The sequence below is a fragment of the Protomyctophum parallelum genome, assembly GCF_964188405.1.
Source record: "Protomyctophum parallelum genome assembly, chromosome: 17".
In the NCBI taxonomy this organism is placed as follows: Eukaryota; Metazoa; Chordata; class Actinopteri; order Myctophiformes; family Myctophidae; genus Protomyctophum; species Protomyctophum parallelum.
Genome location: NC_139719.1, coordinates 1,537,468 through 1,681,646, shown reverse-complemented (window position 1 = coordinate 1,681,646; position 144,179 = coordinate 1,537,468). Strand labels below are relative to the sequence as shown.

Below are 144,179 nucleotides of genomic sequence, written 5' to 3'. Positions count from 1 at the left end.
AAAGTCCTTTTTATCGGGGATACCTTGTTGTAGGCTATACGTCTCCGTGAATTTATGCATCAGCATTCAGCAGCAAGCACATTATTGTTCAAACACCTGCTCCTCTGTTCATCTGTTGCTCTTATTTGGCTAATAAAATAATTAATAAGAATGAATGCAATAGCAAGTTGTTGCTGCCCGTCATGTTGCTGTTCTCTTCTCTCTCTGTGTGACTGAAGGTTGCCCCAAAAATTGTAGACAGTGATTTCCCCTCATGTTCTTTTCCCCCTCACTATTTGGTTCGCTTAACATGTCCACGTGTAATTTGTTTACATATTTGGTACGCTTTACAAAGTCCAGTGTGGACACCAAACGGACCAAAATCAAAATGCAAATATTTGGTCCTTGGTCCTTGATCCGGACCTTCTAAGCGAACTTTGGGTGTGAAAGCGCCCTTAGATAGCATCTGATAGTGATAGAGACTTATAGCATGTTATGTAGACAGCACTATAATTGCATTGTATATAGTCATAGCACGCCATAGTACATATGTATAGCATAGTAGTTTATATGTATAGTCTCATAATATAGATATTCCACTGTTACTTTCTTAGTTTACGCATGTTTTATGATAAATGCTTTTTTGTGATGTATTCCCATGCTTTTTGTTCTTGCTTAATGTAAGTCGCTCTGGATTAAGAGCGTCTGCTAAATGCCTAAATTGCAAATTGCTTCTGACTGGTGCACAGATGCTGACAGTTCAAAACTTCACAGTGTGCGTGTGCGCTGTATGGACCTAATCTCACAAACCGCTGGACCAAGCAGTACCACCAAAATGCGTATGCATGCTGATGCTGCCAGCAGGCCACAGAAGAACCTTTTCACATTATGTTTATATACAGAATATAACTTTCATTTTCGAATGGAAGTCAATTGTTTGGCCCAAAACCTTGACCAAATCTGGAGCCATACATCGATCACTGATTTTGGTGAGGCTATTTGCATGTATGGGATGTGAAACATTAAAACACGACTTTTGAATCATACAGGTGTTGGCTGATTTACTATGCCTCTTCACTCTTTGTGTAAATGGTGTGGGGGTTTGTTCAGAGTATCTGAGATAGATTTTATTTAGTGCCGTCCTGAACTGTTAAGTCTCTGTAGGCTAAGTGAACATGTTGTTGCCTTAATGCCTTTGCAGATGCTGCAACTGCATCTTAAAACCTACTATGTCTGTGTGATTACATTAGATTCAAGCTTAACTGTTAATATATCCTAATGTGACTGATAGTTGTGAGAAACGTTATTCTTCACACTGGAATTTAACCCACATGTTTTAGTCGTGTCCGTTCTGGAATAATTACTTTGACACAATGTCCAAAATATTTACAATCTCAAATATTTCCCCACATACTGAGCACTGATGCCATCTTTGGCGTTCCAGAAGACTATGCAAGGTTCACTCCCAAACTTTATGGTTTTTGGGGCTTTTACCATCTTCCTCTCCAGTGGAAGTCTACCTAAACCACCCTAGTATTATTTCTAGGACATTACTTCTCTCAAACATTGGGTGGCCACCCAATGGTTGAGAGAAATAATGTCCTAGAAATAATTGGATATTCAATCTGGATCTGGAATCCTTTCTTGACTCCCCTCCATCTAATCCCCACTCACTGAATGATTGAGGCCCCTGGCACTCTCTCTTCTCCTGTCTACATTTCCTTCTCTATCCCTATTTCTATTTGGTCTTTGGCATATTCTTTGTTTTCAAAAAGCAAGATTATGTAGGCTACAATGTTTTTTATATTTAATTTATTCTCACTTTCTGATGGACACTCCAATGCCTGGCTTTCCGAAATTACATCATAGGCCAGCCAAGTGTATGGACTTTAAATGTTTGTTAAAAAAGAGCCCGCATATAAATGTACATCCCAGCCAAAGTCTATGGACTGTTAAATGGACAAATGTTTTTAAAAACTCCTTTAGGAATAATAATAATAAATAATAGGCAAGAATATAGTACAATTGGCCCAGGCCGTAGCGTAACGGTCTGGGCACCGGACTGGTGATCCAGTCGCGGTGTGCCGCGGGTTCGACTCCCGAACCCGACACGGCCTTTACCGCATGTCATCCCCCCATCTCTCTCCCGTTTCCTGTCAGCCTACTATCTGTCCCTTAAAAAATCAATAAAAGGCGTAAGCCGCAAAAAAATATATCTTTAAAAAAAAATATATATAGTACAATCCTGTGTTGGTGATTGAAAGTTGTCGTGTGTACCTTGAATTGGCTTGATATGTGCAGTATGCAGATGTGAATTGACACTGATTTTGTGCTTGACTTGTAATAGGTCTACAAATATTTAAATTTTTCAAAGAACAAATTTAACATTAGTTTCAATAATTTGGTCAATATTCAATCATTTGTAAATGGTACCACATTGGCTTCTCAAACACTTTGCCATGCATATTTAGTATCATGTTTGAAAACAAATCTAACCTATCGTGTCATATTTATTATTTACTATTTCTGAGCAGCCTGTATAACAATGACTATAGGCCAATGGTGAATTTAGGTGATGATGATGGTTGGAGATATGCAACCAATCTGTAGGCTATTAAACAGTCTTGTTGGAAATAAATGTGCCTGTGGTGAATGAGATCTCACCTTAATCTACAGGTCCATGTCCCATTTTTTTTCATGGCTGCACGGTTTTATACTCTATCATTTGAATATGATTGCACAATATTGTTGCTAGGAACGGTGTGCTGGATTATGCTCAGGTTATTTGTAATACCATTTTGGCCCAAGTTCAAAAGTTGGCCCTCATGTTCAAAAGTTGGCCCTCGTGTTCAAAAGTTGGCCCTCAAGTTCAAAAGTTGGCCCTAAGTTCAAAAGTTGGCCCTCAATTTCTTATGGCCAATTACCTTCTATGAGTTGTACAGCCGCATGTGTTCTGCTGGCATGACTTGTGTTGCATGTGTTCTACTTCTGCTGCATAACTTCTGTTGCATGTATTGTACCTGCATCAGCTTTGTCACATTTCAGGTTTTATGTGTAAAAACAAAGGGGCTGAAATGCCTGTGCATGCTCTTGGAGTAGTCTTGCTGTCCAGGTTTACAGGTGTGAAGTGGTGAAATGCATGCTCTCTTGGTTGAGTTGGGTATTTCTTTCTGTTCTGTATGGCTTTATAGGAAAGTGACATCTGGACTGGTTCAAATGTATGAATTTATTTTCCCCTAACTTACGCCCCATCTTAAGCATGGAACTATCAGATGAGTTTAAACATAACCACGGTAAACGTGCTGATCATACATTTGACTCAATCCATCAAGTCATGTACTTGCAAATAGTAATTACATGTTTATTTTGCAGTAAAATGGCTATGAAAATGGTGCCTGGGCTTTGGACTGTCAAGAAGAATAAGGTAGTACTAAATAAATTGTATGTATACTGTATTCAGCTACTGTAGGTTTGTTATGCGTTAGACTTGAACCATTCTGTTTCTTCCAGAATATCCCCCTACAGATGGATGGACCGTGTTGTGGAGTCTTCATGCTGATGGTAAATTAAATTGACACACAAAGCTGTTGCGTTATTATGAAAATTATTATTATGAAAATTACATTGTATGCTTGAAATGTGTTGCAGTATGCTCTCCACCTGGTGATTGATGAGCCATTTGACTTCAGTTTTGTGAGTTGAAATTGTACACATTTACACACAAACCTTCATTAAGTCTTCATTTTGAAGTTTGTTGACACTTGTTTATTTCTTAGGTGGACATACCAAAGATAAGGCTGTGGTGGTGTCTGCTTCTGATGGAGAATTTCACTCTCGGAGGGTAAGAGTAAAATAATGGAATGCTATTTATTTTGATATTTTTAAGAATCTAACCTAAACCTTCTTTCTAATATAGTCAAGGAAGGAAATTTGCCCATTGGTCAAATGATGCACTCAAAGTGCGGGAGGACGCAGACAACGACGCAGACAACGAGGCATTAGGCTTGGGCAATATATCGATATTACCGTTTACCGCGATATTTGAAATCAATATCTGTAATATCGCGGAGTTCATAAATAATACCGAAACCGAATATTATCGTCATGTAAATATATTTTATATATTTTTTTTATTTTTTTTTAATAAACGTCTAAATTACTGTATGTGTGTGTCTGTGTGATGAATTTACGAGTATTTCATTTTAAACAACTATAATTTGCCTAATAACTTAGTGTCACTGTCCATGCGCTGACTGGCACTGACGGTGAATTACGGCGACGAGGCGACAGCAGCTTTGTCGGACCGCCTCCGCCCAGGAAAGCACAGGAACCATGGCGCCGGTAAAGCGAGTAACGAGTCCTAGTAAATTAGTTCAAAAGAAATCATCTGGAAATACAACTGCTGTTTGGCAGCATTTCGGTTTCCAGCCGAATGAAAAAGGTGATGAACCAGAAAACCTTGATGTCGTTGTTTGCAAGCTTTGTATGCGAGACGTTAAAGCAAAATGCGGAAATACAACAAACTTGAAAGTGCACCTGCAGAAGAATCATCCCGCAGTGTATGCCAGACTCATCGAGACAGACTCCCCAACAACAAAGCCCAAAGCTCCCTCCAAAGCTAAGCAACCTGCTGCTGCACAACCATTAATTCAAAATTCTATTTCGAAAATGAGAAAATATGAACGGGATGGTCGCCGTTGGAAAGAATGCACCCGCGCTGTGGCAAAATACCTGGTAAAAGAGATGCGTCCTTTCAATACGGTGGAGAAAAAGTCATTCAAGAATATGCTGAACACACTTGATCCCCAGTATGAGCTGCCTGGACGCAAATTCTTTTCAAAGAAAGAAATCCCTACAATGTACAACGAGGTCAAATGTGAAGTCCAAAAGCTTGTGGCAGGAGCCGACAACTATGCATTGACTACTGATATGTGGTCATCCAGAAATATGGCACCGTATATGTCATTGACGTTCCACACAATTACACCTGAGTGGAAACTTGTGTCCCGAAGTCTCCAGACCAGCTATCTCCCAGAAAACCATACGGCGGAAAATATAGCAAATGCACTCAAAGAGTCACTGGAGAATTGGGAGCTTGATGCAGACAAATTGACGGCCATAACCACAGACAACGGTGCCAACATCGTCGCCGCCATCAGGGATCTGAAATGGCCATGGATAAATTGCTTCGGGCATAATCTTAATTTAGCTGTTAACAACACACTGAATCAGCAGAAAGAGACAGTGAAGGCTCGACTGATCAATGTCCGTTGCATCGCCGCTCTCTTTTCACACAGTTGGATCCGCAAGAGAGAACTAGCCAAGCATCAGTCGTCCAATGGGAAAAAAACACAGGCTCTAAAAGCGGTAATAAAATAAATATATCCCATTAAGTATAATAGAATGTTATGAAATGAATGTTGGCAAGGCATTATTAAGCAAGCATTTTTAGCCCCTCCTAATATACACAGGTTTAATGTTTGTCTATGGCTATATTAATTCTAAATGTGTGTGTGTGTTTTTTTTTTTTACACACAGGACTGCGCCACACGCTGGGGTTCTAAACTTGATATGGTAGAGCGCTTCCTGGCGCACACAGATTCGATCATACCAGTCCTGGCAGCCGACAAAAGAACCCAGCTGAAACTCAACTGGTCAGACGTCGACGTCCTAACGGCTGTTTTCAAGGCACTGAAACCAGTCGGAGACTTCACTGATATTTTATCTGCCGAAGACTACGTGACCAGCTCTGCTCTCCTTCCCATGCTCAAGTTATGCAGAGAGAAGACGCTGAAACCAGAGGCGGAGGATGTTGCTTTGACCATGGACATAAAGAAAGGCATCCTGACAAAGCTCGAGGCAAAATATGGTTTAGAAGTGCTCGAGTTTGCTCGCAAATGCACATTCCTTGATCCTCGTTATCGTGGGGGCTATGAGAGCAGGGATTCCGCTTTGGAGGACACAAAGCACCATTTGGAGATCGAGATTGTGAGTCTAGAGAGGCGAGCGGACGAGGAGATCCAGCAAGACAACAACGCAGGCAGAGCAGCCACAGGAGGCGATGAAGCCGGCGAGGCCGCAGAAGAGCCTGCTCTTCCTCCCCCGCCGTCACCCCCCCAGAAAAAGGCAAGACAGTCTTTGGGCAGCCTCCTCCAGCAGGTAACGGATGAAGGACGTGATGTCGCCACCACGGTGGAGGAGCGAGCAGCTGCGGAGTTGTTCAAATATGGCCAGGAAAAGGTGATCCACGGCGACAAAGATCCGCTAATGTGGTGGAAAGATTATGGCCAGACACATTTCCCAATGATGTCGCGCTTGGCCCGCAAGTATTTGTGTGCGTGCGCCACTAGTGTGCCATCCGAACGTGTATTCAGCACGGCTGGGAATGTTGTTACCCCGTCGCGTTCTCTGCTCAAACCAGATATGGTAAATATGCTGGTCTTTCTGGCAAAAAACGGCTGAGCTAAATAAGTAGGCCTAGCTTTCATTAGAATTATTTTTTCATTTTGTTTTCTTTTAAGATGAGCGGCCAGCCAGCCATTGTGTTTTATTAGGCTGCAGGAGAAGGGCCTGTGCCGCGGCCTGTTGCAGGCAGCCTGTAAGAGGCTATATACTGTTTTATTTTATTATTAAGTAAAGTAGCCAAAGTGACTGAAGGCTAGGCTTAAATAAGATGTTTGACATTATTATGAGCAAGGTATAGTATTTTCCTGACAACTTACTGTGATACTATTTTGCATTGTTTTATATATTTTTTATTTAGCTAAACAGATGGCTAAGCTGAGTTTATTTCGTTATGTTCTTGACTTGCACTAAGGCTACAGTATATATACGCTACTGTATTTGCACTCTATAGTCATTTGATTGTATTGTTGGCATTATAATTGCATTTTACAGTTTTATTTTAAGAGTTTTCTTGTTTCTTGTTGTTCTTGTTTATTGTTCTTGCAATAAGGCTACAGCCTAGTACAGAGTATAAGCTACTATATATTTGCACTCGTATGTCTTAAGGTCATTTAATGATTGTTTACAAAATTACAACTTACAAGACGATGTTTGTATAAGTTTAACGAGGTTATACAGGTCTGAGGCCTACTGTGTTTTGATTGGTCATAGACTATAATCACACTCGCGCACAGTATTTGCACTGCTATGAAGAGTTACATTTTTGAACTCAGGTCGAGAGGTTTCATAATGTAATAAATATTATCTTGGTTGGTACATCATACATTTGTCCTTGACTCTTATATATAATATATATATATATTAAAATGTTTTTGTCGCGCTGTGACACCACTATAACGCACTGTCCGGAGGCCTTTACATTGCCCGCTGCTGACATCTAGTGGCCAAAACAAGAAACGGCACTCTATGGGGAAATTCAGCCCGTCACTGTGATATTTTTAATGTTTTATTAATAATCGATAATACCGATTATCGCGGTATTAATCACGTTATCAATATCGATATCAAAAAATCAATATCGCCCAAGCCTACGAGGCATGTTTCTTAATGGCGCATGAACACGTTGAAAATTGTATTTGTCTGGTTACACTTATTTTACTTATGTAAAATGACCTGTTCCCTTTGTGTTACATTTTAGGATCATGACTGTATGGCTGCCTCTATTGATGTCTGCATCTTCCAGAAAAGGTAAGTGATGGGACAAATTGTGAAATTTGCAAATATCACTTAAAGGGGAATACCACTGTTGTGTGGAAATAAGAAAGTCTGTGTTGCCTAGAACTGGAGGTCTGAAAAAAAAAAAACGCCTTAACAATAAAGAGAATTTAATGTTCGTTTTGCATCATTACATCACCTAATCATAGCCTCCTCGATGTTGTAAGATGATGAGCGCCCCTCACTTTACATGGGAGTGATTTTTGTATTTTTAAACTTCATGTAGTACTGTTAGACAGGTTACGCATCAACAATTGATCTTTGTATTTTGTTTCTTCACAGATTATGATATACATACTGAAGAAGCTGGAGGGGTTTACCAGATTCAGATCAGAACAGGCCCTCAACATTTTTTCTTTCACTTAATAAAGTGTTTAACTTTGATCCTGCCTCTGTGCCTGCTTTGAGTGATGTCTGTATTACCTTTAATTGCCTAATCAAATGTGCTTCAGACTTGATGGCACATTAATACAAGGTTTACTTTAGTGTATGTTGTGTACAATATTCAGTCGGTATAGCATTAAAACATTTTTGTAACGGTTGTTAAAACATGTATAAACTTTTTATGCTTTGCCTTTCTTTTAACTGGATAATGTAATAACTTAAGACTAGGGCTTATCACACCTGCTAAAAGCACTCATTTGGAAACTGATGCATGATACTGATATATTTCTGACATGATACTGACTATATTCCTAGGTGTTAGTCTTTGTGTGTGTGTATTAGGGCTGTCTCAAATAACAGTTAATTCATTTGTGAAATTAATAGATTAAGATGCTTGAATGACCCATCCCATACTCTCATCCACTGCACTATATAGCCCTATCTGGATCGGGGGGAAATGTTGGTTATTGCCTTAAATTAAAAGGCTGCCTAATTTACATGGGCTCAAATCACAATTAGAGAAACCATCCTACCACAGTGGATGTGTTATAATGTGAGATGAGATGTAGCCTACTTTATTATCGCTGCAGGGAAATTGATGCGTTACAGACACGATGTGAAATAAACAAATCAAACGGACAGAAAAACATCAGACACAAATCACAAGGAGAGTGGCCAGATGGGACAGTCCCTCAAGACTTTTCAGGCGTCCCACAAATTGAGACCCTGTCCCACATTGTGACTGGCAGTGTTCAAATGCCCTAATAGTTGCACTATGATAACACCACTCATGAACAAAATGAGCATTTTAAAACAAAATGTGAGACACCACAGGGATTTAATAATGAAATGATATGCAATAGGCTATTAGGCCTATATGGTCGAATATGACATCAAGGCATTTAAGTAATAAGTTGCTATAACCCTGTACCCCTGTCCCACACAAGTGATAATTGTCCAGACCATAGACCACAGACACAGGACCATATGCATTGGGGGACAAAGTTCTTAAGAATGTGTTGTTGCGACTAGGCCACTGTTTACTATGAAAACCTGCATTTCCCGTCAGTAAGTGTGTCATGTCACGCCTCCATATATGGTCACGCCTCATGACATCATGCCTCGTGAGTCGTGACACGTCACGCCACCATATATGGCCGTCTCCATATATGATATAAGATCACGACACTGACCTCATCAAACCCTGGATAGCCATACATGGAAAATACTGGATCATCACCTAGATCTCCATATATGGAGATGAGCCGGCCAGCAACTCTAAAATGGCATCAAAATGTTTATAGCTACTTTACATTTGTATTGGTAAACTATCATTTTTTTCTGTGTATAGTTGGGGAGGGACTCAAACCGTTGATCGGAATGTTGTTAATTGTAGTGTTACGTATTTAAATGTGTCAAATGTTATGAATCCCCATTTATTCTTAATGGAAAATGTAATTTAAGGTGAATTATGGGCTGTGCCAAGCACTCGGAATAAAGTGGAGCTTTTCCGCCCCTTACCACCCCCAAACCAATGGGCTAGTAGAGAAGATGAATGGCACCATCCAGAGGTGCGTTGCATACTGTCAACTTGTCAGATACACCTCTACAACATGACTGGTGTACATTAAAAGCGTCTGAATGTCTGCTCTTATGTTATGTGGCTATTTTCAGGTCCCTTACTGCACTGTGCAACAAGCACCCCACACTGTGGGACAAACACTTACAACCAATAATGTTCGCCCTGAGGACAAAAAAACAGCTAACAACAAAATTCTCACCATACTACCTCATGTTTGGCAGGGAGGCCAGGTATCCCTCTGAGGTCCTGGAGGACTATAATGTAAGTGGCTCAATTGCACCAACTCAGTTTAACCTCCTTTATACAAATGGACAATCTACAGTCTCTCAACGCATTGTGAAATGGTGTTCTGGTGTGTCAATGCCAGTTGCATATTGATTTTCAGGGGTGGGCAACTTTGACGATGGAGCGGGCCACTATATTTCCACAAGCTTTAAGCTTATAGATCAGCTATTTCCTGAATTATTGTTTTACTATTTAATTGGAATCCTGAAAAGTAACTTATTTTATTTCAAACGCATTTAGTTATACTTGACTTTATGAACTTAAATGAAAATATGTTGAACATATACTGTCAATAACCCCACCTGGTGTTTTTGTACTATAGGTGAGTCCAGAAGAAGTGGAGGGCCTCATGATGAGAGAGGAGGTCTCGGAGGGGCTGAAAAAGCAACCTGCCATTTATGAGGCTGTGCAGGGCAATGTCCAAGTGCAACAGGACAAGGTCAGGAAGAGGAAGCTCGCGCAGGGCTGGGATGACGTCATGGCAGTTGGGGATAGGGTCCTCAAAAAGAACATCAGGGAGGATCAGAGGAAGGGTGGGAAAATGGCCCCAGAGATGCTGGGGCCATACACCATCACTGAGATAAAGGGGAAAGTGGTGTACTTGGTTGGGAACAAAGGAGAGAAGCAATTTGCTAATTTGGACCAGCTTTCACGCTACATAGAGCCAGAGGAGAGGATTCCAGCAAAGCTTCTAAAGCCAGCTGGAACCTTTCCTCTGGCTCGCCCCCCTCCACCACTTTGTCCTTTATCTCCTCCTCCTGGTCCTCACCCTCCCCAACTGTCACCCAGTCCCTCCAGCCCTCTTCCTGACCTGAGCCCTGCACAGCCTTCATTCAGCCCCTCTGGGCCTCCTCCTGCCCTCCACCACCCACCATCCGCAGGCCCCTCCACTGACCCCCCTCCTTCAACTTTGGATGGTAAATCCCATTTAATAATGCAACATCAAGAATAATGATGCCCAATGTACAACTTTGAATGTTCTATATTTCCAGTTCTCACAGCGATATGGACGGGGACGACAAAGGGCCAGATTCTGTGGGCAAAGTTCTCAAATTTTAAGGTCCTTACTTTGGATCTCCACAGCCTGGCACCCGGAGAGAGATTACACAGTGAAGTAAGTCTTGTTTTGCAAAGTGCTCTCTTTGATATTAAAGTAATATTAAAGTGATTGTTTGTTTTTTGTAGATTCTGAACGCTTATTTGGTGTGGGTGGCCCGAATGGCCAACAGGCAAATAAAGGTCCTATCCGTGGAGGAGACCACAAAGATGTGGAAGAGTTCCACCAAGGGGGTGAAAAAAGTAAGGATAAATGGTTGCTTTTAAAAGTGTTGCTTACAATCACACCATGTTAACAAATTAAATTATCACTTGCAGATTGATGCCCTGGAATGGGAGATGATTCTGGGGGTAGTGTGTGAGCAAGGCCACTATACACTGCTAGTAAGTGACCTTTAATTAATCAATTCAAATTAAAACTTCAAAGGCTTAGTTGTAAATATAGTTGCATAAAGTATCCTATCTGCTGAAGGTCCTGTATCCCAAAGAGGACCGCGTGGTCTTCATTGACCCAATGGGTGCCCAAGAAAAAGGGCTTAAACAGGCTGCAAACGCAACAAGGCAAGTAAATCAAGATTCATTGTAATGTTCAATGTTTTCTGATATGCAAGTAACAAACTTGTTCTTCTTCAGAGCTTATATGCGCCGGATGCGTGGGGGAACCATGGGGCGTTGGCGATGTGAAACCATCCCCCATCCCCGCCAAAGGGATCCCACATCCTGTGGGGTGTTTGTGTGCAAAGTAAGATTATATCTCCTAACAATGTAATGCATTGTTAAAGAACACGGCTAACACTAACTTTATTATTATTTAAGCTTGCAGAGATGTTGGTGTTGGGCACCAGGGTGGAGGAGGACCTGCTGCAGGACATTGATGCAGTCAGATGCAGCATGGGGGTCATTCTCATGGAGAATTCTGGTAGGGTTAAATCAAATGTATTTCATCTTCATCAAACCAAAATATTTTACTTCAATTAACTGAATGTGCAATTTAAATATTTTTGAATAGATGATCTGACACATCTGTGTCGCTTTTGTGGGGAACTCCACACGGGGACAGCATCTATAGATAATTGGGTAGGAAACCATTACAGTTCTTTACATGGAGAGCACATATCTTTACATGGAGAGCACATGCTTTCTTTAACCAAAACAATGACAATATATCCATCTTCTTTCAGATTAAATGCGATACATGTGCATTGTGGTTCCACTGGGTGTGTGTAGGAATTGAAACCACAAGTGACCACTTGTGGTTGTGCCCAGCCTGCACATAACCCAGTGGAATCACAATGCACATGTTGCTTCTCTCTTCTCCCTTCTGGCCCCAACTGTGGAATGCACTTCCCATTGCAGTCAGAACTGCAGCATCACTCCCAAAGTCCCAATCTTCCGCCGTAGTCTGAAAACCCTGCACCTTTTCAGACTCCATCATGGCCCATAGCACTTACCCTACCCCCTTAGATAGCAATTCTGTAGACTTAGGGCGCTTTCACACCGGACATGTTTGGTTCGTTTAAAACGAACCATGGTCCGCTTACCCCTTTGGTTCGGTTGGTGTGAACGTGCATACGAACTCTGGTGCGGATCAAAGAAACGAACCATGGTCCGCTAAAAAAGGCCGGACTCGGTTCGCTTCCAAACGAACCACGGTGCGCTTTGTTACTGGTGTGAATGCATTCAGACTAGAGCCATATGGAATCCGTGTTAACGGAATCGCGGACGGAATCGCGGAAATGACCAATAAAAACGGAATTGGAATAAAACGCGGAATATTGCGGAATTGGGCTGAAATTCAGTTTTTGGGAGAAAATGGAACATGATTCAGGGGTCAGGTTTGTTCAGAAATCAAGTGAAGACGGCCGATTATTATATTTTGTCATAAATGCGCAATAAACCACTCTCCACTCTCATTGAAAATCCGGTAGAGTACAGTTGTAAGGATATGTATAGCTTAGCTGTGTGTCTCTGTAACACAGAGGAGTAGACACAGAGCACAGCGCGCTCTCTCTGCCTGCTCCTCCCTCCCTCCCAGTTTCACACACACGGAGTAAAGAGAGAGAGGAGTAGAGGACCAGGGCTAGGACTAATACTATTACTAACCTTGTAACCAGTCCATAAGCATTGCTGTTTTCATCTTGCATTAACAAAAATAAAATCCACACTGAGAGGGACAGAAGGTGTAACAGTGTTAGACCTACAAGGCTACATTAGCCAACGCTAGCTCCTATGCTAACGCTGCAAACTTACAGCACCTGTAAACGGTTCTTTGATTGTGTGTGTGTGTGTGTGTGTGTGTGTGTGTGTGTGTGTGTGTGTGTGCGTGCATGCATGCGAGCCAACTGAATGTTTTCTAAAAACGTTTTCCCACCATCCTGACCAGCCTATTATTATTATTGCATTTTGGATGCAATAACTAACTGCAAGCCAATGAAGAATTAACCAATCAGTAGCATTGTCAGTATGTCTTAATTTCTAATTCATATTTATTTAGTTGACAATAATTTAACTGTAGGCCAGTGTTTTGAGACATACAAGGCTATTGTCTTGTATTGCTATAAAATGATGTTTCACCAAATTTCAGTGGTGGAGTAAAAACAACAAGGTCACATGGCTTTGCATGGGGAGTTTGGGCAGCAGATCTACAAGCTCTCAACATGTCATGCTGCAATGTGCTGTGGGCTTGTAGATCACCAATTTGGATAAATAAACTGATTATTTTTCCCTGATTAAAAAAAATAAAATGTTTTAAGCCTGTGCCTGCACCTCATACAGCACTATGTTCCATATTCTGCTACAGTACATGTTTGCAGTTAAATTAAATGAAAGCTGCATTTGATAGGGGGGGGTTGTTACTGTAAAAAAATTGCATAAAAAGCAAAATACCGAATTCAGAAATATTAAAACGGAAAAAACGGAATTTGGGAAAAAATAAAACGGAATTGGGAAAATAATAAAACGGATTTCATATGGCTCTAATTCAGACTTTATAGAGGACCAAATACAGGACGATAGGCAAAATAGCCGTCGGGCGTCGGCAGTTGTGAGGCTGCATTAATAATTATAGTTATAAAAGCATGTATTTTTTTACGGGGATCATATGACAGCTGACAGTCTGATTTTAATAGTAGACGCATACAGTATATGTCGAGGCGCAGCGCAGCATACGAGGTTCACATGCGCAAAATGTACAAGTTATCGACATGGAATGGTGTAAAGCTTGTAGATCTGTTTATTTTAAGCATGCGCCGGCCGCCGCCACGCAAAGGTATGACAAAGCATGCGAATCTGCGATGCATGAGTCTTCATGCGAGAGTTTCTCTTTCAACTCGTGTCCCCTCCTTTGTGTGTGTGTGTGTGTGTGTGGGTGTGTGGGCGCGTGGGCGCGCGCGCACATGAGGGGGATTGATCCATATATTTATATGGGAGAGGCGCAGAGACAGAGAAATATTTAAAATCATCCATGAGGCCGCAGGTATCGAGAAAAAGCCAATGTTAAATAAGCTATACACAGGTGGTCCCAAATGATTAATTGATTACATCACTATAGCAAAAGACGTAAAACTAGGTCAACTCAATTAGCTGCAGCGGAGCTGTTCTGACTTGAAGCTCAATAACCAACTGAACAAACCATAAGATGACATGGAAATGCCCGCCGCGGCGCCGATTTGATGCGCAGAAATAACATGGGTGAAGGTGCACACATGGAAGAAAAGTCCTTTTTATCGGGGATACCTTGTTGTAGGCTATACGTCTCCGTGAATTTATGCATCAGCATTCAGCAGCAAGCACATTATTGTTCAAACACCTGCTCCTCTGTTCATCTGTTGCTCTTATTTGGCTAATAAAATAATTAATAAGAATGAATGCAATAGCAAGTTGTTGCTGCCCGTCATGTTGCTGTTCTCTTCTCTCTCTGTGTGACTGAAGGTTGCCCCAAAAATTGTAGACAGTGATTTCCCCTCATGTTCTTTTCCCCCTCACTATTTGGTTCGCTTAACATGTCCACGTGTAATTTGTTTACATATTTGGTACGCTTTACAAAGTCCAGTGTGGACACCAAACGGACCAAAATCAAAATGCAAATATTTGGTCCTTGGTCCTTGATCCGGACCTTCTAAGCGAACTTTGGGTGTGAAAGCGCCCTTAGATAGCATCTGATAGTGATAGAGACTTATAGCATGTTATGTAGACAGCACTATAATTGCATTGTATATAGTCATAGCACGCCATAGTACATATGTATAGCATAGTAGTTTATATGTATAGTCTCATAATATAGATATTCCACTGTTACTTTCTTAGTTTACGCATGTTTTATGATAAATGCTTTTTTGTGATGTATTCCCATGCTTTTTGTTCTTGCTTAATGTAAGTCGCTCTGGATTAAGAGCGTCTGCTAAATGCCTAAATTGCAAATTGCTTCTGACTGGTGCACAGATGCTGACAGTTCAAAACTTCACAGTGTGCGTGTGCGCTGTATGGACCTAATCTCACAAACCGCTGGACCAAGCAGTACCACCAAAATGCGTATGCATGCTGATGCTGCCAGCAGGCCACAGAAGAACCTTTTCACATTATGTTTATATACAGAATATAACTTTCATTTTCGAATGGAAGTCAATTGTTTGGCCCAAAACCTTGACCAAATCTGGAGCCATACATCGATCACTGATTTTGGTGAGGCTATTTGCATGTATGGGATGTGAAACATTAAAACACGACTTTTGAATCATACAGGTGTTGGCTGATTTACTATGCCTCTTCACTCTTTGTGTAAATGGTGTGGGGGTTTGTTCAGAGTATCTGAGATAGATTTTATTTAGTGCCGTCCTGAACTGTTAAGTCTCTGTAGGCTAAGTGAACATGTTGTTGCCTTAATGCCTTTGCAGATGCTGCAACTGCATCTTAAAACCTACTATGTCTGTGTGATTACATTAGATTCAAGCTTAACTGTTAATATATCCTAATGTGACTGATAGTTGTGAGAAACGTTATTCTTCACACTGGAATTTAACCCACATGTTTTAGTCGTGTCCGTTCTGGAATAATTACTTTGACACAATGTCCAAAATATTTACAATCTCAAATATTTCCCCACATACTGAGCACTGATGCCATCTTTGGCGTTCCAGAAGACTATGCAAGGTTCACTCCCAAACTTTATGGTTTTTGGGGCTTTTACCATCTTCCTCTCCAGTGGAAGTCTACCTAAACCACCCTAGTATTATTTCTAGGACATTACTTCTCTCAAACATTGGGTGGCCACCCAATGGTTGAGAGAAATAATGTCCTAGAAATAATTGGATATTCAATCTGGATCTGGAATCCTTTCTTGACTCCCCTCCATCTAATCCCCACTCACTGAATGATTGAGGCCCCTGGCACTCTCTCTTCTCCTGTCTACATTTCCTTCTCTATCCCTATTTCTATTTGGTCTTTGGCATATTCTTTGTTTTCAAAAAGCAAGATTATGTAGGCTACAATGTTTTTTATATTTAATTTATTCTCACTTTCTGATGGACACTCCAATGCCTGGCTTTCCGAAATTACATCATAGGCCAGCCAAGTGTATGGACTTTAAATGTTTGTTAAAAAAGAGCCCGCATATAAATGTACATCCCAGCCAAAGTCTATGGACTGTTAAATGGACAAATGTTTTTAAAAACTCCTTTAGGAATAATAATAATAAATAATAGGCAAGAATATAGTACAATTGGCCCAGGCCGTAGCGTAACGGTCTGGGCACCGGACTGGTGATCCAGTCGCGGTGTGCCGCGGGTTCGACTCCCGAACCCGACACGGCCTTTACCGCATGTCATCCCCCCATCTCTCTCCCGTTTCCTGTCAGCCTACTATCTGTCCCTTAAAAAATCAATAAAAGGCGTAAGCCGCAAAAAAATATATCTTTAAAAAAATATATATATAGTACAATCCTGTGTTGGTGATTGAAAGTTGTCGTGTGTACCTTGAATTGGCTTGATATGTGCAGTATGCAGATGTGAATTGACACTGATTTTGTGCTTGACTTGTAATAGGTCTACAAATATTTAAATTTTTCAAAGAACAAATTTAACATTAGTTTCAATAATTTGGTCAATATTCAATCATTTGTAAATGGTACCACATTGGCTTCTCAAACACTTTGCCATGCATATTTAGTATCATGTTTGAAAACAAATCTAACCTATCGTGTCATATTTATTATTTACTATTTCTGAGCAGCCTGTATAACAATGACTATAGGCCAATGGTGAATTTAGGTGATGATGATGGTTGGAGATATGCAACCAATCTGTAGGCTATTAAACAGTCTTGTTGGAAATAAATGTGCCTGTGGTGAATGAGATCTCACCTTAATCTACAGGTCCATGTCCCATTTTTTTTCATGGCTGCACGGTTTTATACTCTATCATTTGAATATGATTGCACAATATTGTTGCTAGGAACGGTGTGCTGGATTATGCTCCAGGTCTAGTAAACGTTATGCTGCCAAAGGGAGGGGTTCGAATCCCTTCACAAACTAGGCTCCAGACTTCCCAAAACAGGTCAGACTCCTACTTGGCCTCACCCCCTGAACCCACCTCACCCCTGCCCATTGACAGGCTGGAATGGCTTAGGATCGACGACAGAGTTTCTGCAAACTGAAATAAATATTTCAATCAATCAATCAATCAGAAAGTGAGAACAAATAAAATATTTAAAAAACATTGAAAACTACAGAATCTTGCTTTTTGAAAACAAAAACGATGCCAAAGACCAAATAGAAATAAGGATAGAAGGAATAAAGGTAGACAGAGGAGCCAGGGGGGTGCAGTACTTAGTTTAGACAGTTTTTGGTTTAGACTAGTCATTGGTTAGAGTAGACCATTGACTAGTCTAAACTAAGTATGCACCCTAAGCCAGGGGCCTCAGTCATTCAGTGTTGTTGATATCTCAAGTTAATCTATTCTGTTGTCTGTTGTTTTGAGTTGTGATAACTGGATTTGTACTCTATGAATTATTTACTGTTCAGAGATAAAGTGCACATAATGGCACAATGGGCTATGCTTCAGACTGTGTGCTCCTGCTGACATTGGGAGGAGTTCGAATCCTGTGAGATGTTGACAATTATTTATTTATTCAGTCATCCGTTGATGCGTTTATTTTGACGCTTTAAATGGGCAGAATATTGTGTGTGAAACTGAAACATTAGCACCATTCGCTTTGATAATTTGGAGCACATTGACTGACCAAGTCACGTCAGTGTAATGTGGCTTTTGGGCATATTTAGGTCATGTTATAAAGAAATTGTTACTTTAACCTATCATGCATCATATTTACTATTTATATGTGGCCTGTATAACATTAATTACCATAAGGTGAACTTATATAGGTGATGATGGTGAGATGGTGATGTTAAAAACAAATCTGTAGGCTTATTAAACAGTTTTGGAAATCGGTGTGAATCTGAATGAGATTTCAAGTTGATCTAATTCCCAGTTCGTTTTGAGTTGTGATGGCTGCTTTTATAACCTATGATTTGATTACGATTACAAATGATCATGGCTCACTGTAGTAGGCATATGCTCCATGACTGGGGAACTTTATGCCGACAAACGGAGGACCAAGTTCGAACCCCGTCAGAAACAAACGTTTATTCATTTATTTATTTATTCATTCATGCGTTTATTGTTACGCATTACATGGGCTGCATACTATAGGCTACTCCAACAATGGTGATAGGTGCATTTCTAAAACGTAGGTAGGCTATAGTATTGTTGGAGATAGACAATCACAGGAAGACGGGGTTGTCTTCCTGTTTTAATAACAACAAAACATACGGCTAGCCTGAGTAGCCTCGGTCCCAGGCTTATACTGATCTGCGGCTATCGCAATGTGAGTGTCCGTCTGCCCAAGAATCGGATCGGATAACGGATTGGGTATGTGTTGGCATTGTGACAGAAAAAAAGTGGCATTTGCGAGGACAGCTACGCATTCTGTCGCCGTTAGAACATCTGCGCCGAAGACGCCGTTTCCACGGCGACGGAAGACGTCATTTCATTTTGATCTGATTTCATCCAAATCGGATACACCGGTATATCAAATATTGTTTTGGAAAAGTTATAATTTGGATTAATAGTAGCCCCCACATTTAATTAGAAACTTAAGTAGGCCTATGTCATGTCAATTTAGTGAGCCTCCCCAGCTAACATTGCCCCGCTAGGTACCGCCTCCCGCCGTCGGGAGCCGGGCACGCGGCGCCCAGGCGCGCGGCGAATTCCCCCCGCGGGCTTCACGTCAGTCACTGTCACTCAGTAGATTTTCATTCCTGATGCACAGATCTGTGCATTTACAGCCCTCGTGACGCTCTCCTGAGGCTTGCCCCCCCCGCCCCTCTCTTTCTCTCTCTCTCTCTCTCTCTCTCTCTCTCTCTCAGACAAGGATGTGCTGCGCATCGTATGTATAAATAAATCAATAATAATAATATTATATTTTGTAGGATTATTATTATTAAGATTATTTTTTAACTATTATTGAATATAATTAAGTGGATTCTTCTTCTTATTATATTCTTCTTCTTATTATTATTATTATTATTATTATTAATTTCTCATCATCATTCAACACTTTAATGTGCCGGTTGGTGTTAGTGTACCGGCATGCATTGCAGGCTGCCCGCCACTAGACGGCCAGTTGTTGTTATTGTTGACGGTCGGAGGCTCGGAGCTGAGCGTCTGAGCAGAGTAGACGAGGAAGACAAAGTTGGCAATAAATGCTTATATTCACCGTTTTTCTCCGGAGAAATTCAGTTGAAAGGTCAGTGTATTTTTATATCTGATAGATATATACTGTATACTGTGTAGTGTAATTGCACGTGTTAGAATAGTTTTGATCTTTATCAGTTATCTGTTTATCTGATTAGCTAGCTCGCTAGCTAGCTAGCTAGCTAATCAGATAACTAGCTAATCTATTGTTTGGACGGGGTTAGCAAACCCCAATGCTTAAAAACATCTAGCTCCGTTGGAAAGAGAGAAAGCTACTGCAGCTTAAGCGTTATGGACGGTGTTTTATATTATTATTATCTTTATTTCGCAAATGTAAAATATATCACATAGTAGGCTAATGTTTAAAACAGACTTTTTTTTTTATTATATTACAGGTGCAGATGCAGTGAATGAGCATTGCCATGCAGGTACGTTCTGAGCCATTTATTTTACTCTTCTCTCTGTTCTTGTCTCCTCTAAAGGAACTCAAGAAAACTGCCCTGTCTCTGCTCTGTCTGAACAGTTATTTGGTGTGAACCACTGAATTAAGTAATTACTTTTTGAAACAACTGAACGTTGTCTTTTCCTGTCTCTAAACTTCTCAGGACTGGACTGGAACCCTGCGTTCTCTACCGCCCTGACCTGGTTTCTACTACAGTTACATCATGGCAACAACAACAGCAGCTACATAACAAGGTTAAGCCATATATTTTGTGTAACTTCTGTATATATTGGCCTTTGGATCCTGCTGAAAATAGCCGATCTACAAGCTCTCTTGCCTCAAGTTTGCAATGAGTAACTGTGTACCATTGTTAATTTGTTACCATCATGACATTTTAAATGACTGAGGTGTAGAAGGGAGATGGATTTGTATTAAACTAGTGGATGTACAGGCAATTATGTTTTGCAGAAAAAGTTGACTGCACTTTTTTCATTGTATTTTTTTTTTTACTTTGCAGATGCAGTCATGAAATTCTACCATGAAGCAAGATAGGGTGACCGTGGACACAACCTGGGACAGAGCCGGAGACATTGGACAGGGCGCCTTCTGGAACTTCTGCTGGGGGCCACCACCAGTCAGGCTTCATAAAGCTCATCAAACGTTGGTCCGTGGCTTAAATGCTGAATAACCTTGGCATGAAAATGGTTTAAACCCACCGCTATAGGGGTTTCCAAATGGACTCTTGATGCTGCACGATTTATTGCTCAAAGGTGAATCTCGATTTCCCTCCAAGAATTGAGGGGTCTCAGGCCTGCTATACCGGGATAAAAATTTGGTTTTGAAATGTGAATGGAGTTTAAGTTATTACTTTTTTTCCCCCTGAAAGGTTTAACAAATATTGCGTGCCTATTATGTGTTCTGTCTATTGCTGTGTAACTGTTATTGCAACATTACTGGGCCTATATAACTAACATAACTACTCCACACAGAATAGACTTGGTGTTTTATAGACTTAAGAAATTAAACTTGAGAACTGATTCTACAAAATGTCTTCTAAATCCTCGCAGACTTAAAACGTTGACTGTGTTTGAGCCACATTTTCACAAATAGCAAATCTACAAGCTCGTGAGCTTGTAGATCTGCCAACAATCTAACGGCTTTTACAATTATGGTTAAAGTGTTTAAATGTTATGACTGTTTTCTGAAAAACCTAGACTCCAATCTGAAAATATGTTGTTCCAGGGACCGCGCTACGAGCTTGTAGGTCTATTTTGTTTTATCCTGAAAATGTGCAAATCTTTGAATAGGCCTATATATTATTTCAGAGCAAACGTTTTTAACTCATCTTTGCTTCTGGGTAGTCCCTGGAACAACATATTTTCAGATTTCATAATATTTCTGGGGTCCTTGACATGACATAATTTGAGAACCACTGATATAGAAACATAACTTTTTCAGAAAACTGTGGAATTGTGGACAATCTTATCCAACAATGTTCTGGTGGTTTCAGGAAAGTTGATGTTTTACTGTTTTATATATTTTAGGAGCCAGTGGTTCTCAAAGTGTGGTCCTAAAGTGCATTCTCAGCAAAATGGCATAAAAATCAACCACTTGTATTCTAAACTTGTCTGTTTTAAAATATTTCCATGTTTTTTTAATGTTTATGTGACTTTATTTATGTTTAACATGGCTGTCTAAATGTTTTCATTGTAGGCCTAACCTTTTTTTTTTCCTAATAAAGAAACAAAATGAAGTATAGCCTACATTTGCTGCTTTATTATGTTTCTATAAATATGTGGGAGGGAGGTGAGCATGGGGGAGGATCGAGGGGTCGCAATATATATGGGGGGGGGGGGGTGTCATAAGACAGCTTCACGCTGTCCTGCTGCTGCCGTCCGTAGCTGACGTTCGAGTCGCGGCAGAGAAGCGGGGCGCCGGCTACACGCGCGTCGGGGCGCGCGGCCCACGCTGATCATGAACGACTCACCCACGTCGCGTCACGCGCCCGGCGGAGGACACGATCCGCGGCGCGCGGGGACCGCCTCACGTCGGCGGCGCGCCATAACTTGCTAGCTGGGTCTTTGCACTTCCTTTATAATGTATCCCCTTCAGAGTAAAACCTCCTCTGCAGTGATTCTGGAACAGTGACTTGTAACTTGTATTTTATTTTAAAAGGCTCAGTGGGGGAGCTAGTGGGGTAGCCTGTTTAAGGTCTCTTGACATGCCTTTTGAGAACAATGGAAAATGTTTGAGGCTGGGAAGGCATACAGTTGTTGATCTTATTTCATACCTTACTAGCATAATAATTTATTTGATTTTATATTTATTTTTGAGCTATTCATTTGACCTTTTCAGTTTGATTATTCAAGTAGACTTTTGTGGAACATAATAAATAGCTTAATGCTACTTAAGCTAAGCTGGTGTTGTTCAGAATCTACTAACCTGCAGTGTGTAGATCGATGTCCATATCAAAATCAATGTCCAGCAGTTTGTTTTGTGTCTCCATCAGAGTTTGTAGTGTCTCCATCTCTCTCTGGAAGAGGTTGACCATGAACTCTCCCACCGCGCTGAGGCGCTCCAACACAAACACTCTGACGCTAAGCTCCACTCTACAAACATCAGCAGCGCCACGCTGCTGTTTGTCCACAACAAACAATATCTCCTCTCCCACCGCCGCTAGCTGTTCATTTATCTTCAGCCGTACAGACTCCATTTGACGCTTTTCGCCTCCTTTAGGAGACATTTCCACCAAGCTTTCTGTTCCTACTGTAGGCCTAATATAGAATGTGTAATAAAGGCACAAACATCAACAATTCCCGAGAGACACGACAACATGTCTGACTTGTTCAACAGCGGCCATCGCCGTAATGGAAAACTAGACGCAGTCACGTGACGTGATGGCTTCTTCTTCTTCTTTTGGGTTTAATGGCGGTTGGCATGCCTATAAAGGTGCATTACCGCCACCAACTGGATTTTTTGTGTAAACTTTGTATCGAAAATAAAATAAAATAAATCAAAACCCCGACTAGCTCCCCTTCAGTTTCTGTCCATTCCCTACATCCCAGACCCTAAGGCCTGAGATGGTTGTGCAAATTCTTCTTTCAATGTATCATTCAATTCTTCTCCACGTATATCTTCCACGCCCAGGAACCTCCTGGCTGCCTCAAGCACCATCTTGATCCTCTCTGATTTCCGTGGAATTTCCACAGCACAGTTTATGACCATGGCTATGAATGCCAGGATATTTTTCTTGTCACAGCAAATGTTTGGTTCACCCGTTTCCTTCATATTCTGCTCTGGTTCACGTTGCACAACATGCACAGTAACTGTCACAGATAGATAGATAGATAGATAGATAGATAGATAGATAGATAGATAGATAGATAGATAGATAGATATTCTTTTAAACTGCCTTCGAATCTTAAAATATCTACAACCTCGTGTTGCGGTGTGAAACGCTTTGAACTTGTAGATCAGCTTTTTGCACATTTGACAATTTAAATCCGTGATGCATTGATATTTAATTGGAAAAGGTAATTTGCAATTTTTCATTTTGAATACTTGAGTATGCGTAGGCTACTTTTTCCACCACTGATGACTGGAATCCAACATCAGGGACTCAGGGAGTCTGAATTAGTACCTATGTAATAGACAGTAATTACCTAGTAATTATTACTGGCGGTTCATGAGCTGGCAGTTCATGATCTATGCCTGTTTTTCAATTGAGTGCTATAGCGCCACCCTTTGGCCAATGGTTGTGGTCTTTGTCTCTAAGTAGGGTGACATAGCCATATTGCCACATTTTGTGAAAAACAACTGCATGGTTTGACCTGGAGCGCTGTGTAATTACAAAATAATGGGTGATCTTCACTGATATAATGCATTCACCATTCACATGGAATCAGGCAAGCGGTAGATGGCAAACAGCAAAACCTGCTGGACGGCACGGTAAAAATATTTAATATTTTAGCATCCGTCCTGTTCCGTTTACCGTCCTGCTCCCGTCCACTAAAATGACTTCCGGTTTGCCATCTACTGCTAGCCAGGGTCAGAGGTCAAAAGGCAGAACACGAAAGTTGTTCGACATGAGGAGATGTCTAGTTTTATTGTTGACGGTCAAACGGAGCTATACCTGTTCAAAGTTTGCATTTTCGATTGAGTGCTATAGCGTCACTCTTTGGCCAATGGCCGTGGGCTTTGCGTTCTCACCATTTCACATACCTGTCTACCATTGCCAAGTTTCACGAAAACCAACTACACATCTCATAATATTATTTTTATCAGGCACGTGCATAGGCTTCAGCCCATCCTTGCTACACTACATCTGCAAAGGTGAGTGAGTGAACATTTGTTAAAAAAAATTGCTTTTATAATATTCTTGCCAAGTTTTATTAGCCTTTAGTCTTGAACTTAAATGAATAAATTAACTTTCTTATTATACGTGAGAAAAGGATATCCTACAGATTGCTACTTTATTAACTAGTGGATCCATCGGACAGGGACTTAAGGGACAGGGAAATAAGATTATCTACATCATCACGTTAGATTAAATGGGCGTGCATGTTCTACGCGAGGTGGAACCTACATGGTGGAAACGCTTGGTAAAGAGGGAGTCCGCTGACTGTCAGGTTCATGAGCTATTCCTTTTTTTTAAATATATATATATATTGTGCTATAGCGCCACCCTTTGGCCAAGGGTCGTGGGCTTCATGTCTTCACCGTTTGGCATAGCCCTCTATACCATAATGCCAAGTCCCGCGAAAACCGACCGGTTCAGCCAGAACTGCTATTTTTGGCTAAAGGAGAAGAAGAAGATGAAGAAGAAAATATAGCTGCAAGCAGCGATAAGACGGGGTCAAGCAATATATGTGATCGGCCCCCGATTTCTGATCACGTTGACCGGTATGAACTTCAGCTGCAAATATACAAATGCACCGTGTAGCTTTGCATCTTTGTATCTTTGCATCTTTGTATCTTTTGCATCTGCCAATGTGAACGCAGCATTCTTTTTTATATATATTTTATCCCACGATTTTGTAACCCATTTTTCACCCATGTGTCAATGATCTAATGTGATCCTGGGCTCTACACACCCTCCGCCAACCTGGGGAGAGCAACGGACTTGAACTCATGCTTCCTTCATGCCTGAGTGTCCAAGTTGCTCCTTTACACCTGACAGGGGGGAGTTTCCCTGGTTGGACGTAGCGCGTGGAAGGAACACGTTATTCCAACCAGTTCCTTTCCCCTCCATCAGGCGCCCCGGCTGGCCAGGGGGAGGCAGTTTAGAGACCAGGATTACTGCATGTTTTTGTGAGGGTATCTACCCTAGGGGACACGGGGAGAACATGCAAACTCCACACAGAAAGGCCCTTTCGCCAACCCCGCCTTCGGGTATGGGCACTGATGACGCGGAGGAGGAAACACGCCGCCAGCACCCACAGCGCCCCGAGCGGGAATCGAACCCAGGACCTTCTAGCTGTGAGGCGACAGCACTACCAAATGTGCCACCGTGCCCCAGAACAAACTCTTGTTAAATACTATCAGAGGGCCCTGATGCTCCAATCAGATTGAGGGGGGGGGGGGGGGGGCGGGGCACACCAACAATATAACAAAACTGGCCAATCACTGCTCCCAACAACAAGGCAACTCAATGTCTTCTATCAAACATTATACAATGACGATCAGATTCAGTAAAACATAATAAAGTTAAACATGCATTATGTTACTTTCCTATTCTACACTGAAATTGAACATTTAAATAATAAAATATCAATGAAAGGAAGAAGCAAAAATGCATGTTTTTAACTGTATAAATATCGGTAAATTACAGTTGTTGCAGAGCTGCACTTTTTCAGGGAGTTTGTTTCAGAACTCAATACTACGTTTTTATTCTAGGGTCATAGTAGTTTCAACATACATAGGCCTACTGTACATGTAGTTATATGCATGTAGTTTTAACATTGTCTCTACATGTAGTTTAACATGCCCTGGTGAAATATCTTTCTGTATATGGCAGTAGGAAATTAGGCGTGGACAGAAAATCTATTCAACCATGTCACAAGTTTAAACATGTATGTGCGAGATGTCTATTTGACCATGAGAGAATGAATTTGTTCTAAATCATTTGAATGCAAATAAACGCTTTGTTTAAAAAAAACACATACAATATAAAATGAAGCAGTTCTTGTCACTGTATTGTTCACATTACAAGATGTCCATACTTAAAGGAGGTGAAACACATGTGATGTGATTAGCTTCTTGTAATGAACACAAGGATCTTTAGCTGTCAACCCTTTATTAGAAAAATAAGAAATTACAGAATTTTTTCTTACAGGTATGACATAGTAGGGGAGACGGGGGTAATGTGAGACACTTTTTACATGTGCTCCCCTGTAGGCGAGCTAAAATGATATATCAGTCAAATTTACATATTTCCCATTCATTTGGGATGTTTCCTAAAAATGGAAATGATTAGAATGAATCCAAGACAAAGGGCAGTGAAAATATGATTGTTTTAAAAAAAGTGGTCAGGTGTCTCACTTTACCCCAGGGCTGGGGTAAAGTGAGACAGACCAGCAAAATCAATGGGGTAAAGTGAACCACTTATTCTTTTCACTTTAAAACTACCATAAAAACACTTGTTTTAACAGTTAGAACACTGACAGCTAGCTTGACAACCACACATTCCAAAACTAATGTCAGACTAGTAACAGAATCATGGGAATTGGTCATTAACCACATTTTCTTTCTAAACACTTGAAAGTAAGTCTGAACAGAATCAAAAACAACATTCTGTAATTCAAAATGTTTTAATTAACATTCAAATGATTAAAACACAACACACACGCACACAATTCACATCTCTACAAAAAGCAACACTTGCTAAAAGAGATAAACGTTTCTCTCGGTCGAAGTTTCCCCCCATTTAACCCATTAAGACCGGGAATGTATCTGTGTCACTTTAGCATAGTAGACAGCAATTGGGTTCAGAACACTTGACCCTTAGAGCAGGCTAGTAGGGGCTCAGCACCACCAGAACCAGCTAGAACAGCTACAGCTACAACTAGGCCTACTCTACATTCCAGCCCTGAAGGTTACAGTTTGTAAATACATCAACGATGTGATTATAATCCATTTCTAATGGATGGAGCCTTGGCCTGGAAGAGAGGTCATCAGGTGGTCTCCAAATGTCTTAGAGTGTTTCAACCCTCAACAACTACACTCTCCAGTTGGCGGGTCAGCAGTGATTTGGCCAAGTCACTGCCCCTCTCCTCCATGCACCCAGCTATAGACAAATCTGTGGAGGGGCGCCCCGGGCACAGCCATCACTGAGGTGAAACCAGCTATAGCATTGGCCACACCCGGCCAACAGGGAACGCAGTGACCTGCTGGCCAGGTGCAGCAAACCAGTGCTGACCACACCCCAGCGACCAGCTCGCCCAGGGAACCCCCCGAAGATCCGCCCACTGTCCTTTCTGTCATGCCTGAACCAACAGGAGGCTCCCTCGGCCTTGTGTGTTCTTGGGGGACTGCAGGCACTGAGGTCTCTAGGACTATGGTTTGCCTCATGCCTAGGGTTCTCCTACATCTCACCAGACTGTTCGTCTGTGCGGTGTGCATGTGTCCATCCTTGTCCAGTGTCCACACTTAGCCTTACTCTGGTGTATTTGAGTCAAAGAAGCCTTCTCTGAGTCGGTGTCACTGGCATTGTTGTTGTCGTTGAATCTGTCGAGTCTCCCTTCCTCCCCTCCTCTCGGGAGACTCTGGGGGTATTGCTTATTTGTACGTTCTGTAGCTTGCTTGGTGCCCTCTTGCGAGTCCTGCGACAGGGGCTGCTGGCCCCTGTTACCCCGCCAGTCTTTCCTGGAGGTCAGCTGTCTCTCCAGCGTCACTGACCTTCCTCGGTTGCCATCCAGACTTTCCTGGAAGTCACTGGTTTCTAAAGGTGAGGATTTGCTCTCTCTGTGTGGTTCCTCCACGCTGTTTAGGTTGTGGCAGCTTCTTCGCCACATCACATTTCAGAACATGTGCCACATCGTTTTCCTTTATAGCAAATGTGGGTCTCTCCCATGCTTTCGTGTTTCCCAGGATTCTTCTGATAATTTGTGCAATTGTGCATATATTTCTGGTGTATTATCTTCTTTTCTGCCTTGCTCTCAGCGGCTGCCTTCTCCATCTCTACGAGGGCGGTTCCACCCCAGGTTGTCTTTCTGGTGTATCTTGGCATTTCCTACAATGTTTATGACATAGAAAATAAAACATATGCAATGTAATATTAGATTAAAATATGTTTAAGACTGAACTTAACTTGTGCCTCATGGTGGGGTAATGTGAGACAGTGTCTCGCTTTACCCCAGAGCATTTGTCTCACTTTACCCCACACCCACATTTTGGTAAACGGGACCTCTTTTAGCAATTCAGGCTAATCTTCAGCTAGCAGCAATCTCATGGATGTATATGATGGTAGTTCATCAACATGTATGATTTAAGTTTTTCTACCTGAATTAATTTGCTTTGACACAACAGCTGATTATGTCGACGACAAGAAAATTTACTTTTACATGCAAAAAACATATTTTTGTGAAAAAAAACATGCTTACCACAGCACAATAAGGTCCTCTCCTCCATGGCAGGTAGGAAATGGGAGGGGCTTCAACATATAATGGTCACATGACACAAATGTCTTGTGGTCATGTGATACAGGGGGTGTCTCACATTACCCCCGTCTCCCCTACATATTTTCTGTTACAATGCATTCTATGAAGACAACAATTCTATAAAGAAAATCTAAACAAATTATACAACTAAGTGATTAAAATATACTAGGTACAATTGCACCACTAGTGTATGAATATTAATGAATATGACATTTTAATCTCAAGCAATAAAATCAACACAATATTCTTTGGCGTCTTCAAATTCCTGCCCTCACTTTTATCTTCAATATATACTTTGCTCAGCTAATCATCACTATGGGGGGAGCACTCATCATTTACAGCTTTTTCCTCTTTATGTGTCTTCATGTGCTTTTCTAGACTACCAGTCTGAGTAAAGCCCTTTTTGCAAATTTTACACTCCAAGGGTTTTACCCCTGTATGAGTCTTCATGTGTACTTTTAACATCCCAGTGTGACAGCAGCCCTTGCCACAGACTGTACACATAAAGTGCTTTTCCCCTGTATGAGTCCTCATGTGTACTTGTAATGCCCCATTATGAACACAGCCCTTGCCACAAACTGTACACGTAAAGGGTCTTTCCCCTGTATGAGTCATCATGTGCACTTTTAATGCCGCATTATGAATACAGCCCTTGCCACAAACTGTACACGTAAAGGGCCTTTCCCCTGTATGAGTCATCATATGTGTTTTAAGATTACTTCTTCTACTAAAGCCTTTTTCACAAACTGTACACATAAAGGGTTTTTCCCCTGTATGAGTCCTCATGTGTATTTTTAAATCCCCATAAATGAGTACAACCCTTGCCACAAACTGTACATGCAAAGGGATTTTCCCCTGTGTGGGTCCTCATGTGTCTTTTTAGATCAACCGTTCGAACAAAGCCTGTGCCACAAACTCTACAAACAAATTGCTTTTCCCCTGAATGAACCATTGCATGCTTCTTCAGATTTCCCTTTAGACTAAACATTTTGCCACAATCTGCACAACTAAAACATTTCTTACGTATTTGACTCATGGAGTGACTTTGTTTTGGTGAGTTGATGTCATGGAGCAGCTTGTTGCTCAAAGACAAACTATTTCCTCCCATGTGTTGTGTATTGTGCGATTTCAGTGTGTTTAAACCAGACTGGTCACCCATGGTATCCCACTCATCACTGTCTTCAGTGATGTCAGATTCAGAATAGTGTGAAGAGAGCAGCTGATCATCACTAGTTGGTTGTGGTGTTCCACAGTCCTCTACATCAGCTTGTGTTTCATTGTGTTTAGATGAGGTGCCGGCTACAGTTTTGGTTTGTATGTTTTCATCATGTTCATGTTTCACTGATAGTAATATCTCCGTTGATCCACCATCTTCCTCTGATCTTTGAAGTAGCTCATCAAGTTCCTCTTTAATCTGTGGAGATGATGGTTCCTCTTTGATCAGACTGGAGGTTCGCTCCTCCTGTTCATCTTTAATCTGTGGAGGCTCTTTATCCCCCTGGACCAGACTGTAGGTTATCTGCTGCTCAGTGAATACCTCCTCTTTGCACACAAGGAGGTTTATGGAGTCTAGACAAAAGATACAGAATAATTATATTGTTTGAACATGACTTGCATTCTGTTTTACGGTGTCTTTGTAGCCTATTGGTCAAGATTAGATGTGTTCAACTGCTTATGTAGTTGTGGTTGGAGAAAACTTCCACTGTTCCATATCTGTCCTAATGCTGTTAGGACTCATTAGCTACAACCTCATTAGATATCAATCATGAATGGATTGAGAGTTCCTCTTCCAACTGTGTTAAAACATGTTCAAACAACAGTTAACGGAGTTAAGGTTAAAATAGTAAACGTTTTACCAACCTGCACTGTGTAGTTTGAAGATTGGTTGTAAAACCATTTCCAGTAGTCTGCGTTGGCGGTCAGTTTCCTGCTTGATGTGGAAAGCTTCATCCTCGTACTCTGTTATAATTCTTCCAACGACCCCAAATATCTCTTCAGCAGCAGCAGATAGTCTCTGGTTGACCAAGGCCTTCAATGTTTGTAGTAAAGACATAACTCAAAACTTGCCCAAATAAACACAGCTCTTAACAACTAGCAGAGTTAAAGTGACTCCAAGCAGAACAAACTCTTGTTAAATACTATCAGAGGGCCCTGATGCTCCAATCAGATCGAGGGGGGGCGGGGCACACCAACAATATAACAAAACTGGCCAATCACTGCTCCCAACAACAAGGCAACTCAATGTCTTCTATCAAACATTATACAATGACGATCAGATTCAGTAAAACATAATAAAGTTAAACATGCATTATGTTACTTTCCTATTCTACCCTGAAATTGAACATTTAAATAATAAAATATCAATGAAAGGAAGAAGCAAAAATGCATGTTTTTAACTGTATAAATATCGGTAAATTACAGTTGTTGCAGAGCTGCACTTTTTCAGGGAGTTTGTTTCAGAACTCAATACTACGTTTTTATTCTAGGGTCATAGTAGTTTCAACATACATACTGTACATGTAGTTATCTGCATGTAGTTTTAACATTGTCTCTACATGTAGTTTAACATGCCCTGGTGAAATATCTTTCTGTATATGGCAGTAGGAAATTAGGCGTGGACAGAAAATCTATTCAACCATGTCACAAGTTTAAACATGTATGTGTGAGATGTCTATTTGACCATGAGAGAATTAATTTGTTCTAAATCATTTGAATGCAAATAAACGCTTTGTTTAAAAAAAACACATACAAACGAGACAAAGACATACTTTTGTATGTAAACATCTGTATCTAACAAGTTAGATACTTGGCCATATATGCCCATAGCCTACCACCAGACATAATGGCATCATTCATATTATTACTGGTATTGTACAGTAGCATCATGCCACACACAACTGACTCAATAGTCCACCATATTAAGAGTATTGGACAATCTGAAAAGACATGCTTTGTTTATAATAACAAAATTACACAATAGTAAATGTCACCAACACATACAGCACTCTGTTTTAGTCTCCTGATTTTTGTTTTGTTTGTTTGGCCAATTTAGAAAGAAATACATATTTGTAATGGATGGTGTGAGGGCATTCCACATTCTGGTGTTCAGAACAGTAGAATGATAATAATTGTCCCATGCTTGTTCTAAATCCGGGTGCTGGCGTCATTCAGTATAGTTACCCAGCTATGAGGGTACTGAGTGGACTGTCCCCCTTTTTTGGGGGTAACAAAATTACTTAATTGCCTGGCCCTACAACAACCCACTCTGTGTCTGTCTGTCTGGCTTGTGATAACAATACACAGAGCCTTCAGGCCTAGCAGTCCATTGTCTCCCATTTAATGACAGAGCGTGGTCAGGCTTTGGAAGGAGGGAACCATACTGGCACAACACGGCTGCTGCTTGGAGTGGCTCACACTCACCCTGCTGGGAATGAATTGGCTTTTATACATTGTCATTTCAATAGTGGGATAATGGATCCTGTATCCTCCACTCCTTATTAAAGGGACAGGGGCACTCTGCACGCCAATGGGTGTGCGCGGGTGCACTCATACATGTCTGAGTGTGTTATTGTTTTAAGTCGGCCCTAGATTGCTGGCATGCTTCGGTTGTGTGTGTATCATCACTGTCGGGTGGGAACCTCATACGTCCTAAATTGTTAATTTTTCGGTTGTCGGTCTAATGACTGTCGGACCAATAATAGTGTCAAAACTAAAGCCTGTACCCTTCATCGTCCATCAAGAGTAACTGGTCAATCTGACAGACATCTTAATTCATACCAATTGTCAGATAACATATCAACTCACTTCATGTCCACAACTACTATTTTTCTGTCATAGTTTTACCATCATCACAGTGATGATTAAGGGATGTGTCACCATCCGTACACAGAACTGTGTGAAGCATTTCTTATTTTCCATTAGAGTTACTTAGTAAAATGGATGCACACAGTAACAATAAGACATATTCAATGTAGCAATAGTTCAAGTAAAAGGTGTGTGGTGTGTAAAATGAATACTCCTATCATGTTCCTTATAGTATAATTGTTTGGTATGAAGGATGTAAAATGAAGCAGTTCTTGTCACTGTATTGTTCACAGTACAAGATGTCCATACTGGAGGTGAAACACGTGTGTAGTGATGAGCTTCTTGTAATGAACACACATAAAGGCTCTGTAGCTGTCAAACCTTTATTTGAAAAAGAAGAAATTACGGACAGTGTTTTTTTTTACAGGTATGATATAGTAAATATGTTCCGTTACAATGCATTCTTTGAAGACAACATAGTAAATAATACAGATAATCTAAACAAATGATCAAACTTAGTGATTAAAATACACTATGATAATATGTTAGCCCAAGGACCACATGTCAACACACAGAGTTACAATTGCACCCCTAGTGCATGCATATGAATGCATATAATGAATTTGACAAATGTGGACAAACACTGATTCTCATGTTGTAATATCAGCAGGTCATTATACAAGTTGAAAACCTTGCATGCCTTCTTTGTGTGTCTTCATGTGTGTTTTTAGATTATCAATCAGTCTCACAAACTTTACAATCAAATGCTTTTTTCCCCTGCATGAGTCCTCATGTGTATGTTTAATTCTCCATTATGAGTGCAGCCCTTGCCACAAACTGTACATGTAATGGGTTTGTCCCCTGTGTGAGTCCTCATGTGTACTTTTAGATTACCCTCTTGACTACAGCCCTTGCCACAAACTGTACACGTAAAGGGCTTTTCCCTTGTATGAGTCCTCATGTGTATTTTTAATGTCACATTATTTCTACAGCCCTTGCCACAAACTGTACATGTAAAGGGGGTTTCCCCTGTATGAGTCCTCATGTGCGTTTTTAGATTACCAGTATGAATAAAGCCCTTTTTGCAAATTTTACACTCAAAGGGTTTTTCCCCTGTATGAGTCCTCATGTGTACATTTAAATCCCCATTATGAATACAGCCCTTGCCACAAACTGTACATGTAAAGGGCTTTTCCCCTGTGTGAGTCATCATGTGTACTTTTAATGCCCCATTATGAAAACAGCCCTTGCCACAGACTGTACACGTGAAGGGCTTTTCCCCTGTGTGAGTCATCATGTGTACTTTTAGATTACTCATTTGACTACATTCTTTGCCACAAACTGTACATGTAAAGGGTTTTTCCCCTGAATGAATCATTGCATGCTTCTTCAGATTTCCCTTTAGGCTAAACATTTTGCCACAATCTGCACAACTAAAACATTTCTTACCTGTGTGACTCCTCATGGAGTGACTTTCTTTTGGTGATTTGAGGTCATGGAGCAGCTTGTTGCTCAAAGACAAACTATTTCCTCCCATGTGTTGTGCATTGTGTGATTTCACTGTGTTTAAACTTGACTGGCCATCCATGGTCTCATCCCAATCATCACTGTATTCAGTGATGTCAGATTCAGAACAGTGTGAAAAGAGGAGCTGATCATCACTAGTTGGTTGTGATGTCCCACAGTCCTCTACATCAGCTTGTGTTTCCATGTGTTTAGTTGAGGTTCTGGCTACAGGTCCTGCTTGTATGTTTTCATCACCATCTTCGTGTTTCACTGATAGTAATGTCCCTGTTGATCCACCACCCTGAAGTAGCTCATCATGTTCCTCTTTAATCTTTAGAGAAACCAGAGACTCTGGTTCCTTTTTGATCAGACTGGAGGTTATCTCATGCTGTTCATCTTTAATCTGTAGAGACTCTGGATCCTCTTTGATCAGACTGGAGGTTTGCTCCTCCTGTTCATCTTTAATCTGTGGAGGCTCTGGATCCTCCTGGACCAGACAGTTGTCCTGCTGCTCAGTGAATACCTCCTCTTCACACACAAGGAGGTGCATGGAGTCTAGACAGAAGATAGAGAAGAGAAAAATATTGTTACATGTTTGAACATGACACTCTTGCTGTTATTTCCATATCTGTGCTAATGTTTGTTTTGATTCCAGTGTCACACAAATGATTGTTTCTTACCTCAACAATGCTTAACTTCTAAAACAAGCCTTTCCCTGTTCCTCAAATATATTTCTTCATTAGCTACAACCTATTGCTATCAGTTTAACCCTAACATGAATGGATTGAGTTCCAACTGTGTTCAAACATGTTCAAGCCTTTAACAGTTAACGTAGTAAAGGTTAACATAGTAAAGGTTTTACCAACCTGCTCTGTTTAGTTTGACGATTGGTTGTAAAACCATATCCAGTAGTCTGCGTTGGCGGTCAGTTTCTTGCTTGATGTGGAAAGCTTCATCCTCGTACTCTGTTAGAATTCTACCAACGACCCCAAATATCTCCTCAGCAGCAGCAGATAGTCTCTGGTTGACCAAGGACTTCAATGTTTGTAGTAAAGCCATAACTCTAAACCTGCCCAAATAAACTGATACTAGTTTTTTTAAGAACTAAAACTAAATGCTTCACCTATAGTGCAGAGAGGAGAAGTTCAGCTCTTAACAACTAGCAGAGATTAAAGTAAGTGACACAAAGCACAACAAACTCTTGTTAAATACTAACAGAGGGCCCTGATGCTCCAATCAGATTGAGGGGGCGGGGCACACCAACAATAGAACAAAACACGGCCAATCACTGCTCCCAACAGCAAGGCAATTAAATGAGTTGGTAATCAAACATTAAGGAAATGAAACATTATAAAAGGACAATCAGATTCAGTAAAACATAATGAAGTTAAAGCTACATTATGTAACTTTCTACTCTGAATTTGAACCTTGTTGCCTTAATTGACCATTTAAATAATCACTCAGTGTAATGAAAGGAGGAAGCAAAAAATGCATGCATGTTTTTACAATGTGACATGCTGTGAGCGTATTATTATTATTTTGTATGCTGACGGTTGATCCTCTCAAGCCCTATTTTATAATGTGTTGTAGATTAGGAAAATAGCCGATCTAGAAGCTGAGAACATATTGTAAATGTTCCAGTTCCACCTGTCATCAAAAACAGGAAGAAAGTGGCTGTCGATGTCCTGCACATGTATTTTTAACATGGTCTGTAGGCTACATGTAGTATAAGATGTCCTAGTTAAATATCTTTCTCTACATGGCAGTACTAGAGAGGAAAATAGGTGTTGGATAGAAAATATATTCAACACTCATGTCACAAGTTTAAACATGCATGTGTGAGATGTCTATTTGACCATGAGAGAATGACTTCATACAATGACTGCATATATCGCTGTGTGCAATTGATACCGTGATATTAAGGATGCTTAACCTTGTAAAGTCCAAATGTAGGGATGACCAGTACGTAGCTCAAGTTGTTGTTGTCACCTTTCAGAAGTTGTCGCAGGCCTAGGCAAAGTATTTTACAGTCTAAATCATTTGAATGCAAATGCTTCCCAATCCTATATACATGTTCCACTCCATCCATTCACACTATACTGTAGAAGTAGGCTATATGCACTCTACTTATCACACTAAAAGGATCAAATGCAAATTGGTGTGTCGATCCATTCAGCAATAGGGTTACACACCCTAACCCATTATCACCTGTCTGTTAACAATGGGACAGACATCTGTCGTATCTGGGAATCCATAATTATAGGCAATAGGCCATGTTCTTGTGCAAATGTATGTTAGGGCCTATCCTGTCTGTCTTAAAGTCTGCAGGCACTCTGTCTATACAAGACCTGCCTTTGCCATTCAAAAGCAGGGTGTCGAGATGGTTTGTTTACGGTTTACTGTCTGTTCCTGCTGCAATTTGTGTAACAATAGAATTGGTGTTGGCACATGGTTGATCAATGGGTCTTCAGAGGAACAGTGCACACGCCTACATTCTCACCTTAGTTTGAGAATCTGTACTTAATACCTGTACTCTGAGGGGAACGGGGGGTTAGTCAGTCGAGGCTGGTCAGTGGTCATGACTTGTGGCCAGCTGGCTCTGGCTCCTGTGTGAGCTTATGCTATGCTATGCTGCTGCGCTGTGGACTCTGAATAAACAACATCTGGGAACATCATCTCGTCTGTTTGCCGTTCACATTTATCTCCTGTATAGTATGAAATATACGACAAGTTGGAGCCTGAATACACGGTGTCGTTGGGGTGGATCATTCCATTCCAGGCACAACGAACCAGTGGACTTTTGGGGAGTTTTTGTGAACGGCGACGAAGAAGTTCCAGCGGACCCGACCGTGATCTTGTCCATACGCAGCGGGGATGATGACGACGACCACCGCGATGAGGAGTGTTGTGCAACGGGGACCGATACCAGCCGCCGGACAAGTGGGCAGCGGAGCGGTCGACGGGAGCAACAGCCACACGGCGGCCTTGGACATCACGTCGGCACGGGGACAGCAATCGCGGGCGGCGAGCGGGGAGACGCAGCACGGAGCAGCAGTGGCTTGATTGACCGACCTAAGCTGAGGGCCTTCACGGACCTGCGCGCACGGGGTCTGTGATGATGATGTTCAGCCTTTTCTCTTCATATTCCCATCTCTGATGTTTCAGAGTTGGGAGGGGGGAGAGAAGAGATGAGGACGAGGACAGCGAAAACAGCATTGTACTTTTTCTCACATTGATCCGTGCAGCAAAAATAACTCAAAACTTGCCCAAATAAACACAGCTCTTAACAACTAGCAGAGTTAAAGTGACTCCAAGCAGAACAAACTCTTGTTAAATACTATCAGAGGGCCCTGATGCTCCAATCAGATCGAGGGGGGGCGGGGCACACCAACAATATAACAAAACTGGCCAATCACTGCTCCCAACAACAAGGCAACTCAATGTCTTCTATCAAACATTATACAATGACGATCAGATTCAGTAAAACATAATAAAGTTAAACATGCATTATGTTACTTTCCTATTCTACCCTGAAATTGAACATTTAAATAATAAAATATCAATGAAAGGAAGAAGCAAAAATGCATGTTTTTAACTGTATAAATATCGGTAAATTACAGTTGTTGCAGAGCTGCACTTTTTCAGGGAGTTTGTTTCAGAACTCAATACTACGTTTTTATTCTAGGGTCATAGTAGTTTCAACATACATACTGTACATGTAGTTATCTGCATGTAGTTTTAACATTGTCTCTACATGTAGTTTAACATGCCCTGGTGAAATATCTTTCTGTATATGGCAGTAGGAAATTAGGCGTGGACAGAAAATCTATTCAACCATGTCACAAGTTTAAACATGTATGTGTGAGATGTCTATTTGACCATGAGAGAATTAATTTGTTCTAAATCATTTGAATGCAAATAAACGCTTTGTTTAAAAAAAACACATACAAACGAGACAAAGACATACTTTTGTATGTAAACATCTGTATCTAACAAGTTAGATACTTGGCCATATATGCCCATAGCCTACCACCAGACATAATGGCATCATTCATATTATTACTGGTATTGTACAGTAGCATCATGCCACACACAACTGACTCAATAGTCCACCATATTAAGAGTATTGGACAATCTGAAAAGACATGCTTTGTTTATAATAACAAAATTACACAATAGTAAATGTCACCAACACATACAGCACTCTGTTTTAGTCTCCTGATTTTTGTTTTGTTTGTTTGGCCAATTTAGAAAGAAATACATATTTGTAATGGATGGTGTGAGGGCATTCCACATTATGGTGTTCAGAACAGTAGAATGATAATAATTGTCCCATGCTTGTTCTAAATCCGGGTGCTGGCGTCATTCAGTATAGTTACCCAGCTATGAGGGTACTGAGTGGACTGTCCCCCTTTTTTGGGGGTAACAAAATTACTTAATTGCCTGGCCCTACAACAACCCACTCTGTGTCTGTCTGTCTGGCTTGTGATAACAATACACAGAGCCTTCAGGCCTAGCAGTCCATTGTCTCCCATTTAATGACAGAGCGTGGTCAGGCTTTGGAAGGAGGGAACCATACTGGCACAACACGGCTGCTGCTTGGAGTGGCTCACACTCACCCTGCTGGGAATGAATTGGCTTTTATACATTGTCATTTCAATAGTGGGATAATGGATCCTGTATCCTCCACTCCTTATTAAAGGGACAGGGGCACTCTGCACGCCAATGGGTGTGCGCGGGTGCACTCATACATGTCTGAGTGTGTTATTGTTTTAAGTCGGCCCTAGATTGCTGGCATGCTTCGGTTGTGTGTGTATCATCACTGTCGGGTGGGAACCTCATACGTCCTAAATTGTTAATTTTTCGGTTGTCGGTCTAATGACTGTCGGACCAATAATAGTGTCAAAACTAAAGCCTGTACCCTTCATCGTCCATCAAGAGTAACTGGTCAATCTGACAGACATCTTAATTCATACCAATTGTCAGATAACATATCAACTCACTTCATGTCCACAACTACTATTTTTCTGTCATAGTTTTACCATCATCACAGTGATGATTAAGGGATGTGTCACCATCCGTACACAGAACTGTGTGAAGCATTTCTTATTTTCCATTAGAGTTACTTAGTAAAATGGATGCACACAGTAACAATAAGACATATTCAATGTAGCAATAGTTCAAGTAAAAGGTGTGTGGTGTGTAAAATGAATACTCCTATCATGTTCCTTATAGTATAATTGTTTGGTATGAAGGATGTAAAATGAAGCAGTTCTTGTCACTGTATTGTTCACAGTACAAGATGTCCATACTGGAGGTGAAACACGTGTGTAGTGATGAGCTTCTTGTAATGAACACACATAAAGGCTCTGTAGCTGTCAAACCTTTATTTGAAAAAGAAGAAATTACGGACAGTGTTTTTTTTTACAGGTATGATATAGTAAATATGTTCAGGTTCAGGTTCAGGTTTATTTGTCATTTGTATAGATACAGAGTATACATACAATGAAATTTATTTTGCTCAGAGCACTCTCCGTCTTACATACACAGGACATAAACAAACATCTATAGTGCAAGAAAAGACAAAAAACAGTAAAAGAAAGTGCAAGTGAAGTGAAGTGCAATACAGTTCAAGGTCAGCTGTTCAGCAGCCTGACTGCCTGGGGGTAAAAACTGTTACTGAGACGGGTGGTACGAGATTTGATGCTCTGGTAGCGTTTTTTGGAGGGGAGTAGTTTGAACAGGGTATTTGCGGGGTGGCTGGTGTCTTCCATGATGTTATGGGCTTTTTTCATACAGCGAGTGGTGTAGATGTTATGGAGACTGGGTAATTCTGTAGTGCCGATGATTTTAGCTGCTGTTTTAATGGTCCTCTGCAACCTGTTGCAGTCCTGAGCGGTCGTGTTACCGTACCACACTGTGATACAGCCAGTTAAGACACTTTCAATTATACAGCGATAAAAGTTCACTAGTCCTTTTGTACTTAAGCCAAATTTTTTAAGGCGCCTCAGAAAGTACAGTCGCTGCTGCGCCTTCTTGAGGATGTACTCGTTGTTGAGTGACCATGTGAATGTGTCTGTGATATGTATGCCCAGGAATTTAAAGTTATCAACTATGTCGACAGATGACCCTTTGATGGAAATGGGGGTGTGGATGCCTTTGGACTTCCTAAAGTCTACAATGATTTCTTTGGTCTTATTGGTGTTAAGTGAGAGGTTGTTGTTATCGCACCATAGAGTTAGATCCTCTATCTCCCTCCTATAGGCCCTCTCATCACCGTCGGTTATTAGTCCGATCACTGTGGTATCATCCGCAAATTTAATTATGATGTTATTCTCGTATCTGGCGACACAATCAAACGTAAACAAGCTGTACAGCAGAGGACTGAGGCAGCAGCCTTGGGGCGCACCGGTTCTGGTGAGAATTGTGGATGAGCTTCTCTCTCCTATGCGAACACACTGGGGCCTACCCGTCAGAAAATCAAATAGCCAGTTACAGATGGAGCTGCCCACACCAAGTCCACTGAGTTTCAACACTAATTTAGATGGTACAATAGTGTTAAATGCGGAACTATAGTCTATGAACAGTAGTCTGACATAAGAGCTTTTCTTGTCTAGATGTACCAGGGCAGTGTGTAAAGCAAGAGAGATTGCATCATCCACAGATCTATTTGCACAGTAAGCAAACTGTAAAGGATCAATACTAGCAGGAATTATGCTCTTGATATAAGAGATAACCATTTTCTCCAGGCATTTCATGAGAACAGATGTCAAAGCAACAGGTCGATAATCATTGAGACAGGTAACAGGTTTTTTCTTGGCAATGGGTACAATTATTGTTTTTTTAAAACACAATGGCACCACACACAGTGACAGGGACAGGTTAAATATGTCTGTGTAAACCCATGACAGCTGGTTATAGCATGTCTTAAGGACACGAGAGGCTATCCCGTCTGGCCCTGCAGCTTTATGAGCATTAACTTTTTGAAACGCTTTACTCACAGACCTCTGCGTCACCTGCAGGTCCACCGCCTCCGGTGCGCTCTGCGCAGTGGCTGGGTCCGAGTTGTGAGCCTCGAAGCGGGCAAAAAAGTTATTCAGCTCGTCTGGTAAAGACGCGGAGGTGTCAGTGATATTACCTGACTTGGGTTTATAGCCCGTAACCGCCTGCAGTCCGCTCCACATTCGCCGCGAGTCACAGCCGCTGTAGTCGAGTTCTAATTTGACTCTGTACTGTCTCTTTGCGGCTTTGATAGCCTTTCTCAGTTCATATCTGGATCGCTTGTAGAGTTCCACATCCCCGGATTTGAAGGCGACGGTGCGCTCCCTCAGTTTGATGCGAATGTCACTGTTAATCCATGGCTTCTGGTTCGGATAGGAGCGAACTGTTACAATGCATTCTTTGAAGACAACATAGTAAATAATACAGATAATCTAAACAAATGATAAAACTTAGTGATTAAAATACACTATGATAATATGTTAGCCCAAGGACCACATGTCAACACACAGAGTTACAATTGCACCCCTAGTGCATGCATATGAATGCATATAATGAATTTGACAAATGTGGACAAACACTGATTCTCATGTTGTAATATCAGCAGGTCATTATACAAGTTGAAAACCTTGCATGCCTTCTTTGTGTGTCTTCATGTGTGTTTTTAGATTATCAATCAGTCTCACAAACTTTACAATCAAATGCTTTTTTCCCCTGCATGAGTCCTCATGTGTATGTTTAATTCTCCATTATGAGTGCAGCCCTTGCCACAAACTGTACATGTAATGGGTTTGTCCCCTGTGTGAGTCCTCATGTGTACTTTTAGATTACCCTCTTGACTACAGCCCTTGCCACAAACTGTACACGTAAAGGGCTTTTCCCTTGTATGAGTCCTCATGTGTATTTTTAATGTCACATTATTTCTACAGCCCTTGCCACAAACTGTACATGTAAAGGGGGTTTCCCCTGTATGAGTCCTCATGTGCGTTTTTAGATTACCAGTATGAATAAAGCCCTTTTTGCAAATTTTACACTCAAAGGGTTTTTCCCCTGTATGAGTCCTCATGTGTACATTTAAATCCCCATTATGAATACAGCCCTTGCCACAAACTGTACATGTAAAGGGCTTTTCCCCTGTGTGAGTCATCATGTGTACTTTTAATGCCCCATTATGAAAACAGCCCTTGCCACAGACTGTACACGTGAAGGGCTTTTCCCCTGTGTGAGTCATCATGTGTACTTTTAGATTACTCATTTGACTACATTCTTTGCCACAAACTGTACATGTAAAGGGTTTTTCCCCTGAATGAATCATTGCATGCTTCTTCAGATTTCCCTTTAGGCTAAACATTTTGCCACAATCTGCACAACTAAAACATTTCTTACCTGTGTGACTCCTCATGGAGTGACTTTCTTTTGGTGATTTGAGGTCATGGAGCAGCTTGTTGCTCAAAGACAAACTATTTCCTCCCATGTGTTGTGCATTGTGTGATTTCACTGTGTTTAAACTTGACTGGCCATCCATGGTCTCATCCCAATCATCACTGTATTCAGTGATGTCAGATTCAGAACAGTGTGAAAAGAGGAGCTGATCATCACTAGTTGGTTGTGATGTCCCACAGTCCTCTACATCAGCTTGTGTTTCCATGTGTTTAGTTGAGGTTCTGGCTACAGGTCCTGCTTGTATGTTTTCATCACCATCTTCGTGTTTCACTGATAGTAATGTCCCTGTTGATCCACCACCCTGAAGTAGCTCATCATGTTCCTCTTTAATCTTTAGAGAAACCAGAGACTCTGGTTCCTTTTTGATCAGACTGGAGGTTATCTCATGCTGTTCATCTTTAATCTGTAGAGACTCTGGATCCTCTTTGATCAGACTGGAGGTTTGCTCCTCCTGTTCATCTTTAATCTGTGGAGGCTCTGGATCCTCCTGGACCAGACAGTTGTCCTGCTGCTCAGTGAATACCTCCTCTTCACACACAAGGAGGTGCATGGAGTCTAGACAGAAGATAGAGAAGAGAAAAATATTGTTACATGTTTGAACATGACACTCTTGCTGTTATTTCCATATCTGTGCTAATGTTTGTTTTGATTCCAGTGTCACACAAATGATTGTTTCTTACCTCAACAATGCTTAACTTCTAAAACAAGCCTTTCCCTGTTCCTCAAATATATTTCTTCATTAGCTACAACCTATTGCTATCAGTTTAACCCTAACATGAATGGATTGAGTTCCAACTGTGTTCAAACATGTTCAAGCCTTTAACAGTTAACGTAGTAAAGGTTAACATAGTAAAGGTTTTACCAACCTGCTCTGTTTAGTTTGACGATTGGTTGTAAAACCATATCCAGTAGTCTGCGTTGGCGGTCAGTTTCTTGCTTGATGTGGAAAGCTTCATCCTCGTACTCTGTTAGAATTCTACCAACGACCCCAAATATCTCCTCAGCAGCAGCAGATAGTCTCTGGTTGACCAAGGACTTCAATGTTTGTAGTAAAGCCATAACTCTAAACCTGCCCAAATAAACTGATACTAGTTTTTTTAAGAACTAAAACTAAATGCTTCACCTATAGTGCAGAGAGGAGAAGTTCAGCTCTTAACAACTAGCAGAGATTAAAGTAAGTGACACAAAGCACAACAAACTCTTGTTAAATACTAACAGAGGGCCCTGATGCTCCAATCAGATTGAGGGGGCGGGGCACACCAACAATAGAACAAAACACGGCCAATCACTGCTCCCAACAGCAAGGCAATTAAATGAGTTGGTAATCAAACATTAAGGAAATGAAACATTATAAAAGGACAATCAGATTCAGTAAAACATAATGAAGTTAAAGCTACATTATGTAACTTTCTACTCTGAATTTGAACCTTGTTGCCTTAATTGACCATTTAAATAATCACTCAGTGTAATGAAAGGAGGAAGCAAAAAATGCATGCATGTTTTTACAATGTGACATGCTGTGAGCGTATTATTATTATTTTGTATGCCGACGGTTGATCCTCTCAAGGCCTATTTTATAATGTGTTGTAGATTAGGAAAATAGCCGATCTAGAAGCTGAGAACATATTGTAAATGTTCCAGTTCCATCTGTCATCAAAAACAGGAAGAAAGTGGCTGCTGATGTCCTGCACATGTAGTTTTAACATGGTCTGTAGGCTACATGTAGTTTAACATGTCCTAGTTAAATGTCTTTCTCTACATGGCAGTACTAGAGAGGAAAATAGGTGTGGGCAGAAAATCTATTCAACCCTGTCACGAGTTTAAACACGCATGTGTGATATGTCTATTTGACCATGAGAGAATGACTTCATACAATGACTGCATATATCCCTGTGTGCAATTGATACCGTGATCTTAAGGATGCTTAACCTTGTAAAGTCCAAATGTAGGGATGACCAGTAGCTCAAGTTGTTGTTGTCACCTTTCAGAAGTTGTCGCAGGCCTAGGCAAAGTATTTTACAGTCTAAATCATTTGAATGCAAATGCTTCCCAATCCTATATACATGTTCCACTCCATCCATTCACACTATACTGTAGGAGTAGGCTATATGCACTCTACTTATCATACTAAAAGGATCACATGCAAATTGGTTGGTCGATCCATTCAGCAATAGGGTTACACACCCTAACCATTATCACCTGTCCATTAACAATGGGAACGAAATTACTTAACTGAAGTATAGCACCATGCTTATTGTACAGGTACAGCCACACATCAACCATATCTACACACAACTGACTCAATAGTCCATCATATCAAGAGTAATTGGTCAATATGATCTTTCATGTAATAAAAATATATAGAATAATAAATGTCATCAACAAATAAAAAACTGTTTAAAAGAGAGAAATTTACATTTACCTCACCTTTTAGTCTCCTGATGGATTTTTGTTTGTTTGTTTGTTTGGCCAATTTAGAAAGAAAACAGTGTTGCATATTTAATGGATGGCGTGAGGGCATTCCACATTCTTGTGTTCAGAGCATTGGAATGATAATTGCCTCGTGTTTGTTCTAAATTCGGGTGGTATGAGCAGGGGTGGACTGGCCACAGGACGTACCAGGCATAGGCCCGGTGGTCTGGGCCAAATGTTTAATTAGTTGACTGTTGATTGTGTATCATTTATGTTGTAATGTAAACGTGGTGCTGTTTAAGGGCTTGTATTTCAAAGTATTTGTATGGACCTCGACCCGAAAAGTCAAAAGGAACTACAGATGTAAATTAGCTTATGACTAACTGTATTGTTTACAGTAGGCCTACAAGTTGAAGGTGAAGCATATGTGTTGTGATGAGTTTTCTGTAATGAACACACAAAGGATGTGTAGCTGTCAACCCTTTATTAAAGAAGAAATTACGGACAGTCTTTTTTACAGAGTAAATATTTTCAGACAACATAATACAGAGAATCTAAACACAATATGATGATATGTTAGTCCAAACAACACGTCAACACAGAGACAAGTTACAATTGCACCACTAGTCTGTGGATATGTGACATTTTAATTGCTGAAGAATGTGGGAAAACACTGCTTCTCATATATCAATATCGACGGGTCATTATGCAAGTTGAAAATTGATTAAAACAATTGATGTGTCCATCATGTTTAATGTATCTAGCTGGACTAAACTGAATAATTTACATTAAGTGTCAACATAATGACTTATTTCAAGAAAAGCAAACACTCATCATTTAACAGCTTTTTCCTCTTTATGACACATCTCCATGTGTGTTTTTAGATGGCAATTCTGACTAAAGCCTTTTTCACAAACTGTACACGTAAATGGTTTTCATAACCCATTTATTCTAACACGGTAGATAAAGTTGGAATTCCCGTATCCTACGACTAGATGCACTGGTATTGTACAGTAAAAATTAAATATAAAAACATGTTTCATTCATACCAATTGTCAGATAACATATCAACTCACGTCCACAACTACTATTATTTTGTCATAGTTTTAACCATCATCAGTATGACTAAGGGATGTGTCACCACCCTTACACACACATGTTAGAACATGAAGCATTTCTTATTATACGCTAGATCTACATGTGGTCACAGGTTAAGTACAATGGACAGTATGCACTCGGTAACATTAGGACTTACTCATGTCATGTTCAATGTAGAAATTTCAGGTAAAATATGTGTAGACTGTTTAATTTAATTAATACTCCTATCATGTTCCTTATAGTATAATTGTTTGGTATGAAGGATATAAAATGAAGCAGTTCTTGTCACTGTATTGTTCACAGTACAAGGCGTCCATACTTAAGGGAGGTGACACACATGTGATGTGATTAGCTTCTAACAATGATCTTTAGCTGTCAACCCTTTATTAGAAAAATAAGAATTTACAGACAGTTTTCTTACAGGTATGACATAGTACATATTTGCTGTTAGTGTTACAATGCATTCTATGAAGACAACTATTATATAAAGAAAATCTAAACAAATTATACCACTAAGTGATTAAAATATACTAGGTACAATTGCACCACTAGTGTATGAATATTAATGAATATGACATTTTAATCCCAAGCAATAAAATAAACACAATATTTTTTGGCGTCTTCAAATTCCTGCCCTCACTTTTATTTTCAATATATACATTTCTCAGCCAATCATCACTATGGGGTGATCAGCCAATCACAAGCCAAAAGGAGGGGATAGCACCTCTCTCATTAGCACTCATCATTTACAGCTTTTTCCTCTTTGTGTGTCTTCATGTGTGTTTCTAGATTACCAGTCTGAGTAAAGCCCTTTTTGCAAATTTTACACTCAAAGGGTTTTTCCCCCGTATGAGTCCTCATGTGTACTTTTAACTCCCCAGTGTGACGGCAGCCCTTGCCACAAACTGTACACATAAAGGGTTTTTCCCCTGCATGAGTCATCATGTGTACTTTTAATGCCCCATTATGAATACAGCCCTTGCCACAAACTGTACACACAAAGGGCTTTTCTCCTGTATGAGTCCTCATGTGTAATTTTAATGCCCCATTATGAATACAGCCCTTGCCACAAACTGTACACATAAAGGGCTTTTCCCCTGTGTGAGTCATCATGTGTACTTTCAATGCCCCATTATGAAAACAGCCCTTGCCACAAACTGTACACGTAAAGGGCTTTTCCCCTGTGTGAGTCATCATGTGTACTTTTAGATTACTCATTTGACTACATTCTTTGCCACAAATTGTACACGTAAAGGGCTTTTCTCCTGTATGAGTCCTCATGTGTGTTTTTAGATTACCAGTATGAATAAAGCCCTTTTTGCAAATTTTACACTCAAAGGGTTTTTCCCCTGTATGAGTCATCATGTGTAATTTGAATGTGCTGTTATGAATACAGCCCTTGCCACAAACTGTACATGTAAAGGGTTTTTCCCCTGAATGAATCATTGCATGCTTCTTCAGATTTCCCTTTAGGCTAAACATTTTGCCACAATCTGCACAACTAAAACATTTCTTACCTGTGTGACTCCTCATGGAGTGACTTTCTTTTGGTGATTTGAGGTCTTGGAGCAGCTTGTTGTCACTGTATTGTTCACAGTACAAGGCGTCCATACTTAAGGGAGGTGACACACATGTGATGTGATTAGCTTCTAACAATGATCTTTAGCTGTCAACCCTTTATTAGAAAAATAAGAATTTACAGACAGTTTTCTTACAGGTATGACATAGTACATATTTGCTGTTAGTGTTACAATGCATTCTATGAAGACAACTATTATATAAAGAAAATCTAAACAAATTATACAACTAAGTGATTAAAATATACTAGGTACAATTGCACCACTAGTGTATGAATATTAATGAATATGACATTTTAATCCCAAGCAATAAAATAAACACAATATTTTTTGGCGTCTTCAAATTCCTGCCCTCACTTTTATTTTCAATATATACATTTCTCAGCCAATCATCACTATGGGGTGATCAGCCAATCACAAGCCAAAAGGAGGGGATAGCACCTCTCTCATTAGCACTCATCATTTACAGCTTTTTCCTCTTTGTGTGTCTTCATGTGTGTTTCTAGATTACCAGTCTGAGTAAAGCCCTTTTTGCAAATTTTACACTCAAAGGGTTTTTCCCCCGTATGAGTCCTCATGTGTACTTTTAACTCCCCAGTGTGACGGCAGCCCTTGCCACAAACTGTACACATAAAGGGTTTTTCCCCTGCATGAGTCATCATGTGTACTTTTAATGCCCCATTATGAATACAGCCCTTGCCACAAACTGTACACACAAAGGGCTTTTCTCCTGTATGAGTCCTCATGTGTAATTTTAATGCCCCATTATGAATACAGCCCTTGCCACAAACTGTACACATAAAGGGCTTTTCCCCTGTGTGAGTCATCATGTGTACTTTCAATGCCCCATTATGAAAACAGCCCTTGCCACAAACTGTACACGTAAAGGGCTTTTCCCCTGTGTGAGTCATCATGTGTACTTTTAGATTACTCATTTGACTACATTCTTTGCCACAAATTGTACACGTAAAGGGCTTTTCTCCTGTATGAGTCCTCATGTGTGTTTTTTGATTACCAGTATGAATAAAGCCCTTTTTGCAAATTTTACACTCAAAGGGTTTTTCCCCTGTATGAGTCATCATGTGTAATTTGAATGTGCTGTTATGAATACAGCCCTTGCCACAAACTGTACATGTAAAGGGTTTTTCCCCTGAATGAATCATTGCATGCTTCTTCAGATTTCCCTTTAGGCTGCTTCTCATATATCAATATCGACGGGTCATTATGCAAGTTGAAAATTGATTAAAACAATTGATGTATAGTCCATCATGTTTAATGTATCTAGCTGGACTAAACTGAATAATTTACATTAAGTGTCAACATAATGACTTATTTCAAGAAAAGCAAACACTCATCATTTAACAGCTTTTTCCTCTTTATGACACATCTCCATGTGTGTTTTTAGATGGCAATTCTGACTAAAGCCTTTTTCACAAACTGTACACGTAAATGGTTTTCATAACCCATTTATTCTAACACGGTAGATAAAGTTGGAATTCCCGTATCCTACGACTAGATGCACTGGTATTGTACAGTAAAAATAAAATATAAAAACATGTTTCATTCATACCAATTGTCAGATAACATATCAACTCACGTCCACAACTACTATTATTTTGTCATAGTTTTAACCATCATCAGTATGACTAAGGGATGTGTCACCACCCTTACACACACATGTTAGAACATGAAGCATTTCTTATTATACGCTAGATCTACATGTGGTCACAGGTTAAGTACAATGGACAGTATGCACTCGGTAACATTAGGACTTACTCATGTCATGTTCAATGTAGAAATTTCAGGTAAAATATGTGTAGACTGTTTAATTTAATTAATACTCCTATCATGTTCCTTATAGTATAATTGTTTGGTATGAAGGATATAAAATGAAGCAGTTCTTGTCACTGTATTGTTCACAGTACAAGGCGTCCATACTTAAGGGAGGTGACACACATGTGATGTGATTAGCTTCTAACAATGATCTTTAGCTGTCAACCCTTTATTAGAAAAATAAGAATTTACAGACAGTTTTCTTACAGGTATGACATAGTACATATTTGCTGTTAGTGTTACAATGCATTCTATGAAGACAACTATTATATAAAGAAAATCTAAACAAATTATACAACTAAGTGATTAAAATATACTAGGTACAATTGCACCACTAGTGTATGAATATTAATGAATATGACATTTTAATCCCAAGCAATAAAATAAACACAATATTTTTTGGCGTCTTCAAATTCCTGCCCTCACTTTTATTTTCAATATATACATTTCTCAGCCAATCATCACTATGGGGTGATCAGCCAATCACAAGCCAAAAGGAGGGGATAGCACCTCTCTCATTAGCACTCATCATTTACAGCTTTTTCCTCTTTGTGTGTCTTCATGTGTGTTTCTAGATTACCAGTCTGAGTAAAGCCCTTTTTGCAAATTTTACACTCAAAGGGTTTTTCCCCCGTATGAGTCCTCATGTGTACTTTTAACTCCCCAGTGTGACGGCAGCCCTTGCCACAAACTGTACACATAAAGGGTTTTTCCCCTGCATGAGTCATCATGTGTACTTTTAATGCCCCATTATGAATACAGCCCTTGCCACAAACTGTACACACAAAGGGCTTTTCTCCTGTATGAGTCCTCATGTGTAATTTTAATGCCCCATTATGAATACAGCCCTTGCCACAAACTGTACACATAAAGGGCTTTTCCCCTGTGTGAGTCATCATGTGTACTTTCAATGCCCCATTATGAAAACAGCCCTTGCCACAAACTGTACACGTAAAGGGCTTTTCCCCTGTGTGAGTCATCATGTGTACTTTTAGATTACTCATTTGACTACATTCTTTGCCACAAATTGTACACGTAAAGGGCTTTTCTCCTGTATGAGTCCTCATGTGTGTTTTTAGATTACCAGTATGAATAAAGCCCTTTTTGCAAATTTTACACTCAAAGGGTTTTTCCCCTGTATGAGTCATCATGTGTAATTTGAATGTGCTGTTATGAATACAGCCCTTGCCACAAACTGTACATGTAAAGGGTTTTTCCCCTGAATGAATCATTGCATGCTTCTTCAGATTTCCCTTTAGGCTGCTTCTCATATATCAATATCGACGGGTCATTATGCAAGTTGAAAATTGATTAAAACAATTGATGTATAGTCCATCATGTTTAATGTATCTAGCTGGACTAAACTGAATAATTTACATTAAGTGTCAACATAATGACTTATTTCAAGAAAAGCAAACACTCATCATTTAACAGCTTTTTCCTCTTTATGACACATCTCCATGTGTGTTTTTAGATGGCAATTCTGACTAAAGCCTTTTTCACAAACTGTACACGTAAATGGTTTTCATAACCCATTTATTCTAACACGGTAGATAAAGTTGGAATTCCCGTATCCTACGACTAGATGCACTGGTATTGTACAGTAAAAATAAAATATAAAAACATGTTTCATTCATACCAATTGTCAGATAACATATCAACTCACGTCCACAACTACTATTATTTTGTCATAGTTTTAACCATCATCAGTATGACTAAGGGATGTGTCACCACCCTTACACACACATGTTAGAACATGAAGCATTTCTTATTATACGCTAGATCTACATGTGGTCACAGGTTAAGTACAATGGACAGTATGCACTCGGTAACATTAGGACTTACTCATGTCATGTTCAATGTAGAAATTTCAGGTAAAATATGTGTAGACTGTTTAATTTAATTAATACTCCTATCATGTTCCTTATAGTATAATTGTTTGGTATGAAGGATATAAAATGAAGCAGTTCTTGTCACTGTATTGTTCACAGTACAAGGCGTCCATACTTAAGGGAGGTGACACACATGTGATGTGATTAGCTTCTAACAATGATCTTTAGCTGTCAACCCTTTATTAGAAAAATAAGAATTTACAGACAGTTTTCTTACAGGTATGACATAGTACATATTTGCTGTTAGTGTTACAATGCATTCTATGAAGACAACTATTATATAAAGAAAATCTAAACAAATTATACAACTAAGTGATTAAAATATACTAGGTACAATTGCACCACTAGTGTATGAATATTAATGAATATGACATTTTAATCCCAAGCAATAAAATAAACACAATATTTTTTGGCGTCTTCAAATTCCTGCCCTCACTTTTATTTTCAATATATACATTTCTCAGCCAATCATCACTATGGGGTGATCAGCCAATCACAAGCCAAAAGGAGGGGATAGCACCTCTCTCATTAGCACTCATCATTTACAGCTTTTTCCTCTTTGTGTGTCTTCATGTGTGTTTCTAGATTACCAGTCTGAGTAAAGCCCTTTTTGCAAATTTTACACTCAAAGGGTTTTTCCCCCGTATGAGTCCTCATGTGTACTTTTAACTCCCCAGTGTGACGGCAGCCCTTGCCACAAACTGTACACATAAAGGGTTTTTCCCCTGCATGAGTCATCATGTGTACTTTTAATGCCCCATTATGAATACAGCCCTTGCCACAAACTGTACACACAAAGGGCTTTTCTCCTGTATGAGTCCTCATGTGTAATTTTAATGCCCCATTATGAATACAGCCCTTGCCACAAACTGTACACATAAAGGGCTTTTCCCCTGTGTGAGTCATCATGTGTACTTTCAATGCCCCATTATGAAAACAGCCCTTGCCACAAACTGTACACGTAAAGGGCTTTTCCCCTGTGTGAGTCATCATGTGTACTTTTAGATTACTCATTTGACTACATTCTTTGCCACAAATTGTACACGTAAAGGGCTTTTCTCCTGTATGAGTCCTCATGTGTGTTTTTAGATTACCAGTATGAATAAAGCCCTTTTTGCAAATTTTACACTCAAAGGGTTTTTCCCCTGTATGAGTCATCATGTGTAATTTGAATGTGCTGTTATGAATACAGCCCTTGCCACAAACTGTACATGTAAAGGGTTTTTCCCCTGAATGAATCATTGCATGCTTCTTCAGATTTCCCTTTAGGCTGCTTCTCATATATCAATATCGACGGGTCATTATGCAAGTTGAAAATTGATTAAAACAATTGATGTATAGTCCATCATGTTTAATGTATCTAGCTGGACTAAACTGAATAATTTACATTAAGTGTCAACATAATGACTTATTTCAAGAAAAGCAAACACTCATCATTTAACAGCTTTTTCCTCTTTATGACACATCTCCATGTGTGTTTTTAGATGGCAATTCTGACTAAAGCCTTTTTCACAAACTGTACACGTAAATGGTTTTCATAACCCATTTATTCTAACACGGTAGATAAAGTTGGAATTCCCGTATCCTACGACTAGATGCACTGGTATTGTACAGTAAAAATAAAATATAAAAACATGTTTCATTCATACCAATTGTCAGATAACATATCAACTCACGTCCACAACTACTATTATTTTGTCATAGTTTTAACCATCATCAGTATGACTAAGGGATGTGTCACCACCCTTACACACACATGTTAGAACATGAAGCATTTCTTATTATACGCTAGATCTACATGTGGTCACAGGTTAAGTACAATGGACAGTATGCACTCGGTAACATTAGGACTTACTCATGTCATGTTCAATGTAGAAATTTCAGGTAAAATATGTGTAGACTGTTTAATTTAATTAATACTCCTATCATGTTCCTTATAGTATAATTGTTTGGTATGAAGGATATAAAATGAAGCAGTTCTTGTCACTGTATTGTTCACAGTACAAGGCGTCCATACTTAAGGGAGGTGACACACATGTGATGTGATTAGCTTCTAACAATGATCTTTAGCTGTCAACCCTTTATTAGAAAAATAAGAATTTACAGACAGTTTTCTTACAGGTATGACATAGTACATATTTGCTGTTAGTGTTACAATGCATTCTATGAAGACAACTATTATATAAAGAAAATCTAAACAAATTATACAACTAAGTGATTAAAATATACTAGGTACAATTGCACCACTAGTGTATGAATATTAATGAATATGACATTTTAATCCCAAGCAATAAAATAAACACAATATTTTTTGGCGTCTTCAAATTCCTGCCCTCACTTTTATTTTCAATATATACATTTCTCAGCCAATCATCACTATGGGGTGATCAGCCAATCACAAGCCAAAAGGAGGGGATAGCACCTCTCTCATTAGCACTCATCATTTACAGCTTTTTCCTCTTTGTGTGTCTTCATGTGTGTTTCTAGATTACCAGTCTGAGTAAAGCCCTTTTTGCAAATTTTACACTCAAAGGGTTTTTCCCCCGTATGAGTCCTCATGTGTACTTTTAACTCCCCAGTGTGACGGCAGCCCTTGCCACAAACTGTACACATAAAGGGTTTTTCCCCTGCATGAGTCATCATGTGTACTTTTAATGCCCCATTATGAATACAGCCCTTGCCACAAACTGTACACACAAAGGGCTTTTCTCCTGTATGAGTCCTCATGTGTAATTTTAATGCCCCATTATGAATACAGCCCTTGCCACAAACTGTACACATAAAGGGCTTTTCCCCTGTGTGAGTCATCATGTGTACTTTCAATGCCCCATTATGAAAACAGCCCTTGCCACAAACTGTACACGTAAAGGGCTTTTCCCCTGTGTGAGTCATCATGTGTACTTTTAGATTACTCATTTGACTACATTCTTTGCCACAAATTGTACACGTAAAGGGCTTTTCTCCTGTATGAGTCCTCATGTGTGTTTTTAGATTACCAGTATGAATAAAGCCCTTTTTGCAAATTTTACACTCAAAGGGTTTTTCCCCTGTATGAGTCATCATGTGTAATTTGAATGTGCTGTTATGAATACAGCCCTTGCCACAAACTGTACATGTAAAGGGTTTTTCCCCTGAATGAATCATTGCATGCTTCTTCAGATTTCCCTTTAGGCTGCTTCTCATATATCAATATCGACGGGTCATTATGCAAGTTGAAAATTGATTAAAACAATTGATGTATAGTCCATCATGTTTAATGTATCTAGCTGGACTAAACTGAATAATTTACATTAAGTGTCAACATAATGACTTATTTCAAGAAAAGCAAACACTCATCATTTAACAGCTTTTTCCTCTTTATGACACATCTCCATGTGTGTTTTTAGATGGCAATTCTGACTAAAGCCTTTTTCACAAACTGTACACGTAAATGGTTTTCATAACCCATTTATTCTAACACGGTAGATAAAGTTGGAATTCCCGTATCCTACGACTAGATGCACTGGTATTGTACAGTAAAAATAAAATATAAAAACATGTTTCATTCATACCAATTGTCAGATAACATATCAACTCACGTCCACAACTACTATTATTTTGTCATAGTTTTAACCATCATCAGTATGACTAAGGGATGTGTCACCACCCTTACACACACATGTTAGAACATGAAGCATTTCTTATTATACGCTAGATCTACATGTGGTCACAGGTTAAGTACAATGGACAGTATGCACTCGGTAACATTAGGACTTACTCATGTCATGTTCAATGTAGAAATTTCAGGTAAAATATGTGTAGACTGTTTAATTTAATTAATACTCCTATCATGTTCCTTATAGTATAATTGTTTGGTATGAAGGATATAAAATGAAGCAGTTCTTGTCACTGTATTGTTCACAGTACAAGGCGTCCATACTTAAGGGAGGTGACACACATGTGATGTGATTAGCTTCTAACAATGATCTTTAGCTGTCAACCCTTTATTAGAAAAATAAGAATTTACAGACAGTTTTCTTACAGGTATGACATAGTACATATTTGCTGTTAGTGTTACAATGCATTCTATGAAGACAACTATTATATAAAGAAAATCTAAACAAATTATACAACTAAGTGATTAAAATATACTAGGTACAATTGCACCACTAGTGTATGAATATTAATGAATATGACATTTTAATCCCAAGCAATAAAATAAACACAATATTTTTTGGCGTCTTCAAATTCCTGCCCTCACTTTTATTTTCAATATATACATTTCTCAGCCAATCATCACTATGGGGTGATCAGCCAATCACAAGCCAAAAGGAGGGGATAGCACCTCTCTCATTAGCACTCATCATTTACAGCTTTTTCCTCTTTGTGTGTCTTCATGTGTGTTTCTAGATTACCAGTCTGAGTAAAGCCCTTTTTGCAAATTTTACACTCAAAGGGTTTTTCCCCCGTATGAGTCCTCATGTGTACTTTTAACTCCCCAGTGTGACGGCAGCCCTTGCCACAAACTGTACACATAAAGGGTTTTTCCCCTGCATGAGTCATCATGTGTACTTTTAATGCCCCATTATGAATACAGCCCTTGCCACAAACTGTACACACAAAGGGCTTTTCTCCTGTATGAGTCCTCATGTGTAATTTTAATGCCCCATTATGAATACAGCCCTTGCCACAAACTGTACACATAAAGGGCTTTTCCCCTGTGTGAGTCATCATGTGTACTTTCAATGCCCCATTATGAAAACAGCCCTTGCCACAAACTGTACACGTAAAGGGCTTTTCCCCTGTGTGAGTCATCATGTGTACTTTTAGATTACTCATTTGACTACATTCTTTGCCACAAATTGTACACGTAAAGGGCTTTTCTCCTGTATGAGTCCTCATGTGTGTTTTTAGATTACCAGTATGAATAAAGCCCTTTTTGCAAATTTTACACTCAAAGGGTTTTTCCCCTGTATGAGTCATCATGTGTAATTTGAATGTGCTGTTATGAATACAGCCCTTGCCACAAACTGTACATGTAAAGGGTTTTTCCCCTGAATGAATCATTGCATGCTTCTTCAGATTTCCCTTTAGGCTGCTTCTCATATATCAATATCGACGGGTCATTATGCAAGTTGAAAATTGATTAAAACAATTGATGTATAGTCCATCATGTTTAATGTATCTAGCTGGACTAAACTGAATAATTTACATTAAGTGTCAACATAATGACTTATTTCAAGAAAAGCAAACACTCATCATTTAACAGCTTTTTCCTCTTTATGACACATCTCCATGTGTGTTTTTAGATGGCAATTCTGACTAAAGCCTTTTTCACAAACTGTACACGTAAATGGTTTTCATAACCCATTTATTCTAACACGGTAGATAAAGTTGGAATTCCCGTATCCTACGACTAGATGCACTGGTATTGTACAGTAAAAATAAAATATAAAAACATGTTTCATTCATACCAATTGTCAGATAACATATCAACTCACGTCCACAACTACTATTATTTTGTCATAGTTTTAACCATCATCAGTATGACTAAGGGATGTGTCACCACCCTTACACACACATGTTAGAACATGAAGCATTTCTTATTATACGCTAGATCTACATGTGGTCACAGGTTAAGTACAATGGACAGTATGCACTCGGTAACATTAGGACTTACTCATGTCATGTTCAATGTAGAAATTTCAGGTAAAATATGTGTAGACTGTTTAATTTAATTAATACTCCTATCATGTTCCTTATAGTATAATTGTTTGGTATGAAGGATATAAAATGAAGCAGTTCTTGTCACTGTATTGTTCACAGTACAAGGCGTCCATACTTAAGGGAGGTGACACACATGTGATGTGATTAGCTTCTAACAATGATCTTTAGCTGTCAACCCTTTATTAGAAAAATAAGAATTTACAGACAGTTTTCTTACAGGTATGACATAGTACATATTTGCTGTTAGTGTTACAATGCATTCTATGAAGACAACTATTATATAAAGAAAATCTAAACAAATTATACAACTAAGTGATTAAAATATACTAGGTACAATTGCACCACTAGTGTATGAATATTAATGAATATGACATTTTAATCCCAAGCAATAAAATAAACACAATATTTTTTGGCGTCTTCAAATTCCTGCCCTCACTTTTATTTTCAATATATACATTTCTCAGCCAATCATCACTATGGGGTGATCAGCCAATCACAAGCCAAAAGGAGGGGATAGCACCTCTCTCATTAGCACTCATCATTTACAGCTTTTTCCTCTTTGTGTGTCTTCATGTGTGTTTCTAGATTACCAGTCTGAGTAAAGCCCTTTTTGCAAATTTTACACTCAAAGGGTTTTTCCCCCGTATGAGTCCTCATGTGTACTTTTAACTCCCCAGTGTGACGGCAGCCCTTGCCACAAACTGTACACATAAAGGGTTTTTCCCCTGCATGAGTCATCATGTGTACTTTTAATGCCCCATTATGAATACAGCCCTTGCCACAAACTGTACACACAAAGGGCTTTTCTCCTGTATGAGTCCTCATGTGTAATTTTAATGCCCCATTATGAATACAGCCCTTGCCACAAACTGTACACATAAAGGGCTTTTCCCCTGTGTGAGTCATCATGTGTACTTTCAATGCCCCATTATGAAAACAGCCCTTGCCACAAACTGTACACGTAAAGGGCTTTTCCCCTGTGTGAGTCATCATGTGTACTTTTAGATTACTCATTTGACTACATTCTTTGCCACAAATTGTACACGTAAAGGGCTTTTCTCCTGTATGAGTCCTCATGTGTGTTTTTAGATTACCAGTATGAATAAAGCCCTTTTTGCAAATTTTACACTCAAAGGGTTTTTCCCCTGTATGAGTCATCATGTGTAATTTGAATGTGCTGTTATGAATACAGCCCTTGCCACAAACTGTACATGTAAAGGGTTTTTCCCCTGAATGAATCATTGCATGCTTCTTCAGATTTCCCTTTAGGCTAAACATTTTGCCACAATCTGCACAACTAAAACATTTCTTACCTGTGTGACTCCTCATGGAGTGACTTTCTTTTGGTGATTTGAGGTCTTGGAGCAGCTTGTTGCTCAAAGACAAACTTTTTCCTCCCATGTGTTGCGCATTGTGTGATTTCACTGTGTTTAAACTTGACTGGCCATCGATGGTCTCATCCCACTCATCACTGTCTTCAGTGATGTCAGATTCAGAACAGTGTGAAGAGAGGAGCTGATCATCACTAGTTGGTTGTGATGGTCCACAGTCCTCTACATCAGATTGTTTTTCAATGCTTTTAGATGAGGTGCTGGCTACAGGTTCTGTTAGCATGTTTTCATCATCTTCATGTTTCACTAATAGTAATGTCTCTGTTGATCCACCATCCTCCTCTGATCTTTGAAGTAGCTCATCGTGTTCCCCTTTAATCTGTGGATACTCTGGTTCCTCTTTGATCAGACTGGAGGTTATATCCTGCTGTTCATCTTTAATCTGTAGAGACTCTGGATCCTCTTTGATCAGACTGGAGGTTTGCTCCTCCTGTTCATCTTTAATCTTTGGAGGCTCTGGATCCTCCTGGACCAGACTGGAGGTTCTCTCCTGCTGCTCAGTGAATACCTCCTCTTTACACACAAGGAGGTGTATGGAGTCTAGACAGAAGATAGAGAAGAGAAAAATATTATTACATGTTTGAACATGAAACTTCTGCTGTTATTTCCATATCTGTCCTAATGTTTGTTTTGATTCCAGTGTCACCCAAATGATTGTTTCTTACCTCAACAATGCTTCACTTCTAAAACAAGCCTCTCCCTGTTCCTCAAATATATTTTTTCATTAGCTACAACCTATTGCTATCAGTTTAACCCTAACATGAATGGACTGAGTTCCAACTGTGTTCAAACATGTTCAAGCCTTTAACAGTTAATGTAGTAAAGGTTAACGTAGTAAAGGTTTTACCAACCTGCTCTGTGTAGTTTGACGATTGGTTGTAAAACCATATCCAGTAGTCTGCGTTGGCGGTCAGTTTCTTGCTTGATGTGGAAAGCTTCATCCTCGTACTCTGTTAGAATTCTACCAACGACCCCAAATATCTCTTCAGCAGCAGCAGATAGTCTCTGGTTGACCAAGGACTTCAATGTTTGTAGTAAAGCCATAACTCAAAACTTGCCCAAATAAATGCTTCAGTTGGTGCAGAAAGGAGAAGTTCAGCTCTTAACAACTAGCAGAGTTAAAGTGACTCCAAGCAGAACAAACTCTTGTTAAATGCTAACAGAGGGCCCTGATGCTCCAATCAGATTGAGGGGGGGGACACACACCAACAATACAACAAAACTGGCCAATCACTGCTCCCAACAACAAGGCGACTCAATGTTTTATATCAAACATTATACAATGACGATCAGATTCAGTAAAACATAATAAAGTTAAAGCTGCATTATGTTACTGTCCTATTCTACCCTGAATTTGAACCTTGTTGCCTTAATTGAAAATTTAAATAATAAAATATCAATGAAAGGAAGAAGCAAAAATGCATGTTTTAACTGTATAAATATCTGTAAATAACAGTTGTTGCAGAGCTGCACTTTTCAGGGAGTTTGTTTCAGAACTCAATTCTACGTTTTTATTCTAGGGTCATAGTAGTTTCAACATACATATTGTACATGTAGTTACTTTTAACATGTTATGTACATGTAGTTTTAACATGTTATCTGCATGTAGTTTTAACATTGTCTCTACGTGTAGTTTAACATGCCCTGGTGAAATATCTTTCTGTATATGGCAGTAATAGGAGGAAATTAGGCGTGGACAGAAAATCCATTCAACCATGTCACAATTTTAAACATGAATTTGTTCTAAATAATTTGAATGCAAATGATTCCCAATCCCAATAGAACAAAACACGGCCAATCACTGCTCCCAACAGCAAGGCAATTAAATTAGTTGGTAATCAAACATTAAGCAAATGAAACATTATAAAATGACGATCAGATGTAGTAAAACATAATGAAGTTAAAGCTACATTATGTAACTTTCCTATTCTACTCTGAATTTGAACCTTGTTTCATTAATTAACAATTTAAATCATCACTCAATGTAATGAAAGAAGGAAGCAAAAATGCATGCATGTTTTTACAATGTGACATGCTGTGAGCGTATGGGTGGGGCTTATTCTTTTATTATTTCGTATGCCGACGGTTGATCCTCTCAAGGCCTATTTTATAATGTGTTGTAGATTAGGAAAATAGCCGATCTAGAAGCTGAGAACATATTGTAAATGTTCCAGTTCCATCTGTCATCAAAAACAGGAAGAAAGTGGCTGCTGATGTCCTGCACATGTAGTTTTAACATGGTCTGTAGGCTACATGTAGTTTAACATGTCCTAGTTAAATGTCTTTCTCTACATGGCAGTACTAGAGAGGAAAATAGGTGTGGGCAGAAAATCTATTCAACCCTGTCACGAGTTTAAACACGCATGTGTGATATGTCTATTTGACCATGAGAGAATGACTTCATACAATGACTGCATATATCCCTGTGTGCAATTGATACCGTGATCTTAAGGATGCTTAACCTTGTAAAGTCCAAATGTAGGGATGACCAGTAGCTCAAGTTGTTGTTGTCACCTTTCAGAAGTTGTCGCAGGCCTAGGCAAAGTATTTTACAGTCTAAATCATTTGAATGCAAATGCTTCCCAATCCTATATACATGTTCCACTCCATCCATTCACACTATACTGTAGGAGTAGGCTATATGCACTCTACTTATCATACTAAAAGGATCACATGCAAATTGGTTGGTCGATCCATTCAGCAATAGGGTTACACACCCTAACCATTATCACCTGTCCATTAACAATGGGAACCAAATTACTTAACTGAAGTAGCACCATGCTTATTGTACAGGTACAGCCACACATCAACCATATCTACACACAACTGACTCAATAGTCCATCATATCAAGAGTAATTGGTCAATATGATCTTTCATGTAATAAAAATATATAGAATAATAAATGTCATCAACAAATAAAAAACTGTTTAAAAGAGAGAAATTTACATTTACCTCACCTTTTAGTCTCCTGATGGATTTTTGTTTGTTTGTTTGTTTGGCCAATTTAGAAAGAAAACAGTGTTGCATATTTAATGGATGGCGTGAGGGCATTCCACATTCTTGTGTTCAGAGCATTGGAATGATAATTGCCTCGTGTTTGTTCTAAATTCGGGTGGTATGAGCAGGGGTGGACTGGCCACAGGACGTACCAGGCATAGGCCCGGTGGTCTGGGCCAAATGTTTAATTAGTTGACTGTTGATTGTGTATCATTTATGTTGTAATGTAAACGTGGTGCTGTTTAAGGGCTTGTATTTCAAAGTATTTGTATGGACCTCGACCCAAAAAGTCAGTAGTGTATTTGCGCGCTGGTTGTGGTGGGCCAGTCTGGGCCAAATTCCGCGAAAATGTCGGAAGGGCCGAATTGTTGTCTCAGTCCAGCCCTGAGGGTACTGAGTGCACTGTCCCCTTTTTTTTTGGGGGGGGGGGTAACGAAATTACTTAACTGAATTGCCTGGCCCTACAACAACCCACTCTACTAAATTAAGCCTGTGCCATGCATTGTACAGTAGCAGACTAAATTGTCCATCAAGAGTAGGCTAACTGGTCAATCTGAAATACATGTTTCACACGTTTAATTCATACCAATTGTCAGATAACATATCAACTCACTTCATGTCCACAACTACTATTATTCTGTCACAGTTCATCCATACACAGAACTGAGTGAAGCATTTCTTATTTGAAGAAGAAAGCTAAAGCAAGCACTCGGTTGAGTATTTCCACGTCATAATGTCACGTGTGGAAGATACAGTCTTAAAGAAAATAATACCAGCACTCAAGTTGTATCCTGCAAGCATTAAAGCTATATTTTGTTTTCCCCCAGCAGCAAACAACAGCACCTCATACAAGACATCATAATTTTGCTGTTACATGTTTTTTTCTACTACAAGAAGCATGGTATTTATTCAACAAGAAACAGTAAACCAAAAAAATATATATAATCACACAAAAATAACTCAATATATTAAGTATATGGGATCCATCTGGATCTAAACACTAAAGACAAAACAACCTGTGCCGGTTTCTAGGAGGATTTTTGTGTGATTATATATTTTTGGAATAAATACCATGCTTCTTGTAGTATAAAAAAACATGTAACAGCAAAAGGGCCTATTTATAAGTGTACACGGTGTTCTCTAGATTTACGCTGAAGAAGGCTCTCGGGCAGAAACGTCTACTGTTGTTTGCTGCTGGGGGGAAACTAAATAAAGCTTTAATCCTTCCAGGATACTATGTGAGTGCTGGTATTATTTTCTATAAGCATTTCTTATTTTCCATTAGAGTTACAGGCTTAGTAAAATGGATGCACACAGTAACATTAGGACACATTCAATGTAGCAATAGTTCAAGTAAAAGGTGTGTGGTGTGTAAAATGAATACTCCTATCATGTTCCTTATAGTAATTGTTTGGTGTGCAGGATGTAAAATGAAGCATTTTAAGAGCCTGCTCAGGAACTACAGATGTAAATTAGCTTATGACTAACTGTATTGTTCACAGTAGACCTACAAGTTGAAGGTGAAGCACATGTGTTGTGATGAGTTTTCTGTAATGAACACACAAAGGATGTGTAGCTGTCAACCCTTTATTTGAAAAATAAGAAATTACGGACAGTCTTTTTTACAGAGTAAATATTTTCAGACAACACAATACAGAGAATCTAAACACAATATGATGATATGTTAGTCCAAACAACACATGTCAACACAGAGACAAGTTACAATTGCACCACTAGTCTGTGGATATTAATGAATGTGACATTTGAATTCTCATGTCTCATGTCATGTTCAATGTAGAAATTTCAGGTAAAATATGTGTAGACTGTTTAATTTAATTAATACTCCTATCATGTTCCTTATAGTATAATTGTTTGGTATGAAGGATATAAAATGAAGCAGTTCTTGTCACTGTATTGTTCACAGTACAAGGCGTCCATACTTAAGGGGGGTGACACACATGTGATGTGATTAGCTTCTTGTAATGAACACAAGGATCTTTAGCTGTCAACCCTTTATTAGAAAAATAAGAATTTAGTTTTCTTACAGGTATGACATAGTACATATTTTCTGTTAGTGTTACAATGCATTCTATGAAGACAACTATTCTATAAAGAAAATCTAAACAAATTATACAACTAAGTGATTCAAATATACTAGGTACCATTGCACCACTAGTGTATGAATATTAATGAATATGACATTTTAATCCCAAGCAATAAAATAAACACAATTTTTTGGCGTCTTCAAATTCCTGCCCTCACTTTTATTTTCAATATATACATTTCTCAGCCAATCATCACTATGGGGTGATCAGCCAAACACAAGCCAAAAGGAGGGGATAGAGCCCCTCTCATTAGCACTCATCATTTACAGCTTTTTCCTCTGTGTGTGTCTTCATGTGTGTTTCTAGACTACCAGTCTGAGTAAAGCCCTTTTTGCAAATTGTACACTCAAAGGGTTTTTCCCCCGTATGAGTCCTCATGTGTACTTTTAACTCCCCAGTGTGACGGCAGCCCTTGCCACAAACTGTACACGTAAAGGGTCTTTCCCCTGTGTGAGTCATCATGTGTACTTTTAATCCCCCATTATGAAAACAGCCCTTGCCACAAACTGTACACGTAAAGGGTCTTTCCCCTGTGTGAGTCATCATGTGTACTTTTAATCCCCCATTATGAATACAGCCCTTGCCACAAACTGTACACGTAAAGGGTCTTTCCCCTGTGTGAGTCTTCATGTGTGATTTTAGATGACTCATTTGACTACAGCCCTTGCCACAAACTGTACACATAAAGGGTTTTTCCTCTGCATGAGTCATCATGTGTACTTTTAATGCCCCATTATGAATACAGCCCTTGCCACAAACTGTACACACAAAGGGCTTTTCTCCTGTATGAGTCCTCATGTGTATTTTTAAATCCCCATTACGAATACAGCCCTTGCCACAAACTGTACACGTAAAGGGCTTTTCTCCTGTATGAGTCATCATATGCATTTTTAGATTACACTTTAGACTAAAGCATGTGCCACAAACTGCACATGTAAAGGGCTTTTCCCCTGTATGAGTCATCATGTGTAAATTTAGACTACCCCTTTGTTTAAAGCCTTTGTCACACACTGTACACATAAAGGGCTTTTCCCCTGTGTGAGTCATTATGTGTGCTTTTAGATGACTCTTTTGGCTAAAGCCTGTGCCACACACTGTGCAAGCAAATGGCTTTTCCCCTGAATGAAATATTGCATGCTTATTCAGATTTCCATTTAGGCTAAACATTTTGCCACAATCTGCACAGCTAAAACATTTCTTACCTGTGTGACTCCTCATGCAGTGACTTTCTTTTGGTGATTTGAGGTCATGGAGCAGCTTGTTGCTCAAAGACAAACTATTTCCTTCCATGTGTTGTGTATTGTGTGATTTCAGTGTGTTTAAACCAGACTGGTCATCCGTGGTCTCATCCCACTCATCACTGTCTTCAGTGATGTCAGATTCAGAACAGTGTGAAGAGAGGAGCTGATTATCAATAGTTGGTTGTGATGGTCCACAGTCCCCTAGATCAGCTTGTGTTTCCATGCTTTTAGATGAGGTGCTGGCTACAGGTACTGTTAGCATGTTTTCACCATCTTCATGTTTCACTAATAGTAATGTCTCCGTTGATCCACCATCCTCCTCTGATCTTTGAAGTAGCTCATCGTGTTCCCCTTTAATCTGTCTAGACGCTGGTTCCTCTTTGATCAGACTGGAGGTTCTCTCCTCTTGTTCTCCTTTAATCTGTGGATACTCTGGTTCCTCTTTGATCAGACTAGAAGTTCTCTCCTCTTGTTCTCCTTTAATCTGTGGATACTCTGGTTCCTCTTTGATCAGACTAGAAGTTCTCTCCTCTTGTTCTCCTTTAATCTGTGGATACTCTGGTTCCTCTTTGATCAGACTAGAAGTTCTCTCCTCTTGTTCTCCTTTAATCTGTATAGACTCTGGTTCATCTTTGATAAGACTGGAGGTTCTCTCCTCCTGTTCTGCTTTAATCTGTGGAGACGCTGGTTCCTCTTGGATCAGACTGGAGGTTCTCTCCTCCTGTTCTCCTTTAATCTGTGGAGACACTGGTTCCTCCTGGACCAGACTGGAGGTTCTCTCCTGCTGCTGCTCAGGGAATACCTCCTCTTTACACACAAGGGGGTGTATGGAGTCTACTAGAAGATACAGAGGAGAAACACATCATTACATTTTTGAACATGAACTCTTGCTGTTAGTTCCATACCTGCCCTAATGCTGTTTTGATCTCAGTGTGAAGTGTCATGCAAATTATTTTCTTACTTCAACAATGCTTCATTTCTAAAACAAGCATCTCCTTGTTTCTCAAATGTAAATTATCATTTTCTAAACAACCCTATTGCTACCAGATGTATCCTCTGTTGTTTTAGAGTGCAACACATTTAATGAGTTAGCTTACTTTAAACAGTCTATGATTATTCATGGTCAACATTTAAATACATTATTCCTTACTACTTGATTCTGTTGTTAATGCTAGTTTAACAGTCACACTAACATGATTGGGGGAAAATACAACTATAATACTATTGACTATTATTCAATGCAACATTTTCACCAGTTCCTCTTCCATTCTAAATAGTCACCATTGCCATTTAAGAAATAACGGTGAAAATAGTAATAGTAGTGAAGGTTTTACCAACCTGCTCTGTGTAGTTTGACGATTGGTTGTAAAACCATATCCAGTAGTCTGCGTTGCCGGTCAGTTTCTTGCTTGATGTAGAAAGCTTCATCCTCATACTCTGTTAGAATTCTTCCAACGATCCCAAATATCTCTTCAGCAGCAGCAGATAGTCTCTGGTTGATCAAGGACTTCAATGTCTGTAGTAAAGCCATAACTCAAAACCTGCCCAAACAAACTGATACTAGAACTATTTTTATAGAGGTAAAATCTAAAGTACTAAAGTTTAAAGTAGAACCAACACGAAATGCTTCAGCTAGTGTAGAAAGAAGAAGTTCAGCTCTTAACAACTAGCAGAGATTAAAGTGGCTCCAGGCAGAATAAACTCTTGTTAAATACTAACAGAGGGTCCAATCAGAGTGAGGGGCGGGACACATAACTGGCCAATCACTGCTCCCAACAACAAGGCAATTCAATGAGTTTTATATCACACATTAAGCAAACGAAACATTATATCAGATTCAGTAAAACAAATAAAAATAAAGTAAAAGCTCCATTAGTAACTTTCCTATCCTACCCCGTATTTGAACCGTGTTGCCTTAATTGAAAACATATTCAGGACACAGAGCAAAATGGAACAAATTTTAATGAATTAAATGTCAGTGTAGAATAATAATGACAAAATCTCAATGAAAGGCAGCCGCAAACAGGCATGCATGTTTTTAGCTGTGATAAAAATAACAGAGTTGTTGCAGAGCTGCAGTTTTCAGGGAGTTTGTTTCAGATATGTTACACATTCATCTGAATACTATGTTTTAATTCTAGGATCATAAAGCAAACCTTTACCAGGTGACCTTAGAGGTATGAACGGGTGGCACCTAAAGACTTGAGTAGCAGCGTTCTGAATGAGCTGCAATCACCTGGTATATGTTTAGGGACATCTGTAAAACACTGGTACAGTAGTCAAGACTACTATTGGACATTTTTCTAGGCCATGACTACAACAAGGTTTGAAGCTAAGCGCCTAACTTTTAATACATTGTCCTTGACTTCAAAACAAGTACTTTAGTTTTGTCTTTGTTTATTTGAGGACAATCTTGGCATATCCAATTTGGTATATCCAAAAATCTCAGTGTTTCTATTGTACATGGCATAGTAGATTTGTCTATCGATACACATTTTTTTATCATATATGTAAAAGACACCCCTCTCCCTCTCCACAAGTGCAGCAAAGCATTATTGTCATTGTAGTAATCCAACAGTGCCCATGACATCACAGACACTTTGAAATACTAAAAATATCTAAAAACACAAATTTCCCACATAACCCCCCCAGGAAAGATATGGTTGCAAACGGGCTGAATTGGACCTTTAAACATGCATTTGTGAAATGTCTATTTGACCATGAGAGAATGACTTCATACAATGACTATTGCTGTGTGCAGTGGGTGCGGTTAATTTAGGATTAGGAATGTGACAAATAGCTCAAGTTGCTTTTGTCACCTATCAGATGTTGTCACAGGGATGCCAAGTATTTTCCAGTCTAAATGATTTAAATGCAAATTTTCCCAATCCTATATACATGTTCAACTTACTAAGGTCCGTAATTTCTTCTTTTTCAAATAAAGGGTTGACAGCTACACATCCTTTGTGTGTTCATTACAGGAAGCTCACCACAACACATGTGCTTCACCTCCTTTAAATATGGACATCTTCTACTGTGAACAATACAGTGACAAAAAACGCTTCATTTTACATCCTGCATGCCAAACTATTACTGTAACTACATGTAGATCTACCGTATAATAAGAAATGCTTCATATTCTAATTCTAACTGTCTGTAAGGAGGGTGATACATCCCTTAGTCATATTGAGAGTAAAACTATGACAGAATAATAGTAGTTGTGGACATGTTATCTGACAATTGGTATGAATGAAACATGTGAAACATGTCTTTCAAATTGACCATTCATTTGGAATAAATACCATGCTTCTTGTAGTATAAAAAAACATGTAACAGCAAAAGGGCCTATTTATAAGTGTACACGGTGTTCTCTAGATTTACGCTGAAGAAGGCTCTCGGGCAGAAACGTCTACTGTTGTTTGCTGCTGGGGGGAAACTAAATAAAGCTTTAATCCTTCCAGGATACTATGTGAGTGCTGGTATTATTTTCTATAAGCATTTCTTATTTTCCATTAGAGTTACAGGCTTAGTAAAATGGATGCACACAGTAACATTAGGACACATTCAATGTAGCAATAGTTCAAGTAAAAGGTGTGTGGTGTGTAAAATGAATACTCCTATCATGTTCCTTATAGTAATTGTTTGGTGTGCAGGATGTAAAATGAAGCATTTTAAGAGCCTGCTCAGGAACTACAGATGTAAATTAGCTTATGACTAACTGTATTGTTCACAGTAGACCTACAAGTTGAAGGTGAAGCACATGTGTTGTGATGAGTTTTCTGTAATGAACACACAAAGGATGTGTAGCTGTCAACCCTTTATTTGAAAAATAAGAAATTACGGACAGTCTTTTTTACAGAGTAAATATTTTCAGACAACACAATACAGAGAATCTAAACACAATATGATGATATGTTAGTCCAAACAACACATGTCAACACAGAGACAAGTTACAATTGCACCACTAGTCTGTGGATATTAATGAATGTGACATTTGAATTCTCATGTCTCATGTCATGTTCAATGTAGAAATTTCAGGTAAAATATGTGTAGACTGTTTAATTTAATTAATACTCCTATCATGTTCCTTATAGTATAATTGTTTGGTATGAAGGATATAAAATGAAGCAGTTCTTGTCACTGTATTGTTCACAGTACAAGGCGTCCATACTTAAGGGGGGTGACACACATGTGATGTGATTAGCTTCTTGTAATGAACACAAGGATCTTTAGCTGTCAACCCTTTATTAGAAAAATAAGAATTTAGTTTTCTTACAGGTATGACATAGTACATATTTTCTGTTAGTGTTACAATGCATTCTATGAAGACAACTATTCTATAAAGAAAATCTAAACAAATTATACAACTAAGTGATTCAAATATACTAGGTACCATTGCACCACTAGTGTATGAATATTAATGAATATGACATTTTAATCCCAAGCAATAAAATAAACACAATTTTTTGGCGTCTTCAAATTCCTGCCCTCACTTTTATTTTCAATATATACATTTCTCAGCCAATCATCACTATGGGGTGATCAGCCAAACACAAGCCAAAAGGAGGGGATAGAGCCCCTCTCATTAGCACTCATCATTTACAGCTTTTTCCTCTGTGTGTGTCTTCATGTGTGTTTCTAGACTACCAGTCTGAGTAAAGCCCTTTTTGCAAATTGTACACTCAAAGGGTTTTTCCCCCGTATGAGTCCTCATGTGTACTTTTAACTCCCCAGTGTGACGGCAGCCCTTGCCACAAACTGTACACGTAAAGGGTCTTTCCCCTGTGTGAGTCATCATGTGTACTTTTAATCCCCCATTATGAAAACAGCCCTTGCCACAAACTGTACACGTAAAGGGTCTTTCCCCTGTGTGAGTCATCATGTGTACTTTTAATCCCCCATTATGAATACAGCCCTTGCCACAAACTGTACACGTAAAGGGTCTTTCCCCTGTGTGAGTCTTCATGTGTGATTTTAGATGACTCATTTGACTACAGCCCTTGCCACAAACTGTACACATAAAGGGTTTTTCCTCTGCATGAGTCATCATGTGTACTTTTAATGCCCCATTATGAATACAGCCCTTGCCACAAACTGTACACACAAAGGGCTTTTCTCCTGTATGAGTCCTCATGTGTATTTTTAAATCCCCATTACGAATACAGCCCTTGCCACAAACTGTACACGTAAAGGGCTTTTCTCCTGTATGAGTCATCATATGCATTTTTAGATTACACTTTAGACTAAAGCATGTGCCACAAACTGCACATGTAAAGGGCTTTTCCCCTGTATGAGTCATCATGTGTAAATTTAGACTACCCCTTTGTTTAAAGCCTTTGTCACACACTGTACACATAAAGGGCTTTTCCCCTGTGTGAGTCATTATGTGTGCTTTTAGATGACTCTTTTGGCTAAAGCCTGTGCCACACACTGTGCAAGCAAATGGCTTTTCCCCTGAATGAAATATTGCATGCTTATTCAGATTTCCATTTAGGCTAAACATTTTGCCACAATCTGCACAGCTAAAACATTTCTTACCTGTGTGACTCCTCATGCAGTGACTTTCTTTTGGTGATTTGAGGTCATGGAGCAGCTTGTTGCTCAAAGACAAACTATTTCCTTCCATGTGTTGTGTATTGTGTGATTTCAGTGTGTTTAAACCAGACTGGTCATCCGTGGTCTCATCCCACTCATCACTGTCTTCAGTGATGTCAGATTCAGAACAGTGTGAAGAGAGGAGCTGATTATCAATAGTTGGTTGTGATGGTCCACAGTCCCCTAGATCAGCTTGTGTTTCCATGCTTTTAGATGAGGTGCTGGCTACAGGTACTGTTAGCATGTTTTCACCATCTTCATGTTTCACTAATAGTAATGTCTCCGTTGATCCACCATCCTCCTCTGATCTTTGAAGTAGCTCATCGTGTTCCCCTTTAATCTGTCTAGACGCTGGTTCCTCTTTGATCAGACTGGAGGTTCTCTCCTCTTGTTCTCCTTTAATCTGTGGATACTCTGGTTCCTCTTTGATCAGACTAGAAGTTCTCTCCTCTTGTTCTCCTTTAATCTGTGGATACTCTGGTTCCTCTTTGATCAGACTAGAAGTTCTCTCCTCTTGTTCTCCTTTAATCTGTGGATACTCTGGTTCCTCTTTGATCAGACTAGAAGTTCTCTCCTCTTGTTCTCCTTTAATCTGTATAGACTCTGGTTCATCTTTGATAAGACTGGAGGTTCTCTCCTCCTGTTCTGCTTTAATCTGTGGAGACGCTGGTTCCTCTTGGATCAGACTGGAGGTTCTCTCCTCCTGTTCTCCTTTAATCTGTGGAGACACTGGTTCCTCCTGGACCAGACTGGAGGTTCTCTCCTGCTGCTGCTCAGGGAATACCTCCTCTTTACACACAAGGGGGTGTATGGAGTCTACTAGAAGATACAGAGGAGAAACACATCATTACATTTTTGAACATGAACTCTTGCTGTTAGTTCCATACCTGCCCTAATGCTGTTTTGATCTCAGTGTGAAGTGTCATGCAAATTATTTTCTTACTTCAACAATGCTTCATTTCTAAAACAAGCATCTCCTTGTTTCTCAAATGTAAATTATCATTTTCTAAACAACCCTATTGCTACCAGATGTATCCTCTGTTGTTTTAGAGTGCAACACATTTAATGAGTTAGCTTACTTTAAACAGTCTATGATTATTCATGGTCAACATTTAAATACATTATTCCTTACTACTTGATTCTGTTGTTAATGCTAGTTTAACAGTCACACTAACATGATTGGGGGAAAATACAACTATAATACTATTGACTATTATTCAATGCAACATTTTCACCAGTTCCTCTTCCATTCTAAATAGTCACCATTGCCATTTAAGAAATAACGGTGAAAATAGTAATAGTAGTGAAGGTTTTACCAACCTGCTCTGTGTAGTTTGACGATTGGTTGTAAAACCATATCCAGTAGTCTGCGTTGCCGGTCAGTTTCTTGCTTGATGTAGAAAGCTTCATCCTCATACTCTGTTAGAATTCTTCCAACGATCCCAAATATCTCTTCAGCAGCAGCAGATAGTCTCTGGTTGATCAAGGACTTCAATGTCTGTAGTAAAGCCATAACTCAAAACCTGCCCAAACAAACTGATACTAGAACTATTTTTATAGAGGTAAAATCTAAAGTACTAAAGTTTAAAGTAGAACCAACACGAAATGCTTCAGCTAGTGTAGAAAGAAGAAGTTCAGCTCTTAACAACTAGCAGAGATTAAAGTGGCTCCAGGCAGAATAAACTCTTGTTAAATACTAACAGAGGGTCCAATCAGAGTGAGGGGCGGGACACATAACTGGCCAATCACTGCTCCCAACAACAAGGCAATTCAATGAGTTTTATATCACACATTAAGCAAACGAAACATTATATCAGATTCAGTAAAACAAATAAAAATAAAGTAAAAGCTCCATTAGTAACTTTCCTATCCTACCCCGTATTTGAACCGTGTTGCCTTAATTGAAAACATATTCAGGACACAGAGCAAAATGGAACAAATTTTAATGAATTAAATGTCAGTGTAGAATAATAATGACAAAATCTCAATGAAAGGCAGCCGCAAACAGGCATGCATGTTTTTAGCTGTGATAAAAATAACAGAGTTGTTGCAGAGCTGCAGTTTTCAGGGAGTTTGTTTCAGATATGTTACACATTCATCTGAATACTATGTTTTAATTCTAGGATCATAAAGCAAACCTTTACCAGGTGACCTTAGAGGTATGAACGGGTGGCACCTAAAGACTTGAGTAGCAGCGTTCTGAATGAGCTGCAATCACCTGGTATATGTTTAGGGACATCTGTAAAACACTGGTACAGTAGTCAAGACTACTATTGGACATTTTTCTAGGCCATGACTACAACAAGGTTTGAAGCTAAGCGCCTAACTTTTAATACATTGTCCTTGACTTCAAAACAAGTACTTTAGTTTTAGTTTTTTGAGGACAATCTTGGCATATCCAATTTGGTATATCCAAAAATCTCAGTGTTTCTATTGTACATGGCATAGTAGATTTGTCTATCGATACACATTTTTTTATCATATATGTAAAAGACACCCCTCTCCCTCTCCACAAGTGCAGCAAAGCATTATTGTCATTGTAGTAATCCAACAGTGCCCATGACATCACAGACACTTTGAAATACTAAAAATATCTAAAAACACAAATTTCCCACATAACCCCCCCAGGAAAGATATGGTTGCAAACGGGCTGAATTGGACCTTTAAACATGCATTTGTGAAATGTCTATTTGACCATGAGAGAATGACTTCATACAATGACTATTGCTGTGTGCAGTGGGTGCGGTTAATTTAGGATTAGGAATGTGACAAATAGCTCAAGTTGCTTTTGTCACCTATCAGATGTTGTCACAGGGATGCCAAGTATTTTCCAGTCTAAATGATTTAAATGCAAATTTTCCCAATCCTATATACATGTTCAACTTACTAAGGTCCGTAATTTCTTCTTTTTCAAATAAAGGGTTGACAGCTACACATCCTTTGTGTGTTCATTACAGGAAGCTCACCACAACACATGTGCTTCACCTCCTTTAAATATGGACATCTTCTACTGTGAACAATACAGTGACAAAAAACGCTTCATTTTACATCCTGCATGCCAAACTATTACTGTAACTACATGTAGATCTACCGTATAATAAGAAATGCTTCATATTCTAATTCTAACTGTCTATAAGGAGGGTGATACATCCCTTAGTCATATTGAGAGTAAAACTATGACAGAATAATAGTAGTTGTGGACATGTTATCTGACAATTGGTATGAATGAAACATGTGAAACATGTCTTTCAAATTGACCATTCACTCTTGATGGATAATTGAGTAAGTTGTGTGTAGATGTGTGTCTTTACATGTACGGTAAGCATGATGCTACTGTACAATACCAGTTCATTAGTATTTCTAGTATAGGGGAGGATGGGGGAAGATGAACCGTCGGGTAAGTTGAACCACCCCCTGTATCTTTAAAACTACACACATGAGTTGTCATGTGACCTCAAAATCAGGACACACCCACCATTTCAACCTGACTGTGAAGATGAGAGACACATGGACAAAGTGGAAAGTACATTTATACACAAAAAAGTGTTTTTTGCTGGTCAAAGTAAAAAAAATAACTTTTCTGGAATAATCATTTTTATATTAAAGCAAAAGCACCCAGGTCTAAACTTATATATCATGCATGTTGGTGATATACCAATGTATAAAACCCATGTGAATCATTTAGCTAAACATTAGCCTGGAGCATTAAGCTAGCCATGTTTTGTCAAAAAGTGGCCATGGGGCAAGTTGAACCAATTCCTTGGGGTAAATTGAGCCAATTTTCTTAATGTGAATCACCATTCATATTTTTGTATTAAGTATTAGCTACTCAAATTATACTGAATGACCTTTAATTTGGATGTTTGCAAATGTTTGCAAATTTGCTATATTGTATTAACAATAATTGCAAATATTATAAGGTTCTGAATAACAAACTTTATTTAATTGTCTTTATATTGTTTAAATAATAAATAAACAGATAAATAAGACTATTTGCAAAAGGGAAAACTGTTATTAAATTATGTTCAATACGTGAATACATTATCTGTTCAAGTTTAAGCTCTTTACATTAAAATATCATGTGGTTCAATTTTGGATCAACTTACCCCTTACCTGGGGCAAATTGAGCCACTTTTTTTTTTGTTTTTGAAAAGGTCATATTTTCATGGCCCTTTGTCATAGCTGCTTACTCATCATTTCAATTGATAGAGGACATCCTGAAATATGTGTAGGTCCATATAGTGGCATTTTTCTTTTTCCTATTTTCTCTCTGGCTTTTTCGGGTTTTCGGGCCTGACATTAGGGTAATTGTTAGGGTCGGGCCGAGCCTCGGGCTCAAATTGATTGATTGAATACTGTATTGGCAGTCATGTAAACATGTAGTACAGGCCAGGGTACAGTCAAACAAACATGTTCAAAGGGATCACCGGGGAAAAAAAGTTATTGTGGTCTTGTTTCCATTCAGGTCCAGACAGTACAAGGAAGGACCTAGAGCTGAGGGCTGGACGAAGCTGGACCTCAAGGACTGAACGGCAACAAGTAATTCACTGTTTGGACATTATTATTCTCTCTTTGGGATATTTTATGTTGTCTTTGCAAACTGCCTCATGTTGGCCTATATATATATATATATATATATATATATACATATATATATATATATATATATATATATATATATATATATATACCTGTCTGAGTTAATTATCTGTGGGGAAAGTCAAACCTCATTTCATAATGAGGTTATGAAATAGTCATAGTTTAGTCATCTGAAATGTTTTAGTGTTAGTCTAGTTTTAGTCGACTAAATATAAGATGCTGGTCGACTAAATCTACAGGTATTTTGGTGGGCCTTGATGCCGTCGTAATGGCTGATTTTACACTGGGTTGCATGGTCAAAATAGCTGATCTACAAGCTCACAACGCACCGCAGTGCGACACGTTGTGAGCTTGTAGATATATTACTGCTATTTTGTGTAACCCATGGATTCAGCCTGCTGGTTCTGCAATGCCTCACACTAGCCCGCTCGGTACCTCTCTTGATGACATTACAATATGTTGTTTCTGTGCAAAACATTGATTGACGTTTTTATTTCACAGTATGCCGAATGGGTACATTTCAAACGAAAGCTCAGTCAATACAAAAACAAACTTTGTGGACAATCCATGATAAAGCATTACACTTATTTACAACAGGGCCTTCCATGTTCAATGCATCAGAATATTTTGAGACTTACAAATATACACTTCTATGTAAAAAGAAAAGAAAAGAAAAAACTGGAAATCATATAAAGAAATTAGCAAAGGAAACAATATGTATACAGTATATGGGGAGAAAGGGGTGGGCAGAGTGCTCTTTGAGAGCGGTTTTGAAGGAGTCAAGGGATTCACATGTCTTTTGGTCGGGAACCCCTTTTGGTGTTTTAAACATTATGTTATAATTTAGATATTGAAAAATAGCAGATACACAAGCTCATAGCGCACCACCGAGTGGCGCGCTACGAGCTTGTAGGTCTGCTATTTTTTGAAAAAATGTGAAAATATTTATTTCAGAAAACTGGCATAGGACGGATTTTAATGTATTAATGAATTTAATCCCTTGTTTGAGCCGAATCTGGGTTGCACGTGGTCTGTTGAACTCCCTCTGGTGTTGTGAGTGTGTACTTCGTTGACCCACTTGAACCCCAGCATTAGAGCTCCCTCTGGTGTTGTGAGTGTGTACTTCGTTGACCCACTTGAACCCAGCATTAGAGCAATATGTGTGGTGTATGACTTAACCGCTAGGCCAGCAGTTATCCCCTTTATGACGCTTTTGAAGGAAAGTTACACTTTTTGATGTTATCTAAAACTTGTATATCCTAGTATCTATCTACCTATAGAGACTGGCATCTGTGCCTAGAGAGACTGGTTGTACTGTACTATAGAGACTTATATCCGCGTTTGTCCAAAACAGTTACTTTTCATGAAATTATAACCTGTGTCGCGATGGACCCAACATAGTTAATACACGACCAATGGGCTGTGTCCATGTTGTCATGACAACACTATGAATATCAATACACAGGCGCAACGACTGACTGTTAAGAATCAATTTATTGAACAATTCTGACTTTCATACAATAACATCAAATTAATATTCAATGGAAGCAAAATAATGAGATGAGTGAGGAAACGATGATCTAATGAATCAACGAATAGACTGATTTTGGTTCATTTAGTGAATCCAGAGTGATTGACAAAGTCCATGATGAGAGTCAGTGACATGAAGTCTAGTCAACAACGTGTTCAGTAGGAGAGCAGAGAAAGTGAACACATCAACCCTACAGACATGACATCACACAGACATGTTGTGACTCGTGAGCTTGTAGAGATCGGCTATTTTAGGCACACAGCTGAGTAGGACCAATGCCTTCACAGCTCTTCAAACAACATTGTTGTTGACAAAATCAACTGTAGACTGTAGAGTCCACTAAAATCTATAGTCGGAAACTAAGACTAGACTAAAACATTTCAGATATGACAACAATTTGCTGTCAAAATTAGCACTGCTCGCATATTTTCACAGAAGAGGTTCTTGGTGGACCAATCACAGAACCCTTAACAAAGTATGTTGTTCAAGTGGTTAAAAAGGTTTATATACAAGATAAGATTGATACGATATGAGAATTACATGATCAAATATATTTTCATCTATTATGAAAAATCAAATATACACAACATTTTGTATCTACATGAGAGACACACAAGTATGACACTGATATTTACATCATCATCATCATCACCATCAGTGTTGATGGACGTTATTTATGATACGGTATATTTATAAATGTATATATAAGTGAGTAACACCCACCACAGTCACAATACTAGAGGGAGCCTGGACAACTATCTGGTATAATATTTTTTATCCCACGATTTTGTAACCATGTCGACCTGATGTCACTTTCACATAGAGACTCTATCTCTGCTCACACAGACATACTGAGGAGGGGAAGCAGGACCAGAACGTGAACCCAGCATACAGAGGTTCAGTGAACGTGGTCTGAAAGGTGTACAGGTGTGTCAGAGAGTCAGAGCACACTGCGTAGAAGGACAGAGTCCCAGCGGGACAGTCCACATACACTGCTACTCTGTTGGGGCCTCTAGAGGCTCTGACAGGGAGGACAGTCCTCTTACTGTTGTGTGTGACATGGTAACTTGCGCTTCTTGAACAGTCCAGTCTCCAGGACGTTTCATTCCATCCAAGCCCATGGTCACCACCACGTCCTTTCCTTTGTCTCTGTTCTCTGTACGTCACTCCCGTATGAACCCCAGCTCCACTCCACTCTACCTCCCAGGAATGGCATCCACTCAGACTCTGTGTACACAGAACCTGTGTCAGGTTATCAAACCTGTCGGGGTGATCAGGAGGATGCTGATCCTTCTTCTCATTTGTGACCTTCCTGTCGTCCTCAGACAGAGAGAGGGATCTGTGTGCTGTGTTTGTGTCCAGTGTGAGACGATGGAAATCTGATGAGAAAACAATACATCAAACATCAGCCTAAATGCATCATTCATTGACTGACTGACTGACAAGCATGCACGCACCCATACACGCGCGCGCACACACACATGTATACGCACTAGGGCATTCATTTATCGATAAATTATCACGAGTCGACTCGCAGCAGCGCGAGTCGAAAGTTGTGTTTTGTTTTGTTTTTTTACGCTCACTCCGCGCTCACTTCAAAATCCACCCGCCCCGCTCCTCGCTCCGCTCGCGCTCCGCTCACATGCTCTGTTGTAGGCTACCCATCGTCATGTGTCCAAATCCAAAAGAACAGATATGTAAACTGTCGACACGCCATGAGCGGTGCATTGGTGATTTGTATGTCTATTCTCATGGACAGTCCATGAAGCGTATGGGCTTGAGAGCAGGCCCAGCGCCAGGATGAAATGACTGAGGGGGAAATTTAGTTTTTTGAGGGGGCACAAAAGGCAAAGAGGTTGATTTAAGGGTGCAACTACCCCCTGTGCCCCCCCGTGGCGCCGGGGGGGCACAGGTTGATGTAAACTGCTAGCCAAGCTTGGCAGTTGATAGGTGCATGTTGTTATGACAGGTCAGAATATTGAAATGCATCTTCCCTGTGTATTTTTGGTTTCTTCCTGAATAGAAAGCTGAAAGCCTTTGAGTCAAAAGGCCCAATCAAGATGACAGTGATATAGTGGCATCACAATATATCATTGCCTCCCGTAACCCCTCCCCATTTATCACACAGCTGTGGGTGCGGCTTCAGTTCAGGTGGATCACCACCCACCAGGCATACTTAATGAACTGGTCGGTGTGGCCACATAAAAACATAATTTTAACACTTTCTGTACACTTAAAAAAAATCGTTCTCCAAGTATAATCACATTACCTGAAGATTTAGGGGGTGGGGGATCACGGCATTCTATCTTTAATGTGTGATATTGACCCAAGAGACAGATACTCACATTTTCTAACAAGTGTAGAATTAAGCCTATCTTCTCCTCCATGTTTCACACTGTAGGAAGTAGAACAACAAGCATCAATAGGTGAGTTTCCATCAAGCCTTTTCGAAAATAGGAAGCAAATTTCCATTAATTCGATAAAAGAAAACTGATTATTTTCCCTGTTTTCATCCACTATTTAGCTCATGAAATAGGTGGCAATATTTTGCCAGTCAAGCGAGACGCATTTTTGATTGCAATGGGAATGCACTTCCCATTGCAATCAGAACTGCAGATTCACTCCCTATCTTCCGCCGTAGTCTGAAAACCCACCTCTTCAGACTCCATCTTATTACCCTAGCCTTGACGAGCTTGCAGGCATGTGCAAAGGCTCAACTTATGTAACTTAAATAGCATTTTATGTAGACATAGCGCTCTATAGTCATAGTGTATATAAATTTTTCATTATATTGCTATTCCACTGTTGTTAGGTTAGCTTGCGTATGAGTCTTGATGACTATTTTCACGTATTTGATGTATGACCATGTTTTTGTTCTTGCTTACTGTAAATCGCTCTGGATTAAATGCCTAAATTGTAAATTGTACCCACTTGCAGTTCTCCAGGACTGAATCATTCACCATGTTGAGGCTCACGTCCAACACTAGATTAGAGCTTACAGCTGAGGCCAGAGCTTCACAGCATCTCTCTGACAAGCAGCAGTCAGCCAGTCTGAATGATGAATGAAACGATGAAAACATGAATGAATGAATGGATTTAACCTGTTTACAGCCACCTATTATAGGCTCTTGTCCCACTTAGTGTGCCTTCACACTTGGATGCTTTAGTTTGATTAAAAGTTAACAAATCCTGATCCCCAAAATAATTTAACTGGGCACCCCCCAAAATAATCATTTTTTAACTGGGGACCCCCCAAAATAATCATTTTTTAACTGGGGACCCCCCAAAATAATCATATTTTAACTGGGGACCCCCCAAAATAATCATATTTTAACTGGGCACCCCCCAAAATAATCATATTTTAACTGGGGACCCCGCAAAATAATCATATTTTAACTGGGCACCCCCCAAAATAATCATATTTTAACTGGGCACCCCCCAAAATAATCATATTTTAACTGGGGACCCCCCACCCTGACAAGAACTTGTTGTAGGCATTGCATTTATGTGAAAATAACAATATTATCAAACACCTCACAGTGAGCTTGCATCGGCTATTTTTACGATGTTTGCCTCTTTCTTCCGTAATATTATTTATTATTATAATATATTCGCACGGAATTAGGCGATCTACAAGCTCCTCAATGCGTCAAGAGGAACTACTCAGGCACACATGGCTTGAGTTACCATAATATCAAACATGTTGTTTTTGGCAGCAAATTTAGATTTGTGTTTAATAGTCTCTTCAATAGTTTTCATTTAGTTTTAGTCACCTGGAATGTTTTTGTGTTAGTTTTAGTCGACTAAAATGTATTTTGGTGGGCCTTGATGCCGTCGTAATGACTGTTTTTACACTTGTGTGTAAGTGTAGGATAAGCCAAAGCCACCCCCAATTCTTTGGTTGTTTATTTAATTATAATTCATATTCTACTCAAGTTCATAATGCAGTCAAATAGTTAAAACGATAAAGGTTCATGCATAAGTGTATTTAATTTTGTCATTGTTCTATGTAATGTTAGTCTCAAATACAAATAGTCACTGTGTTTCTGCCCTGACAAGAACAAAACAGAGCGATAGCTCCTCTAAGCCAAAAGGGGGCAATATACTCCAGTGAGTCAGCATGTTTCTGCCAGTCAGACAATGAGGAAACCAATACATGGTGATTGTGATAAGCTGGACAACATGTGTCTCACTCATTTTTGACTGTTGATTGTGTATCATTTATGTTGTACTGTAAACGTGGTGCTGTTTAAGGACTTGTATTTCAAAGTATTTGTATGGACCTCGACCCAAAAGAGTATTTGCGCGCTGGTTGTGGTGGGCCAGTCTGGGCCAAATTCAGCGAAAATGTCGGAAGGGCCGAATTGTTGTCTCAGTCCAGCCCTGAGGGTACTGAGTGCACTGTCCCCTTTTTTGGGGGGGGTAACGAAATTACTTAACTGAATTGCCTGGCCCTACAACAACCCACTCTACTAAATTAAGCCTGTGCCATGCATTGTACAGTAGCGGACTCAATTGTCCATCAAGAGTAACTGGTCAATCTGAAATACATGTTTCACACGTTTAATTCATACCAATTGTCAGATAACATATCAACTCACTTCATGTCCACAACTACTATTATTCTGTCACAGTTCATCCATACACAGAACTGAGTGAAGCATTTCTTATTTGAAGAAGAAAGCTAAAGCAAGCACTCGGTTGAATATTTCCACGTCATAATGTCACGGGTGGAAGATACAGTCTTAACGAAAATAATACCAGCACACGTTGTGTCCTGGAAGGATTAAAGCTATATTTTGTTTTCCCCCAGCAGCAAACAACAGCACCTCATACAAGACATCATAATTTTGCTGTTACATGTTTTTTTTCTACTACAAGAAGCATGGTATTTATTCAACAAGAAACAGTAAACCAAAAAAATATATATAATCACACAAAAATAACTGTGTCAATATATTAAGTATATGGGATCCATCTGGATCTAAACACTAAAGACAAAACAACCTGTGCCGGTTTCTAGGAGGATTTTTGTGTGATTCTATATATTTTTTTGGAATAAATACCATGCTTCTTGTAGTATAAAAAAACATGTAACAGCAAAAGGGCCTATTTATAAGTGTACACAGTGTTCTCTAGATTTACGCTGAAGAAGGCTCTCGGGCAGAAACGTCCTTACTGTTGTTTGCTGCTGGGGGGAAACTAAATAAAGCTTTAATCCTTCAGGATACTACGTGAGTGCTGGTATTATTTTCTATAAGCATTTCTTATTTTCCATTAGAGTTACAGGCTTAGTAAAATGGATGCACACAGTAACATTAGGACACATTCAATGTAGCAATAGTTCAAGTAAAAGGTGTGTTGTGTGTAAAATGAATACTCCTATCATGTTCCTTATAGTAATTGTTTGGTGTGCATGATGTAAAATGAAGCATTTTAAGAGCCTGCTCAGGAACTACAGATGTAAATTAGCTTATGACTAACTGTATTGTTCACAGTAGGCCTACAAGTTGAAGGTGAAGCACATGTGTTGTGATGAGTTTTCTGTAATGAACACACAAAGGATGTGTAGCTGTCAACCCTTTATTTGAAAAAGAAGAAATTACGGACAGTCTTTTTTACAGAGTAAATATTTTCAGGCAACATAATACAGAGAATCTAAACACAATATGATGATATGTTAGTCCAAACAACACATGTCAACACAGAGACAAGTTACAATTGCACCACTAGTCTGTGGATATTAATGAATGTGACATTTTAATTGCTGAAGAATGTGGGAAAACACTGCTTCTCATATATCAATATCGATGGGTCATTATGCATGTTGAAAATTGATTAAAACAATTGATGTAGCCTATAGTCCATCATGTTTAATGTATCTAGCTGGACTAAACTGAATAATTGACATTAAGTGTCAACATAATGACTTATTTCAAGAAAAGCAAACACTCATCATTTAACAGCTTTTTCCTCTTTATGACACATCTCCATGTGTGTTTTTAGATGGCAATTCTGACTAAAGCCTTTTTCACAAACTGTACACGTAAATGGTTTTCACAAGCCATTTATTCTAACACGGTAGATAAAGTTGGAATCCCCGTACCCTACGACTAGATGCACTGGTATTGTACAGTAAAAATAAAATATAAAAACATGTTTCATTCATACCAATTGTCAGATAACATATCAACTCACGTCCACAACTACTATTATTTTGTCATAGTTTTAACCATCATCAGTATGACTAAGGGATGTGTCACCACCCTTACACACACATGTTAGAACATGAAGCATTTCTTATTATACGCTAGATCTACATGTAGTCACAGGTTAAGTACAATGGACAGTATGCACTCTGTAACATTAGGACTCACTCATGTCATGTTCAATGTAGAAATTTCAGGTAAAATATGTGTAGACTGTTTAATTTAATTAATACTCCTATCATGTTCCTTATAGTATAATTGTTTGGTATGAAGGATATAAAATGAAGCAGTTCTTGTCACTGCATTGTTCACAGTACAAGGCGTCCATACTTAAGGGAGGTGACACACATGTGATGTGATTAGCTTCTTGTAATGAACACAAGGATCTTTAGCTGTCAACCCTTTATTAGAAAAATAAGAATTTACAGACAGTTTTCTTACAGGTATGACATAGTACATATTTTCTGTTAGTGTTACAATGCATTCTATGAAGACAACTATTCTATAAAGAAAATCTAAACAAATTATACAACTAAGTGATTCAAATATACTAGGTACAATTGCACCACTAGTGTATGAATATGAATGAATATGACATTTTAATCCCAAGCATTATTAGCAGTATTTATTTTCAATATATACATTTCTCAGCCAATCATCACTATGGGGTGATCAGCCAATCACAAGCCAAAAGGAGGGGATAGAGCCCCTCTCATTAGCACTCATCATTTACAGCTTTTTCCTCTCTGTGTGTCTTCATGTGTGTTTCTAGATTACCAGTCTGAGTAAAGCCCTTTTTGCAAATTTTACACTCAAAGGGTTTTTCCCCCGTATGAGTCCTCATGTGTACTTTTAACTCCCCAGTGTGACGGCAGCCCTTGCCACAAACTGTACACGTAAAGGGTCTTTCCCCTGTGTGAGTCATCATGTGTACTTTTAATCCCCCATTATTAATACAGCCCTTGCCACAAACTGTACACGCAAAGGGCTTTTCTCCTGTATGAGTCATCATGTGTGTTTTTAGATTACCAGTATGAATAAAGCCCTTTTTGCAAATTTTACACTCAAAGGGTTTTTCCCCTGTATGAGTCCTCATGTGTACATTTAAATCCCCATTATGAATACAGCCCTTGCCACAAACTGTACACGTAAAGGGCTTTTCCCCTGTGTGAGTCATCATGTGTACTTTTAGATTACTCATTTGACTACATTCTTTGCCACAAATTGTACACATAAAGGGTTTTTCCCCTGCATGAGTCATCATGTGTACTTTTAATGCCCCATTATGAATACAGCCCTTGCCACAAACTGTACACACAAAGGGCTTTTCTCCTGTATGAGTCATCATGTGTGTTTTTAGATTACCAGTATGAATAAAGCCCTTTTTGCAAATTTTACACTCAAATGGTTTTTCCCCTGTATGAGTCCTCATGTGTACATTTAAATCCCCATTATGAATACAGCCCTTGCCACAAACTGTACACGTAAAGGGCTTTTCCCCTGTGTGAGTCATCATGTGTACTTTTAGATTACTCATTTGACTACATTCTTTGCCACAAATTGTACACGTAAAGGGTTTTTCCCCTGTATGGGTCATCATGTGTAATTTTAATGCGCTGTTATGAATACAGCCCTTGCCACAAACTGTACATGTAAAGGGTTTTTCCCCTGAATGAATCATTGCATGCTTCTTCAGATTTCCCTTTAGGCTAAACATTTTGCCACAATCTGCACAACTAAAACATTTCTTACCTGTGTGACTCCTCATGGAGTGACTTTCTTTTGGTGATTTGAGGTCTTGGAGCAGCTTGTTGCTCAAAGACAAACTTTTTCCTCCCATGTGTTGCGCATTGTGTGATTTCACTGTGTTTAAACTTGACTGGCCATCGATGGTCTCATCCCACTCATCACTGTCTTCAGTGATGTCAGATTCAGAACAGTGTGAAGAGAGTAGCTGATCATCACTAGTTGGTTGTGATGGTCCACAGTCCTCTACATCAGATTGTTTTCCAATGCTTTTAGATGAGGTGCTGGCTACAGGTTCTGTTAGCATGTTTTCATCCTCTTCATGTTTCACTAATAGTAATGTCTCTGTTGATCCACCATCCTCCTCTGATCTTTGAAGTAGCTCATCGTGTTCCCCTTTAATCTGTGGATACTCTGGTTCCTCTTTGATCAGACTGGAGGTTATATCCTGCTGTTCATCTTTAATCTGTAGAGACTCTGGATCCTCTTTGATCAGACTGGAGGTTTGCTCCTCCTGTTCGTCTTTAATCTTTGGAGGCTCTGGATCCTCCTGGACCAGACTGGAGGTTCTCTCCTGCTGCTCAGTGAATACCTCCTCTTTACACACAAGGAGGTGTATGGAGTCTAGACAGAAGATAGAGAAGAGAAAAATATTATTACATGTTTGAACATGAAACTTCTGCTGTTATTTCCATATCTGTCCTAATGTTTGTTTTGATTCCAGTGTCACCCAAATGATTGTTTCTTACCTCAACAATGCTTCACTTCTAAAACAAGCCTCTCCCTGTTCCTCAAATATATTTTTTCATTAGCTACAACCTATTGCTATCAGTTTAACCCTAACATGAATGGACTGAGTTCCAACTGTGTTCAAACATGTTCAAGCCTTTAACAGTTAATGTAGTAAAGGTTAACGTAGTAAAGGTTTTACCAACCTGCTCTGTGTAGTTTGACGATTGGTTGTAAAACCATATCCAGTAGTCTGCGTTGGCGGTCAGTTTCTTGCTTGATGTGGAAAGCTTCATCCTCGTACTCTGTTAGAATTCTACCAACGACCCCAAATATCTCTTCAGCAGCAGCAGATAGTCTCTGGTTGACCAAGGACTTCAATGTTTGTAGTAAAGCCATAACTCAAAACTTGCCCAAATAAATGCTTCAGTTGGTGCAGAAAGGAGAAGTTCAGCTCTTAACAACTAGCAGAGTTAAAGTGACTCCAAGCAGAACAAACTCTTGTTAAATGCTAACAGAGGGCCCTGATGCTCCAATCAGATTGAGGGGGGGGGGGACACACCAACAATACAACAAAACTGGCCAATCACTGCTCCCAACAACAAGGCGACTCAATGTTTTATATCAAACATTATACAATGAAGATCAGATTCAGTAAAACATAATAAAGTTAAAGCTGCATTATGTTACTGTCCTATTCTACCCTGAATTTGAACCTTGTTGCCTTAATTGAAAATTTAAATAATAAAATATAAATGAAAGGAAGAAGCAAAAATGCATGTTTTAACTGTATAAATATCTGTAAATAACAGTTGTTGCAGAGCTGCACTTTTCAGGGAGTTTGTTTCGGAACTCAATTCTACGTTTTTATTCTAGAGTCATAGTAGTTTCAACATACATATTGTACATGTAGTTACTTTTAACATGTTATGTACATGTAGTTTTAACATGTTATCTGCATGTAGTTTTAACATTGTCTCTACATGTAGTTTAACATGCCCTGGTGAAATATCTTTCTGTATATGGCAGTACTAGGAGGAAATTAGGCGTGGACAGAAAATCTATTCAACCATGTCACAATTTTAAACATGAATTTGTTCTAAATAATTTGAATGCAAATGATTCCCAATCCCAATAGAACAAAACACGGCCAATCACTGCTCCCAACAGCAAGGCAATTCAATTAGTTGGTAATCAAACATTAAGCAAATGAAACATTATAAAATGACGATCAGATGTAGTAAAACATAATGAAGTTAAAGCTACATTATGTAACTTTCCTATTCTACTCTGAATTTGAACCTTGTTTCATTAATTAACAATTTAAATCATCACTCAATGTAATGAAAGAAGGAAGCAAAAATGCATGCATGTTTTTACAATGTGACATGCTGTGAGCGTATGGGTGGGGCTTATTCTTTTATTATTTCGTATGCCGACGGTTGATCCTCTCAAGGCCTATTTTATAACGTGTTGTAGATTAGGAAAATAGCCGATCTAGAAGCTGAGAACATATTGTAAATGTTCCAGTTCCATCTGTCATCAAAAACAGGAAGAAAGTGGCTGCCGATGTCCTGCACATGTAGTTTTAACATGGTCTGTAGGCTACATGTAGTTTAACATGTCCTAGTTAAATATCTTTCTCTACATGGCAGCACTAGAGAGGAAAATAGGTCTGGGCAGAAAATCTATTCAACCCTGTCACAAGTTTATACATGCATGTGTGAGATGTCTATTTGACCATGAGAGAATTACTTCATACAATGACTGCATATATCGCTGTGTGCAATTGATACCGTGATCTTAAGGATGCTTAACCTTGTAAAGTCCAAATGTAGGGATGACCAGTAGCTCAAGTTGTTGTTGTAACCTTTCAGAAGTTGTCGCAGGCCTAGGCAAAGTATTTTACAGTCTAAATCATTTTAATGCAAATGCTTCCCAATCCTATATACATGTTCCACTCCATCCATTCACACTATACTGTAGGAGTAGGCTATATGCACTCTACTTATCACACTAAAAGGACCACATGCAAATTGGTGTGTCGATCCATTCAGCAATAGGGTTACACACCCTAACCCATTATCACCTGTCCATTAACAATGGGAACGAAATTACTTAACTGAATTGCCTGGCCCTACAACAAACCACTCTGTCTGTCTGTCTGTCTGTATGGCTTGTGATACCAACACACAGATCCTTCAGGCCTAGCGTTGAGTTTTCTCTCATTTAGCGGGAACCCCTTTTGGTGTTTTAAACATGTTATAATTTAGCTTTTGAAAAATAGCAGATCTACAAGCTCATAGTGCGCCACTGAGTGGCACACTACGAGCTTGTACGTCTGCTATTTTAGAAAAGTTGTGAAAATGTGGCCCAAATGTTTGAATATATTCTTTCACAGCAAACATTTAAACTTAAATCCTTGCTTCAGAGGGGTTCCTGAAACAACATATTTTCAGATGGGGATCGGCGGGCCAAATACAATACAATTTTTTGGGAGTCCTTGACATGAAATTGTTTGAGAAAACTCACTGTCAGGATTTAGAAGTGGAATTCCCGTATCCTATGACTAGATGCACTGGTATTGTACAGTAAAAAATAAAATATAAAAACATGTTTCATTCATACCAATTGTCAGATAACATCAACTCACGTCCACAACTACTATGACTAAATGTGTCACCACCCTTACACACACTTGTTAGAACATGAAGCATTTCTTATTATACACTAGATCTACATGTAGATACAGTACAATGGACAGTATGCACTCTGTAACATTAGGACTTACTCCTGTCATGTTCAATGTAGAAAGTTCAAGTAAAATATGTGTAGACTGTTTAATTTAATTAATGCTCCTATCATGTTCCTTATAGTAATAGTTTGGTTTGAAGGATATAAAATGAAGCTGTTCTTGTCACTGTATTGTTCACAGTACAAGGCGTCCATACTTAAGGGAGGTGAAACACATGTGATGTGATTAGCTTCTTGTAATGAACACAAGGATCTTTAGCTGTCAACCCTTTATTAGAAAAATAAGAATTTACAGACAGTTTTCTTACAGGTATGACATAGTACATATTTTCTGTTAGTGTTACAATGCATTCTATGAAGACAACTATTCTATAAAGAAAATCTAAACAAATTATACAACTAAGTGATTAAAATATACTAGGTACAATTGCACCACTAGTGTATGAATATTAATGAATATGACATTTTAATCCCAAGCAATAAAATAAACACAATATTTTTTGGTGTCTTCAAATTCCTGCCCTCACTTTTATTTTCAATATATACATTTCTCAGCCAATCATCACTATGGGGTGATCAGTCAATCACAAGCCAAAAGGAGGGGATAGAGCCCCTCTCATTAGCACTCATCATTTACAGCTTTTTCCTCTTTGTGTGTCTTCATGTGTGTTTCTAGATTACCAGTCTGAGTAAAATTTTTACACTCAAAGGGTTTTTCCCCCGTATGAGTCCTCATGTGTACTTTTAATCCCCCATTATGAATAAAGCCCTTGCCACAAACTGTACACGTAAAGGGTCTTTCCCCTGTGTGAGTCTTCATGTGTGATTTTAGATTTTTAATTTAATTAATACTCCTATCATGTTCCTTATAGTATAATTGTTTGGTATGAAGGATATAAAATGAAGCAGTTCTTGTCACTGTATTGTTCACAGTACAAGGCGTCCATACTTAAGGGAGGTGACACACATGTGATGTGATTAGCTTCTTGTAATGAACACAAGGATCTTTAGCTGTCAACCCTTTATTAGAAAAATAAGAATTTACAGACAGTTTTCTTACAGGTATGACATAGTACATATTTTCTGTTAGTGTTACAATGCATTCTATGAAGACAACTATTCTATAAAGAAAATCTAAACAAATTATACAACTAAGTGATTCAAATATACTAGGTACAATTGCACCACTAGTGTATGAATATGAATGAATATGACATTTTAATCCCAAGCATTATTAGCAGTATTTATTTTCAATATATACATTTCTCAGCCAATCATCACTATGGGGTGATCAGCCAATCACAAGCCAAAAGGAGGGGATAGAGCCCCCCTCTCATTAGCACTCATCATTTACAGCTTTTTCCTCTCTGTGTGTCTTCATGTGTGTTTCTAGATTACCAGTCTGAGTAAAGCCCTTTTTGCAAATTTTACACTCAAAGGGTTTTTCCCCCGTATGAGTCCTCATGTGTACTTTTAACTCCCCAGTGTGACGGCAGCCCTTGCCACAAACTGTACACGTAAAGGGTCTTTCCCCTGTGTGAGTCATCATGTGTACTTTTAATCCCCCATTATTAATACAGCCCTTGCCACAAACTGTACACGCAAAGGGCTTTTCTCCTGTATGAGTCATCATGTGTGTTTTTAGATTACCAGTATGAATAAAGCCCTTTTTGCAAATTTTACACTCAAAGGGTTTTTCCCCTGTATGAGTCCTCATGTGTACATTTAAATCCCCATTATGAATACAGCCCTTGCCACAAACTGTACACGTAAAGGGCTTTTCCCCTGTGTGAGTCATCATGTGTACTTTTAGATTACTCATTTGACTACATTCTTTGCCACAAATTGTACACGTAAAGGGTTTTTCCCCTGCATGAGTCATCATGTGTACTTTTAATGCCCCATTATGAATACAGCCCTTGCCACAAACTGTACACGTAAAGGGCTTTTCCCCTGTGTGAGTCATCATGTGTACTTTTAGATTACTCATTTGACTACATTCTTTGCCACAAATTGTACACGTAAAGGGTTTTTCCCCTGTATGGGTCATCATGTGTAATTTTAATGCGCTGTTATGAATACAGCCCTTGCCACAAACTGTACATGTAAAGGGTTTTTCCCCTGAATGAATCATTGCATGCTTCTTCAGATTTCCCTTTAGGCTAAACATTTTGCCACAATCTGCACAACTAAAACATTTCTTACCTGTGTGACTCCTCGTGGAGTGACTTTCTTTTGGTGATTTGAGGTCTTGGAGCAGCTTGTTGCTCAAAGACAAACTTTTTCCTCCCATGTGTTGCGCATTGTGTGATTTCACTGTGTTTAAACTTGACTGGCCATCGATGGTCTCATCCCACTCATCACTGTCTTCAGTGATGTCAGATTCAGAACAGTGTGAAGAGAGTAGCTGATCATCACTAGTTGGTTGTGATGGTCCACAGTCCTCTACATCAGATTGTTTTCCAATGCTTTTAGATGAGGTGCTGGCTACAGGTTCTGTTAGCATGTTTTCATCCTCTTCATGTTTCACTAATAGTAATGTCTCTGTTGATCCACCATCCTCCTCTGATCTTTGAAGTAGCTCATCGTGTTCCCCTTTAATCTGTGGATACTCTGGTTCCTCTTTGATCAGACTGGAGGTTATATCCTGCTGTTCATCTTTAATCTGTAGAGACTCTGGATCCTCTTTGATCAGACTGGAGGTTTGCTCCTCCTGTTCGTCTTTAATCTTTGGAGGCTCTGGATCCTCCTGGACCAGACTGGAGGTTCTCTCCTGCTGCTCAGTGAATACCTCCTCTTTACACACAAGGAGGTGTATGGAGTCTAGACAGAAGATAGAGAAGAGAAAAATATTATTACATGTTTGAACATGAAACTTCTGCTGTTATTTCCATATCTGTCCTAATGTTTGTTTTGATTCCAGTGTCACCCAAATGATTGTTTCTTACCTCAACAATGCTTCACTTCTAAAACAAGCCTCTCCCTGTTCCTCAAATATATTTTTTCATTAGCTACAACCTATTGCTATCAGTTTAACCCTAACATGAATGGACTGAGTTCCAACTGTGTTCAAACATGTTCAAGCCTTTAACAGTTAATGTAGTAAAGGTCAACGTAGTAAAGGTTTTACCAACCTGCTCTGTGTAGTTTGACGATTGGTTGTAAAACCATATCCAGTAGTCTGCGTTGGCGGTCAGTTTCTTGCTTGATGTGGAAAGCTTCATCCTCGTACTCTGTTAGAATTCTACCAACGACCCCAAATATCTCTTCAGCAGCAGCAGATAGTCTCTGGTTGACCAAGGACTTCAATGTTTGTAGTAAAGCCATAACTCAAAACTTGCCCAAATAAATGCTTCAGTTGGTGCAGAAAGGAGAAGTTCAGCTCTTAACAACTAGCAGAGTTAAAGTGACTCCAAGCAGAACAAACTCTTGTTAAATGCTAACAGAGGGCCCTGATGCTCCAATCAGATTGAGGGGGGGGGGGGGGGGGGGGACACACCAACAATACAACAAAACTGGCCAATCACTGCTCCCAACAACAAGGCGACTCAATGTTTTATATCAAACATTATACAATGACGATCAGATTCAGTAAAACATAATAAAGTTAAAGCTGCATTATGTTACTGTCCTATTCTACCCTGAATTTGAACCTTGTTGCCTTAATTGAAAATTTAAATAATAAAATATCAATTAAAGGAAGAAGCAAAAATGCATGTTTTAACTGTATAAATATCTGTAAATAACAGTTGTTGCAGAGCTGCACTTTTCAGGGAGTTTGTTTCGGAACTCAATTCTACGTTTTTATTCTAGGGTCATAGTAGTTTCAACATACATATTGTACATGTAGTTACTTTTAACATGTTATGTACATGTAGTTTTAACATTGTCTCTACATGTAGTTTAACATGCCCTGGTGAAATATCTTTCTGTATATGGCAGTACTAGGAGGAAATTAGGCGTGGACAGAAAATCTATTCAACCATGTCACAATTTTAAACATGAATTTGTTCTAAATAATTTGAATGCAAATGATTCCCAATCCCAATAGAACAAAACACGGCCAATCACTGCTCCCAACAGCAAGGCAATTCAATTAGTTGGTAATCAAACATTAAGCAAATGAAACATTATAAAATGACGATCAGATGTAGTAAAACATAATGAAGTTAAAGCTACATTATGTAACTTTCCTATTCTACTCTGAATTTGAACCTTGTTTCATTAATTAACAATTTAAATCATCACTCAATGTAATGAAAGAAGGAAGCAAAAATGCATGCATGTTTTTACAATGTGACATGCTGTGAGCGTACGGGTGGGGCTTATTCTTTTATTATTTCGTATGCCGACGGTTGATCCTCTCAAGGCCTATTTTATAATGTGTTGTAGATTAGGAAAATAGCCGATCTAGAAGCTGAGAACATATTGTAAATGTTCCAGTTCCATCTGTCATCAAAAACAGGAAGAAAGTGGCTGCTGATGTCCTGCACATGTAGTTTTAACATGGTCTGTAGGCTACATGTAGTTTAACATGTCCTAGTTAAATGTCTTTCTCTACATGGCAGTACTAGAGAGGAAAATAGGTGTGGGCAGAAAATCTATTCAACCCTGTCACGAGTTTAAACACGCATGTGTGATATGTCTATTTGACCATGAGAGAATGACTTCATACAATGACTGCATATATCGCTGTGTGCAATTGATACCGTGATCTTAAGGATGCTTAACCTTGTAAAGTCCAAATGTAGGGATGACCAGTAGCTCAAGTTGTTGTTGTCACCTTTCAGAAGTTGTCGCAGGCCTAGGCAAAGTATTTTACAGTCTAAATCATTTGAATGCAAATGCTTCCCAATCCTATATACATGTTCCACTCCATCCATTCACACTATACTGTAGGAGTAGGCTATATGCACTCTACTTATCATACTAAAAGGATCACATGCAAATTGGTTGGTCGATCCATTCAGCAATAGGGTTACACACCCTAACCCATTATCACCTGTCCATTAACAATGGGAACGAAATTACTTAACTGAAGTAGCACCATGCTTATTGTACAGGTACAGCCACACCATATCTACACACAACTGACTCAATAGTCCATCATATCAAGAGTTATTGGTCAATATGATGTTTCATGTAATAAAAATATATAGAATAATAAATGTCATCAACAAATAAAAAACTTTAAAAGAGAGAAATTTACATTTACCTCACCTTTTAGTCTCCTGATGGATTTTTGTTTGTTTGTTTGTTTGGCCAATTTAGAAAGAAAACAGTGTTGCATATTTAATGGATGGCGTGAGGGCATTCCACATTCTTGTGTTCAGAGCATTGGAATGAGAATTGCCTCGTGTTTGTTCTAAATTCTGGTGGTATGAGCAGGGGTGGACTGGCCACAGGACGTACCAGGCATAGGCCCGGTGGTCTGGGCCAAATGTTTAATTAGTTGACTGTTGATTGTGTATAATTTATGTTGTAATGTAAACGTGGTGCTGTTTAAGGGCTTGTATTTCAAAGTATTTGTATGGACCTCGACCCAAAAAGTCAGTAGAGTATGGGGGGGGGGGGGGGGGGGGGGGTAACGAAATTACTTAACTGAATTGCCTGGCCCTACAACAACCCACTCTACTAAATTAAGCCTGTGCCATGCATTGTACAGTAGCAGACTAAATTGTCCATCAAGAGTAGGCTAACTGGTCAATCTGAAATACATGTTTCACACGTTTAATTCATACCAATTGTCAGATAACATATCAACTCACTTCATGTCCACAACTACTATTATTCTGTCACAGTTCATCCATACACAGAACTGAGTGAAGCATTTCTTATTTGAAGAAGAAAGCTAAAGCAAGCACTCGGTTGAGTATTTCCACGTCATAATGTCACGTGTGGAAGATACAGTCTTAAAGAAAATAATACCAGCACTCAAGTTGTATCCTGGAAGCATTAAAGCTATATTTTGTTTTCCCCCAGCAGCAAACAACAGCACCTCATACAAGACATCATAATTTTGCTGTTACATGTTTTTTTCTACTACAAGAAGCATGGTATTTATTCAACAAGAAACAGTAAACCAAAAATATATATATAATCACACAAAAATAACTGTGTCAATATATTAAGTATATGGGAGCCATCTGGATCTAAAGACAAAACAACCTGTGCCGGTTTCTAGGAGGATTTTTGTGTGATTATATATATTTTTTTGGAATAAATACCATGCGTCTTGTAGTATAAAAAAACATGTAACAGCAAAAGGGCCTATTTATAAGTGTACACGGTGTTCTCTAGATTTACGCTGAAGAAGGCTCTCGGGCAGAAACGTCCTTACTGTTGTTTGCTGCTGGGGGGAAACTAAATAAAGCTTTAATCCTTCCAGGATACTATGTGAGTGCTGGTATTATTTTCTATAAGCATTTCTTGTTTTCCATTAGAGTTACAGGCTTAGTAAAATGGATGCACACAGTAACATTAGGACACATTCAATGTAGCAATAGTTCAAGTAAAAGGTGTGTGGTGTGTAAAATGAATACTCCTATCATGTTCCTTATAGTAATTGTTTGGTGTGCAGGATGTAAAATGAAGCATTTTAAGAGCCTGCTCAGGAACTACAGATGTAAATTATCTTATGACTAACTGTATTGTTCACAGTAGGCCTACAAGTTGAAGGTGAGTTTTCTGTAATGAACACACAAAGGATGTGTAGCTGTCAACCCTTTATTTGAAAAAGAAGAAATTACGGACAGTCTTTTTTACAGAGTAAATATTTTCAGACAACATAATACAGAGAATCTAAACACAATATGATGATATGTTAGTCCAAACAACACATGTCAACACAGAGAGTTACAATTGCACCACTATAGTCTGTGGATATTAATGAATGTGACATTTTAATTGCTGAAGAATGTGGGAAACCACTGCTTCTCATATATCAATATCGACGGGTCATTATACAAGTTGAAAATTGATTAAAACAATTGATGTATAGTCCATCATGTTTAATGTATCTAGCTGGACTAAACTGAATAATTGACATTAAGTGTCAACATAATGACTTATTTCAAGAAAAGCAAACACTCATCATTTAACAGCTTTTTCCTCTTTATGACACATCTCCATGTGTGTTTTTAGATGGCAATTCTGACTAAAGCCTTTTTTCACAAACTGTACACGTAAATGGTTTTCACAACCCATTTATTCTAACACGGTAGATAAAGTTGGAATTCCCGTATCCTACGACTAGATGCACTGGTATTGTACAGTAAAAATAAAATATAAAAACATGTTTCATTCATACCAATTGTCAGATAACAACTCACGTCCACAACTACTATTATTTTGTCCTAGTTTTAACCATCATCAGTATGACTAAGGGATGTGTCACCACCCTTACACACACATGTTAGAACATGAAGCATTTCTTATTATACGCTGGATCTACATGTAGTCACAGGTTAAGTACAATGGACAGTATGCACTCTGTAACATTAGGACTTACTCCTGTCATGTTCAATGTAGAACGTTCAGGTAAAATATGTGTAGACTGTTTAATTTAATTAATGCTCCTATCATGTTCCTTATAGTATAATTGTTTGGTATGAAGGATATAAAATGAAGCAGTTCTTGTCACTGTATTGTTCACAGTACAAGGCGTCCATACTTAAGGGAGGTGACACACATGTGATGTGATTAGCTTCTTGTAATGAACACAAGGATCTTTAGCTGTCAACCCTTTATTAGAAAAATAAGAATTTACAGACAGTTTTCTTACAGGTATGACATAGTACATATTTTCTGTTAGTGTTACAATGCATTCTATGAAGACAACTATTCTATAAAGAAAATCTAAACAAATTATACAACTAAGTGATTAAAATATACTAGGTACAATTGCACCACTAGTGTATGAATATGAATGAATGACATTTTAATCCCAAGCAATAGAATAAACACAATATTTTTTGGCGTCTTCAAATTCCTGCCCTCACTTTTATTTTCAATATATACATTTCTCAGCCAATCATCACTATGGGGTGATCAGCCAATCACAAGCCAAAAGGAGGGGATAGAGCCCCTCTCATTAGCACTCATCATGTACAGCTTTTTCCTCTTTGTGTGTCTTCATGTGTGTTTCTAGATTACCAGTCTGAGTAAAGCCCTTTTTGCAAATTTTACACTCAAAGGGTTTTCCCCCCGTATGAGTCCTCATGTGTACTTTTAACTCCCCAGTGTGACGGCAGCCCTTGCCACAAACTGTACACGTAAAGGGTCTTTCCCCTGTGTGAGTCATCATGTGTACTTTTAATCCCCCATTATGAATACAGCCCTTGCCACAAACTGTACACGTAAAGGGCTTTTCCCCTGTGTGAGTCATCATGTGTGATTTTAGATCAACCTTTCGACTACAGCCCTTTCCACAAACTGTACACATAAAGGGTTTTTCCCCTGTATGAGTCATCATGTGTACTTTTAATGCCCCATTATGAATACAGCCCTTGCCACAAACTGTACACACAAAGGGCTTTTCTCCTGTATGAGTCCTCATGTGTATTTTTAAATCCCCATTACGAATACAGCCCTTGCCACAAACTGTACACGTAAAGGGCTTTTCTCCTGTATGAGTCAACATGTGTCTTTTTAGATCACTCGTTTGACTACAGCCCTTGCCACAAACTGTACATGTAAAGGGCCTTTCCCCTGTATGAGTCATCATGTGTACTTTTAGATTACTCTTTTGACTAAAGCCTGTGCCACACACTGTGCAAGCAAATGGCTTTTCCCCTGAATGAATCACTGTGTGCTTCTTCAGATGTTCCTTGCGATTAAACATTTTACCACAATCTGCACAACTAAAACATTTCTTACCTATTTGACTACTCATGGAGTGACTTTGTTTGGGTGAGTTGATGTCATGGAGCAGCTTGTTGCTCAAAGACAAACTAGATTGTGTTTCCATGCTTTTAGATGAGGTGCTGGCTACAGGTTCTGTTAGCATGTTTTCATCATCTTCATGTTTCACTAATAGCAATGTCTCTGTTGATCCACCATCCTCCTCTGATCTTTGAAGTAGCTCATCGTGTTCCCCTTCAATCTGTGGATACTCTGGTTCCTCTTTGATCAGACTGGAGGTTCTCTCCTCTTGTTCTCCTTTAATCTGTAGAGACTCTGGACCATCTTTGATAAGACTGGAGGTTCTCTCCTCCTGTTCTGCTTTAATCTGTGGAGACGCTGGTTCGTCTTTGATAAGACTGGAGGTTATCTCCTCCTGTTCTCCTTTAATCTGTGGAGACGCTGGTTCCTCCTGGACCAGACTGGAGGTTCTCTCCTGCTGCTGCTCAGGGAATACCTCCTCTTTACACACAAGGGGGTGTATGGAGTCTAGACAGAAGATACAGAGGAGAAACACATCATTACATGTTTGAACATGAACTATTGCTGTTAGTTCCATACCTGCCCTAATGTTGTTTTGATTTCAGTGTGAAGTGTCATGCAAATTATTTTCTTACTTCAACAATGCTTCATTTCTAAAACAAGCATCTCCTTGTTTCTCAAATGTAAATTATCATTTTCTAAACAACCCTATTGCTACCAGATGTATCCTCTGTTGTTTTAGAGTGCAACACGTTTAATGAGTTAGCTTACTTTAAACAGTCTATGATTATTCATGGTCAACATTTAAATACATTATTCCTTACTACTTGATTCTGTTGTTAATGCTAGTTTAACAGTCACACTAACATGATTGGGGGAAAATACAACTATAATACTATTGACTATTATTCAATGCAACATTTTCACCAGTTCCTCTTCCATTCTAAATAGTCACCATTGCCATTTAAGAAATAATGGTGAAAATAGTAATAGTAGTGAAGGTTTTACCAACCTGCTCTGTGTAGTTTGACGATTGGTTGTAAAACCATATCCAGTAGTCTGCGTTGCCGGTCAGTTTCTTGCTTGATGTAGAAAGCTTCATCCTCATACTCTGTTAGAATTCTTCCAACGATCCCAAATATCTCTTCAGCAGCAGCAGATAGTCTCTGGTTGACCAAGGACTTCAATGTCTGTAGTAAAGCCATAACTCAAAACCTGCCCAAACAAACTGATACTAGAACTATTTTTATAGAGTGAAAATCTAAAATACTAAAGTTTAAAGTAGAACCAACACGAAATGCTTCAGCTAGTGTAGAAAGAAGAAGTTCAGCTCTTAACAACTAGCAGAGATTAAAGTGGCTCCAGGCAGAATAAACTCTTGTTAAATACTAACAGAGGGTCCAATCAGAGTGAGGGGCGGGACACAAAACTGGCCAATCACTGCTCCCAACAACAAGGCAATTCAATGAGTTTTATATCACACATTAAGCAAACGAAACATTATATCAGATTCAGTAAAACAAATACAAATAAAGTAAAAGCTCCATTAGTAACTTTCCTATCCTACCCCGTATTTGAACCGTGTTGCCTTAATTGAAAACATATTCAGGACACAGAGCAAAATGGAACAAATTTAATGAATTAATGAATTAAATGTCAGTGTAGAATAATAATGACAAAATCTCAATGAAAGGCAGCCGCAAACAGGCATGCATGTTTTTAGCTGTGATAAAAATAACAGAGTTGTTGCAGAGCTGCAGTTTTCAGGGAGTTTGTTTCAGATATGTTACACATTCATCTGAATACTATGTTTTAATTATAGGATCATAAAGCAAACCTTTACCAGGTGACCTTAGAGGTATGAACGGGTGGCACCTAAAGACTTGAGTAGCAGCGTTCTGAATGAGCTGCAATCACCTGGTATATGTTTAGGGACATCTGTAAAACACTGGTACAGTAGTCAAGACTACTATTGGACATTTTTCTAGGCCATGACTACAACAAGGTTTGAAGCTAAGCGCCTAACTTTTAATACATTGTCATTGACTTCAAAACAAGTACTTTAGTTTTGTCTTTGTTTATTTGAGGACAATCTTGGCATATCCAATTTGGTATATCCAAAAATCTCAGTGTTTCTATTGTACATCACATAGTAGATTTGTCTATCGATACACATTTTTTTATCATATATGTAAAAGACAGCCCTCTCCCTCTCCACAAGTGCAGCAAAGCATTATTGTCATTGTAGTAATCCACCAGTGTCCATGACATCACAGACACTTTGAAATACTAAAAATATCTAAAAACACAAATTTCCCACATGAACCCACCAGGAAAGATATGGTTGCAAACGGGCTGAATTGGACCTTTAAACATACATTTGTGAAATGTCTATTTGACCATGAGAGAATGACTTCATACAATGACTATTGCTGTGTCCAGTGGGTGCGGTTAATTTAGGATTAGGAATGTGACAAATAGCTCAAGTTGCCTTTGTCACATATCAGATGTTGTCACAGGGATGCCAAGTATTTTCCAGTCTAAATGATTTAAATGCAAATTTTCCCAATCCTATATACATGTTCCACTCCGTTCACACAATACTGTAGGAGTAGGCTATATGCACTCTACTTACCACACTAAAAGGATCACATGCAAATTGGTTGGTCGATCCATTCAGCAATACCTGTCCCTAACTTACCTGTACATTAACAACGGAACAGACATGCTCCTAAACATTCCACAACATTCACAACCCATTTCTTCTAACACGGTAGATAAAGGTGGAATTCCCGTATCCTACGACTAGAAATAATAATGCACATGTTCAATGTAGAAAGTTCAAGTAAAATATGTGTAGGCTGTTTAATTTAAATAATACTCCTATCATGTTCCTTATAGTAATTGTTTGTTACACAGGATGTAAAATGAAGCATTTTAAGAGCCCTTATTAATTAAATAAATAAATACAAATAAAAAGGGGTAACGGAATTACTTCACTTAATTGCCTGGCCCTACAACAACCCACTCTGTGTCTGTCTGGCTTGTGATAACAACACACAGAGCCTTCAGGTGTACGGGTGAGGCTTACTCATGTATTATTTTGGTGTGTGAATGGGTGAATGTAATGCACAATCTCTGTAAAGCGCCTTGGATGAAGGCGCTATATAAATGCACCATTTACCATTTATTCACAACCAATGTCTTCTAACAAGGTATACTAGAAATACTAATGAACTGGTATTGTACAGTAGCATCATGCTTACCGTACATGTAAAGACACACATCTACACACAACTTACTCAATTATCCATCAAGAGTGAATGGTCAATTTGAAAGACATGTTTCACATGTTTCATTCTTTTTCCTATTTTCTCTCTGGCTTTTTCGGGTTTTCGGGCCTGACATTAGGGTAATTGTTAGGGTCGGGCCGAGCCTCGGGCTCAAATTGATTGATTGAATACTGTATTGGCAGACATGTAAACATGTAGTACAGGCCAGGTACAGTCAAACAAACATGTTCAAAGGGATCACCGGGGAAAAAAAGTTATTGTGGTCTTGTTTCCATTCAGGTCCAGACAGTACAAGGAAGGACCTAGAGCTGAGGGCTGGACGAAGCTGGACCTCAAGGACTGAACGGCAACAAGTAAGTCACTGTTTGGACATTATTATTCTCTCTTTGGGATATTTTATGTTGTCTTTGCAAACTGCCTCATGTTGGCATATATATATATATATATATATATATATATATATATATATATACCTGTCTGAGTTCATTATCTGTGGGGAAAGTCAAACCTCATTTCATAATGAGGTTATGAAATAGTCATAGTTTAGTCATCTGAAATGTTTTAGTGTTAGTCTAGTTTTAGTCGACTAAATATAAGATGCTGGTCGACTAAATCTACAGGTATTTTGGTGGGCCTTGATGCCGTCGTAATGGCTGATTTTACACTGGGTTGCATGGTCAAAATAGCTGATCTACAAGCTCACAACGCACCGCAGTGCGACACGTTGTGAGCTTGTAGATATATTACTGCTATTTTGTGTAACCCTGGATTCAGCCTGCTGGTTCTGCAATGCCTCACACTAGCCCGCTCGGTACCTCTCTTGATGACATTACAATATGTTGTTTCTGTGCAAAACATTGATTGACGTTTTTATTTCACAGTATGCCGAATGGGTACATTTCAAACGAAAGCTCAGTCAATACAAAAACAAACTTTGTGGACAATCCATGATAAAGCATTACACTTATTTACAACAGGGCCTTCCATGTTCAATGCATCAGAATATTTTGAGACTTACAAATATACACTTCTATGTAAAAAGAAAAGAAAAGAAAAAACTGGAAATCATATAAAGAAATTAGCAAAGGAAACAATATGTATACAGTATATGGGGAGAAAGGGGTGGGCAGAGTGCTCTTTGAGAGCGGTTTTGAAGGAGTCAAGGGATTCACATGTCTTTTGGTCGGGAACCCCTTTTGGTGTTTTAAACATTATGTTATAATTTAGATATTGAAAAATAGCAGATATACAAGCTCATAGCGCGCTACGAGCTTGTAGGTCTGCTATTTTTTGAAAATTTTTGAAAATATTTATTTCAGAAAACTGGCATAGGACGGAATTTAATGTATTAATGAATTTAATCCCTTGTTTGAGCCGAATCTGGGTTGCACGTGGTCTGTTGAACTCCCTCTGGTGTTGTGAGTGTGTACTTCGTTGACCCACTTGAACCCCAGCATTAGAGCTCCCTCTGGTGTTGTGAGTGTGTACTTTGTTGACCCACTTGAACCCCAGCATTAGAGCTCCCTCTGGTGTTGTGAGTGTGTACTTGGTTGACCCACTTGAACCCCAGCATTAGAGCTCCCTCTGGTGTTGTGAGTGTGTACTTCGTTGACCCACTTGAACCCCAGCATTAGAGCAATATGTGTGGTGCATGACTTAACCGCTAGGCCAGCAGTTATCCCCTTTATGACACTTTTGAAGGAAAGTTACACTTTTTGATGTTATCTGAAACTTGTATATCCTAGTATCTATCTACCTATAGAGACTGGCATCTGTGCCTAGAGAGACTGGTTGTACTGTACTATAGAGACTTATATCCGCGTTTGTCCAAAACAGTTACTTTTCATGAAATTATAACCTGTGTCGCGATGGACCCAACATAGTTAATACACGACCAATGGGCTGTGTCCATGTTGTCATGACAACACTATGAATATCAATACACAGGAGCAACGACAGACTGTTAAGAATCAATTTATTGAACAATTCTGACTTTCATACAATAACATCAAATGAATATTCAATGGAAGCAAAATAATGAGATGAGTGAGGAAACGATGATCTAATGAATCAACGAATAAACAGATTTTGGTTCATTTAGTGAATCCAGAGTGATTTACAAAGTCCATGATGAGAGTCAGTGACATGAAGTCTAGTCAACAACGTGTTCATTAGGAGAGCAGAGAAAGTGAACACATCAACCCTAAAAAAGTCAAAATAGCTGATCTACAAGCTCACAACGCACCGCAGTGCGACACGTTGTGAGCTTGTAGATCAGGGGTACTCAACTGGCGGACCACCTCTTTGCGGACCCACCTCGGGCAGAAATGTCCTTACTGTTGTTTGCTGCTGGGGGGAAACTAAATAAAGCTTTAGTCCTTCCAGGATACTACGTGAGTGCTGGTGTTATTTTCTATAAGCATTTATTATTTTCCATTAGAGTTACAGGCTTAGTAAAATGGATGCACACAGTAACATTAGGACACATTCAATGTAGCAATAGTTCAAGTAAAAGGTGTGTTGTGTGTAAAATGAATACTCCTATCATGTTCCTTATAGTAATTGTTTGGTGTGCAGGATGTAAAATGAAGCATTTTAAGAGCCTGCTCAGGAACTACAGATGTAAATTAGCTTATGACTAACTGTATTATTCACAGTAGGCCTACAAGTTGAAGGTGAAGCACATGTGCTGTGATGAGTTTTCTGTAATGAACACACAAAGGATGTGTAGCTGTCAACCCTTTATTTGAAAAAGAAGAAATTACGGACAGTATTTTTTACAGAGTAAATATTTTCAGACAACATAATACAGAGAATCTAAACACACTATGATGATATGTTAGTCCAAACAACACATGTCAACACAGAGACAAGTTACAATTGCACCACTAGTCTGTGGATATTAATGAATGTGACATTTTAATTGCTGAAGAATGTGGGAAAACACTGCTTCTCATATATCAATATCGATGGGTCATTATGCAAGTTGAAAATTGATTAAAACAATTGATGTATAGTCCATCATGTTTAATGTATCTAGCTGGACTAAACTGAATAATTGACATTAAGTGTCAACATAATGACTTATTTCAAGAAAAGCAAACACTCATCATTTAACAGCTTTTTCCTCTTTATGACACATCTCCATGTGTGTTTTTAGATGGCAATTCTGACTAAAGCCTTTTTTCACAAACTGTACACGTAAATGGTTTTCACAACCCATTTATTCTAACACGGTAGATAAAGTTGGAATTCCCGTATCCTACGACTAGATGCACTGGTATTGTACAGTAAAAATAAAATATAAAAACATGTTTCATTCATACCAATTGTCAGATAACAACTCACGTCCACAACTACTATTATTTTGTCCTAGTTTTAACCATCATCAGTATGACTAAGGGATGTGTCACCACCCTTACACACACATGTTAGAACATGAAGCATTTCTTATTATACGCTGGATCTACATGTAGTCACAGGTTAAGTACAATGGACAGTATGCACTCTGTAACATTAGGACTTACTCCTGTCATGTTCAATGTAGAACGTTCAGGTAAAATATGTGTAGACTGTTTAATTTAATTAATGCTCCTATCATGTTCCTTATAGTATAATTGTTTGGTATGAAGCATATAAAATGAAGCAGTTCTTGTCACTGTATTGTTCACAGTACAAGGCGTCCATACTTAAGGGAGGTGACACACATGTGATGTGATTAGCTTCTTGTAATGAACACAAGGATCTTTAGCTGTCAACCCTTTATTAGAAAAATAAGAATTTACAGACAGTTTTCTTACAGGTATGACATAGTACATATTTTCTGTTAGTGTTACAATGCATTCTATGAAGACAACTATTCTATAAAGAAAATCTAAACAAATTATACAACTAAGTGATTAAAATATACTAGGTACAATTGCACCACTAGTGTATGAATATGAATGAATGACATTTTAATCCCAAGCAATAGAATAAACACAATATTTTTTGGCGTCTTCAAATTCCTGCCCTCACTTTTATTTTCAATATATACATATCTCAGCCAATCATCACTATGGGGTGATCAGCCAATCACAAGCCAAAAGGAGGGGATAGAGCCCCTCTCATTAGCACTCATCATGTACAGCTTTTTCCTCTTTGTGTGTCTTCATGTGTGTTTCTAGATTACCAGTCTGAGTAAAGCCCTTTTTGCAAATTTTACACTCAAAGGGTTTTCCCCCCGTATGAGTCCTCATGTGTACTTTTAATCCCCCATTATGAAAACAGCCCTTGCCACAAACTGTACACGTAAAGGGTCTTTCCCCTGTGTGAGTCATCATGTGTACTTTTAATCCCCCATTATGAATACAGCCCTTGCCACAAACTGTACACGTAAAGGGCTTTTCCCCTGTGTGAGTCATCATGTGTGATTTTAGATCAACCTTTCGACTACAGCCCTTTCCACAAACTGTACACATAAAGGGTTTTTCCCCTGTATGAGTCATCATGTGTACTTTTAATGCCCCATTATGAATACAGCCCTTGCCACAAACTGTACACACAAAGGGCTTTTCTCCTGTATGAGTCCTCATGTGTATTTTTAAATCCCCATTACGAATACAGCCCTTGCCACAAACTGTACACGTAAAGGGCTTTTCTCCTGTATGAGTCAACATGTGTCTTTTTAGATCACTCGTTTGACTACAGCCCTTGCCACAAACTGTACATGTAAAGGGCCTTTCCCCTGTATGAGTCATCATGTGTACCTTTAGATTACTCTTTTGACTAAAGCCTGTGCCACACACTGTGCAAGCAAATGGCTTTTCCCCTGAATGAATCACTGTGTGCTTCTTCAGATGTTCCTTGCGATTAAACATTTTACCACAATCTGCACAACTAAAACATTTCTTACCTATTTGACTACTCATGGAGTGACTTTGTTTGGGTGAGTTGATGTCATGGAGCAGCTTGTTGCTCAAAGACAAACTAGATTGTGTTTCCATGCTTTTAGATGAGGTGCTGGCTACAGGTTCTGTTAGCATGTTTTCATCATCTTCATGTTTCACTAATAGCAATGTCTCTGTTGATCCACCATCCTCCTCTGATCTTTGAAGTAGCTCATCGTGTTCCCCTTCAATCTGTGGATACTCTGGTTCCTCTTTGATCAGACTGGAGGTTCTCTCCTCTTGTTCTCCTTTAATCTGTAGAGACTCTGGACCATCTTTGATAAGACTGGAGGTTCTCTCCTCCTGTTCTGCTTTAATCTGTGGAGACGCTGGTTCGTCTTTGATAAGACTGGAGGTTATCTCCTCCTGTTCTCCTTTAATCTGTGGAGACGCTGGTTCCTCCTGGACCAGACTGGAGGTTCTCTCCTGCTGCTGCTCAGGGAATACCTCCTCTTTACACACAAGGGGGTGTATGGAGTCTAGACAGAAGATACAGAGGAGAAACACATCATTACATGTTTGAACATGAACTATTGCTGTTAGTTCCATACCTGCCCTAATGTTGTTTTGATTTCAGTGTGAAGTGTCATGCAAATTATTTTCTTACTTCAACAATGCTTCATTTCTAAAACAAGCATCTCCTTGTTTCTCAAATGTAAATTATCATTTTCTAAACAACCCTATTGCTACCAGATGTATCCTCTGTTGTTTTAGAGTGCAACACGTTTAATGAGTTAGCTTACTTTAAACAGTCTATGATTATTCATGGTCAACATTTAAATACATTATTCCTTACTACTTGATTCTGTTGTTAATGCTAGTTTAACAGTCACACTAACATGATTGGGGGAAAATACAACTATAATACTATTGACTATTATTCAATGCAACATTTTCACCAGTTCCTCTTCCATTCTAAATAGTCACCATTGCCATTTAAGAAATAATGGTGAAAATAGTAATAGTAGTGAAGGTTTTACCAACCTGCTCTGTGTAGTTTGACGATTGGTTGTAAAACCATATCCAGTAGTCTGCGTTGCCGGTCAGTTTCTTGCTTGATGTAGAAAGCTTCATCCTCATACTCTGTTAGAATTCTTCCAACGATCCCAAATATCTCTTCAGCAGCAGCAGATAGTCTCTGGTTGACCAAGGACTTCAATGTCTGTAGTAAAGCCATAACTCAAAACCTGCCCAAACAAACTGATACTAGAACTATTTTTATAGAGTGAAAATCTAAAATACTAAAGTTTAAAGTAGAACCAACACGAAATGCTTCAGCTAGTGTAGAAAGAAGAAGTTCAGCTCTTAACAACTAGCAGAGATTAAAGTGGCTCCAGGCAAAATAAACTCTTGTTAAATACTAACAGAGGGTCCAATCAGAGTGAGGGGCGGGACACAAAACTGGCCAATCACTGCTCCCAACAACAAGGCAATTCAATGAGTTTTATATCACACATTAAGCAAACGAAACATTATATCAGATTCAGTAAAACAAATAAAAATAAAGTAAAAGCTCCATTAGTAACTTTCCTATCCTACCCCGTATTTGAACCGTGTTGCCTTAATTGAAAACATATTCAGGACACAGAGCAAAATGGAACAAATTTAATGAATTAATGAATTAAATGTCAGTGTAGAATAATAATGACAAAATCTCAATGAAAGGCAGCCGCAAACAGGCATGCATGTTTTTAGCTGTGATAAAAATAACAGAGTTGTTGCAGAGCTGCAGTTTTCAGGGAGTTTGTTTCAGATATGTTACACATTCATCTGAATACTATGTTTTAATTATAGGATCATAAAGCAAACCTTTACCAGGTGACCTTAGAGGTATGAACGGGTGGCACCTAAAGACTTGAGTAGCAGCGTTCTGAATGAGCTGCAATCACCTGGTATATGTTTAGGGACATCTGTAAAACACTGGTACAGTAGTCAAGACTACTATTGGACATTTTTCTAGGCCATGACTACAACAAGGTTTGAAGCTAAGCGCCTAACTTTTAATACATTGTCATTGACTTCAAAACAAGTACTTTAGTTTTGTCTTTGTTTATTTGAGGACAATCTTGGCATATCCAATTTGGTATATCCAAAAATCTCAGTGTTTCTATTGTACATCACATAGTAGATTTGTCTATCGATACACATTTTTTTATCATATATGTAAAAGACAGCCCTCTCCCTCTCCACAAGTGCAGCAAAGCATTATTGTCATTGTAGTAATCCACCAGTGTCCATGACATCACAGACACTTTGAAATACTAAAAATATCTAAAAACACAAATTTCCCACATGAACCCACCAGGAAAGATATGGTTGCAAACGGGCTGAATTGGACCTTTAAACATACATTTGTGAAATGTCTATTTGACCATGAGAGAATGACTTCATACAATGACTATTGCTGTGTCCAGTGGGTGCGGTTAATTTAGGATTAGGAATGTGACAAATAGCTCAAGTTGCCTTTGTCACATATCAGATGTTGTCACAGGGATGCCAAGTATTTTCCAGTCTAAATGATTTAAATGCAAATTTTCCCAATCCTATATACATGTTCCACTCCGTTCACACAATACTGTAGGAGTAGGCTATATGCACTCTACTTACCACACTAAAAGGATCACATGCAAATTGGTTGGTCGATCCATTCAGCAATACCTGTCCCTAACTTACCTGTACATTAACAACGGAACAGACATGCTCCTAAACATTCCACAACATTCACAACCCATTTCTTCTAACACGGTAGATAAAGGTGGAATTCCCGTATCCTACGACTAGAAATAATAATGCACTGGTATTTTACAGTAAAAAATTACATGTTCAATGTAGAAAGTTCAAGTAAAATATGTGTAGGCTGTTTAATTTAAATAATACTCCTATCATGTTCCTTATAGTAATTGTTTGTTACACAGGATGTAAAATGAAGCATTTTAAGAGCCCTTATTAATTAAATAAATAAATACAAATAAAAAGGGGTAACGGAATTACTTCACTTAATTGCCTGGCCCTACAACAACCCACTCTGTGTCTGTCTGGCTTGTGATAACAACACACAGAGCCTTCAGGTGTACGGGTGAGGCTTACTCATGTATTATTTTGGTGTGTGAATGGGTGAATGTAATGCACAATCTCTGTAAAGCGCCTTGGATGAAGGCGCTATATAAATGCACCATTTACCATTTATTCACAACCAATGTCTTCTAACAAGGTATACTAGAAATACTAATGAACTGGTATTGTACAGTAGCATCATGCTTACCGTACATGTAAAGACACACATCTACACACAACTTACTCAATTATCCATCAAGAGTGAATGGTCAATTTGAAAGACATGTTTCACATGTTTCATTCATACCAATTGTCAGATAACATATCAACAACATGTCCACAACTACTATTATTCTGTCATAGTTTTACTCTCAATATGACTAAGGGATGTATCACCCTCCTTACAGACAGTTAGAATTAGAATATGAAGCATTTCTTATTATACGGTAGATCTACATGTAGTTACAGTAATAGTTTGGCATGCAGGATGTAAAATGAAGTCATTGTATTGTTCACAGTAGAAGATGTCCATATTTAAAGGAGGTGAAGCACATGTGTTGTGGTGAGCTTCCTGTAATGAACACACAAAGGATGTGTAGCTGTCAACCCTTTATTTGAAAAAGAAGAAATTACGGACCTTAGAGGTATGAACGTGTGGCACCTACGCAAGACTAAAGCTGCAATCACCTGGTATATTTGTAGGGACATCTGTAAAACACTGGTACATTAGTCAAGACTACTATAACTGCGTCACTTCAGAGGATTGCTGGCGCTGCTACTTTGATTCAGAAGATGTTTACTCACCCCTGGAAAATTAGAAATGTTAGAAATTAGAATGTTTGAAATGGAACATTATCAGCCAATTAACGTGAGTTACATAAATCCTTTATTTCGGTTCTCTGACACATTCGTCTCAATAATCCACGGCGCCGCGGCCATATAGTGGCATTTTTCTTTTTCCTATTTTCTCTCTGGCTTTTTCGGGTTTTCGGGCCTGACATTAGGGTAATTGTTAGGGTCGGGCCGAGCCTCGGGCTCAAATTGATTGATTGAATACTGTATTGGCAGACATGTAAACATGTAGTACAGGCCAGGTACAGTCAAACAAACATGTTCAAAGGGATCACCGGGGAAAAAAAGTTATTGTGGTCTTGTTTCCATTCAGGTCCAGACAGTACAAGGAAGGACCTAGAGCTGAGGGCTGGACGAAGCTGGACCTCAAGGACTGAACGGCAACAAGTAAGTCACTGTTTGGACATTATTATTCTCTCTTTGGGATATTTTATGTTGTCTTTGCAAACTGCCTCATGTTGGCATATATATATATATATATATATATACCTGTCTGAGTTCATTATCTGTGGGGAAAGTCAAACCTCATTTCATAATGAGGTTATGAAATAGTCATAGTTTAGTCATCTGAAATGTTTTAGTGTTAGTCTAGTTTTAGTCGACTAAATATAAGATGCTGGTCGACTAAATCTACAGGTATTTTGGTGGGCCTTGATGCCGTCGTAATGGCTGATTTTACACTGGGTTGCATGGTCAAAATAGCTGATCTACAAGCTCACAACGCACCGCAGTGCGACACGTTGTGAGCTTGTAGATATATTACTGCTATTTTGTGTAACCCTGGATTCAGCCTGCTGGTTCTGCAATGCCTCACACTAGCCCGCTCGGTACCTCTCTTGATGACATTACAATATGTTGTTTCTGTGCAAAACATTGATTGACGTTTTTATTTCACAGTATGCCGAATGGGTACATTTCAAACGAAAGCTCAGTCAATACAAAAACAAACTTTGTGGACAATCCATGATAAAGCATTACACTTATTTACAACAGGGCCTTCCATGTTCAATGCATCAGAATATTTTGAGACTTACAAATATACACTTCTATGTAAAAAGAAAAGAAAAGAAAAAACTGGAAATCATATAAAGAAATTAGCAAAGGAAACAATATGTATACAGTATATGGGGAGAAAGGGGTGGGCAGAGTGCTCTTTGAGAGCGGTTTTGAAGGAGTCAAGGGATTCACATGTCTTTTGGTCGGGAACCCCTTTTGGTGTTTTAAACATTATGTTATAATTTAGATATTGAAAAATAGCAGATATACAAGCTCATAGCGCGCTACGAGCTTGTAGGTCTGCTATTTTTTGAAAATTTTTGAAAATATTTATTTCAGAAAACTGGCATAGGACGGAATTTAATGTATTAATGAATTTAATCCCTTGTTTGAGCCGAATCTGGGTTGCACGTGGTCTGTTGAACTCCCTCTGGTGTTGTGAGTGTGTACTTCGTTGACCCACTTGAACCCCAGCATTAGAGCTCCCTCTGGTGTTGTGAGTGTGTACTTTGTTGACCCACTTGAACCCCAGCATTAGAGCTCCCTCTGGTGTTGTGAGTGTGTACTTGGTTGACCCACTTGAACCCCAGCATTAGAGCTCCCTCTGGTGTTGTGAGTGTGTACTTCGTTGACCCACTTGAACCCCAGCATTAGAGCAATATGTGTGGTGCATGACTTAACCGCTAGGCCAGCAGTTATCCCCTTTATGACACTTTTGAAGGAAAGTTACACTTTTTGATGTTATCTGAAACTTGTATATCCTAGTATCTATCTACCTATAGAGACTGGCATCTGTGCCTAGAGAGACTGGTTGTACTGTACTATAGAGACTTATATCCGCGTTTGTCCAAAACAGTTACTTTTCATGAAATTATAACCTGTGTCGCGATGGACCCAACATAGTTAATACACGACCAATGGGCTGTGTCCATGTTGTCATGACAACACTATGAATATCAATACACAGGAGCAACGACAGACTGTTAAGAATCAATTTATTGAACAATTCTGACTTTCATACAATAACATCAAATGAATATTCAATGGAAGCAAAATAATGAGATGAGTGAGGAAACGATGATCTAATGAATCAACGAATAAACAGATTTTGGTTCATTTAGTGAATCCAGAGTGATTTACAAAGTCCATGATGAGAGTCAGTGACATGAAGTCTAGTCAACAACGTGTTCATTAGGAGAGCAGAGAAAGTGAACACATCAACCCTAAAAAAGTCAAAATAGCTGATCTACAAGCTCACAACGCACCGCAGTGCGACACGTTGTGAGCTTGTAGATCAGGGGTACTCAACTGGCGGACCACCTCTTTGCGGACCCACCTCGGGCAGAAATGTCCTTACTGTTGTTTGCTGCTGGGGGGAAACTAAATAAATCTTTAGTCCTTCCAGGATACTACGTGAGTGCTGGTGTTATTTTCTATAAGCATTTATTATTTTCCATTAGAGTTACAGGCTTAGTAAAATGGATGCACACAGTAACATTAGGACACATTCAATGTAGCAATAGTTCAAGTAAAAGGTGTGTTGTGTGTAAAATGAATACTCCTATCATGTTCCTTATAGTAATTGTTTGGTGTGCAGGATGTAAAATGAAGCATTTTAAGAGCCTGCTCAGGAACTACAGATGTAAATTAGCTTATGACTAACTGTATTATTCACAGTAGGCCTACAAGTTGAAGGTGAAGCACATGTGCTGTGATGAGTTTTCTGTAATGAACACACAAAGGATGTGTAGCTGTCAACCCTTTATTTGAAAAAGAAGAAATTACGGACAGTATTTTTTACAGAGTAAATATTTTCAGACAACATAATACAGAGAATCTAAACACACTATGATGATATGTTAGTCCAAACAACACATGTCAACACAGAGACAAGTTACAATTGCACCACTAGTCTGTGGATATTAATGAATGTGACATTTTAATTGCTGAAGAATGTGGGAAAACACTGCTTCTCATATATCAATATCGATGGGTCATTATGCAAGTTGAAAATTGATTAAAACAATTGATGTATAGTCCATCATGTTTAATGTATCTAGCTGGACTAAACTGAATAATTGACATTAAGTGTCAACATAATGACTTATTTCAAGAAAAGCAAACACTCATCATTTAACAGCTTTTTCCTCTTTATGACACATCTCCATGTGTGTTTTTAGATGGCAATTCTGACTAAAGCCTTTTTTCACAAACTGTACACGTAAATGGTTTTCACAACCCATTTATTCTAACACGGTAGATAAAGTTGGAATTCCCGTATCCTACGACTAGATGCACTGGTATTGTACAGTAAAAATAAAATATAAAAACATGTTTCATTCATACCAATTGTCAGATAACAACTCACGTCCACAACTACTATTATTTTGTCCTAGTTTTAACCATCATCAGTATGACTAAGGGATGTGTCACCACCCTTACACACACATGTTAGAACATGAAGCATTTCTTATTATACGCTGGATCTACATGTAGTCACAGGTTAAGTACAATGGACAGTATGCACTCTGTAACATTAGGACTTACTCCTGTCATGTTCAATGTAGAACGTTCAGGTAAAATATGTGTAGACTGTTTAATTTAATTAATGCTCCTATCATGTTCCTTATAGTATAATTGTTTGGTATGAAGCATATAAAATGAAGCAGTTCTTGTCACTGTATTGTTCACAGTACAAGGCGTCCATACTTAAGGGAGGTGACACACATGTGATGTGATTAGCTTCTTGTAATGAACACAAGGATCTTTAGCTGTCAACCCTTTATTAGAAAAATAAGAATTTACAGACAGTTTTCTTACAGGTATGACATAGTACATATTTTCTGTTAGTGTTACAATGCATTCTATGAAGACAACTATTCTATAAAGAAAATCTAAACAAATTATACAACTAAGTGATTAAAATATACTAGGTACAATTGCACCACTAGTGTATGAATATGAATGAATGACATTTTAATCCCAAGCAATAGAATAAACACAATATTTTTTGGCGTCTTCAAATTCCTGCCCTCACTTTTATTTTCAATATATACATATCTCAGCCAATCATCACTATGGGGTGATCAGCCAATCACAAGCCAAAAGGAGGGGATAGAGCCCCTCTCATTAGCACTCATCATGTACAGCTTTTTCCTCTTTGTGTGTCTTCATGTGTGTTTCTAGATTACCAGTCTGAGTAAAGCCCTTTTTGCAAATTTTACACTCAAAGGGTTTTCCCCCCGTATGAGTCCTCATGTGTACTTTTAATCCCCCATTATGAAAACAGCCCTTGCCACAAACTGTACACGTAAAGGGTCTTTCCCCTGTGTGAGTCATCATGTGTACTTTTAATCCCCCATTATGAATACAGCCCTTGCCACAAACTGTACACGTAAAGGGCTTTTCCCCTGTGTGAGTCATCATGTGTGATTTTAGATCAACCTTTCGACTACAGCCCTTTCCACAAACTGTACACATAAAGGGTTTTTCCCCTGTATGAGTCATCATGTGTACTTTTAATGCCCCATTATGAATACAGCCCTTGCCACAAACTGTACACACAAAGGGCTTTTCTCCTGTATGAGTCCTCATGTGTATTTTTAAATCCCCATTACGAATACAGCCCTTGCCACAAACTGTACACGTAAAGGGCTTTTCTCCTGTATGAGTCAACATGTGTCTTTTTAGATCACTCGTTTGACTACAGCCCTTGCCACAAACTGTACATGTAAAGGGCCTTTCCCCTGTATGAGTCATCATGTGTACCTTTAGATTACTCTTTTGACTAAAGCCTGTGCCACACACTGTGCAAGCAAATGGCTTTTCCCCTGAATGAATCACTGTGTGCTTCTTCAGATGTTCCTTGCGATTAAACATTTTACCACAATCTGCACAACTAAAACATTTCTTACCTATTTGACTACTCATGGAGTGACTTTGTTTGGGTGAGTTGATGTCATGGAGCAGCTTGTTGCTCAAAGACAAACTAGATTGTGTTTCCATGCTTTTAGATGAGGTGCTGGCTACAGGTTCTGTTAGCATGTTTTCATCATCTTCATGTTTCACTAATAGCAATGTCTCTGTTGATCCACCATCCTCCTCTGATCTTTGAAGTAGCTCATCGTGTTCCCCTTCAATCTGTGGATACTCTGGTTCCTCTTTGATCAGACTGGAGGTTCTCTCCTCTTGTTCTCCTTTAATCTGTAGAGACTCTGGACCATCTTTGATAAGACTGGAGGTTCTCTCCTCCTGTTCTGCTTTAATCTGTGGAGACGCTGGTTCGTCTTTGATAAGACTGGAGGTTATCTCCTCCTGTTCTCCTTTAATCTGTGGAGACGCTGGTTCCTCCTGGACCAGACTGGAGGTTCTCTCCTGCTGCTGCTCAGGGAATACCTCCTCTTTACACACAAGGGGGTGTATGGAGTCTAGACAGAAGATACAGAGGAGAAACACATCATTACATGTTTGAACATGAACTATTGCTGTTAGTTCCATACCTGCCCTAAGCAGCAGATAGTCTCTGGTTGACCAAGGACTTCAATGTCTGTAGTAAAGCCATAACTCAAAACCTGCCCAAACAAACTGATACTAGAACTATTTTTATAGAGTGAAAATCTAAAATACTAAAGTTTAAAGTAGAACCAACACGAAATGCTTCAGCTAGTGTAGAAAGAAGAAGTTCAGCTCTTAACAACTAGCAGAGATTAAAGTGGCTCCAGGCAAAATAAACTCTTGTTAAATACTAACAGAGGGTCCAATCAGAGTGAGGGGCGGGACACAAAACTGGCCAATCACTGCTCCCAACAACAAGGCAATTCAATGAGTTTTATATCACACATTAAGCAAACGAAACATTATATCAGATTCAGTAAAACAAATAAAAATAAAGTAAAAGCTCCATTAGTAACTTTCCTATCCTACCCCGTATTTGAACCGTGTTGCCTTAATTGAAAACATATTCAGGACACAGAGCAAAATGGAACAAATTTAATGAATTAATGAATTAAATGTCAGTGTAGAATAATAATGACAAAATCTCAATGAAAGGCAGCCGCAAACAGGCATGCATGTTTTTAGCTGTGATAAAAATAACAGAGTTGTTGCAGAGCTGCAGTTTTCAGGGAGTTTGTTTCAGATATGTTACACATTCATCTGAATACTATGTTTTAATTATAGGATCATAAAGCAAACCTTTACCAGGTGACCTTAGAGGTATGAACGGGTGGCACCTAAAGACTTGAGTAGCAGCGTTCTGAATGAGCTGCAATCACCTGGTATATGTTTAGGGACATCTGTAAAACACTGGTACAGTAGTCAAGACTACTATTGGACATTTTTCTAGGCCATGACTACAACAAGGTTTGAAGCTAAGCGCCTAACTTTTAATACATTGTCATTGACTTCAAAACAAGTACTTTAGTTTTGTCTTTGTTTATTTGAGGACAATCTTGGCATATCCAATTTGGTATATCCAAAAATCTCAGTGTTTCTATTGTACATCACATAGTAGATTTGTCTATCGATACACATTTTTTTATCATATATGTAAAAGACAGCCCTCTCCCTCTCCACAAGTGCAGCAAAGCATTATTGTCATTGTAGTAATCCACCAGTGTCCATGACATCACAGACACTTTGAAATACTAAAAATATCTAAAAACACAAATTTCCCACATGAACCCACCAGGAAAGATATGGTTGCAAACGGGCTGAATTGGACCTTTAAACATACATTTGTGAAATGTCTATTTGACCATGAGAGAATGACTTCATACAATGACTATTGCTGTGTCCAGTGGGTGCGGTTAATTTAGGATTAGGAATGTGACAAATAGCTCAAGTTGCCTTTGTCACATATCAGATGTTGTCACAGGGATGCCAAGTATTTTCCAGTCTAAATGATTTAAATGCAAATTTTCCCAATCCTATATACATGTTCCACTCCGTTCACACAATACTGTAGGAGTAGGCTATATGCACTCTACTTACCACACTAAAAGGATCACATGCAAATTGGTTGGTCGATCCATTCAGCAATACCTGTCCCTAACTTACCTGTACATTAACAACGGAACAGACATGCTCCTAAACATTCCACAACATTCACAACCCATTTCTTCTAACACGGTAGATAAAGGTGGAATTCCCGTATCCTACGACTAGAAATAATAATGCACTGGTATTTTACAGTAAAAAATTACATGTTCAATGTAGAAAGTTCAAGTAAAATATGTGTAGGCTGTTTAATTTAAATAATACTCCTATCATGTTCCTTATAGTAATTGTTTGTTACACAGGATGTAAAATGAAGCATTTTAAGAGCCCTTATTAATTAAATAAATAAATACAAATAAAAAGGGGTAACGGAATTACTTCACTTAATTGCCTGGCCCTACAACAACCCACTCTGTGTCTGTCTGGCTTGTGATAACAACACACAGAGCCTTCAGGTGTACGGGTGAGGCTTACTCATGTATTATTTTGGTGTGTGAATGGGTGAATGTAATGCACAATCTCTGTAAAGCGCCTTGGATGAAGGCGCTATATAAATGCACCATTTACCATTTATTCACAACCAATGTCTTCTAACAAGGTATACTAGAAATACTAATGAACTGGTATTGTACAGTAGCATCATGCTTACCGTACATGTAAAGACACACATCTACACACAACTTACTCAATTATCCATCAAGAGTGAATGGTCAATTTGAAAGACATGTTTCACATGTTTCATTCATACCAATTGTCAGATAACATATCAACAACATGTCCACAACTACTATTATTCTGTCATAGTTTTACTCTCAATATGACTAAGGGATGTATCACCCTCCTTACAGACAGTTAGAATTAGAATATGAAGCATTTCTTATTATACGGTAGATCTACATGTAGTTACAGTAATAGTTTGGCATGCAGGATGTAAAATGAAGTCATTGTATTGTTCACAGTAGAAGATGTCCATATTTAAAGGAGGTGAAGCACATGTGTTGTGGTGAGCTTCCTGTAATGAACACACAAAGGATGTGTAGCTGTCAACCCTTTATTTGAAAAAGAAGAAATTACGGACCTTAGAGGTATGAACGGGTGGCACCTACGCAAGACTAAAGCTGCAATCACCTGGTATATTTGTAGGGACATCTGTAAAACACTGGTACATTAGTCAAGACTACTATAACTGCGTCACTTCAGAGGATTGCTGGCGCTGCTACTTTGATTCAGAAGATGTTTACTCACCCCTGGAAAATTAGAAATGTTAGAAATTAGAATGTTTGAAATGGAACATTATCAGCCAATTAACGTGAGTTACATAAATCCTTTATTTCGGTTCTCTGACACATTCGTCTCAATAATCCACGGCGCCGCGGCCATATAGTGGCATTTTTCTTTTTCCTATTTTCTCTCTGGCTTTTTCGGGTTTTCGGGCCTGACATTAGGGTAATTGTTAGGGTCGGGCCGAGCCTCGGGCTCAAATTGATTGATTGAATACTGTATTGGCAGACATGTAAACATGTAGTACAGGCCAGGTACAGTCAAACAAACATGTTCAAAGGGATCACCGGGGAAAAAAAGTTATTGTGGTCTTGTTTCCATTCAGGTCCAGACAGTACAAGGAAGGACCTAGAGCTGAGGGCTGGACGAAGCTGGACCTCAAGGACTGAACGGCAACAAGTAAGTCACTGTTTGGACATTATTATTCTCTCTTTGGGATATTTTATGTTGTCTTTGCAAACTGCCTCATGTTGGCATATATATATATATATATATATATACCTGTCTGAGTTCATTATCTGTGGGGAAAGTCAAACCTCATTTCATAATGAGGTTATGAAATAGTCATAGTTTAGTCATCTGAAATGTTTTAGTGTTAGTCTAGTTTTAGTCGACTAAATATAAGATGCTGGTCGACTAAATCTACAGGTATTTTGGTGGGCCTTGATGCCGTCGTAATGGCTGATTTTACACTGGGTTGCATGGTCAAAATAGCTGATCTACAAGCTCACAACGCACCGCAGTGCGACACGTTGTGAGCTTGTAGATATATTACTGCTATTTTGTGTAACCCTGGATTCAGCCTGCTGGTTCTGCAATGCCTCACACTAGCCCGCTCGGTACCTCTCTTGATGACATTACAATATGTTGTTTCTGTGCAAAACATTGATTGACGTTTTTATTTCACAGTATGCCGAATGGGTACATTTCAAACGAAAGCTCAGTCAATACAAAAACAAACTTTGTGGACAATCCATGATAAAGCATTACACTTATTTACAACAGGGCCTTCCATGTTCAATGCATCAGAATATTTTGAGACTTACAAATATACACTTCTATGTAAAAAGAAAAGAAAAGAAAAAACTGGAAATCATATAAAGAAATTAGCAAAGGAAACAATATGTATACAGTATATGGGGAGAAAGGGGTGGGCAGAGTGCTCTTTGAGAGCGGTTTTGAAGGAGTCAAGGGATTCACATGTCTTTTGGTCGGGAACCCCTTTTGGTGTTTTAAACATTATGTTATAATTTAGATATTGAAAAATAGCAGATATACAAGCTCATAGCGCGCTACGAGCTTGTAGGTCTGCTATTTTTTTTAAAATTTTGAAAATATTTATTTCAGAAAACTGGCATAGGACGGAATTTAATGTATTAATGAATTTAATCCCTTGTTTGAGCCGAATCTGGGTTGCACGTGGTCTGTTGAACTCCCTCTGGTGTTGTGAGTGTGTACTTCGTTGACCCACTTGAACCCCAGCATTAGAGCTCCCTCTGGTGTTGTGAGTGTGTACTTTGTTGACCCACTTGAACCCCAGCATTAGAGCTCCCTCTGGTGTTGTGAGTGTGTACTTGGTTGACCCACTTGAACCCCAGCATTAGAGCTCCCTCTGGTGTTGTGAGTGTGTACTTCGTTGACCCACTTGAACCCCAGCATTAGAGCAATATGTGTGGTGCATGACTTAACCGCTAGGCCAGCAGTTATCCCCTTTATGACGCTTTTGAAGGAAAGTTACACTTTTTGATGTTATCTGAAACTTGTATATCCTAGTATCTATCTACCTATAGAGACTGGCTTCTGTGCCTAGAGAGACTGGTTGTACTGTACTATAGAGACTTATATCCGCGTTTGTCCAAAACAGTTACTTTTCATGAAATTATAACCTGTGTCGCGATGGACCCAACATAGTTAATACACGACCAATGGGCTGTGTCCATGTTGTCATGACAACACTATGAATATCAATACACAGGAGCAACGACAGACTGTTAAGAATCAATTTATTGAACAATTCTGACTTTCATACAATAACATCAAATGAATATTCAATGGAAGCAAAATAATGAGATGAGTGAGGAAACGATGATCTAATGAATCAACGAATAAACAGATTTTGGTTCATTTAGTGAATCCAGAGTGATTTACAAAGTCCATGATGAGAGTCAGTGACATGAAGTCTAGTCAACAACGTGTTCATTAGGAGAGCAGAGAAAGTGAACACATCAACCCTACAGACATGACATCACACAGACATGTTGTGACTCGTGAGCTTGTAGAGATCGGCTATTTTAGGCACACAGCTGAGTATAAATTAACTATACCAATGCCTTCACAGCTCTTCAAACAACATTTTTGTCGACAAAATCAACTGTAGACTGTAGAGTCCACTACAATCTATAGTCGGAAACTAAGACTAGACTAAAACATTTCAGATGATTAAAATATGACAACAATTTGCTGTCAAAATTAGCACTGCTCGCATATTTTCACAGAAGAGGTTCTTGGTGGACCAATCACAGAACCCAACAAAGTATGTTGTTCAAGTGGTTAAAAAGGTTTATATACAAGATAAGATTGATACGATATGAGAATTACATGATCAAATATATTTTCATCTATTATGAAAAATCAAATATACACAACATTTTGTATTTACATGAGAGACACAAGTATGACACTGATATTTATATCATCATCATCATCACCATCAGTGTTGATGGACGTTATTTATGATACGGTATATTTATAAATGTATATATAAGTGAGTAACACCCACCACAGTCACAATACTAGAGGGAGCGTGGACAACTATCTGGTATAATATTTTTTATCCCACGATTTTGTAACCATGTCGACCTGATGTCACTTTCACATAGAGACTCTATCTCTGCTCACACAGACATACTGAGGAGGGGAAGCAGGACCAGAACGTGAACCCAGCATACAGAGGTTCAGTGAACGTGGTCTGGAAGGTGTACAGGTGTGTCAGAGAGTCAGAGCACACTGCGTAGAAGGACAGAGTTCCAGCGGGACAGTCCACATACACTGCTACTCTGTTGGGGCCTCTAGAGGCTCTGACAGGGAGGACAGTCCTCTTACTGTTGTGTGTGACATGGTAACTTGCGCTTCTTGAACAGTCCAGTCTCCAGGACGTTTCATTCCATCCAAGCCCATGGTCACCACCACGTCCTTTCCTTTGTCTCTGTTCTCTGTACGTCACTCCCGTATGAACCCCAGCTCCACTCCACTCTACCTCCCAGGAATGGCATCCACTCAGACTCTGTGTACACAGAACCTGTGTCAGGTTATCAAACCTGTCGGGGTGATCAGGAGGATGCTGATCCTTCTTCTCATTTGTGACCTTCCTGTCGTCCTCAGACAGAGAGAGGGATCTGTGTGCTGTGTTTGTGTCCAGTGTGAGACGATGGAAATCTGATGAGAAAACAATACATCAAACATCAGCCTAAATGCATCATTCATTGACTGACTGACTGACAAGCATGCACGCACCCATACACGCGCGCGCACACACACATGTACACGCACTAGGGCATTCATCAAAAAATCGATTTATCGATAAATAGCCAAGCTTGGCAGTTGATAGGTGCATGTTGTTATGACAGGTCAGAATATTGAAATGCATCTTCCCTGTGTATTTTTGGTTTCTTCCTGAATAGAAAGCTGAAAGCCTTTGAGTCAAAAGGCCCAATCAAGATGACAGTGATATAGTGGCATCACAATATATCATTGCCTCCCGTAACCCCTCCCCATTTATCACACAGCTGTGGGTGCGGCTTCAGTTCAGGTGGATCACCACCCACCAGGCATACTTAATGAACTGGTCGGTGTGGCCACATAAAAACATAATTTTAACACTTTCTGTACACTTAAAAAAAATCGTTCTCCAAGTATAATCACATTACCTGAAGATTTAGGGGGTGGGGGATCACGGCATTCTATCTTTAATGTGTAATATTGACCCAACAGACAGATACTCACATTTTCTAACAAGTGTAGAATTAAGCCTATCTTCTCCTCCATGTTTCACACTGTAGGAAGTAGAACAACAAGCATCAATAGGTGAGTTTCCATCAAGCCTTTTCGAAAATAGGAAGCAAATTTCCATTAATTCGATAAAAGAAAACTGATTATTTTCCCTGTTTTCATCCACTATTTAGCTCATGAAATAGGTGGCAATATTTTGCCAGTCAAGCGAGACGCATTTTTGATTGCAATGGGAATGCACTTCCCATTGCAATCAGAACTGCAGATTCACTCCCTATCTTCCGCCGTAGTCTGAAAACCCACCTCTTCAGACTCAATCTTATTACCCTAGCCTTGCAGGCATGTGCAAAGGCTCAACTTATGTAACTTAAATAGCATTTTATGTAGACATAGCACTCTATAGTCATAGTGTATATACATTTTTCATTATATTGCTATTCCACCGTTAGGTTGTTAGGTTAGCTTACGTATGAGTCTTGATGACTATTTTCACGTATTTGATGTATGACCATGTTTTTGTTCTTGCTTACTGTAAATCGCTCTGGATTAAATGCCTAAATTGTAAATTGTACCCACTTGCAGTTCTCCAGGACTGAATCATTCACCATGTTGAGGCTCACGTCCAACACTAGATTAGAGCTTACAGCTGAGGCCAGAGCTTCACAGCATCTCTCTGACAAGCAGCAGTCAGCCAGTCTGAATGATGAATGAAACGATGAAAACATGAATGAATGAATGGATTTAACCTGTTTACAGCCACCTATTATAGGCTCTTGTCCCACTTAGTGTGCCTTCACACTTGGATGCTTTAGTTTGATTAAAAGTTAACAAATCCTGATCCCCAAAATAATTTAACTGGGGACCCCCCAAAATAATCATATTTGAACTGGGCACCCCCCAAAATAATCATATTTTAACTGGGGACCCCCCACCCTGACAAGAACTTGTTGTAGGCATTGCATTTATGTGAAAATAACAATATTATCAAACGCCTCACAGTGAGCTTGCATCTGCTTTTTTCACGATGTTTGCCTCTTTCTTCCGTAATATTATTTATTATTATAATATATTCGCACGGAATTAGGCGATCTACAAGCTCCTCAATGTGTCAAGAGGAACTACTCAGGCACACATGGCTTGAGTTACCATAATATCAAACATGTTGTTTTTGGCAGCAAATTTAGATTTGTGTTTAATAGTCTCTTCAATAGTTTTCATTTAGTTTTAGTCACCTGGAATGTTTTTGTGTTAGTTTTAGTCGACTAAAATGTATTTTGGTGGGCCTTGATGCCGTGGTAATGACTGTTTTTACACTTGTGTGTAAGTGTAGGATAAGCCAAAGCCACCCCCAATTATTTGGTTGTTTATTTAATTATAATTCATATTCTACTCAAGTTCATAATGCAGTCAAATAGTTCAAAAGATAAAGGTTCATGCATAAGTGTATTTAATTTTGTCATTGTTCTATGTAATGTTAGTCTCAAATACAAATAGTCACTGTGTTTCTGCCCTGACAAGAACAAAACAGAGCGATAGCTCCTCTAAGCCAAAAGGGGGCAATATACTCCAGTGAGTCAGCATGTTTCTGCCAGTCAGACAATGAGGAAACCAATTCATGGTGATTGTGATAAGCTGGACAACATGTGTCTCACTCATTTTTGTGTGTGTTTAACTGTCTTGTTGCAGTTCCCTGATGTCCAGTAAAATGGTCATGAAATCAAACCACACTGATATGACATTATTATTATTATTATATTAACAAAAATTGGTGGTGGCTTTGGCTTATCCTACACAACCAAGTGTAAAATGACTTATACTGGATCTCTTGTCCACTAGTCCAACATTTTAGTCTAGTTTTTTTTTGTCTACGAAATTGTCAGTATATTGTCTATAAGTTTTAGTCATCATAGCTTTAGTTTTCATTTAGTTTTCCTCATTGAAAAAAGGTAGTTGACGAACATTCTTCGTCTTAGTTTTAGTCGACGAAATCAACACTGATATCAAGCTTATTAATACATTCTCACCACAGCATTATTCTTATAAATATTCACATAATATAGTATAATAAAATGTAAATGTATCTTACTTTAGAACTTCCAGTCTACAGTCTGGGCTCTTCAGTGAAGCACAGATCAGCTCCATTAGTCCTGAGTCCTGCAGGTCGTTTTCACTGAGGTCCAGTTCTCTCAAATGGGAAGGATCAGAGCTGAGAGCTGAAGCCACAACTTCAACATCTGTCTTACTGAGTTTACAGCCAACAAGTCTGTAAATAAAATGATACGTAGCTTGCGGAATTAGTTCAGTCAGATATGCACGAGGGGTTTCATGCTGTGGTTGCATACATATACTCAAGGGGTTAATATGCTGCATTACTATGTAGGCGTATTCAGTGTGTGCAACACCCACATGTCATTCGCTGATTCGCAGTCAGCTGACCATTGGGCAGGCTACTTAGGCCCAGGCTACACGTACATGGGTCTTTTGCAAAACGGATGTTTTTGTGTACGCTTGGGCCTTTCAGCCACACGCAAACGGTGTTATCGGCCACTCAAACGGAGGTCTTTGGAAACGGATAAATAAGTGAAGAAAATATCCGGATCAGTGGACCTGTGTACTGTAGTCATGTGAAACGAAGCTTTTGAGAAACGATGCCACCGCTCATTAGCGCATATCATTTTCACTATAATTAGGTGAGAAATGCAGCTTGTGCCTGCATGGAAACTACATGGATATCTATCCGATTGTTCATGTTTATATATCACTGTTAACAACTTTAAAACAATCGTATGTTGCATCAACTGCAGCGAGCAAAGGCTCTGCTCTGCTGCATCCAATAGAGTGTATGCGTGTGACATCATCATAAAACCAGGAAGTTATGCAGGAACGCCTACTGAGTGGATAAAAACTACTTTCTGGCCTTGACAGCCCATACATCCAAACAGATTGCATTAAATAACGTTAAACAATGTTAAACTCACTTTGCATGTTGCTTTGCCACTCGATGTGCCATTCACTTTAAGCATGCACATACCCTCTATAATAAATATATCAGCCTACTAGTCCAGTGCGGACTGGTGATTTCATTTGTATTGGTGCCGAGTACGAAGCTTGAACAATAGGTTAATTGCGGACCGCTACAGATAAACTGACAATATTAACCTACCAATAAGGACCCAGGCCAAATGCCATATTGCGCATAGCCGCATGTGAAACTATATTCTCGTGCTGTATTTTGCTCTCCATTTTATGGTCATGGTCATAGAGGGAGAGAGGGTGCAGAGAGAGAGAGAGGTGTGAATGGAATCGCATCAAATAGCGTGGTTGGTGAGAAGTATACAGTGCGTCGCCGGTCGCTGTGCGCATATAATATAGCACATCTCTCTCCTGTTTAGGTAATAAAGGGCACACCCTTGACTGCATTCCGTTGTCACTGCGCCTGCATGCCGACAATGTGCGCACGTGAACTTTATTAGCCTACATTTAGTACATTATAACGTGACATTTATTATTATACACCTGGAAAATATAGCCACTCTACAAGCTCACAACTGGTTCTGGACGCGACACTTCTATAGGTCTGACTCTGCTATAATTTTTTTTGCAGGACTTGCCAAGTCGCCAGAGCAATGGTAAAGTGTCTATAATTTTTAAATTATATGGAGAGAAAAGTCGAGAGTCGGGATTTGGAGATTTACGCACATGTCACATAGTGTGACATGCTGACAGACAATAAAAGAAACATGTTCCACTTCCACTCACAATTTAGGTGGCTTTTAAAATGCAGTACTTATTCCTTCATTAAAAAAGTAAGTGTAAATATAAAATCAAATATTATATAGCCTACAATTGAAACCTGCTACTGCAGTGATTTGCAATGCGTTTCTGGGTTTGTGTGTGGACTCTTGATATCTTTGTCGTATGGTCAGGGATTTTTTCAAAAACGGAGGAAGAAAATATCAGTTTTGCAAAAGATCCATATTCGTGTAGCCTAGGCCTTAAACTCACTAGACAGCATGCTCTTCCTGCCTATTCGTGCAGGAAATCTATTCGTGGGTTGTCTGACTGAAATGCAGATTAAATAAGAGATTATACAAACAAATTATTCCCAAGTAATCATTTGAACTAGGACTACTACTGAATTGTAGGCATGTATTTAGTTTGGCTGCACAGATAAATATTAGCCAAACTACAAGCTCATAAAATGCCTCGCAGTGAGTTTGTAGATCGGATATTTTCACAATGTTTGCCTATTTCTTCTGTAATATTTGCCAATTTGGTTTTTAAAATGTTTTAAAAGTGATTAAATTGTACCTTTAGAAATATGCAGATAATCTGTATAGACTTATACTGTATGTTGGTTTGTTTACTGTAGAGTGAGAATACACACTTGTTGCACATTAAGCTAAATCATCTGCGGACCCCCTTGGGGGTCCAGACCCTCAGTTTGGGAACCACAGGCTTAGGCTAATTGAACGATAATTGATTGGTACAGTAGGTAGATGCAGGCTATTGATCATGTGTTGATCTGTTGCGTACGCTGGTAAAGCTTGATAACTGTGGCGTATAGCTACAACGTGTCTCATGTTGAAAATGGCCGATCTACAAGCTCACAAGTGTTGCCGACGCATTGTGAGCTTGTAGATTGGCTATTTCTGGTGAGCTGTATGGTGTTGTGTATATATATATATATATATATATATATATATATATATATGTAAGTAGCCTTAAAAGGGATATTACACTTTCAAACATGTTTGGGGTCATTTTAACGTCTAATCACGCACATAATATAGGCTTGGCTTACGATGATATCAAGCTTACATTCTCACCACAGCATTCATATTATATTCACATGCCTAATACAGTGCATATTAAAACTGAGGTGATCAAATTAAACCAGGTAAATGTATCTTACTTTAGAACTTCCAGTCTACAGTCTGGGCTCTTCAGTGAAGCACAGAGCAGCTCCACTAGTCCCGAGTCCTGCAGGTCGTTTTTACTGAGGTCCAGTTCTCTCAAATGGGAAGGATCAGAGCTGAGAGCTGAAGCCACAACTTCAACCTCTGTCTTTCTGAGTTTACAGCCAACAAGTCTGTAAATGCAGATTAAATAAGAGATCATGAAAACAAATTATACCTATAAGTAATAATTTGAACTGAGGACATCCTACCCTGACATGCACTTGGAATTGTAGGGATTAGCCTACATTTAGTTTGACTCGGCTGAGCAGACACATGTTGTTAAAATATCCAAACTACAAGCTCACAAAGCCTCACAGTGAGCTTGTAGATTGGCTATTTTCACAATGTTTGCCTCTGTCTTCCGTAACATTTGCCAATTTAGTTTAAAAAATGTCTTAAAAGTAATTAAATTGTACCTTTAGAAACGTGCAGATACTCTGTATACAATTGCAGGTATACTGTATGTTGGTGTGTTTAGTGTGAGAAAACACACTTGCACATTAGCTAATCACCTCAGTTTGGGAACCACAGGCCTAGGCTACAGCAGGTAGCTAGTAGCTAGGTATGTAATCCATTCTCTCAGAATAAGATAATAACGCACATCCTCCGGTCTTGGTGCTGAGCCAAACTGTTCAACTGACGGATAACATAGACAAAAGCAGGGGCTCGCAACTCAAATTGTAATGTTCCAGATAACTTTTATTCACGAACACAGCAGGCAGGACATACAACGTTTCAACCAGTAGCCCATAGGCCTTTATACTTGAGAAAGACCTGAGTTGCGAGCCCCTGCTTTTGTCTATGTAATTAATTCTCACCACAGCATTCATATCATAATTCACTTAAATTCACATAATACAGTACATAATAAAATAGACGTGATAAATGTGGTAAATGTATCTTACTTTAGAACTTCCAGTCTACAGTGTGGGCTCTTCAGTGAAGCACAGATCAGCTCCACTAGTCCTGAGTCCTGCAGGTCGTTTTCACCAAGGTCCAGTTCTCTCAAATGGGAAGGATTAGAGCTGAGAGCTGAAGCCACAACTTCCACGTCTGTCTTTCTGAGCTTACAGCCAACAAGTCTATGAATGCAGATGAAATAAGAGGTCATGGAAGTTAACTAAAATATATCCTATCTAGTTCATCCATACATAAACAGTATTGTGGAATAGACAACACCACTTTTCATAACCTACAGTATTATAACATTTCATAACTTACAATATTGTAACATTTCATGACCTACAATATTATAACATTGTTTAACCTTCAATATGGAGGTTATGTGTGAAGAGACAAGAGACAGAGACCAGCTGGACAGTTGAGTTATAAAAATTATGGAAGAATTATCCAATGAGGTGTGGTACTATTTTTTTCTCAACCCCAGAAATGGGAAAACAGCAGCTCCTAAAATTCTTATATTATTGTTTACCTTATATTTAGGATTTGATGCCCCTTTGCCGTCGAGTAAAGACGCTCAAATGGTGAACTGTGGCAGTTGCAATAACACTATTTAATTCGGAGCTTGGACAAATTAAGTTGTTTATAACGTCAGTTGTCCATGGATATTCAGCCAATCTACGGCATGCAATGGTAATTTTATTCAGCTGCCAGCTACAAAACTTTGGACACAAACAGACAATCTTTAAAATATTGCCAGGGCATTCATGCTACCCATATGATGACACTTAAGACTTTGATGGCCAAATTAAATAGCCTTTCCTCTGCCTTATCACACACATGGTCCCTGAGGAATGAAACCTATACAGATTGAGTGACCCTGCATGGCTTTTCCTCTTGCTCAATCTTTGTACCACTTAGCCCCTCCTATGCCCAGATTTGTGTGCTTGTGTGAATCATAGCGATCACCCCATAGCGATGGTTTGATTGGCTGAGCAAAGTACATATTGAGGATAAAAAGTGAGGACGGAAAAGTGAGGATGGAAAAGTGAGGACGCAAATTGTGATTGGCCGGAATGAGATGATGTAGCTGGCTAAGAGCGGCCCTTTACTTCACACGGGTGTGATTTTCTTTCTTTAAAATGTTGCTATATTGTTTATGTCGCATCACAAAGCTTTGGCTGTTGTTTACATTACATCACATGAGGGACTCACTTTACAATTAAACCAGACCTACAAGCTGTCTGTCAAGGTGTTGCTTATAGATATTACATTTTTGACGAGTGATGCCTTTGAACTTGTAGGCCTACTGCAGAGTGTTTTCACCACAGTGAAGTGGGTGTAATGTTGGGTATTTTGGTTGTCTTTTATACCGGTGTTAAAAGGGGCGTGGAACAATGCAGCTGATGAACGCACATTTGATTTGTTGGAATTCATCATACACCTGAGACACACACAAATCAAGGCTTTACACAGCCTTTCATGAATCAGACGTTGCTCTTCATTTTGAAGCAAACCTACACTAAAGAATATAGGGGACATTTGATTTGAAGAGCCTAGTGGATCGCCCATTGAAAATAATACGTTATAATACTGAGAGGAGCTCAAACCACCGGTCGGGTGGGGGTAACCAGCAGGGATTTTAGACTTCATTTAGTTTTTACCCTGGTTTATTGTTATGTTATGTTATTTATTGTTATTATTATGGACTGGTCTTTATCTAGACATATACACACAATAGCACTAGGCACTATTTGAGACACATCCAGTATTATTGAAACTTTTTTGTCAACCTTCATTTGTTAACTGTAATGACAGATTGACTCCAGGATGTTTCTATTCCCTTGACCACTAACCGAGCCTTTCTGCAGTTCCTCACAGCTGGGATCAGTCTCCTTAGTCCGCCCTCGGATGTGTTGTATTTGTCCAGGTCAAACTCTTCCATAACCTCCTCTGATATCTGCAACATGACGGCCAGAACTGAACACTGGGTCTCGGACAGTCTCTCTGCTCTGTTCTCTGACTTCAGGAACTGTTGGATCTCCTGATGTAACGAGTGGTCGTTCATCTCCATCAAGCAGTGGAAGATGTTGATACATCTGTCTGGAGAAGGATCAAGAGTGTACATTCCTTTCAGGTTCCGGATGGCTTTCTGGATCTGCTCTGGACTGTTCTCTGGACTGCTCTCTTTCTGGCCCAGTAGGCGTCCTACCAGGCTCCATGGACTGTTCTTTGTCTGGCCCAGCAGGCCTCCTAACAGACTCTGGTTGGACTCCAGTGAGAGGCCATGAAGGAATCGAACAAGTAGGTCAAGGTGGCCATTTTTACTCTTCAGGGATTTTTCCATGGCAGCTTCCAGGAAGTCGGAGAGGGAGTTGTTACTGTTGTATTGATCTTCCAGGAATGTCTTCAGTACCTCCACGTTCTTCTCTGTGAAACAGTGTAACAGGTAGACTGCAGCCATAAACTCCTGGATGCTCAGATGAACAAAGCTGTAGACCGTTTTCTGAAACAGCACACTCTCTCTTTTGAAGATCTGAGTGCACACTCCTGAGTACAGTGAGGCGTCTTTCACGTCAAGGCCACACTCTTCCAGGTCTTCTTGGTAGAACATGATGCTACCTTTCTTCAGGTGTTCAAACGCCAGCATTCCCAGCTGCAGAAGAAAATCCCTGTCAGTCTTCATGAGCTGCTGTTGAGTCCCCTTTCTTTTCTTTTTCATACCATGAGTCTCATCATACTTCTGCTTCTTCATCTTTGTCTGAACCAACAGGAAGTGGCAGCATATCTCAGTCAGGGTCTTGGGCAGCTGTCCTATCGTGGTGTGTGTCCTCAACATGTCCAGCAGAACAGTAGCAATGATCCAACAGAAGAGTGGGATGTAACACATGATGTGGAGGGTCCTTGATGTCTTCAAGTGTGAGAGGACTCTGTCGGCCAGCTTCTCTTCACTGAATCTCTTTCTGAAGTACTTCTCCTTCTGGGGGTCTGTGAACCCTCGCACTTCTGTCACCATGTCAACATATTCAGGAGGGATCTGATTAGCTGCTGCAGGTCTGGTGGTTATCCAGAGGAGGACTGAGGGGAGCAGATTCCCCTTGATGAGGTTTGTCAACAGAGCATCCACCGATGATATCACTGTGACATCAGAAACAATGCCATTGTTTTGGAAGTACAATGGAAACCTGCCTTCATCGAGACCATCAAAGATGAAGCAAACTTTCCAGCCAGCGAGCTGCTCTGCTGTGACCTTCTTTAACGTTGGGTGGAAATCATGGATCAGGTTGAGAAGACTGTACTGCTTATCTCTGACCAAGTTCATATCCCGGAATGAAAAGGGAACCAGAAGATCTATATCTTGATTCTCCAACCCCCTTGCCCAGTCCAGAGCAAACTTGCGCACAGAGAATGTTTTTCCAATGCCAGCGATGCCCTCGGTCAGAACTCTTTTGCTGGGTGTCTTTCTGCCAGGGAGGATGGTCTTGTAGATCTCACAGCACTTGATTGGTTTGTCATGGAAGGTCTTCTTGTTGGAAGTTCTCTCAAGCTGTATCACCTCGTGTTGGCTATTAACCCCTTCACTCTCTCCTGCTGAGATGTAGAGCTCTGAGTAGGTGCTGGTGACGGAGGTTCCAGACTCTTCCGCTTCATCTAGACTGTTCAAACTGACCATATAATCGTTCAAATAATCCTGCAGACTGACATCTGAAATGATAAGAACATTTACGTATGTTTTAAGCATTCAGGTTAATTTATAACTTTACCTGTTTGCAGTACATGCACTCATTACTAATTAAATGCTCCACAGAAAATATGCAAATCGTTCTGTTAGTGGCCCTCACGACGGCTAAAAGAGTATCTTCCCTAACTGTACAGTTTTCGACAAAGACAAGACTAGGGTCACAGTTAAACCTAACCCAGCTTTTGTCCCTAAGAATTCCAATGCCACAATTGTACCTGAGGTCCTTTCACCCTCCTCCTTTTGCATCAGCACAGGATGAGAAGTTACATTCACTGTGCCCGGTTAGGGCTATACGAGTGTACATGGCCAGGATGGCTTCCTTCAGGGAAGGAAACCAGTTCGTGGCATGGGGAGCCGAGGCCAATGGGAAGCCTGTGACAAAGGTCAGGCTGTCCCAGTGGATTGTGGAGGCCATTCAGTTGGCCTATTCCAGTAAAGGCGTTTTACCACCTGTGGGTTTGAAGGCACACTCTACCCACAGTGTGCATCCTGGGCACTCTATAAGGGTATTTCAGTACAGGATGTGTGTACAGCGGCAAACTGGTCTTTGCCTTCGACCTTTGCTAGGATTTACTGAAGAGTGCAGGGATCGCTCTTAAATCCCACCCTAGTCCTTACCCAAGGGGTCAGGTTATCTAGGGAAATTAGGCCTGAATAGGTAGGCCTGGAGCATATAAAGCAGCCTAGGTCGACCTTTCACCTTATAGGTATATGATTTCACTTAATTCAAATATATATTTTTTATAATCCTCCCTACTATAGAGTGTTCTGACCATATAAGGAGTTCCTCCTTATATATCACCCAAATAACTGAATACCCCTTTAACTCCACTAGGCCTAGTGGCATATTGATGGTCCCGTAAGGGGAGTGGTCACGCCCTCCGAAACAGGAGGGGAGGGGGGAGATTTGTAGTAGGCCGCGTGATCCTGGGTGTTCATGCAGTGTAAAGTGTGATTCAGGCTGACTGGAGTGTTACGATAGTAGACGGCGCATGGACCTGTGGCATGGACGCCGCCATTACGGAGATTCTAAACACAAAGCGCTCCCCTCCCATCCTGTTTCAGGAGGGGAGGGGAGGGGAGAGTCAAGCTGAAGTTGATCACGTGATCCTGGGTGATGCAGTGTGATTCAAGGGTGAATGGAGTATTACGATGGTGGCCACACAAGTGATCGAAAGTAATCAATAAAGAAATCACCTAAATCACCTAAATCTACATTGTCCGCAAACAACCGTCGGGGATTCATTCACATAAATCTACGCTTATCGCATTCTATGTGTTAATGTTTTATCAAATCTCGTCTTCTCGTGTTTGGCAAATGAGGGTTTAATAGCTAAACACAAGATATCTCGCGATTGGCATAGAATTGGTTAAGCGTATCATTTATTGGCATACTGTACATTTTCTATGAGTGCACATTCTTACTTTGTCCACTTGTGGTTTGACTGGGTGTCTTCAGCCCAGGTTCCTGCTCAGTCACATCACGCCTCTCTCTGTGGACACGAATACATATTTAGATCCACATTAAAGCGACTTGCTTCCTCTGCAGATCCCAAAATCCATGATTGATTGATTAATACGTTTAAATTTTGGGTTGGATATGTGGCTCATGTAATACTATATAACAATTAACCCGATTATGATGTCAGTTAAACGGTTGTTAACTATTTTGTTATTGCCCATCCCTGGTTGTTATAATGTATATTGTACAGGAGGATTCGCATACTGTGTGTGAATCCTTGATTATCCTTTAGTGTGAGCTGTTCAAAGATCCAATCTTAGGCCTCCCGATTTGTTCAGACATTCAATGCCGTCACGACAATTTTCAAACATTTTGATATGTTATTATGTTGGTTGATATGTATCTGGATCGCTGCTCTCAGTTGTGCTTTATACTATAGTGTTGTGTATATTATACAGGAGGATTGACATACTGTGTGTTTGGAGGTCCAGGGTCATTACTGAAGCTAGGAGGATTTCCCATAGACCAGTCACCCTTCATAGACACACTTCGAACACTTCTGGAATCATACAAATTCAAGTAGGCTATCAGAGAATAAACAGTCTTGAGTTTTGGCTACTCAACAAAACAGCAATAAGAAAAAAAGCAATACAACTATAAAACATTAATTTTGACTAAAACAGTACGATAACTGCCACATAGATACGGTAATTGTATTTATCTTTTCATACAGACTTTTCATAAAGACTCCACTCAACACGACATTGTGGTTTGTACCACTTAATTCACCAACTGCACACACGCAGTCATCTATAATCCATACAGTAGATACTATTGGACAGGGAGGACACAACATTATTATTCTCATCTTTGTTTGTAGTATTTTGTACATGTAACCTAGCATGAGCTCACTTTGTTGTGTTGCGGTGCATGTTGTACAGCAGGAGGATTCCTTTAGACCAGTCACTCTTCATAGACACACAGCTGGGTGTTGGAGACTCTGGTCTGTGGCGAACACTTCTGGAATCACATAGATGTTTGTTGTTATCGTGTGAATTAAATTTGTTCTCACTGTTCGCCACTAATGATTTCAGTCATTTGACGCTGGCGCACCGAAATGAGCAGATCTCCAGTCTCAACAGAGATGTGTTGTGAGCCTGTAGATCAGGTCACAGATTACTATGAAAACCTGCAAAACCTGTCCGTCCGTCCGTCTGTCACCAGTGAGGGGTGGGAGGGGCTAGCCCACACCGGGCCCGCAGCAGTCAGCACATAGAACGTGTGGTTGCTTTGTAACCTATGTTCTCTGAGTGAAGAGACTATCTCTCCACCCAACATATTTCATATGTATGGGGAATGTCCCCACCTCACTTGTGACGTGGATATCTCTTTAAGACACACCAGTTGTACTGGCACGCACGGGTATATAAGGCCCAGGTGTGCGTGATTACACTGGTTTACTTGATCGACACCGCTTCTGAGCGACATCGAGGTGGAGAGATAGTCTCTTCACTCAGAGAACATAGGTTACAAAGTAACCACACGTTCTCTATCGTATCAGAGACTATCTCTCCACCCAACATATTTCATATGTATGGGGAACTCTGTAAGACACCTCGTGAGGAAGCGAAGCAGTCCCAGAACCCCAAAGACAACACCAGTGGGCTTCGACCCAGCACATACTGAATTTGGAATGATTTATCATGTATGTTCAATGTAATGTATTTACAACCCCTGGAACGGCCGGACAGCCAGACGCCATCCGCCGCCAAATGCTCAGGCGCTAGGCGCCACCCAGAGCCCGGCCCTGCAAGACGCTAAGGCCAGAGACCACAGGGGTGAAGGGCCGCCCAAGCCAGCCCACTAGACGCAAGGCTGGCTTGACTGGTGAAGGTGACAATGACACCCACCGCTGAGTAGCATGCGAGACCAATTCCCCGAAGGGAGCGAATGCTGCATGTTCAGCCGGTATAACCGGGTGAATGTACATTAGACGGAGTAGACTATGTCGCCGCTGTGCAGGTCTGTCAGAGACGCACCTTTCCACAGCGTCCCCAGGTGGAGTGTGCCTGCCCTCCAGGCGGCACTGGTACTCCTACCTGTTTGTGTGCTGGATAACCTCTGTGATCCATGCACTCTCACTTGAAGCACTCAAAGAGCTGGTTCGTTACTCTGTGGGCCTTGTGTGGCCCTGGCATACGAATCTAATGCTCCAATAGGGCAGAGTGAGGACCGACTCCGTCTCTGTATGTCTACTGTCTGTATGACGATGGTAGGACAGAGCTCTATCACCTGATTGAGACGTGCCCTTTTGAAAACATTGGGGAGAAAGGCCGGTTTGGGGCAAGACTATACCATCATCCGGCATAGGCCTGCAGAGCTCATTATGGATTGACAGAGCTCACAACTCCCCCATTTCTCCTTGCAGATGTGACACCGACAAGACTGCTGTCTTGAGCATGTCACGCTCACTGACTAAAGGTCGTAGAGCCTCCAGAGCTAACCCCAGATGGGCCTGATTGGGTCCCTAACCTGAGCTCCTCTGGGCCTCAGGGCACCCTTCAGGAAATGATCTTCCTTTCTTTGTAACGAGGTTACTGCAGTCTGCAGGGCCTGCGCTCCCGCTCAAGTCAGCCTGCCGAACACTCGGTCAGCTGACTGTTGAAGCCCTGTTCTCTGAACCGGAATGATCCTTATGTCACATCACGGTTTTACAAGTAAAAAGTGGATGGCCTTCGTTTTTGTGCATAGTTCCCATCGCGTTTATGCTGCGGAGCTAAGCACACACCCAGTGAGAAGGGTGCTGGATGCCACACGGATACCACATAATGGTAGAACCTGATAAATGCTGACAGCGTCGATCAAGAGGCTGTCCCACAGAACTCAGATTGGAGGGCATCTCGCCGTAAGCCCATGCGGCAGCGAGGCCCTGTGTGGAATGTGCACATGTTCCCGTTGGGGCTGGCCTGCCTGCCCACCTATATGCCTGCTGGATTGTTTCACAAGCCAATGAGTGAAGTCCAGTCTTGGAGACTATCTGCCTAAGACAGTTAGGCCCATTTACTCTGCTTCACCACCCTGCTTAGGAGGGTGGGAAGGGTGAAAATCAATAGACTGACTGGCTCACACTCCGATCAGGCCGTAGGGCAAAATGCAGGGATTGATGGCGACAACACCTAAGCATTGCCATGTAGGAAGAGGCAGCACCCCTCACTGACAGGGACATTCTTGTGGCTGACACTGCTAACAGCAAGAATGCTGTCCTGTGAGAAGCCATTGCAGCCCAAGTCTCCACGGGCTTAATTGGCTCATGCCGTAAGGCAGACAGTACCACTCCCCGAGGAGGGACTGCTGGCCTATTGTGTGAGGGATGAACGGTATGAGGACCAACTGGGTGACTATTGTGTCGCCCTTGTGTGGGATAGCGGCCCGCCATGTTGCCAGATCCCTGGCCTAGCCACACGATTACCTCTGGATGAGGAGGGAGCTCAACCGGTCTCCAACACACAGAATTACACCCAGGTGTTTAAACGGCCATGCCGTAATACAACCTTATGGTGGTTCTGCTCACCCCTGACAGTCTCGTCACATTCTGCTGTGTGAACAGCAGTGTGAATTCACTGGAACAACGTGGAACGTGTAAACTGACGCTGTCAACGATACACCCACGTAGTGCATGACTGTAAATGACAGATAATGCACTGGCCGCATGTTCAGAAGAGCCGGAGGCACAAAGTGCACCATGATTGCCCCCAGCCCTAAGGGGCAGAGGCACAACCTGAGGGTGGCCCGACTCACTAGAGCAAGGGACAGAGTCCCTGCTTTGCCCTCTAACACATGCCGAGGAGCGCTGCGGACTGTGAGAGTTGACGCCTGCAAGGCCTCTTGTCGAGGTGCCGGCCTAGGTGCCCAAAGTGCTGCAGGTGCCTGGCCACGTTGTTGTGGCACTGCACCTCTGAGCGAGCACACACCATTCAGTTATCCAATTTAGGATGCAGAGGCCCTCCCGCCAAGGACTGCGTCCAATCGGGGGGCTAGACATATGCCGAATGGCAGGACACGGGACTCATCTAAGACAAGCCGGTCAGTGCGTCAGACCCGGCATCTGAGAATAAACATCCCCGGTCGAGCATGGCAAGCCAGTCGCCTTGGAGGATGGCCTGTAAGACCCTCAGCCCTTCCTTGCCAGGAGTGCTTTAAGCAGCACACCACCCCCCCGAAGACATAGTGGAACCCACCCAGGGGTCCACCTGAATTGTCTTCCAGGACAACCGCTGTCCCGAGAGACAGCGGGTGTGGTCTGGGGCCTTAACTGTCAGGACTGAGGGATGGGCTTAGCCCGCCGAGCACATTTTAGCCGTACCCTGCCGGTTGGCCTGTAACCGGACCCGTAGGTCCCTGGAGCTGCCAAACCTGACTGGGGTTGCACGGCCTGAGGGGCGACCGAGGCAAGCTACTCATGGCCTTGCCGGAGCATTCCTGCACCTCCACAGCCTCCTTAGGATGCTGTAGCAAAGCACTGGCCTTTTGGCCAAACATGGCCGGTGGCTCAATAGGCAGCGTGGGGGAGCTTGTCCTCCTATCGCAGCTTGGCCTGGGGCTGCCACAGACGGCACCTCACCAAAGGGCATCAATAGCATTGCCTGCTGCCACTGCCTGGGGAGCCTGAAAGCCAGTCGCTGCAGCTCCTCAATAAGGTCCGGGCCCTAATGGTCACATAAGTGCCACATATAAGCCGGTGCTGAAGCAGTGACAGAATAACCCTGTGTTGACTAGCTGCGCCTAGATAGCCATAGTGCATTCTCGGGATGAGAAGGAGCTTACTTTGTGGTTTCGAACCGGTAACCGGATTATACCATGCAAGTTTACACCTATAGGTGCGTGAACGGCCTTGCCGTGATACACCGTACAGAGTATTCCGCCCGACAGCCGCGGCACACTCGAGTTGCCAAAATTGGCGAAACTACATCACGGACGCGTGAGCTGACACTGTCAGCAATACACCGTATATACAGTAGTGTGCAAATGGCTGTGATTTCAGGGCTTGCTCCTGGCAGACTCAGCACGTCCTATACACTGTATAGTGCGCTACTACACCTGAACGCGGAAAGCTGACTGCCACGGCAGCCATACGCTCATCCTGTCTATGACAGAACCCACGGTTCGGAGGATGAGCTTGCTCCGTGGCGTCCCCCGTCGCACGGGTTCTACCACGCAGTCTACATCGGAGTGCACTCAAGTGAGCTCTCTCTCACGAGGCGAGGCAAAAACACGGCACTACAGATGCGGAAGTCGCCCCGGCGACAATACGCCTGTATAGTGCGTTTTAATGCTATAGCCTGGCCGGGCTGTTGTTTTGATTGATTGATTTACTAACAGTTTGCAGAATTACAGTACATTTCGAGTACAACTCAATACAAATACTGTTAACAGAGAGTGGACGATACCATAAAGCATTACACTTGTTTACAATAGGGCCCACCATCTTCAATTCATCAAAACATTTAGAGACGTACGAATATACACAACTATATTCACTGCGCACTCGCAGGTCCCCTCCAGCCCACAGAATATGCAGCATGGATGCGTGAATTGACTCCATGCCAATAATACACCCGTATAGTGCGTTGTATTCCACTGCCTTTAAGGATTACCAGGCCACTGGTCCTGTCTGTGTCACTGCACTCAGATCGACAGACAGGCTACACCACAGGAGCGTAAACTGGCGCCCCGCCAGCAATACCCCTGTATAGTGTGTTATATGGCCGTCGGATTCCTTCATTCCTCCTAGCCTCAACTGGCAAGAGGAAGAAAATCATACAGGAGTCAGGATCTTCATGAGCTGCTATCGCATGACCAGGGAACCCACAGGTCACCCACTAGTCATGGACATCCTCTGTGGGCATATGTGCCCCACACAGCCCCAGAGAAACCCCTGCTGTTTCCATTTAATTCAATACATATATACACTATTATTTTAATATGTTATATTAAATAAATACACATTTAACTGTTTAAACATGCTAAAAAAAAAAAAACGGGGAGTATAGTCTCTCTCTCTCTCTCTCTCTCTCTCTCTCTCTGGGGGAGGTTGCACCTGAATTTCCTAGCTGCACTGAGACACAGACACTCTGCTCCAAACATTTTGCATTATATAGTGTATATACGTATGCCAATTTCCACTATTTGGTCCACTAGAACAGGGATTTATGAGAGTCCCCGCTCGATTTTCCAGGCAACAATTTACCCTACGATATATTACCACGATGTCACCCACGGGGTTCCCCCCTGGAGACCAAACTTTGTTTGTTGTGAAATTAGCTCGTCCTGTCTATGACAGGACCCACGGTTCGGAGGATAAGCTTGCTCCGTGGCTTCCCCCGTCCATACGGGTTCTACCACGCAGTCTACACCAGAGTGCGTGAACGGCTTTAGCCGCAATACACCCCAGGGAGCTCTCTCTCTCACGAGGCGAAGCAAAAAAACACAGCACTAAAGACGCGGAAGCCGCCCCAGCGACAATACGCCTGTATACTCTACAGTGTATAGTGTGCTGTGTTAAATGATAAGCCTATAGCGGGGCTGATGTTTCGCTGCGCCAAACGCAGGTCCACTCCAGCCCATGGAATATGCATCACGGATGCGTTAACTGACACCAAGCCAGTGATACAAACGTATAGTGCGATTATTCCACTGCTTTACATGATTACAGAGCCAATGGTCTTGTCTGTGTCCCTGCCACAGGTCGACAGACAGGCTACACCACAGGACGCGTAAACTAACACTATGTCAGCAATACGTCTGTAACGGTGTTTTGGCCGCTTACCCTGTTTAGTCAGATTACTTAATACTTACAAACGAGTATTTGAATGAGACAACCCCGAGAGGAGCGAATGTCACGCCGGCTCTCTATCCGCGACCTGCGGTGGGTCTAATCCGGTCTCAATTCCAACCCGTATTAAATTAAGTATTTTTTTACAGAAAAAATAAAACAGAAACCAAAAATTCTAAAGAATCTGCTGTATATAGCTGTTAGCTTTTCTGCTGTCGAGACGCCACGTCTGTCTGGTGACTGGTGGAGATAAAAAAAGCCAGTGTAATCACGCACACCTGGGCCTTATATACCCGTGCGTGCCAGTACAACTGGTGTGTCTTAAAGAGATATCCACGTCACAAGTGAGGTGGGGACATTCCCCATACATATGAAATATGTTGGGTGGAGAGATAGTCTCTGATACGATAGAGAACAGATGTCAAGGCAGAGGCTGTGTGGAACGTGAAGCACAACGGAGCTGCGCTTATGAGAAACGACACAAATATAAACTTCCGTGAAAACAGAAGCCCAACACTAGGATAAAGGACACATTCAGTCCAAATGTCCAGTTTGCTAATTCACAACTACTACTAGCCTACTGTGGTGTTGAAACTTTGAATTTATCGTAAATGTATGCTATGACAAGGTTAGTTTGATCACAGACATTCGAGGCCGGCACGACAATTAATTATTCATCTGGATCGCTATACTGTCCGTTATGCTTTATATTGTACGGGAGGATTGACATACTGTGTGTGTGGAGGTCCAGGTGCATTACTGAAGCTAGGAGGTTCACATTTAGAGCCATCACTCTTCAGAGACACACAGCTGGGTGTTGGAGACTCTGGTCTGTGGTGCAGGCTTCTGAAATCATAGAAATGTGTCTATAATTATCATGTGAATGAATAAGTCAATGTATTAAATATTTGTTGTTCAGGGAGGTCTGAATTTTAATTTTTAGTGACATTGATATGTTGGAGAACCAATTAAGAGATGCAAGCATAGTCAAAGGGGCATTGCATGAATGAAGGCTCTTATAGCAAGAGTTTGAGAGCACTTTTGTTGAAATAAATTCTGCCCACAAATCTAAGAAATATTTGTTGATAATGTTTTTATCACACATTGAAAAAGAAAGGAATGTGTGCTTTTCACAAATTGCACACATGTTCTACCAGTCATAGGCTACCATTGTTATCACATTCTGTATTTGTCATTCATGTAATTCACATTGTAATGCTATTCAGAAAGTGTGTAGTAAACCAATCGTATGTAATGTTTTCATATTTGTCAATGTGCATGTGCTGTGACAATGTTTTCCCAAATTAAAATGCAATATAATGCAATTATTTTCAGAATGAGCACACCTGGAGATGAAATGTAAATGTTATTGCATTATATGTTCACTTTTGTTTAAAAAAAATGCATTGTCAACTAATATTAGCAGGCATTTTTTTGAAAATGTAAATTAAATTTATATTTTAGTTATTGTTTTAATTCCGTCATAGAATGAGCACATCTGTAGATGAAATGTAAATGCTATTGCATTTTAGATTTATTTTTGCATCGAAAAAATGCATTCATGACCTGAAGATTAAAAAGCATTTATCTTATCACCTGAAGTCTGAGATCCACTGGGTTTCCACATGGATCCCAAAATCCATGATTTCTTTTTTTTTATTCCATTTTGGGTTGGGTTTTTTAACTCACATCAGCAAAACTATCTCATATGCCCATCCCTAGTTGTGAGAGTACTGTGGTGTTGTGTATAGTGTAGGTGGATTGACATACTGTGTGTGTGGAGGTCCAGGTTCATTACTGAAGTTCGGATCTGCATATATGGAGCCGACCCGCAACTCTACATCTGACCTCAAACCCTTAGGTCTTCATACAGTATATGGAGCTGACCTGTTCTGACATTCCATATGTTGATTCTCCCCCACCTGTCCTTCCTCTTCGATGTCTCCCTTTTGACGGATATACAGTAGACTGATACATGTCAACAGGCCCGAAAATTAATTAAGGTCCAGCCCTACCTATGGGCCCTCGGACACTGCCCCCGCTGCCACCCTAAGATCTCCATATATGAAGCTGACCTGTTCCGACATTCTATATCTTGATCTGACCTCATCAAACCCTGTACACTCAAGATACGCTCCATATATGGCCAGACCTCATCAGTTCCGCTCCCCAGCCTAGATCCAGAGCGAATGTCATTAGCCTCTAGTGGTAGCGGTTTAAATATCCACTCTTAAGGCTCCCAGTTTGATCACAGACATTCATCTGGATCGCTATACTGTCCGTTATGCTTTATATTGTACGGGAGGATTGACATACTGTTTGTGTGGAGGTCCAGGTGCATTACTGAAGCTAGGAGGTTCACATTTAGAGCCATCACTCTTCAGAGACACACAGCTGGGTGTTGGAGACTCTGGTCTGTGGTGCAGGCTTCTGAAATCATAGAAATGTGTCTATAATTATCATGTGAATGAATAAGTCAATGTATTCAATATTTGTTGTTCAGGGAGGTCTGAATTTTATTTTTTAGTGACATTGAGATGTTGGAGAACCAATTAAGAGATGCAAGCATAGTCAAAGGGGCATTGCATGAATGAGGGCTCTTATAGCAAGAGTTTGAGAGCACTTTTGTTGAAATAAATTCTGCCCACAAATCTAAGAAATATTTGTTGATAATGTTTTTATCACACATTGAAAAAGAAAGGAATGTGTGCTTTTCACAAATTGCACACATGTTCTACCAGTCATAGGCTACCATTGTTATCACATTCTGTATTTGTCATTCATGTAATTCACATTGTAATGCTATTCAGAAAGTGTGTAGTAAACCAATCGTATGTAATGTTTTCATATTTGTCAATGTGCATGTGCTGTGACAATGTTTTCCCAAATTAAAATGCAATATAATGCAATTATTTTCAGAATGAGCACACCTGGAGATGAAATGTAAATGTTATTGCATAATATGTTCACTTTTGTTTAAAAAAATGCATTGTCAACTAATATTAGCAGGCATTTTTTTGAAAATGTTATTGTTTTAATTCCGTCATAGAATGAGCACATCTGTAGATGAAATGTAAATGCTATTGCATTTTAGATTTATTTTTGCATCGAAAAAATGCATTCATGACCTGAAGATTAAAAAGCATTTATCTTATCACCTGAAGTCTGAGATCCACTGGGTTTCCACATGGATTCCAAAATCCATGATTTCTTTTTTTTTATTCCATTTTGGGTTGGGTTTTTTAACTCACATCAGCAAAACTATCTCATATGCCCATCCCTAGTTGTGAGAGTACTGTGGTGTTGTGTATAGTGTAGGTGGATTGACATACTGTGTGTGTGGAGGTCCAGGTTCATTACTGAAGTTCGGAGGCTCACATTTAGAGCCGTCACTCTTCATAGACACACAGCTGGGTGTTGGAGACTCTGGTCTGTGGTGAACACTTCTGGAATAACATAAATGGTTCTATTATTATCGTGTGAAATGAGCAGATCTCCAGGCTCAACAGAGATGTGTTGTGAGCCTGTAGATCAGTAGGTCGCAGATTACTATGAAAACATGTCTGTCCGTGCGTCCGTCTGTCACGCCACCGTATATGGCCATCACCCAGATCTGCATATATGGAGCCGACCAGCAACTCTACATCTGACCTCAAACCCTTAGGTCTTCATACAGTATATGGAGCTGACCTGTTCTGACATTCTATATGTTGATTCTCCCCCACCTGTCTTCCATGTCTCCCTTTTGACGGATATACAGTAGACTGATACATGTCAACAGGCCCGAAAATTAATTAAGGTCCAGCCCTACCTATGGGCCCTCAGACACTGCCCCCGCTGCCACCCTTAGATCTCCATATATGGAGCTGACCTGTTCCGACATTCTATATCTTGATCTGACCTCATCAAACCCTGTACACTCAAGACACGCTCCATATATGGCCAGACCTCATCAGTTCCGCTCCCAAGCCTAGATCCAGAGCGAATGTCATCAGCCTCTAGTGGTAGCGGTTTAAATATCCACTCTTAAGGCTCCCAGTTTGATCACAGACATTCATCTGGATCGCTATACTGTCCGTTATGCTTTATATTGTAGGAGGATTGACATACTGTGTGTGTGGAGGTCCAGGTGCATTACTGAAGCTAGGAGGTTCACATTTAGAGCCATCACTCTTCATAGACACACAGCTGGGTGTTGGAGACTCTGGTCTGTGGTGCAGGCTTCTGAAATCATAGAAATGTGTCTATAATTATCATGTGAATGAATAAGTCAATGTATTCAATATTTGTTGTTCAGGGAGGTCTGAATTTTATTTTTTTGTGACATTGAGATGTTGGAGAACCAATTAAGAGATGCAAGCATAGTCAAAGGGGCATTGCATGAATGAGGGCTCTTATAGCAAGTGTTTGAGAGCACTTTTGTTGAAATAAATTCTGCCCACAAATCTAAGAAATATTTGTTGATAATGTTTTTATCACACATTGAAAAAGAAAGGAATGTGTGCTTTTCACAAATTGCACACATGTTCTACCAGTCATAGGCTACCATTGTTATCACATTCTGTATTTGTCATTCATGTAATTCACATTGTAATGCTATTCAGAAAGTGTGTAGTAAACCAATCGTATGTAATGTTTTCATATTTGTCAATGTGCATGTGCTGTGACAATGTTTTCCCAAATTAAAATGCAATATAATGCAATTATTTTCAGAATGAGCACACCTGGAGATGAAATGTAAATGTTATTGCATTATATGTTCACTTTTGTTTAAAAAAATCCATTGTCAACTAATATTAGCAGGCATTTTTTTGAAAATGTTATTGTTTTAATTCCGTCATAGAATGAGCACATCTGTAGATGAAATGTAAATGCTATTGCATTTTAGATTTATTTTTGCATCGAAAAAATGCATTCATGACCTGAAGATTAAAAAGCATTTATCTTATCACCTGAAGTCTGAGATCCACTGGGTTTCCACATGGATTCCAAAATCCATGATTTCTTTTT

At 39.7% G+C, this 144,179-nt stretch overlaps 1 protein-coding gene across 1 annotated transcript; it reads right to left on the bottom strand.

The window, feature by feature from the left end:
* Nucleotides 1-37,247: 37,247 nt before the first annotated feature.
* On the bottom strand, nucleotides 37,248-131,121 carry LOC310874102 (uncharacterized protein; the record flags this gene model as incomplete). The annotated part of the gene is made up of 8 exons (XM_083786777.1): nucleotides 37,248-37,275; nucleotides 41,128-41,555; nucleotides 77,395-77,921; nucleotides 120,163-120,699; nucleotides 123,378-123,485; nucleotides 127,182-127,315; nucleotides 128,990-130,838; nucleotides 131,091-131,121. The coding sequence occupies 8 exons, from the start codon at nucleotides 131,119-131,121 to the stop codon at nucleotides 37,248-37,250; spliced, it is 3,642 nt and encodes a 1,213-aa protein (XP_083642903.1).
* Nucleotides 131,122-144,179: the final 13,058 nt, after the last annotated feature.